The 115,205-nt window shown below is 47.3% G+C and overlaps 1 protein-coding gene across 1 annotated transcript; it reads right to left on the minus strand.

The window, feature by feature from the left end:
- Positions 1-6,359: 6,359 nt before the first annotated feature.
- On the minus strand, positions 6,360-73,215 carry LOC309966664 (uncharacterized protein). The gene is made up of 14 exons (XM_082846867.1): positions 73,027-73,215; positions 69,796-70,095; positions 69,591-69,711; positions 68,481-68,594; positions 57,417-57,608; positions 56,795-56,920; positions 54,608-55,658; positions 32,606-32,748; positions 31,983-32,434; positions 27,135-27,995; positions 25,997-26,123; positions 23,795-23,908; positions 10,797-11,048; positions 6,360-7,648 (listed from the first exon to the last, which is right to left on the minus strand). Exons 1-14 carry the CDS (start codon positions 73,048-73,050, stop codon positions 6,492-6,494), a joined length of 5,034 nt encoding a protein of 1,677 aa, XP_082702993.1. The 5' UTR covers positions 73,051-73,215; the 3' UTR covers positions 6,360-6,491.
- Between the last annotated feature and the right edge of the window lie 41,990 nt (positions 73,216-115,205).

The raw sequence follows: 115,205 nt of genomic DNA on the forward strand, positions 1-115,205 counted from the left end.
AATGGTTTTATTTAAACAAGGGATTCTGGGGTTAAAAACAAAATCTTGAAAACCCTTACAGATGAAGTGCAGAAAATTTGGCGGATCATTATAAATTTGATGAAGATTTTGTGTCCTGACTCTGAAAGAGATTCTAAAATATAGGACTGTAGATTTAGTTTCTACAGAGAGGTGATGAACTCTTCCAGACAACCCAGTTAATTTCACAGGTATGGAGATGGTTAAAAGTCCTCATAGTGGGTGGCAGACGAACTCCTTCTGGTACATTTACAGATGAGACTTAGTACTTCCTCTTGGAGAAGTAGCAGGCTCATTCACCCCTGAGATGAGCTCTTACTCTTTGGAACTCAGAAGCTCCCTTTACAGTAAGAAAAGCAACAGTGCTACTTTCATTTGGGGGAAAAGGGTTTCAAAGTAAATTCTGAAATTCAGTTATATGACAATGACATACTAATGCGAGTTAATCCTTTTGGTAAAATGAACACCCAAGCCTGTTTGTATGCAGTTTAGTTTATGCTTGTTCCAAGACTCTGCAGAGCTGGCACAGATTTGGGCAAGAAAAATGTGTCTATTTCTTCTCAGTATGTCTACCATTTGAATAAATACACTAGGGGCTGGCGTTATTTGGATACTGACTTGCTCTTTCAGTAGCACTCTGAAACATTTGAGGGTTTTTGTTTTCCAAACTTATTTCAAGATGTATCACAAACCTTTGGCTTGGTAAGGCATTGGTTAATTCAGGATAAGCTAAAGTGGGAAATGAATAATAATTTTAGTTGGACATTTGTTATTATTAAATCGTTTAGGGGGTAGCTTTGCAAACCAACTTACTGCCTTTACTTTTGGACAAAATTAATGGGGCCAGTTTCACTGATGACGATCAACCCACATACGATAATACACGCCTAAAATTTTTATCTTAGATTTTAGAATTTGTATAATTGACCTGCAGAAAATTTGGTCATGATACTATGGTTCTTGGATCATACCTTCAGTGGAAGAATGGCAAATGTCATGCTTCATAACCTGTTTAATTTTCTTAATTGAATCGAACTTAAATCCAATCAATTTCAATCCTTTGAGGGCGTATCTTTAGTATTTGTGTATCTGTAAACAAAGAACTGATTGAGTGTAGTTCTTAAAAAGCTTTTATGCTTATTAGACTATACTGATTCTAAAAGGAAACAATTTGTTGTCCCGATATTCAGTATTTAAATAAAATTGCTAGTGAGGATAGAAATTTTCATTGGTACATTTTGTCACTAAAATTCAACTTTTCATTACCCTAGTTAATGGTCAGTAGTGATGCTCCTATCCTAACATACTCGAGTTATTTTGAGAACTTGTTTGTTATTTCATAAAGAGGAGCAGTGAGTTTCATTCATTGGTTGCGGTGGAAGGAATGGTGAGAACCCAAGAGGTAGCACAAGCCTAAAGGATTTGAGTCACGGCGTGAGCACTGTTTTATTGGAGAGCAGGTGCATCGTCCGTATGAAAATCTTCACCCCGTTCCTTCTCTGACTGTTAAACAATTGGCTTCTTAGGTCCCAACATAGAAACAAACACAGAAAGGGAGCCCCTCGCCTTAAAACATAAGCCTCTTCCCGAAGTCCCCACGGAAGAGAGGGGTTCGGTCTAAAATGGGGGCTGGCTTGATGCCCAGCCACCGGGGCGCGCAGCATCTATTCTCCCCGGTTAGGAGAGCCGGATGCTGTCCCAGGGTTGCCGGGCTGAGTTGGTCTGTCTGCCAGGTCCAGAACTTACATGCTGTGTCCATGGGAGAGTCAGAGCTGCAATTTGAGAAAAAGTACTGTTTTGCCTTCTTTATTAAGGATCCACGTAGAAGAAATTGGGAGGCAGTCTCCAACAGCAGTTAACAGCACACACGTGACGTTTAAATTCTGGCCGTGTGACCTTGGGCTAATCGCTTAACCTCTCCAAACTTCATTGTAAAAGGGTATATAATACCGATTTCACAGGTTGTCAAAAGAGAAAATGAAATGAAAGCATTTCCTTAGCACAGTGCCTGGAACATGGTAAGACCCAATGAATTATAGCGGTAATTATTATTATCCCTAATAAACTCAGGGCTAGGTCTGATTTCTGACCGGAAGTTTTCACGTAAGGCCACTCACTATCAGTAGTACTCGGTTTAACTTAGTTTTTTCTTTCTTTTTCCCTTCCTTCCTCCCTTCCTTCCTTCTTTCACTTCTTCCCTCCCTCTCTCCCTTCCTTTCTTTTCTTGCTTAGAAAACTTATTTTAGCCTGGAATTACCTTTGGTAGAAAATAGAAATAGAAGGGTTAGATTCTAGTATGCTTTAACTAAAAATACCCGTTTCAAAGAACCCAACTAGAAGTGGTCAGTGCAGAACCGATTTATCAAAAATTTAAATCTAGAAGTCCCCACTATGCCTGGGAAGCAGTAAGAGGCTTCAGCAGCTGCAGTGCTTTCCAGAAAGCTGGAGGAGAGGCCTTGGCCTGACTCACTGTTGCCCTGGCAACAGTAGGGCCTGGAGGCCTCCGTCCCTGATCCCTTAATCTGAGAAGCTGCCACAACATGGCCTCAGGAAAGGTCCCCACAGACACCTGGCTAAAGCTACCCTGTCTGAAAGGAGGGTCAGAGAAGAGATGGTGGCGTGATGGCTCTTCCTGCCCAGACAGTGGCCTGAAGGTCTCCGTCGCTTTCCAGACCCCAAAGGTTCAGTCTGGAGAATTAGGCCGCAGTCTCCACCAGATTTTAAGTGCTGTCAAGGCAGTGGAGGGTTTCCTAATCCTTTTGTGTTTCTCCATGGAGCCCAGTACAACGCTTTGCCCACGAGGGATGCCTAATAGATACGGGCGTCTGTAGGCCAGCCCCACGGCTCACTCCCTTCGCTGCCCCTGCCTGGGTGAGCGAGCCCGGCGCTGACCACGCGCTCCTCCCCGTCTTCTTTTCTCCAGCTGCAAACACAGGCTCCACGACGCTACGGCCAAGGCTTCTAAAATTCTGTTTTACTATGTTCACGATTTTGGCAAATGTATGGCACAGAGCATCTTCTGCTCGGTATATTGGTTCCCCTAATTGTGTCTTAATTTTTAAAATCGGAGGGTAAAATGGAATAATTTGAAAGAGGCGCTGACTTCTCTTTTGTCAGTAACCATTTGGGTTATTTGGTTATGTGGCCAAACACATGGGCTTTGGAGTCAAGACGACTTCAGATCTTAGCTCCGCAGTGTGGTTGCTGTGTGACTCTGGGCCAACTTACCCTCTCTGGGCCTCAAGTTCTTCACCTATGAAATGAGCGTGCGGTGCACACATCCGAGCTGTGAAGCCTGCGAAGGTCCGTAAAGCCTTCAAAAGTAAGAAGCCTTCAATGAGTGGCAGTGACTCTCTTTGGCGCACGACTCCGTGGGGCCAACGGCAACTGACAGTTCAGGAGTTTGAAAGTCTGGCTTTCTAATTCAGGGCCCCCGGGGAAAGCTCCGTGAGGGTACGGGATGACCAGGAAGGCGGGTACTACCCACTGCAGATGCTGGCATGTGGCTGAGACGTGAGTTTTAACCCCTGTCTGCTCCGACTTCAAGACCAAGGGGTAGTTGTCTGTGTGATTTGACTTGAACGTCCTCACACCAAAGTAATCTGCCTCTGGCTGGTGGGGAAATTGCCTTCTCAGAGCTTCATTCTTTGGGGACACAACACTGGCCCCACTACCTGCCCGAACTTCTGCTTTTACCAAGTTAAGCTGTCATTAGCCATAAGCTAACCTGAAACTAGCAAACTTTTACTCAGACCTTAGGATGTGCCCAAGTCTTTGCTACATATTTACTGCATTGTTATTAAGCCTCAGAACAATGGCTTATTGTCCCCAGTTAACGAATGAGGACACGGTCTGTTAATTAGCTTGTTCGAGGCCACAGGACCATCATGTTTAAATCCACATCTGTTCGACTCCAGGGTCCGTCTGTACTGTAGTGAGCCCCCGTTTGATGTTGGTCCGTGACCACTGGCAGAGATTACGGCAGATGGAGAGCGAGAATCACGATGGTGTTCGGGAGTCGGGAAAAGGGAGAGATGACTTGGAGCCCAGGGAGCTGGGCCGCGAAGAGGAAAGGGCATGAAGGGGGTTCAAGCCAAGGGAGGTCGGGGCACAGAGGACCCCTGACAGCCCATAAGACGTACCAGTCTTTGACTATATTGAATCCTTTATAAACCAGATTTCCTAGGAAAAGAAAGGCTCACGGGCACGGTTCCCACAGACCCCACAGTTCTCTGAGGACGCCCTGGTACCAAAGGAAGTTACTCTCTGAGTTTCCACCTTGGATTTCACCGGAAACTGCCACGGTCTCCCACTCAGGTCTGATCGCCCCCAGCACTCTCTGGTTCTCAAATTCCAGGACTAGTAAAGATTTTGAGCGGCTGTGGCCTTCCACCAAGTATCTCCAAAATACCTCTGCTCACATCTCTTCGAGGCTTCACACATCCTGGCGTTCAAAAGAGCCATTTCCTCTGTCACGCCTCCAACCTCCAGCACCAGATGCATCGTCCTCGGACCCGTCCACCGACCACGGCTAGTTCCCCCCATACGTCTGACTATAGACTGTCCCCATCCCCATTGGCTGCAGCCTCCTGATACCCACTTGCACCCGTCTCTCTCCTGCTCGGCGATCGGCAATGGCATCTCCTACATGATCAGATTCAAACTCCACACCCTCCAGTCTCAGATCCGAGACTCCCCTGCACCCACGTCTACTCCCAGCCAGCTTGTTTTCTCTCCACAAGCCCTTTCTCCAGCTCAGTGGGTTTAATCAGTCACTGATCCCTGATTCAGTTGGGCCCACTTTCCACACTTCCGCCTTCGAGAATACCCACAGCTGGAAGGCCTTCCCCATTCCTCTCAGCTGTGAAATCCTCCAGCTCGGATCCCACCTCTGCACAGAAGCTACGCTGTGTCTATGCCGTGTCCTCCCGCGGTCGGCAGTGCATTTATCACGCGCTTGGCACTTAGGTGTTTCCTATAGGCAAACCTACCGACTTGCTCCTAGATCCGAATCTACTCTCCAGCCGGTTCCACAGGTCAGGACCCAGAATGGCCTCCTCTCCAGCCCTTCACATCAGCCCGGCCCTCTAACCCTCCCTCTGGATGCCGGCCATCCTTTTAGAAAATTTCAGTGTAAACCAACAAATCACATCCTGTCCAATAGGAGATCTTGGGCTATTGCTTCCCCTCTGTGCCTGACTTCATGCATCTTTATAAAGGAGGGCGTTGATGACCTACCTCAACAGCCCCTTCAAAGTCAGTAATGTAGCAACTGTGCCCTCTGAATTCCTAACCCCCTTTAAATATCTGTCCTCCCCTCTCCGCCCCCAGACTCACTACCTTCAGCAGCTCTTGGCTCTCAGGTGCTCTGCCGTCAGAAGTCTGGCCTCCCAGACTTCTGACTCCCAGCCTCCATGAACTGCCTGAATTCTCTCTGGGTCACTGTCAAGCCCAGGACAACAAGAGCAGATCGCTCTGTGGGCAACATAATTTGCCCCCAGTTTCTTTTTCTGTGCCCCACTGGAGGATGATTGGAAATGAATACCTAGAAAATGAGGGTGCACCGATGCAGTTAACAAGTCGAAGGAGAGTAATTGGGTGCAACATGCAAATAAAAAGTGTTCTGACTGGTGCCTTTCCCACAGATTGGCACCAGGTGCCTCCGCACCCCTTTCCCTACGCCTCCCTACACGGCGGGCACGCCACCCCTCCACCAGCTGCTTTTCAAGCCAGGCAGGAGGGCTTCCTGGGCCTGCGGGAGGCACCCAGCTTCTGCTGCCGGTCTTCCCAGAGCCTTCCAAACCTTTCACTCTCCCTCCTCCCTCCTGAACCCCACTGTCCTCCCGACACCAGGGCGCAGGGAGGATCTGCGCCGGGAGCTCCACCCTCCCGTGGGCTCATTCACCTGTGAGGCTGCTCAGGCCTGCCTCTCCTTTTCGGCTTTTTAACGGCGGGATCTGCGCCCCCTTCACCACCCAAAACGGGGGATGAGCACAGAAAAAGGACTCAACAGAACCTGTCCACTGACACTAGGCCCATGTACCTCGGCCACCTTCTCAAACCCGCCCCTTCAAAACCAAACAAAAACGGCAAACAGGAAACGCTCGTCTTTTAAAAATTACTCTATTATTATCAAATAGAACCACAGTATCCAAAATGTAATTATAAAGTTCTATCCCCTACTAAGTGACCCCGCCCCGCCCCTCCGAGTGGCCGGCGGCCAAATCACGCCCCCCGTGCTGATTGGTTTCATCCATTTTATTGTCAAGGAAATTAACAGCCCGAAGGGGTTCCCCAGGTCCGCGCTCCTCCCCTGGGGCCCCGGGGAAACGCGGCAGCCAGCGACCTGGTCTCACTACCCCGCGTCCTTGGGAGGAGGGGCGAAGGGAGAGGGGGGCTCACAGCAAAGGGGCTCAGAGGCGCCCCGTCCCCGCCCGCCGGGCTCGGGCGGGGCGACGGGGCGGCCCGCGCGCTCACTCGCCCGTGTGGGTCCGCAGGTGGTACTTGAGCGACTGCTTGTAGCGGAAGCACTTGGCGCAGTGCGTGCAGGGGTAGGGCCGTTCGCCGGTGTGCGCGCGCTGGTGCTCCAGCAGGTGGTGCTTCTGCGTGAAGCGCTTGCCGCACTCGGCGCAGTGGTAGGGCCGCTCGCCCGTGTGGATGCGCCGGTGCTCCAGCAGGTGGTGCTTGCGGATGAAGCTCTTGCCGCACTCGGGGCAGGCGTGCGGCCGCTCGCGCGAGTGCACGCGGCAGTGGTTGGTGAGCTTGGACTTCTCGCTGAAGCTCTTCTCGCACTCGGGGCACTTGAAGGGCCGCTCGCCCGTGTGAGTCCGCTGGTGGCGCAGCAGGTGCGACGGGCGGCTGAAGCTCTTGCCGCACAGGCTGCAGATGAAGGAGACCTCGTGCTTGCCCGCGTGCACGCGCTGGTGGATGACCAGGCTGATGTGCAGGCGGAAGCTCTTCTTGCACTCGGGGCACGTGTAGGGCCGCTCGCCCGTGTGCGTGATCTGGTGCTTGGTGAGGCTGGACTTGTGGCTGAAGCTGCTGTCGCACTCGGGACATTTGTAGGGCTTGGGGCCGCCGCCGCCGCTGCCCGAGCTGGGCGACTTGGGGCGCGGCTTGAGCGCGTGCTTGGGGGCGAAGCCTGGCCCGCGCTCGGGCGAGGCGTAGCCGCCGCGGACGCGGTGAATGCGCTGGTGCAGCGTGAGCTGCTGCTTGTGCCGGAAGCTGACCTCGCACTCGGCGCACTCGTACGGCCCCTCCTTGATGTGGTTGCGCTGGTGGATGACGAGGTTGATCTTCAGCCGAAAGCTCTTACCGCACTCCATGCACGTGAAGGGCCGCTCGCCGCGGCGGTTCCGCTGCTGCTGGCTGGCCGCGCCCCGGTTCTCGCCCGGGTGCCGCTCGCCGTGCGACGGGGGCGCCAGCCTCTTCACCGCCGGGTTCCCCAGCTGCAGCGGCGGGGGGCTCTCCTCGCCCTCGGGGGACAGCTCCCCGGGCAGGGGCGGCGGGTACATGCCGGCCTCGTACCTCCCGGACAGCTGCCCGAGGGGCTGCAGGCGCTGCGGCAGCTCGTCCTCGTCGTCCTCGTCGTCTTCGTCGTCCTGCTCCTCCGTCTTGATCACGATGCCCTCTGCTCCGGGGACGCACGGCGGGGGGAGAGAGAGACAAGATGCCGTTAGGTGTTGCCTGACGCCCCTAACCCGGAGGAGGTAAGCCCCGCTTCGCCCTCGCCTGCGGCACTGCGTGGGCATCGTCCACCCCACGGCCTGCTTTCGGGAAAACCCAGCTCCCCGTTCCTGCGGCCCAGGGAAGCCGGGCCGGCTGCGGCGCCTGGCTCAGGAAGGAGCCCAGGCCTAAAATGGGCCAGTCGGAGACCTGCCTTGGAATTTCATGCAGAGGAAGCAGGGACGATGGCATCCTCGTGGTGGGACGCGGGCACTGCGTGTGCCCATCGCCCGACGCCGCTGGCGGGCAGGGACTGGCAGGAAAGAAGGCACGTAGACGCAGAACCCTCTGGAGAGGCAGCGGGTCCAGGGCGCCTGAGGTTAGCATACCGGAGGACCTACCAGCTCTCCAAGCCGATAAACACCCCTTTCTTACTTAAGCCACTTGAGGATTGGCTTTCTACCCCCAGAGTCAAAAGGGTCTTGACTCATCAAGTTCCCAACCTCATCCCCCTCTGTGGTCTCGCCTCCCTGAACTCTGCTCAGCCTCGCTGGTCTCCTTTCCTGGACGCACCTGGAGAGTTCTCCTCAGGTGCCTTTACTGACCCTCCTCCGTGTCTCCAAATCGTGCCCATTACTTAACACCCTGCTCCAATCCTGTCTCCTCCTGAAAACATTGCTTGACCATCCCGACCTGCATCCCTCAGGCCCCCCTGAGCCACTAGCACGTGCAGGGCGCCTCCCCGAGACTTAAGAACCCCGCCTCCTGATGGGGCACCTCACCTGCACAGGTGGATGACTCACCTGCACAGACTCTACCAGCCCTGACCCTGAAGCTGGGGTGGGGGGTTTCCTCTGCCTTTGCCACAAGCTCAGGTGTGCAATGCCCCACACGTGGTGAGTGTTCCACGAACATCCCAAATGGTGGATGTCCTCCTCGGCCGCCGGCCCTCCACCCTCTAGCCTGGCCTTTTAGGACCTAAGATGCTGGCTGTTCTACAGGGTCCCTGGAGAATGTAAGTCCGAGAGAAAAGGAGAGGCCTCCAGCACCTATTTGAATTTTCTCAGGTGCTTTGAACTCACCTGGCCCTCCCTAAACGCTTAATTGGGGATCTCTATTTTTAGTCGCCGACTTTGTGTGACATGAGAAAGTCATTCACTTTTGAGTCCACCTGTGAGATGGAAGATGCAATACTGTAATAGTCTGCATCTGCAGAATTCTCAAAAGCAAACAAATGAGAACTTTTTCAAAGCACGTCACACCTATGCTCTCTCATGTTCACAATATCTTATGGGAGGCGTCAAGCAAGAATTATCCCCATTTCACAGACTTGGGGCATCCGAGCTTGGCACTATCAAGTAATGTCTCCAAATAAATAAAGTCAGACCTTTTCAGAGCTTGCAATTTAAGGACCAGCTAGTCTGTCCCCTCAACTGATAAGGAAACTGAAGCTGGCAGTGTTCGTGACCTGGCCAAGGTCTTCAAGTTTGTCAGTGACTGCTAGGCCACAGCACTTCCAGCTACTCCTCTGAACCCAGTTAAGTGGCAGTGTTAAAATCAGAACACAGGTGTGCCAAGTCCCAGCTCAGGCCTCCCGTCGTAAGACAATGCTGCCTCGGTCCTGTCAGGACTCAGCAGGAAGTGACCCAGAACATCCCTGGAACACGATGCTTAAAAGATCAGGAAGGAGGAAGCAGCTTCAGAGGTTGGTAACTCACTGCCCTGGTGTTTATCCTGAAAATAGGGTTGTTTATGAAAGGCAGAGGGGGAAATATGGGCCTTGGAAGATTTAAACTCTCCTTGAGTTTCCAAGTTGTTTTTTCTTAATGAAATAAGAATGAAACAGTTGGCCCTAAAATTCAGGTCTCGAAATCCCACAAAAAGCTTACAGTATTACTAAATGGTACTAACAGAATTAATGGGAGTGTTCAAAGGGCAATCTGGAATTGCTCTTATGAAGCTCCCATTCAACGAATTCTCGCAACTTGCCTTGTGTCTTTCACTATTCTCTAATGAAAGACAACATGGTATATTAAGATTTCTCGAATATCATGCAATTATTTAAATATAAGCAGTTAGGTACACATCTTTTGACCAAGAACAATGTCCATATTTTATGTGCAAAAAAGCAAACTGCAAGGGTTAAAATAAAATGAAAAAAATTTTTTTAAATCATCAAAATAATACTTTTAAAAACCTAAATAAAATGGATGTGGATACATTTCTAAGTATAAATAATATAGTAACTGATATGATGGCTAATGACTCTTTTGCACATAAACATACAAAAACCAAAACCCAAGTGGGTTCTACCAAATTTTCAAGGAGCACGCAGAATTCCTATCTTACACACTATTTTTAGGATACAGAAAAAAGGAGCAAAAGCTTCCCAGTTCCTTTGATAAGTCTAGTATAATCTTAATGATGATTCCCGAAAAGTTCAGGTTCACTTCATTTATGAATATAGTTGTAAAATTCCTGAATAAAATAGCGGCTAAGTCTAGTAGTGTATTTAAAAAAATACACCACGATGATCAGACAGGGCTTTTCTCAGGCCTGCGAGGATGGTTTAGCATCAGAAAACTGACCACAAAAGATGTCCTGGCCGTGCTGCTGCAAGGCCGCTTCCTCACTGTTTCCTTGTCCTCCCAGGGAGCAAGGATGTGCAGAATGGTGACCCTGAGGCCTTGCGATTAAACAAAAATGATGCCTAGATTCTACCAGAGAAAGCAGCCTCGGCCATTTACAAAGATGTGCTCTTCAAGGGTGGAAATCTTCAAGCCAGTTGAGGCTTCCAGTGTGACAAGGGAATGACCAAGGACACGTCAGGAGATGGAAGTTCCAGCATTGCCACTAGTGTGGGACCTTCTCTGCCTGTAGAGGGAGGGGGCCGGAGAGATGATCTCCGCCAGCCCCTGATGTCCTCATCTGACCTGGTCTTTGGCTGTTAGCACCCTCTTTCCTTGCCGGGAGACGGATGCTTTTAAATCCCGAGGCAGGGAAGCTGTACCTAAGGCCATGCTCGGTTCTGTCACACCTGCTGAGCCCTCAGTGTCACAGTACCTCTCTAAAGGAGACCACAGCTTCCCCACAGGCACCAGCCCCCCACTCACCCGCGCAGTTTCTCTGCTGTGCCAGCATCTGCTTGAGCTCACTGAACTCGCCTGAGCTCTCCGTGGACGCCTCCAGCGGGTTTTCCGGCTCCTGCATGTCCAGGTCCGGCTGCTCGCCGCACGGGTCCCCCAGCTCCGAGTCCTGGAAGCCATGCTCCTCCACCTGGCCCATCAGGGGCTCCGGCGTCTCCAGACTCTCGGAGCCCTCATCGTTGGTCTGCACCTCGATCTTAATCACGATGCCGTCGTGAGCTGAGAAGGTGGGGGCGGGGTGGGGGGAGGGCAAAAGAATCCAGAACATGTTCATTCCACCTGCCCAGGGTTTTGTGGCCCTAGAATTTTTATTTCCAAAATTCTTATTTTAGAGACCCTGAAGAAATATCCTGGGTTGGCAGTGAGTAGGCACGGACACTGTGTAGCCTTGAATATGAACTGCAGTCAAGTTAAAAGGACGCAGGTTTGTTTCCATGACCCCCTATAATTTTAAAATAACGGTTTCTTTTAGAAAGAGATCCTAATTCCCTTTCCCAGGTTAGGTCAGCCAAAGGCAACAGTTTCTCTGTCTCCCCCTCAACCAGGCTAATAAAGAAAAGGCTAATCGTCTGGTCTCCCCGCATACCTTTTCAACACTTCCCCACCAGGTGTCCTACAGATCAGAGGCCCCCAGCCCCTTCCTGGCCCCCGTTTACAGGCATAAGAGGGGCTGCGGGGTTAGTTTTTCGTTAAACAGCATCTGATTACACACATGGCCCTGACATTTTTTTTTTTAATCTGCCTGTACATCTGTAGGTTAATTTCAAATGTCGTTACACACATAGGCATCACTTTCAATAAACAGGATTCTAGCGCACATTTTTGTTCTTTAGTGCAGTATTTTTTCCCCTTTTAACTTGCCTCACTCCCCACTCGACAGGTGCGACCTTCCCAGGTAATCCCCGTAACTGCCCTCACACTCTTCTCTATGCTTATGTAGTGAGTTATCACAGCACGTTTACATCTCTGTTTTTCCTTTCTGGCCATTACAGGTTTAAAAAAAAAAAACCTGCCTTATACATAATCCTCTGTTGCTTTTCTCACCCAAATATCGTGTAGAAATCCCCTCACACCGATTTCTGTAGGCTAACGCGTTCCTTTTCAAAGCTGCGTGTATTCCATGGTGAGGATAATACAGCAACGTGCTCCACCATTTCCTCATCGACAACATTCACTTTCCGCTGCCAGGCTTTTGCCATGAACAACACTGCCATAAACATGTGTTTATATCTCTAGCCATAAAATAGTGCTTTTATTTTTATGAGAGTCCCAGGAGTGGGACTTCAGGGTAAAAAATTTAAAATACTTTAGATTCTGACAGGTGTCATCAGACTGCTTTTCCACAGGCTGTGACTATTCACATTTCTACCAGCCCTTTTCCCCACGTGCCTGCTGGCATGACACCACTGCTCTTTTTAATATTCCTCAGTCTGATGGGTATAAAGTGATAACTTACTGATACTTTAATTCTACTTCCCTCACAAGGGTAATGTGAATATCATTTCTTTTATTTATTGGCCTTTTAGAGTTGATTCTATGTGAACTCTGTTCTTATGAGAACAGATAAGAGTGATAAGAGTCCTTTGATTCCTGTATTAAAGATAACCCATTTTCTCTTACTGGCATTTCAAATATTTCCCCCAAATCTATCATTTGTCTCTGTGTTACCTTTTATCATATAACTTTCCTAAAGTTTTCATCTTGTCAAATATGTCCCTCTTTCTTACGGCTCCTGGGTTTTCTTAGTTAAGAGGGTCTCCTCTGGTCCTAGATGGTTCATCTGATCTCCTAGATTTTATTCCCAGGTTTTCTTTTTTACATTTAGCTCTTTATTCCACCTGAAATTTCTTTTTATCTTGTGTATAGTGTGAGGTAGGGGTCAACTTTATTTTCTTGCATCTGGGCAGAGCTGTGCTAGCATAAAGCCCCTTAAAGGTTGAAACTCACTGTTAATTAAGGAAATTATAAACATATATGCATGAACATATTCATTCATCCTTTGAATGTTTATTCAATAGCTATTTATTGAGCACCACCTATGTGCCACGCATGTTCTAATGGTGGGACACATCAGTGAACAAAACATAGCTCCCTGCTCGCCTACATCTCATATAAGGCAGTAAACATAGTTAATAAATTATACATATAATATATATTATTTATTATATATAATAAATTATATGGTATGTTAGAAGGTGATTAAGTGCTGTGAAAAAAGGAAAAGGCACCAGGAACCCAGTGAACGAAGCCCCTCACTGTCCTTCACCGTATCCACTTGTCCGGCCCACACTAAAGTGAACCACGTTGCCCAGAAAGCAGACCGCCCAGTCATGCTAGCAACTGATGCCACATGACCTAAAGCTGGGTTCTTTCGGATGCCTGGCAGTCCTTTAATTCCTCTCTGATCAGCCCAGTAATCGATTCCCAACAGCTGGGGAGCGGACCGCATACAAAGCAGCCCTAATGTCCCAGGCTAGCCTCCCACGCAGACCGTGCCTACCTTCCCTCCAAGTTGACTCTCCAAAGACATCTTCATCCTATTCTCTGTCTTACAAAAAACATAAAGTCATCCACACTCAGGTCCTGGGCCTCCTCCTGCTCCAGCTCGACGTCATCCCCCTGCATCCCCTTCCTCCCGTGTCCCTCCTCCGGCCTCCTCTCTTCTGGGCTCTGCACGACATCCGCAACTATGACTCCAGCGTCGGAAAGATACCTTCCCTGACTTCACAACTCCTGAAGGTATTTTGCTTGCCTCCTCCATAAGATAAGTTTTTAAAACCATGGACCCGTTTGCACCTTTTTGAATAAATAGACAAAATGCTTCAATCACTGCTAAGGATGTAATTTCTGGAGTACTGTAAATATTGATATTTTAAAATAAACTCTTCCATTGCCATTTAATGTTGCCAATGGAATCTAAGAACCCTAGCAATTTAAAACCCACCATTATTCACTTAAAAAATACACGAACAAGTTCTTCTTTGATACTTGGAGTTTTAAGATCATCCCTTTTCACCATGAACTTCTATTTCCATTCCCACTTTACCCACAGAATTTTAGCCTAACAGACCATATTTATGCTTAGGTGCCTTCCTAACCAGCTCATCTACTGCACAGAAATGCGTATGTAAATGGAAAGATTAATTTTGCTTTCACTTCCAATAACCACAGGGTTCTAAGTGTTACTTGTCTGCCTGGCTTAAGTCATCCTTAGTTATTATTATTGTGGAATGAAAAATAATTATTCAAGATAGGAAACAAAAAACCTGTAGGAAATGTATCTCTTACAAGGATGCATGGGGACTTTTTCCCCAATTAGTTCATTTATCTGAGAATGAATATTCTTATTGCTGGAGTGAGACAGCGTTCAGAATAAAATCTGCTCCTATCTTTCATTTTTATAAATATAACCATTGGAAGAGCTCATTTACATAGATCTGTAGCTGGGCTGGTGGGAGCTTTGTTATGGAATCATCACTCCATTCTCTGAACTTCTGAATTATAAATACTGCAAAAGCACATGGTTAACATATCATCAAAAATTGTTTTTAATGACCTATTAGCTGACAACTTAATTAGGTTCTCTTTCAATTTTGTCGAAAGCTAAGTATTCCAAACGATCTAACTTCCAAAAGGATTCGCCATCCAGGCCCCAGAGCCACCAATGTACTTCTGGTTCTGTCCCCCAACATTCTGGCTTGTCTCTTTGTTTCGTGAGCCAGAGGCCTTTTTATACATCAGAGAAACACTCCATAGCAAGGCAGGATGGGCAGGAGGTGCCTCCTCTTTTGTTCTCAGTGGTAGGAGACATGGGACATGGGACCAACACTAGAGGGGGGCCGCAGGTGTCGAGCACCCTCACTGACACGCTTTATGAAGGACAACAGATGGACAGAGACTTGGAAGCTGAACCCGCAAAGCCCTCTGTGTTGTGCCTTCTTGGAAAGTCTCTCGTACCCCGGGGAATGGGTACTGCAGCCTGAAGACCACTGCCTTCCCATCCTGACCTCTCCTCAAGACCCCCACTCCACCAGACGTCCCAGGCCTCTCTTAGCCCATGGTGAGCGTGCTCTTCTCTGACCCCCCAAGCACTCGTCTGCCCCTCTCTATGGCATCTAATTCTTTTGCCCTTGAAATGGGCATCGGTTACACATTTTCGTGCCTCTCCCCCGCTTGTTACACAGCAGGGAAACCAGTGTTTCCCACCAAAAAGGTCTCTCTGCCCCAAACAACTTCTGAAAGAGTTCTGACAACCAGAATGCATTCATAAGCAGTAATCTGTTCTCCCATTAAAAAAATTAATCAAAGACACGTACATTGTGGGAATATAGTTTATGACCAAAGGTAGCACTTCAAACCAGTGGGAAAAGGTTTAGGCAAATGAAGTGGAGACAGCTGGCTCCCTGACTAGAAGGAAAAAACCAAAAAAACCATCTTCACATATCTCACCTCAAAATAAGTTACGGATGAATCAAAACTTTAGACATAAATAATGAAATCATACTAGCATTAGAGAAAAGCACAGCTTTTTCCCCTCTCTCCTTCCTTCCTTCCTTTCTTTCGTTTCTTTTTTTCTAAACAGCGTTGAGCTGAGGAACAGGCTACCCTGAGACCCTCTGGGACTTCAGAGATTCCTTCTGGAAGCTGTCTGGTCAGTCACACCAAACATATTAAATATGCACAACACATATCAACTATAATCTTTTGGTGTAAATTTTTTGGAAAAAATTTTTTGTAGCTTTGCCTTGACACTGTTTGGTGATAAGAAACATTTAATTTGTGATAGGTTGTTAATCTGTAATCAAATTTCTTCATAAGAACTCTTCTGAGATGGGAAAAATCTCTCCTACAAATTGTTTTCAAACATATTAATGTTTGTGGACACTAAATTTAATAATTAATGAAGCTGGTATAATGTTATATTGGGAGACACAGTTAAACATTTAATTATTTACATTTTGTAATTTTCTGGAGCAAAAACTATCTTATTTCAGCTTTCAAATATTTTTATAGATTTTTGAAAAGCTCATAGGTCTATGGCCTGTGATCATAATGTTTACTGAATAAAAGAGGCCAAGTAAGTATTTCTACACTTGGTATGAAGCCCACCCACCATAAAGAAAATTTCTGGTAAATCTGAATACATAGGAACTTAAAATTAATAAAATGGAACACAAAAATTTTAAACAGCTACATCACAGATACACACAAAGGTAAACCATAAATTTGGAAACATATTTGCATACGTAAGACAGACTACAGCTAATATCCTTAATATTTAAAAAGCTTTTATAAATCAATAATAAAAAGATGAATAATCCAAAAGAACAATGGGCAAAGGATAATTCATAAACAAGACATACTGGTGACCAATAAATACGTGAAGATATGCTCAACATCACTCTTACAGAGTGCATGAAAACATCAAAATATTGTCTTTTCTACCCATCACTCCGGCAAATAATAAAAAGATAATACCACCTATTGGCATGGGTGTGGGGAAACAGGTTTTCTCATGTATAGATGAGGGTGTGTAAAGTGGCACAATTGTTTTGAAGGACATTTGCTAATATCTATTAAAGTGTTAAATGGGTATATCCTTTGACCCAGAAAGTCTACTTCTAAGTAAGTTTCAGACGAGTGCATGAAGATTTACTTATAAAGGATGTTTAATGAAGCACTGAAACTTGTGAAGACTCTAAATGCATACCAATGGGAGTTTGTTTAAAGTATGATATCAATATACAGAATACTACAGTCTGCTATTTAAAAAAGAGACTTACATGTTTTGACATGTAAAGATGTCAAAGATATTTTTGGAAAAAGCAAGTCCTAAACAATGTACTTCTATATTGTTTGAAGAAATTTTTTTAACAATGAGAAAGTATTATATAATTAAGGCTGTGTGTGTGTGTGTGCGTGTGTGTGTGTGACTATACGCACATAAATTGGAAGGAATAAGCTGTTGACTCTTCTCTCTCTCTCTCTTTTATTTTTTTTTGGCTACACCGTGCAGCCTGTGGGATCTTAGTTCCCCGACCAGGGATTGAACCGGGCCCTGGGCAGTGAAAGCGTGGAGTCCTAACTACTGGACCGCCAGGGAAGCCCCGATCTGTTGATTCTTAAGGGAGAATTATATGGGACTTTCACTTTCTCTGCATTTTTTCTTTTTGAATTACACTGACGCAACTTCAGAGTTTCATTGGAAAGTGAAAACCAGCGTGGCCACATTAACTTTCTCCACCAGCTCAAAGCACAGAAATGATGGCTGCCATGGGCTTTCCAACATTTTCATGGCTACACTTTCTGTTAGATTTTTTAAACTTTGGTATATTAATTTTTTAAATCTTCTTTAAAAAGTTATATGTACACATAGGCCAGAGGGATGAAGGGTTCTTCAAACCTCATTTTTAAGAAGCTCCCCTCCACCCCCCAACCTGCTCCCCAGAGGCAATCACTTTCAATTCTTCTAGCTGATTCTTTTGTCACTTACATTCATAACTCTACATAACATAATGGCATTGCTACTCCTTGAGTTTTCAATTTTAAGCATAATCTACTGACTTCCAAGAGCTGGAGGTGAGGACCACCTCTTCCCCAACCATCCACATCTCTTCCAAATCCCTGATTTTTCCCAGCCTGTAATTCTGGTTGAATTAATGTTGGGTGTTTACATGATTGGATTATGTAAATGCTATTTAAAATTGAACAATGTAGGGCTTCCCTGGTGGCGCAGTGGTTGGGAGTCCGCCTGCCGGTGCGGGGGACGCGGGCTCGTGCCCCGGTCCGGGAGGATTCCGCACGCCGTGGAGCGGCTGGGCCCGTGGGCCATGGCCGCTGGGCCTGCGTGTCCGGAGCCTGTGCTCCATGGCGGGAGAGGCCGCAGCAGTGAGAGGCCCGCGTACCGCAAAAAAAAAAAAAAAAAAATTGAACCATGTAGCATACTATAAGTACTCTTCTATGCCTGTAAACCTATTTGCTTCCCCTGGAGCTAGTTTTCTTTTCTTTTGCTTAGCTTACTATTAATTACCACTAAGTCAGCTCCAATGTCTCCCCCCACCCTGCTCTATAACTCTCCTCTCAGAACATCCAAACATAATGGGGATTCCTCGGTTTTACCTGCTTGAAGAAAAATTTTCTGGAACCTCTGGTATGCTCCAGTGTGGACTGGTGCCTCCAGATCCACAGCTGTCTTTTGGGGATCCCCTTCGGCAGCACCCCAGGGATTCCTTGCCCTCTCTTGTGCTGGAGCTCCTTACACCTCTTTCTTGGTTTACTTCCTCATTTGGCAAAGTACCTGCCCCAGCTTGAGAAAGGGCGCATGGCAGACCTTGAGCATCTCAGCATCTCGATTTCACTCTCATATTTAATTAGATTAGTCTGTCTAGGTATCAAATTCTAGAATGTTGGAAAATATTTTCCAATTTTAAAATTTAAAGAATTTTAAAGGAATTATCCTACGGTCTTGTAGCTTCCAATACTGTTGAAAAGTCCAATGCCATTCTAATTCTTGTTCCTTTGTATGAACCTGGTCTTTCTCCCAGAAGTTTGTCAGATCTCCTGGGTCCTCAGTTGCTCTGAAATTTCTTGCTGAAGTATTTAAGGCTGGATCAATTTTCATCCACTATTCTGGACAGTTGGCGGGCTCTTCAATCTGGAAAGCTGTCTTTAAGCGCTGGGAATTTTTCCTGAAGTCTTTCATCTCTAATTCCCTTCTCCCTGTTTTTGCTATTTTTTATCCCGGTATTTCTATGATCTGGGCATTAGACTTCTATCCTTTACTTTTCTTATTGTCTCCCTATTTTCTTTTTTTGTCTTTTTGCTCTATTTTCTGGGCTGTGTATTCAACTTTATTTTCTAACACTGCTACTGAGTTTTTAATTTGCATTATTATATTTTTAATTTTTAAGAGTTCCTTTCTATTTTTTTTTAGATAAGCATTATACTTTTGTCATGGATACATTCACTTCTTTTATCTCTCTAAGGAATATGAAAAAATGTATATTTTAAATGTATAACTATATATAAGTATTTAAACATATTCCCCCCCCCACCCCGTATGGTCTCTGTTTCCTTGAAATTTATTTTTTCTGCTTTTTGTCTCCTTTGTCTCTGTATATTAGAGGCTCTTCCCAAATGCCTTGTGGTTCTTGGTTGTCCATTTATATTAAAAGTTGAATAGTCAGAAGAGAATTGCAAGTTTGGTGCATTCAGGTAGGGCTTGGTTTCCCAGCAGGATTGTTTAGCTAGATCATCTCCCTGGGAAATCTCTTGGGCTGGCCCCAAGCATCTCCAGATAAGACTCTTCCAATATCCTGCCCTGAGGGTTTAATCTTGGATGTGAGCATCATTTTGGGATTCAGGTTAGGGAAGAAGGCTAGAGGTCTCAACATCTCTGTCAAGCTTCACTCATTCCCTTGTTTTCAACATGGCACCCACCCCAATCACGCCTGGTGTCCACGTCCAGAAACCCTGTTGTTCACCATCTCCAGAGAATAAGCCTTGGTCACCTACCACGGTCGGGTGAGGCAATGGAGGGAAATGGCAGTGTTTAAAGGCCTCTTAAGATGTTTGACCAATGTTCTGTTTTTAGCCTCACCTTTACCCCCATTTCCAAAGACACCTGCAACCTCTGGCACCGCTAGTTCCCGAGTCTTGAGCAGGGATGGGGGTGGAGTGCAAACTGGGTTTCTTCCCTAACACCAATTTTGGATTCTGCTTTCTCAATCAGCGATCACCCAGCCATCTGCTCTCAGCCTTCCAAAACTTAGCTGCCGTTGTCTCCTTGTCCGTTCCTTTTAAAAAAAGTCCCTTTGCTCTCGTTTTAGAAGGACTTGGGGAGGTGGGAGTAAACACACGGTCAATCTGCCACCTTTAACTTGGAGTCTTTCTTCATGCGTTGTTTTTTAAAAAACTTATTTTTACTGAATAAGAAGTAATATACTCTCACTTCTAAGGGATCTTAGTTCCCCGACCAGGGATCGAACCTGGGCCCTCGGCAGTGAGAGTGCGGAGTCCTAACTGCTGGACCGCCAGGGAAGTCCCTACATTACCCACTTCTATACCCATTAACTTCCCGTATCGACTGGCTCATTCCTGTCAAGATGTCAAACAGGCTTCGGCAATCCCCATCTTAAGCAAACAAGAGTCCCTACGCTGCCCGGCCCGCCAGCGTTTCTCTTCCCCACCCACAGCTACACTGGAACAATCTCCACTTCCTCGCCTCCCATCCACTCCTCAACCCACTCACAGGCTTCCACCTCAACCGTGCCGCCAACGTTTCTCTTTCTTGCTAAGGTCACTGATGCTGCCAATCTGCAAATCCAATGGACACTTCGCGCAGTCTTTGCCTAACCACACCACACTGCAGAATTCAACACTGTTAACCACGCTCCCTCCTTCCGGAAACACTCTTCTCTTGAAATACCCAACAATGCACCACCCTGATTTCTTGCTACCTTTCTGGCCACTCCTGTTTCCTTTGCTTCTTCTGGTTCCTCCTCCTTTTTCCAAATCCTACAGCAGTGGTTTTCAACCCTGGCTGCACATGAGAATCATCTTGGAAGCTTAAAAACAAACAAAACTAACACCTGGGCTCCACCCAGACCCATATATTCCAACTCTCCAAATCTACTCTAACAGTCAGGGCTCCAAGCCAAGGGCACAGGCTGTGCTCTTCCTCTTCTCCCATCCAGGCTGGGAAAGCTGATCCCGTCCACACTACCAAGGCCCACACGTCTGTCACTAGCTCAGGGCTCTTCTGTGAGCTCCAGCCTCCTCTATTCAGCTGCTTTCTCAACACCACCTCCTGGACGTGTCCTGGCACCTCACACCTAACGCGTTCCTGTCGTTTCTCTGGGTTGGAACCTCTTGTCGTCCCCCACCTACCCTCTCACTCACGTCACGACCTGGACTCATCCGTGGGACCCCCTCTCCTCATATTCGACATCCGCCAGCCACCGACGCCAAAATACACCTCGCAAATACCCACGGTGCTCCCTGGGCTATGCAAGGCCTCCTACCTGGGCTACAAAGAGAGCCCCCTCGCTTCCAGTCTTTCCTCCCTCTGAGGAGTTCTCTTCCGAGTAATGGGAACTCCCACTTGTGCTTCCACTAAAAATCCCACCTCCTCCGAGGCCTTTGCTAAGCACCTGGTCCCAGTAAGGCCTTTGCTGCTGTGTGTCCCAGAGCCCTGGATGCCTGTCTCCACAGCACTGTCACAGTGGCTGGCTGTATTTTTACATATGTGGGGTGTTTAGTTTGTTAACATCAGTCTCTTGACATAGTACCTGGTACAAAAAATATTAGATGGACTTAATAATAAACATACAAGTGAAAATATGGTGTAAAAACTCTTCACGTGTGATTTTAGTGGCTGTATAACCGTCTATCATAATGTAATATAATATTTGTACATCTTAATCCATATTTTTGGATTCTTTTCTAGGCTATAGACTCTCAGAAAGGAAATTATTAGGTTAAGTAAATGAACATTTTAAATATTTAAAACATATTTGAAGACCAGAAAATATCAAATTGCTTTTTAAAAAGACTGAAACTATCTACACTGTATGAGAACTTGGACTTCAGCCATGGCTTCTGGCTTGTTTGTTTTATTCTGCTAATTTGTTAGGTGACAATGGTCCCTGGCTTCCCCAGGCCTCCTGTTCACCCTTAAAGAGCCATGAATGGGAGCCCCGGCTTGGAGGATTTTGAGAGCAGGGTCGCTATCTGAGTCACCTTCAGGTCTCCCTGCCCTTAGGGACCCCAACCATAAATACTAGTTTATTGAATGCATTTACTCAGCCAGTTCCCAAAACCGTCATGTTTGGTGTATTTGGAACCATGAAAATTCTCAATTGGTATCACCCTTTGGGTCTGGCCCAGGGCTGGCCTTGTGGCCACTCTTCTAAGGGGGAGGACACACGAATGACAGGTGACCACTGGCTCTGATAACTGCAGACTCACAGGACAACCCTGCTACCCCGAGGCCAGGGCCTTGCACACACAGAAGTGCGAGTTTACAGCTGGCCCATGGGGCAGTGGTTCTCATTCCTCGCCTGTCCTCCCTCCAGTCAGGCTCCTAGTGGCTGAGACGGTTAGTGGAACAAATGGCACATTCCAGCCACACAAGGCAGCCTCTGTGAGGCCGCCGCTGCCCACAGAAGCTCCGGCCTTAGACGCGCCTGTGCCAGAACGAACCCCGCCTGGGGCCGAGGGGGCTGGAGTTATTTGCTCTCAATTCTGGCCCCACTTTGTGGGAGGCCCACCTGTGATGACAGTGTGAACAAGCAGACAGAGGAAGGGGTCCACGTTCCCATCCCAGCCCTTCTAAGAAGATGCTACAAAAGCAGTAACCGGACCACAAAACCCCACGGGGACATCGGATGGGTTCTAGGATTTTTACCACAAACCACCCCTCCCCTTTCTCATTCTTTGCCTCCTAAGCCCTCTTTCTGATTTCTTCTCCTTTGAATCTCTCCGTTCCCACTGACACCTGTTTTTGGATGCGGCCACTCAAACCTTTCACATACAGACTTGTTTTCCTCCAAACAAAAGATCACTCTGCCCCGTGCCACACCCTGTCCCATGACACCCACTCTCACCTCATCTACTTTTTTTTCTTTTTTTCGGTACGCAGGCCCCTCACTGCTGTGGCCTCTCCCGTTGCGGAGCACAGGCTCCGGACGTTCAGGCCCACGGGCCAAGGCTCACGGGCCCAGCCGCTCCATGGCACGTGGGATCCTCCCGGACCGGGGCACGAACCCGTGTCCCCTGCATCGGCAGGCGGACTCTCAGCCACTGCGCCACCAGGGAAGCCCCTCATCTCATCTACTTTTAAATCCATCTTTTTTGTCTTCCAGAATGAATTCAGGATCTGCCTCTTCCCTCCACTTCAATCTCCAGACAAATCTCTAGAGAGTGATGATGGCTTAGGGTTTCTCTGAAACACGCCAGCACTTATTTTTCCTCAGGGTCCTGCCTCTTCTGGAAGTTAACCTCTGCTCTCACTCCATGGGGCCGACATGCCTGCACGTGATTCTGGACCTCCTCCTGGTGCCAGAGTCGATGACATTACTTCATACAAGACCTGGCTGTTGGCCCCAGTGAGTTCTCCTGCTAGATTATCCTCCTTTTTCAAAAGACAGGATCACCCATGACATCTGGCTACAAAAGACAAGGATCTCCTCCCACGGAAGACCTTCAAGGGAAGTGATGCAAGGCCAAGGGCAATTCCAAAGAACGAACCACACCCCGAAAGCACTGCCGTGCAAGTGTGAGGGCTGCTGAGCGGCCGCTGGGGAAGGGACGGCTCCCCACGCAGACGGACACAGCAGCTGGCGTGTCCTGGGCCACTGGAACCTGCCGGTCAGCACGCCAGGCCCTGGCTATCAGTACCAGTTTTGTTTCACGGATAAGAAAGCGGGCCTCCAAAAGGCCGAGTAATAAAAACCACAGGGTGAGGACGCAGAGAAGCCGGGGTTCAAGCGCCGGCAGCCCAACGCTGGCGTCTGCACCCGAGCCCGCGGCCAGGCCGGCCTGCGCTTCTCCACCGCCTCGCCTCACTGCCTCGTCTGGACCCCGCCCCACACACTGGAGGATGCTTCGGGTAAAGTCCGTGTCTGTCCCTGTCCTTCCACGCACCGGCCACAGGACCAGGGACGTGGCCCTCCTCTGGGAGCTCAAGGCTCACCCGCACCAGCATCCCGACAAGGGAACGCCTTTCTGCCAGTTTTGGTTCTGTTTCCCGCAAAGAGTGAGGTGACGCTCGGTCGCATCAAAAGCTCCCCGAGACAATGACCGCAACGGCATTCCTAGCTCAGCCGCTAGGGCCACTGGCGATCAAGGAGGCCCCAGGCAGGTCCCAGCACCTGCGGGCTTCCCTGAGGCACTCAGCCTGCTAACACAGCCCTCCGGGGCCTACGATGGGTTGTAACAGCCCATGCCGCCTGGCAGCCACTCACCGGCACTGGGGTCCGCAGGCGCCTCGCCCTCTTCTGAGTCCTCTTGCTCCTGCATGGCTGGCCTCTCCCCGCGCTCCATCTGAGACATGAGGTCTGGTTTGGAAATTGCATAGTCTGCGCAGAAGGAAGCAAAGAAGATATCCTATGGGATGAGTTCGCACTGGATGCTACAAAGATGTCGCCTGTGTGAGTGGGACATCGGGAGCAGCTGCCCTACGCAAGGCCGGCAATGCTGCAGAAGGAAGGGCCAAGTTTCCAGCCCTTCTCCTCGGTGCACACAGAGTGGGTGTGCACACGCGTGTGTGTGCATGTGTGTGTGTGTGTTAACCGCGCTCTGGGTCCTCCCAGCGGTACCAGCTCTGGGGCACCACTTGCCCACTGATGGAAACTGGCCATCTGTGGCTCACAGGTGGCCAATGCCAGCTCAGGTTTTCATGACAAAGGGAGAAGATATTTGAAATTTTATAAATTAAAAAACTGATCTTGATAAAATATAGAAGCCATGAAACAAAACACTGATAGGTTTTTTTTTTACATTACAAAAAGTTAAAGTTCTTTGGAAATAAATTTAAAAGATAAAGAAACTTGGAGAAAATAGTATCACACACACACATTTGTAAAAAATAAGGTGAAGGATTAATGTCCGTAATTATATATAAAGAGCCTCTACAGTTAGTAAAATAAAAAATCAAAGATATGAATGGGTAATTCGTAGAAAATATGCAAACGGCCAATAAACATATTAAAAGATGCACAAGCTCCCTAATCATCAAAGGGATACACGTTACAAGAATGCGGCGTCATTTTCCACCATCAGGAAAGACGAATCTTTACAATAGGAGAACCTCAGTTCCGGCCAGGGTGTGGAGATGGCGTTGTCACACTCTGTTCCGTGAACATACACAGCCCTGGGTAGGGCCCGTGGAAGGGCCCGCGACATTGTAAACGAGCACCCTCTTTCCTCCGCAAACCCACCTCCTGGAATGCATCCCACTGAAATACTCGCGGAAGAGCACAAATAGAGATGCTGATGGCAACCCTCTGTGGCAGCGAGAAGAGGGACCCAGGCTGCTGCTCGTCAACAGTTCTATATCAACAGCCCGACGGTTCATCGGGAACACGGCACTGTCTTTCGAGCAGGCCTCCGCGCTGACATGGAAAGCTGTCTCTGACTGCTGTTAGGTAAAATAAGGGAAGGATCCTATTTGTGCAAACCACAAACCGCGTGTGCACGAGTGCAGCAAAATGATGAGAAACAGTATCGGCCCAAGGGTTCACGGTGGTTACCTCTGGGGAGCGGTGCTGGCTGGGGGTGGGGATTGCTCTTGCTCTTTGTTTTACAAATCTAAATTGTTCCATTTTCACAATTATGTATATACTTCAAAAAGAACAGAAAAAAATAAAAAGTTACCCCATGGAGAGGTATATATGTATAAAATTAACAATTCCAGCAAGGATCGGATTTTCTATACAGCAGCTTATTTAATGTTTTTCTAATTTTTTTGTGCCCAAAGAGTTCCCCATATCGGAGAAAAGGAAACATATAAAACTAAAGCCTGTTTTCCCAGGTCCTCGTCCTCAAATACTCTCATTAGCGAAAACAACAAGACTCCACCGACTGTGGGGTATGAGAGATCCCAGTGAAATCGCAACTCCCTGGCAGGGACCTAGGACGACCGTTTACTCCCCGGGTCATACCTCGTCTCTGCACGAGCGGGACGAGAACCTGGGGGACGTAAGCTCTCGATCGACGACAGTGTTCAGCCACCTAGGCGGTCTATCAGGAGGGCTGACACCTGTCCTAGCTCCCACACGGGCAAGGTGTGAGGCTTAAATGTCATTCTCATAAAGCACCTCACACTGTGCTTAATAACAGTTTGCTGGACAAACTAATTTCAAGATAGATATATATATATATATATGTATGTATGTATATATGTATATAGGGGCCATGGGGAAAATAATATAAAGGTGAGAGACTGCTGACGTCTGAGTCTGTCCCCCGGCCCCCGCGGGTAGAGGGGGTTCTCTGCTTACGAGCTGTGCTGATCTGTGCTGTGCTGAGGTATGTGGGTATATGGGTGTCTGCTCTCATTTGCTGTGCTCTCGAAAATTGTCTCTGGGAGTTCAGAGCTCCCGGGACTCCTAAGGAACCCCCAGCTAGCAGGCGGGAAGCCGCGGGCAGCAAAGCTGTCTCCTTACCCATGGAAACCAGAGACTCGTAGTTGCCCCGCATCACGTTCTTGTACAGCTCCTTCTGCCACTCGGACAGGTTCCCCCACTCCTGCTCCGAGAAATGGACGGCCACGTCGTCAAACGTCACAGGGACCTGAAACCACACAACAAGCTCAGCTCGGACCAATGGGAAGTCATCACGGGCCCTCAGCCGCCAGATCTGAAGGTTGCCAATGGCTCTGGCCCCCTGGGCCTGTTTCAAAACTCTTAGGACTGGAGTGGGAAAGGCCCAGAGGCCGAGCTGTGGGTTTTCACCAAGGACCTCTCTAGAAATCAGGAGGCTTCAGCCACTGTCCTGGCCCGAGAGAGTCGGGGCCCCGTGATGTCTGGTCCTTTTCCTCTCTAACAGGACAGTCCTTGCTGCTGTAAAGTGTGGACCAACAGCGATGGCACCACTGGGGAATGCTAGCAATGCAGACTCTCAGGCCCCACTCGAGACTCACTAATTCAGATTCAGCCTTTAGTAAGATCCCCAGGTGATTCGTGCACACAATACAATCTGCAGAGTGCTGGCCTAGGCCACACGGTCCACGCGTTTTCCCTCCATGAGGCTGTGAAAAGGGGCCGTGGCATAAAAGAACAGGAAGAAAACCAGTTCACGTTTAAGTGCTTTCCTCTGGGAAACAATACAAAAGTCTAACCATCCTCTGTTTCTTTAGGATACCTCTGGAAATCATATTTTTACTGGCGTTAACGTGATTTATGAGTTTACTGATAAAAATGCTGAGCAGGACACCGCCCTGTAACATTTCACCACGTCCTCCCTCCACCTCCACGGGGAACCACACAGGTTCACACTTGTCCACAGCTCGACCACTTGGCCTTCAATTTGCCTTTTATCCTCAGACATCACAGACTGAACGCCTTCTACACTGACAGCCCCCATCACTAGGTCGTCTCTCTAATCTATAGCCTATGCTTTTATCAACAGGAGAAATCATTCGGTTTTGCTGCGTCCTGTTCTCAGCAATGTGAAGTTGGTGACTAGGTATCATCATATTGTTTTCCTTCTTAACCATGGCTTTCCCTTTCTTTGATATTAAATTCCTAACACACATTCCAGTCCCGGTCACTCCTCGGGAAGCCCCGGTTGGGATAAAGTTACCTTGGGAACTTCTCCATTGCTGCCCGGGGGCAGCCGTAGAATCCAGAAGTTTCTGTTCTTCAGCAGGTTCTCCATGTTCTCCAGCCGCCTCTGCAGCAGCCCGTACTCCTGCAGCAGGGTCCCCAGCACCACCCATTTGCTCTCCAGGTGGTTTGCAAACTCCACGGCCGTCTTCTCGCAGTCGGCTATCTTTTTCTCATTTGTCCCAGTCCTGCCCTCCAGGGTCAGGAGCCGCATGGCTTGGGCCTCCAGTTTCCTCTCCACCGCTTGGACGGCAGCCCACACGGCCAAGCGGGTGATCTCCGCCGTTGGGAGTGGTGTATCTTTCTGGGCCGCAGAAGAGATCTGGAAGGGGGTATCCTTTTGGGAAACCGGGCTCTGGAGCAGGGGGTCCATGTCAGTCTCGGGAACTGTGGGGGAAAGGGTCAAGGGGTCTCTCTCGGGAACTTCGGGGGAGTGGAGTGGGGCTTCTTGATGATGGGTGGAGTGGGAGAGAAGCGAGATCTCTGGTTCAGCAGCAGCTGGGGGTAGATACGGGGCCTCTTCTTGGGAAGTCAGGGGGCCCTGGATCTGAGTCTCTTGCTCGGAAGCGGCAGGATACAGGAGTGAGGGTCCCTTCTGGAGCACATGCGGCATTCGGCCAGAAGTCTGTTGCTTGGGAGCGCTGGGAGTCTGGGGTAGGGAGCCTTGCCGGGGAATGGCGGGAGACAGAGAAGGAACTTCTTTGGGGGGAAGAACGTGGGATTGGAACAGAGTTTCTCGAGGGAGTCCAGCAGGGGCCTGACGCGGGGTTTCCTCTTGCACAACGTTGGGGAATGACAGAGGTGAGGAGCGTTGGGTCTCCATGTCCAGCTGCTGGACCTGTGTTCCAGAAAGAAAGGACAGGACTGAAGGCCAGAGTCTCCAGCTGGCAAATAAATCCCCCAAAATAAGCACCTACATTAAAAGGGCTTCAGGCTTTGCAGCAATAAGATATGTTCCATGGACATGAATCTCTTCTTGAGACCCTAGCATTGATCTACACATCAATGACAACTGCTAATAACAACAAATAAAAGATGGTTATGCCACCTTCTGCTTCTACAGAGCCATCTCCTTTTTCACAACATACACTGCACAGGTGTCATCTCGTGAGTAGTGGTGTGGAGAGGAGAAAGGATACTGGCCTTGAATCAGAACACTTGGCGTTCAGTCCTGCCTACACCAATGCTGCCCGGGTTGCCCCGGCCCAATTACTCAACTCCTCTGTTCTCAGCGACCTCAGCCACCAAATAAGGGTCATTAACACCTGACCCAGCTGCTGCCTCACTGAGTTCTTCGAGCATTGAGTGTTACATAGAATAAAACTTCGAAAAACAATAGAGCAGAATTTTGTCAATGCCAGGCTAGCCTAAGACTGCCAGCAAGCTGGGGCTGGTTCTGTCAAGGCACTTACCCTTCTGAGCCTGACATCCAGTCCCACCGCTTCTACTTGTATTATCAGGCAGTCGTGGTACCCATGCTCTTTCCCTCACTTTGTCCAACAGCGATGACACACAAGTACCTTAAGCTTCCCAGACTCCTTGATAAAATCTGCACTGTTGACTTAATAACATTTCTCAAAGGGTTGATATGGTAGAGGTTTGCCTTTGAGGCACGCTCAGTGGACCCAGCCCCTGCTGGAGAGGCTGAACGGGCTACCGTGCATTCAGGCTGGCTCCTGCTACACACAGAGAAGACAGACAGACAGACACTGAGAAAGGTGTGGGAGTGGCCATTCAGACTCTCCTGAGGGAGCCAAGGTTCCCGGGGCTGATGGTCCCCGGCGGGTAGGTGGACCCTGGCCATCCGGAGTCCTCCCCATGGCTCGTGAGTTGGGGAGAGAGGAGGAAAGGAGGCCTGGAAGGACCAGAAGCAAAGCTGAAGTCAACCAGTTCTGAGAGCTGTGTCAAGGTTGGTGGGGACCAGAACCAGAATAAAGACCGAGTCCTTCAATTACTTGAAGGGGGTTTCAATTATTCACACTCTCCCCATTCCCCACCTTGCCCTGTCCATGTTCAGGGAGTGCTTGTGTCATCAAAGAAGTGAAGCCAAGGTCTTCTGAGTGACCAGCTCTGTATCTGTCTATCCAGAATGTCAGCATGTTTACTGGAACTGAACGGAGTTTCTTCCATATCAATGTTTGTCCATTCCCTCATACCCTTCCTTCGCTCAATCTGCTGAATGGCCGATTACTGTGTGCCATACAGAAGTGGGCTTTAAAGTAACTGCAATGTCCCTTTTCTTCGTTTGAAAATTAGCATATTCCTCGTGTCCACTCTGAAATACAGTACATGCCCAACAAATGTCTACTGGACGAATAGTATAAATAACTGGGTTACAAAGAAATTATTAGAGTTAATAATGAAGTGCCTTGCGTCATCTATCAAAGACTCATCTAAACTTATTTATACCTTCTGTTGCTTGCTTTCATTTGTTCATTCATTCACTTATGTGTAGCTTAACTGAGACAGCATCACGCTTTTAAGACAAGGATGGAAGATTTAAGGCCTTGTTCAGGCAAAAGGTTTTTGAGATGGTACGACCCAATAGCTTTGCAGGGAACCAGATGTGAGGGCTAATTAGTCAGCCCTGACAACTCTCTGGCATTTATGCGCCATGAACTGTGTTTTAAAGGATTATCTAATTTACTCTCCACAAAACCCTATAAACAGGGACCACTAGAATTCTTATCCACACTTAGCACAGGAAGTTGTGGAGGCTTGGAGAGGCCAAGTAACTGGCCCAACGTCACACAGCAGTCTGGCTCCAGAGCCTGGGCTTCCGCCTACACTGTAGGTCGCCTCTAGGCCTCATCTGTCAGATGAGACAGCTGGTCAGTATGTGCTCTGAATCCTCTTTACCTCTAAGATTCGGAGGCTTGGAGATTAAACAAAGACCTGTGGGAAGGTCCTGCCCATAGACGTTTCCATCTAATGCTGGGGTCAGGGACCCCTTTGAAAAGCTGATGAAAACTATGGATTCTCCCCCTCAAAAAACACACATGGGCACATACGCCAAATCCTGCGAGTACTTTCAAGGGAATCACAGAGCCCTGAAACTGAAGGCTTGTCGACAACTAAGCCACCTCTCAACTCTTCACAGGCGAGGGCAAGGCTGGACGACCTCTGGGATAGGAGCCTCAGACACAGGGAAAGTGACGAGCATAATGCAACACAACAGGCACATGTATGGCCCTGTCCTCACAGGGGGATTAGGGTATTTGCCTACAACTAGTAGGAGGAAGGGGAAATCCCCAGGGGCCAAGTTAGTCCCCCTGAGTAATACAGGGGCTTAACTGAAACAATGAAGAGAAGCTTCAGGACAGTAAATTAAGCCATTAGCGCAAGACATCTTTACTAACTAGTCTACTCAGAGCTCAAAGGAAAATACCAGCTCTTTGCTCTCTATTAGTTGACCGTCTCTGTCCATTTCTGGATTTGGAGGACTGTAGAGCAATGAGGGGCCACAGGAGCACATCCCCTCCACCACCCCCAAATAAAAGCCCCTTGCTGTAATTTCACCAGTCCCAATAAACCTGTGGCTTGATACCACCCTAAGCAGAAAGAAATGGCCAAAGAGAGGAATGGAGCTGTAAATATAAAATGTGAGATTAATAAGCCTGCATTCGCAAACTCTTGGGGGCAGGGGGAGAATTCTTCTGGTTCTCATTTCACAGGATTTAACCCACCTTCCCTACCCCATGTATCCTAAGAGGATGGAGTCTCCAGGATCCATTCATTGGCAGAAAAATACATAATCACACCTGACTTATAAAGAAAGCCGTGCCACTGTCTTGTATGACCCAGTGTGGTTCACCCAGAATTATATACCTACCATTCAAGGGTCCTGGAGATCTAAGCATTTAAAAATCATTTTATTTTATTTTCCCAAGAGTTTTATTATTCATATTATCATTATCATTCTTATTATTATGATCATTTTTTGTAAGACCTGAGAGGCTCTTTAGAAAGCCCTATATCCCGACCCCTTCCTGCACACAACAGGAAACTGAGGCTCAGGGCACTGCCCCCCATGCAGCAATCCTCCTCACAACACGGCTACTGCATCTCAAAGAGCAGGTCTGAGGGGAGACTTTGAGACTGATTTTTAAGAATGGTCCACTGAAGAGGCAAACCAGCCCCCAAACCCTTAGTAGCTTGCTCCCCAGACCCCATCCTTCTGGACACCCAGAATTCAACCGGGTCCCCCGGACGCAGAGACTGGAGGCCGAGGCGCCCGAGCCCGAGGGTCACCTGCTCCTCACACCGGGGACGCTCGCCTGGGCGCTGCCCAGCCTCTCAAACGGCCGTCACCTCCCCCCCGACGGGCCGCGTCGCCCGCGCGCCGGCCCCGGCCCCCACCCCAGGGGAGGCCGCCGCCAGGGCCGCCCCCTCCCCGTCCAGGCCCGCGGCCCGGAGGCAGGCATTTTTGCGGACGCGGGCGCCGAGCCATGGTTGACTCGCTACGTGACCTTGGGGTAGGCAGGGCCGGTCGCCGCCAGGTGTCCGTGCCTCAGTGTCTCCGCTCTGCGAAATGGGGAGAGCCGCGTCAGCGCCGCGCTCCGGCCGCGAGAGTCTCGGCGGGGCCGAGCTCTGCGGAAAACGTGCGGCGGCAACCCCGACGGACGCAGCGCCGGCTCCGCAGAGAACGAGGCGCGCCGCCCGGGTGCCCGCCTCCGGGCCCGCGTGCGTGCCAGGCCACAAGCGTCCCCTCAGCCGCGCCCGGACGGCGGACGGCTCCCCGCGCGTAGCCCCCGCCCCCACCTAGCAGGGGCGCGCGAGACCTCCGCTTCCCCCGCCCCCACGTCGCGGCGTTTCCGTCCCTTACCGAGACCCCAGGCCGGGCCGCCGAGCCCGGGACGCGCAGGCCGTCCCCAGGGCCCCGAGTCCGCGCGTCCGTGCGCGCGCGGGCCGCCCTCACCGGAGCCGGGGCCGCCTCGGCCATGGCCCTGTGCTGTCCGGCCCGGGCCGGAGTCGCCGCCGCCGCCGCCGCCGCCGCGCGGCCCCACGCAGGCCGGCCCCTGGGCTCTCCGCAGGCGGCGCCGGCCCGGCCCGGCCTTCCCCGCCCGGGCTCTCGCGGCCGTCGGGCCCGGCCTGCGCGGGGCGGGCGGGGACGGAGCGGCCGAGCCCGGCGGCGGCGTCGGAGCGGGTCGCGCGGCGGTGCGGGCGGCCCGGCGGGCTGCGCCCCGGCCGCGAGCTGGGCCCCGGCCCTCAGCACCGGCCCCTCTGCGGCCGCGGCTGCGACCCCGGCTCCGGCCCCGGCCCCGGCTGCGAGCTGCGCTGCCGTCCCGGCGCCTCTTCAGCAGGGGAGCTGCACAGCAGCTGCCATGTTGATACAAACTGCATCCTGGGAGGCATGTCCCTCTCAGGCCGTTTAAAGAGAAACACTCCGAGGCTCGTCGGAGGCTGCAGGAACCCAGACAGCTCCATCTACAGCCGGTAGGAGCGAACAGTGTCGAGCGAGCAGCCAGGCGGCGACGGACACGCCCTGAGCCCCGGGCCAGCCCGTCGTGCCGCCCGGGCCGAACCGCTCGGGCCTCCCACCCCCCGGGGCCCCCGGCCTCTCACCTGGGGTTCTCGCCTCCTCGGGCACCCTAGGGCGAGACCCGGAGGCAGGAGAATGGAGGAGAAATAACAGCGCGCGGCCGAGGCGACGTGCTGGGGTCTGGAGGCGGCTTGATTGGCTCCGACAGCCTTCCAACCGCCGGATCCTCCCGCTCCTCTCAAACCCAGAACCCGGGTCGTTCCCTTTCAAAACCTGCGCTCACAAAGGGATCTAAAAAACCCGTCACACTAAAGAAAGCCCGGAGTTCATGTGACCGGCTCCGTGCAGCCCGGGTTCCAGGGGAGCAAGGGGGTTGGGTGCTTTTGTGAAACGCCCGAGTGTTGTTTTCGACCTGAAAGGACAGAATGCCGAGAATCAGAGAGAGAGCTGGGGCTGGAGGGGGCAGACCCGGCGTCTGGGAGGAAACTGAGGCCGGGGGCGGGGTGGGGGGGGAGTGACTTGTTTACCCCAAGTTGCTCCTTCGGTCCCTTGTAGGAATGCTCTTTCTAACCAGCAGAGCGATCCCAAAAGGAATGGGAGAGCCTGGAGCTGGCGACTCCCTTTCCTGGACGGGTTCACTTATACACATTTTTAGGGAGTACGTACAAGGTGGCATGAACGGGTAATGACCTGAAAAAGAAAGTATAAGCAGGCCTCCTGGTTACAAGGGATGAAAACCCAACTGGAACTAACTTAAGAAGAGACAAAAGTAGACTATATTTGTTCACCTAAAGGCACCGGGGGGGCGTGGTGGTCCCGCCCAGGGCACTTGCCCTGGGAGGCAACAGGAGCAAGACTTGGTCTGCTGTCGGCTCAGATCTCTCTTTAGAAATGGAAAGTAACGGGTAGAGAGAAGGCCGGGGCCACCCAATCCTTTCCCTTCCCTTCCCGGTGCTTCTCCTACCACGTGTCAGTAAACAGTGCATACCACTGGTTTTGGTATTTTAAATTTTTATGTGAATGATGTACTTCAGTCCATATCCTGTTGGAACTTGCTTTTTTTTCGTACATCATTATGTTTTTGAGATAGAGTCATGTTTAAACAAGCATATCTGGCTCATTCGTTTTAACCACTGTATAGTATTTCATTGAATAAATAAACTCCAGTTTACTTTCCATTCTCCAGAGGGGAATCTGCATAAATGTCTCTTTGCCCACCGTGCAGAGCTGCTCTCAGAGGGACACCGAGACACAGAGACGCTCAGTACTGGGAACAGGAGTGCTCTCATCTTCCCTGGGCTCCCCAAAGTGCTCACCAAAGAGAGGGGGCCCAGTGGCACTCCCACCAGCAGTGCCTAGGTCCTGTTTTCACATCCTTGCCAACACTTACTGATAATGGACTTAAAACCTTTGCCAGCAGGATGAGTGTGAAATGGCAGTTCAGTATATTTTACTTTTTATTTATATTTGATTATTATATAATTATTATATTATTTCTTCCTGATTATTAAGGAAGTTGAACATCTTTTCATATTTACGAGAGATTTGGTTTCTTCCTCTGTGAATTTTCTCTTCATATCCTTTGCCAGTACTTCTGTTGTGAAGCCTTTTTCTTATTGGTTTATAGGTGTTTAAAATCATATTCCGGACATTAATTCGATCACCAGACACTTAAGGTGATTGCTGATAGGATTGCATTTAAGTCTCCCATCTTACTTACCGTAGTTGTTTTCTGTGTTCCAGACATTCAATGACACTTTTTTATTTGGCCTGCTTTTGGATTGAGTATTTTTTTTTTTTAGTAATTCTATTTTCATCACTCACTTATTAGTTATACATCATTTTTAATGGTTGCTCTACATTTTACAATATACATCTTTAATTTTCAACAGCCTGCTTCACGTAAATTATACCACTCCACCTGTGGCGCTTTAACCTCACAGGAATTTATCCACCATCCTTTGTGCTGTTGTAAGCATACATTTTATGTTTCTAGATGTTACCATCTGCATAATTCATTGTAGGTTGTGCACATGGCAAATATCTTCTCCCAGTCTGTCTCTTGTCTTAACATTTTTCATGGTAATATATGTTGCACAAACATTTATTTTTAAATGTAATCAAATTTAGTACTTTTATTTTTAGGGTTTGAACTTTTATTTTTTGTTTCTTTTCTTCCCTACCCAATGCCTTAAGGATATGCCTCAATTTTTTATTCTAGGATGTTTACAGTTTAGCTTTTACACAGTTACATCTTTAACCTAGAATTGAGTCTTTTAGCTTTTAATACAAGTTGCATCTTTACTGAGACATAATTCACATAGCATTAAATCCATCCACTTAAAGTGTACAATTCAGTGGTTTATTATGCTCATAGAGTTATGCAACCATCACTATAACCTCAATTTAGGATATTTTCATCACTCCAAAAAGAAACCCTGTACCTAGTAGCAGTCATTCCCCATTTGCCCCTAGCCACTCCCACTCAGCCCTAGGTAACCACTAATCCACTTTCTGTCTCTACAGATTTGCCTATTTTGGACATTTCAAATAAACAGAATCATATCATATGTGGTCAGTTGTTACTGGCTTCTTTTACTCACATAAGGTTTTTTAAGGTTCATCCATGTTGTAGCATGAATAGTATATCATTCCTTGTTACTTCATTGTATGGATAGACCCAATTTTATTTATCAGTTCATCACTTGATAGACATTTGGATTTTTTCCCACTCTTTGACGATTATCAAAAATGCTGCTGTGAACATTTGTGTACAGATTTTTGTGTGGATGGATATTTTCATTTCTCTTGAGTGGAATTCTAAGAGTAGAATTGCTGGGCCAACTATTTAATATATATTTTTATTGGAGGATAATTGCTTTACAATGTTGTGTTAGTTTCTGCTGTACACCGAAGTGAATCAGCTATATGTATATCTAAGGAGCTGCTAAATTGTTTTTCCAAAGAAGCTGCACCACTTCTCATTCCCACCCGCCGTGTAAGAGGGTTCCGATTTCTCCACATCCTCACCAACACTGATTCTTTCTTATTATAGCTATCTATGGGTGTGCAGTGGTATCTCACCGTGGTGTTTTTTTTTATTTTATTTATTTTATTTTTTTGCGGTACGCGGGCCTCTCACTGCCAGGGCCCCTCCCGCTGCGGAGCACAGGCTCCGGACGCGCAGGCTCAGCGGCCATGGCTCACGCGCCCAGCCGCTCCACAGCATGTGGGATCTTCCCGGACCAGGGCACGAACCTGTGTCCCCTGCATCGGCAGGCAGACTCTCAACCACTGCGCCACCAGGGAAGCCCATCTCACCGTGGTTTTGATTTACATTTCCTTAATGGTTAATGATGTTGAGCATCTTTTTATGTGCATATTGGTCATTTGTATGTCTTCTTTGGAGCCACGTCTATTCAGAACTTTGCCCATTACAATTTTTTTAAATTGTGGTAAAATACACATAACATAAAATTTACAATTTTAACCATTTTTAAGTGTACCTTTCAGAGTCAGTATGGACATTCACATTGTTGTATAGCCAATCTCCAGAACTCGTTTGATCTTGCAGAACTAAAACTCCATACCCATCAAACAATTACTCCCCATTTCCCCAGCTCCAGCTCTGGGCAACTACCATTCCTCTTTCTGTCTCTATGAATCTGACTATTCTAGGCACCTTATATAAGTAGAATCATACACTACTTGTCTTTTTGTGACTGGTTTATTTTACTTAGCATAATGTCAGCCATCAAGATTCATCCGTATTGTAGCATGTGTCACAGTTTTCTTCCACTTTAGAGGTGAGTAATATTCCATTGTGTGTATAGATCATACTTTGCTGATCCATTCCTCCGCGGAGGGACACTTGGGTTGCTGCCACCTTATGGCTATTGCGAGTCATGCTGCTATGACCATGGCTGCACAAATATCTCTTTGAGACCCTGCTTTCAATTCTTTAGGGCTGTATACTCAGAAGCTGAATTGCTGGATCATAATGGGTTCTATTTTTAATGTTTTGAGGAACCATCATAATGTTTTCCACAGCAGCTGCACCATTATACTTTCCTACCAACAGTGCTCAACAGGTCCAGTTTCTCCACATCTTCACCAACACTTACCATTTTCTGTTTGTTTTGTTTTGTTTCGATAGTAGCCATTCTAACAGGTGTGAGGTAGTATCTGATGGTGCTTTTGATTTGCATTTCCCTAATGATCAGTGATGCTGAGCATTTCTTCTTGTGCTATTGGCCATTTGTATATCTGCTTTGGAGAAATGTGTATTCAAATCCTTTGCTCATTTTTAAATCACTTTTAAAAAATTGTCCATTTTAAAATTGGGTTGTAAAAGTACTATATATATTCTAGATACAGGTACCTCATCAAATATAATATTCACAAATATTTTCTCCCATTCTGTAGGTTGTATGTTCACTTTATTGAAAGGGTCTTTTGAATCACAAAATATTTTAATTTTGAGGAAATTCAGTTTACCTATTTTTTCTTTTGTTGTTTGTTTTTCTGGTGTCATATCTAAACAACCATTGCCTCATCCAAGGACATGGAGGCTTATGCCCATTTTTCTTCTGAGAGTTTTATAGTTTTGGCTCTTACATTCAGGTCTGTGACTCATTTTCAGTTAATTTTTGTATAAATTGTGAGGCAGGGGTCCAACATCATACCTTTGTATGTGGAAGTCCAGTTGTCCCAGCACCATTTGTTAAGAAGACCATTTATTTACCCCCATTGAATTGTCGTGGTACTTTCGTCAAAAAAATCAATTGACCATAAATGTGATAATTTATTTTAATTCTATTCCATTGATCTATATCCTATCTTTATACCAGTACACACTGTTTTGATTACTGTCACTTTGTAGTAGGTTTCAAAATCAGGAAGTGTGAGCCCTTCAGCTTTGTTCTTTTCTTTCAAGATTGTTTTGGGCTACTCAGGATCCCTTGAACTTCTATGTGAATTTTAGAATGAGCTTATAAATTTCTGGAAATAAGCCATCTGGAATTTTGATGGGACCCAGAAGTCAACTCATCAGCTAATATCCCAGTAAGAGGCTCCTAGGTTAACTACTCTATGATGATTCTTTTCAGACGAATGTAAGATGAGAAATCCAGTATTAATAATTTTGGATTTTCTTTTTGTATTAATTTAATTTATTTATACAGCAGTTTCCTATTAGTCATCCATTTCATACACATCAGTGTATACATGTGAATCCCAATCGCCCAATTCATCACACCATCACCCCACACCCCGCGGCTTTCCCCTGTTGGTGTCCATACGTTTGATCTCTACATCTGTGTCTCAATTTCTGCCCTGCAAACTGGTTCATCTGTACCATTTTTCTAGGTTCCACATATATGCGTTAATATACAATATTTGTTTTTCTCTTTCTGACTTACTTTACTCTGTATGACAGTCTCTAGATCCATCCACGTCTCTACAAATGACCCAATTTCATTCCTTTTATGGCTGAGTAATATTCCATTTTATATATGTACCACATCTTCTTTATCCATTCGTCTGTCGATGGACATTTACGTTGCTTCCATGACCTGGCTATTGTAAACAGTGCTGAAATGAACATTGAGGTGCATGTGTCTTTTTGAATTATAGTTTTCTCTGGGTATATGCCCAGGAGTGGGATTGCTGGGTCATATGGTAATTCTGTTTTTCGTTTTTTGCGGAACTTCCATACTGTTCTCCATAGTGGCTGTATCAATTTACATTCCCACCAACAGTGCAAGGGGATTCCCTTTTCTCCACACCCTCTCCAGCATTTGTTGTTTGTAGGTTTTCTGATGATGCCCATTCTAACTGGTGTGAGGTGATACCTCACTGTAGTTTTGATTTGCATTTCTCTAATAATTAGTGATACTGAGCAGCTTGTCACGTGCCTCTTGGCCATCTGTATGTTTTCTTTGGAGAAATGTGTGTTTAGGTCTTCTACCCATTTTTGGATTGGGTTGTTTGTTTTTTTAATATTGAGCTGCATGAGCTGTTTATATATTTTGGAGATTAATCCTTTGTCTGTTGATTCGTTTGCAAATATTTTCTCCCATTCTGAGGGTTGTCTTTTCGTCTTGTTTCTGGTTTCCTTTGCTGTGCAAAAGTTGTTTTTTTGTTTTTGTTTTTTTTGTGTGTGGTACGCGGGCCTCTCACTGTTGTGGCCTCTGCGGTTGCGGAGCACAGGCTCCAGAAGCGCAGGCTCAGCGGCCATGGCTCACGGGCCCAGCCACTCTGTGGCATGTGGGATCTTCCCGGACCAGGGCACAAACCCATGTCCCCTGCATTGGCAGGCGGACTCTCAACCACTGTGCCACTAGGGAAACCCTGTGCAAAAGCTTTTAAGTTTCATTAGGTCCCATTTATTTATTTTTGTTTTTATTTCCATTACTCTAGGAGGTAGATCAAAAAAGATATTGCTGTGATTTATGCCAAAGAGTGTTCTTCCTATGTTTTCCTCTAAGAGTTTTATAGTGTCCGGTCTTACATTTAGGTCTCTAATCCATTTTGAGTTTATTTTTGTGTATGGCGTTAGGGAATGTTCTAATTTCATTCTTTTACATGTAGCTCTCCAGTTTTCCCAGCACCACTTATTGAAAAGACTGTCTTTTCTCCATTGTATATTCTTGCCTCCTTTGTCATAGATTAGTTGACCATAGGTGCAGGTGTTTGTCTCTGGGCTTTCTATCTTGTTCCATTGATCTATATTTCTCTTTTTGTGCCAGTACCATATTGTCTTGATTACTGTAGCTTTGTAGTATAGTCTGAAACCAGGGAGTCTGATTCCTCCAGCTCTGTTTTTTTCCCTCAAGACTGCTTTGGCTATTCGGGGTCTTTTGTGTCTCCATAAAAATTTAAGAGTTTTTGTTCTAGTTCCATAAAAAATGCCATTGGTAATTTGATAGGGATTGTATTGAATCTGTAGATTGCTTTGGGTAGTATAGTCATTTTCACAATATTGATTCTTCCAATCCAAGAACACGGTATATCTCTCCATCTGTTGGTATCATCTTCAATTTCTTTCATCAGTGTCTTATAGTTTTCTACATACAGGTCCTTTGTCTCCCTCGGTAGGTTTATTCCTAGGTATTTTATTCTTTTTGTTGCAGTGGTAAATGGGAGTGTTTCCTTAATTTCTCTTTCAGATTTTTCATCATTAGTGTATAGGAATGCAAGAGATTTCTGTGCATTAATTTTGTATCCTGCTACTTTACCAAATTCATTGATTAGCTCTAGTAGTTTTCTGGTGGCATCATTAGGATCCTCTATGTATAGTATCATGTCATCTGCCAACAATGACAGTTATACTTCTTCTTGTCCAATTTGTATTCCTTTTATTTCTTTTTCTTCTCTGATTGCCATGGCTGGGACTTCCAAAACTGTGTTGAATAATAGTGGTGAGAGTGGACATCCTTGTCTTGTTCCTGATCTTAGAGGAAATGCTTTCAGTTTTTCACCATTGAGAATGATGTTTGCTGTGGGTTTGTCCTATATGGCCTTTATTATGTTGAGGTAGTGTCCCTCTATACCCACTTTCTGAAGAGTTTTTATCATAAATGGGTGTTGAATTCTGCATCTATTGAGATGTTCATATGGTTTTTATTCTTCAATTTGTTAATATGGTGTATCACATTGATTGATTTGCATATACTGAAGAATCCTTGCATTCCTAGGATAAATCCCACTTGATCATGGTGTATGATCCTTTTAATGTGTTGTTGGATTCTGTTTGCTAGTATTTTGCTGAGGATTTTTGCATCTATATTCATTAGTGTTATTGGTCTGTAATTTTTTTTGTAGTATCTTTGTCTGGTTTTGGTATCAGGGTGATGGTGGCCTCATAGAATGAGTTTGGGAGTGTTCCTTCCTATGCAGTTTTTTGGAAGAGTTTGAGATGGATGGGTGTTTGATAGAATTCACCTGTGAAGCCATCTGGTCCTGGACTTTTGTTTGTTGGAAGAATTTGAATCACAGTTTCAATTTCATTACTTGTGATTGGTCTGTTCATATTTTCTATTTTTTCCTGGTTCAGTCTTGGAAGGTTATACCTTTCTAAGAATTTGTCCATTTCTTCCAGGTTGTCCATTTTATTGGCATAGAGTTGCTTGTAGTAGTCTCTTAGGATACTTTGTATTTCTGCGGTGTCTGTTGTAACTTCTTTTTCATTTCTAATTTTATTGATTTGAGTCTTCTCCCTCTTTTTTTTGATGAGTCTGGCTAATGGTTTATCAATTCTGTTTATCTTCTCAAAGAACCAGCTTTTAGTTTTACTGAGCCTTGCTATTGATTTCTTTGTTTCTATTTCATTTATTTCTGCTCTGATCTTTATGATTTCTTTCCTTCTGCTAACTTTGGGTTTTGTTTGTTCTTCTTTCTCTAGCTTCTTTAGGTTTAAAGTTAGATTGTTTATTTGAGATTTTTCTTGTTTCTTGAGGTAGGCTTGTATAGCTATAAACTTCTCTCTTAGAACTGTTTTTGCCTCATCCCGTAGGTTTTGGATTGTTGTGTTTTCATTGTCATTTGTCTCTAGGTATTTTTTGATTTCCTCTTTGATTTCTTCAGTAATCTCTTGGTTACTTAGTAACGTATTGTTTAGCCTCCATGTGTTTGTGTTTTTTACGTTTTTTCCCCTGTAATTGATTTCTAATCTCATAGCGTTGTGGTCAGAAAAGATGCTAGATATGATTTCAGTTTTCTTCAATTTACTGAGGCTTGATTTGTGACTCAAGGTATGATCTCTCCTGGAGAATGTTCCGTGCGCACTTGAGAAGAAAGTGTAATCTGCTGTTTTTGGATGGAATGTCCTATAAATATCAATTAAATCTATCTGGTCTATTGTGTCATTTAAAGCTTGTGTTTCCTTATTAATTTTCTGTTTGGATGCTTTTCCTTTAGTGTAAGTGAGGTGTTAAAGTCCCCCACTATTATTGTGTTACTGTCGATTTCCTCTTTTATAGCTGTTCACAGTTGCCTTATGTATTTAGGTGCTCCTATGTTGGGTGCATATATATTTATAATTGTTATATCTTCTTGGATTGATCCCTTGATCATTATGTAGTGTCCTTCTTTGTCTCTTGTAACATTCTTTATTTTAAAGTCTGTTTTATCTGATATGAGTATTGGTACTCCAGCTTTCTTTTGATTTCCATTTGCGTGGAATATCTTTTTCCATCCCCTCGCGTTCAGTCTGTATGTGTCGCTAGTGGGTCTCTTGTAGACAACTCATATATATGAGTCTTGTTTTTGTATCCATTCAGCAAGCCTGTGTCTTTTGGTTGGAGCATTTAATCCATTCACGTTTGAGGTAATTATCGATATGTATGTTCCTATGACCATTTTCTTAATTGTTTTTGGTTTGTTTTTGTAGCTCCTTTTCTTCTCTTGTGTTTCCCACTTAGAGAAGTTCCTTTAGCATTTGTTGTAGACCTGGTTTGGTGGTGCTGAATTCTCTTAGCTTTTGCTAGTCTGTAAAACTTTTGATTTCTCCATCGAATCTGAATGAGATCCTTGCTGGGTAGAGTAATCTTGGTTGTAGGTTCTTCCCTTTCATCACTTTAAGTATATCATGCCACTCCCTTCTGGCTTGTAGAGTTTCTGATGAGAAATCAGCTGTTAACCTTATGGGAGTTCCCTTGTATGTTATTTGTCGTTTTTCCCTTGCTGCTTTCAAGTTTTTCTTTGTCTTTAAGTTTTGCCAATTTGATTACTACATGTCTCGGTGTGTTTCTCCTTGGGTTTATCCTGTATGGGACCCTCTGAGCTTTGTGGACTTGAGTGGCTATTTCCTTTCCCATGTTAGGGAAGTTTTCGACTATAATCTCTTCAAATATTTTCTCAGGTCCTTTCTCTCTCTCTTCTCCTTCTGGGACCCCTATAATGCAACTGTTGTTGCGTTTAATGTTGTCCCAGAGATCTCCTAGGCTGTCTTCATTTCTTTTCATTCTTTTTTCTTTATTCTGTTCCGCAGCCGTGAATTCCACCATTCTGTCTTCCAGGTCACTTATCCGTTCTTCTGCCTCAGTTATTCTGCTATTGATTCCTTCTAGTGTAGTTTTCATTTCAGTTATTGTATTGTTCATCTCTGTTTGTTTGTTCTTTAATTCTTCTAGATCTTTGTTAAACATTTTTGCATCTTCTCGATCTTTGCCTCCATTCTTTTTCCGAGGTCCTGGATCATCTTCACTATCATTATTCTGAATTCTTTTTCTGGAAGGTTGCCTATCTCCACTTCATTTAGTTGTTTTTCTGGGGTTCTATCTTGTTCCTTCATCTGGTGCATAGCCCTCTGCCTTTTCATCTTGTCTGTCTTTCTGTGAATGTGGTTTTTGTTCCACAGGCTGCAAGATTGTAGTTCTTCTTGCTTCTGCTGTCTGCCCTCTGGTGGATGAGGCTATCTAAGAGACTTGTGCAAGTTTCCTGATGGGAGGGACTGGTGGTGGGTAGAGCTGGCTGTTGCTCTGGTGGGCAGAGCTCAGTAAAACTTTAATCCGCTTGACTGCTGGTGGGTGGGGCTGGGTCCCCTCCCTGTTGGTTGTTTGGCCTGAGGCGATCCAACCCTGAGCCTACCTGGGCGCTTTGGTGGGGCTAATGGCAGACTCTGGGAGGGCTCACACCAAGGAGTACTTCCCAGAACTTCTGCTGCCAGTGTCCTTGTCCTCATGGTGAGACAGAGCCACCCCCGAACTCTGCAAGAGACCCTCCAACACTAGCAGGTAGGTCTGGTTCAGTCTCCCCTGGGGTCACTGCTCCTTCCCCTGGGTCCCGATGCACACACTACTTTGTGTGTACCCTCCAAGAGTGGAGTCTTTGTTTCCCCCAGTCCTGTCGAAGTCCTGCAATCAAATCCCGCTAGCCTTCGAAGTCTGATTCTCTAGGAATTCCTCCTCCCGTTGCTGGACCCCCAGGTTGGGAAGCCTGACGTGGGGCTCAGAACCTTCACTCCAGTGGGTGGACTTCTGTGGTATAAGTGTTCTCCAGTGTGTGAGTCACCCACCCAGCAGTTATGGGTTTTAATTTTATTGTGATTGCACCCCTCCTACCGTCTCATTGTGGCTTCTCCTTTGTCTTTGGATGTGGGGTATCTTTTTTGGTGAGTTCCATTGTCTTCCTGTTGATGATTGTTCAGCAGTTAGTTGTGATTCCGGTGTTCTCGCAGGAGGGAGTGAGAGCACGTCCTTCTACTCTGCCATCTTGAACCAATCTCGCTGGATTTTCTTGTTACCAAAATAAAATGAAAGACTTCACTCACCAGGATAATTAATTAACTGATTGGAGTCTATTTATCTTCCTTTGTCGTGTAGACTATGTAAAAAGTGGAAAAATAAAATGTATCTTCCATTTGACATATTTAATATGAATTTAGTTCTATAATTGCATATACTTTTGCTATATTTTCTCCCTCAATATTACCAGCTGTATTTGACACATTAATATTAAATATTGTGTAATCAGTTGAAGTTTTTTGTTATGAACTTATTACAATAGGAATTGTTCTAAGAAACAAACATGTAAGGCAGTATTAAAATGTGAGCAAAATGTGTTTTGTTTTTTCTTAAATAAATGATTATTGTCTTTAAAAAACATTTTGGGGCTTCCCTGGTGGCGCAGTGGTTGAGAGTCTGCCTGCCGATGCAGGGGACACGGGTTTGTGCCCCGGTCTGGGAAGATCCCACGTGCCACGGAGCGGCTAGGCCTGTGAGCCATGGCCTGTGAGCCATGGCCGCTGAGCCTGTGTGTCCGGAGCCTGTGCTCCACAATGGGAGAGGCCACAACAGTGAGAGGCCCGCATACCGCAAAAGAAAAAAAAAAACATTTTGTATATCATCTTATTCTTTATTTCTAATTTTATTGTATTTTGAGTATAAAAAGTGATCTGAATAAAATTGGTTATTTGGAATTTGTTATAATTTGCTTACAGCCAGTTTTTGTAAATATTCCATGTATATTTGAAAAGAACATAGAAATCTCTAATTGTTTGGATAACATTAAATATGCTTTTCAAATTTTCTATATACTTACTAATTTTTGTCTGTTTTATCAATTACAGAGAAAGAGGTATATAGAAGCATTCCATTGTGGGTTTTTTTCAATTTTTTCCTCATAATTCTGTCATTTTTTGCTTTATATATTTTGAAATCATGCTGTTAGCTACATTATATCATACTTTTTTTCACAATATAGTGACCTTTTTATCCTAGTAATAGTTTTTGCTTTAAAGCCTGTTTTGTCCAATGGTATTACTATGCCAGCTTTCTTTTGGTTAGTGTTTGCTGGTGTGTCTTTTTTTTCCCTCCCAATTCTTTACTTTACTCTATACTGTGTCCTTAAGTTTTAGATATCTCTTGTAAACAGCATGTGACAGAATGTCAAGTGTCTTTTTGCCCTTGTCTGGGCATTGAGGCTAAGGCCCAGAGCTGAGGACAAAAGGCATAACCTACCCCATGTTTTGATTTTGTGTGGTCAGAAGGCGTGGGAACTGTCACTTACCTACAGAGCTTACTAGGAGGCACCACTTAAGAACTGAGACTATCCCCGTGCCCGCCCCCCAACCCCTGCATAAAGAGACTAGAGAGAACAGGTTTCTGGGCCGTCCCTCCCTTTCCACGATGCGAGAGAGTTCTTGGTCCTCTTTTGTGGAGCCCAGAAGTATGGCTCAGTGTCCTTTGCAGTCTCCCTCTTCCATTACAGAGAAGAAGAGGACGGTGCTTGATCCATGTCCCCTGTAGGTGTGGGCACACTGGAACGTGGAAACAGACAATTTTTAACATAGAGATTTCTGAAGGCTTAAAAACATCACCAGAAAGACACTAGGCTACTCCCACCCCATTCCAGTTCCCCTCAACCTCTGATGGTGCAGTATACAACCCAAGCAACTTCCTTGCTTTCTTGTAAAGAGCATGGGGGTTGGGGGAGGGGCAGGGACTCTGCTGTGCCCACATCCCACAGGCCCACATGGCCACAGGCCACTTGATGGGTGCCTACCTCTGGGAAGAGCTAGGGACAGAAATTTCTAGTTACCCCTCTGGGAGTGAGTCTCAGTGTCAGAGTGGGACAGAGTGAAGCTGAGCACTACCCCAAGGTAACCTCACATACTGCCTACCTGGAAACCACCATAGCAGCAGAGGCCCACGGTCCCAGGTGGGACCCAGCGGTGGGAGGGTTCCAGTCAACACAGAAAACCACGTCCTCCTTCACCTCCTTTTTGAACGCTCCATGCTTTGGCCAAAAGTGAGGCTTTGCAAAAGCCTAAGTTAGAGTGTGGGTGGAGGAAGCTTGGAAGACCAGAGAGAAAAACGAAGAAGGGTTTGAAAAGCAGACCGCATGCCCTCTTCACCTCAAGCCGCTAGTGCCCCAGACAGATCTAGCCTGAACTGGCGTGGAGGGGACCCCAGCTCTGACTGAGTTCAAACACAGTTCAGACTGAGGCTGAAATGAGACTCTCTGACAAGAGAAAGTGATGAAACATTTTGGAATTTCAAAAAGATGTCATGATTGTACTGAATAACCAGTAAGAAAACAAGGGTTGACATAACACAATTATGTGGCAGTCATGGGAGAAAGGGAAACTATTTTATGTTTATGCCCCAATGAATTAATGTTTCTCATAAAACTTCATAGAGCTGGATTTTTGTTTAGTTTTATAATCTGACAATTTGTCTTTCAACTGGAGAGCTTATTTTCTTTATATTTATTGTGAATATAGATATATATGGATTTTTTTCTATCATCTTATTTTGTGATCTTTATTTACTGTAACTTTGCTTCCTTCCCCCTTTCCCTACCTTTTGTTAGATTAATCAGGTTTTCTTTATTCATCTCTTCTCCCTCTGCTAGGAGCCATTCTACCTCTGTTCTTTCAGCAGCTGTGATGAACATAGTAAATATGTATATTTGACTTACGAAGTCTAAATGTAATTGCTGTCTCTGCCCTTCTCTTGAAATCACCAAGACCGTAGGATACTTTCTTTGAAGTCATGTTCTATCCTTCTTACATGTTGTCTAGTATTGTAGTTCCATTTGTTTTGTATCCCCCAAACTTGTCTTTATTATTGTCTTACAAAGTCAATGCATGTTGAGATTTACCCATGTTTACTAAATTTGTTTTGCTCACCACTCTCCTTGTGTCCTTCTTCTTACTGAGTTCAAGTTTCCTCTTCTCAAAGGATAGTCCTCAGTAGTTTTTCAGTGAGGGTTTATAAATGGTACATTTCCAGTTTTTATTTTCTGGAACTGTCTTTATTTGGTTTTGCTCGTGTGTGACAATTGATCAGGGTATAAAATCTAGGTTGACAGTTATTTTCCCTCACCACTGTGTAGGTGTTCGTCCATTGTCTTCTGACCTTTATTTTTATCATAGAAGAGTCTACTGTCAATCTAGTAGTTCTTTCTTTGATGTCAATCTGTCTTTTTCTCTGGTTGCTTTTAGGATTTCTTCTTTGTTTTTGGTGTTCTAGTTTCGCCACAATGTATATACAAGTGGATTTACATTTGTGTGTCTTGGATTTGAGGATTTATATCTTTCATCAGTTCTTGAAGACTGTTATTCTTTCAAAAAATATTTATTTTCTTCTAATTTCCTAATTATCTCTTTCTAGATAAGAAAATCTGATTTGATAGATGTATGGTCAGTGTTCCTAGTCTATGTTCTTAACATACCATATGTTTCCATCCATCATTTTATCTGTCTTTCATTCTGGGTACTTTCCTCATCTATCTTTCATTTAATGAATTCTTCCCAGCTGTGTCTAGGTCTGCTGTTTAACCTTAACCAGTCCATTGAGTTTTTTAATTTCAGTGACTCTATTTTTTCTCATGCTTTCTTTTTAAAATGTTTCTTTTTAGTAGTGTCTTGATTTTTCTTAAGGTTTGGTGATTTCTGTTTACCTTGCTTTTACCATGCTGCTGCTTCTACTTTTTTGCCCTTAGTTTTTAGAAATTATAAAAATATTCACATTATAGTCTGTTTTGAATTATTTTACCTGAATTCAAGTTCCTGGATATTTACTCCTGCCCTTTCGTTATATTCTCAATAATGGTGGACTGTTTCCTTGTGGGTTTTGCAGTTTCTGATTGTGAGTTTATATTGAGCTGGGCTTGTGGTCTGGATTGTGGGATAGTTCCTCCTGTTTTTGTTTCCTTCAATCAGAGACCTCAAGTGCTTTCATTGGCCTAGGTCCAATTTTTATGTCAATTTATCAGCCCCGAAGGTAATGTAAAATTTGAATCCCGATCTCCATAAGGTACTATCTGTGGTTTTGGATTCTCAAGGAAGATATCACCCCATCCACTACCATCACCCAGAGCCCAGCCTGAGATAGATAAGCTTTTTGTCACTGTGGCAAGCATGGAGATATGCCACTCAGACCTCTGTTCAAGAGCTTACGATTCAGCTACAAGAAGTGCAGTTAACTGACCAGTTACACCTCTAGGAAATGCCTTGGCTTTCCAGCTGAGGCCATGCTTTTCTTGGACAGCCCCAGGCAATGAGTAAGCAGGTGGGGTCCTAGGCCTGGTCATTTCTTCCCAACACAGGACTCCTCTAACGGGCAATATTTGCTCTAGAACCCTTTGTTTAGTTGGCTGAAACTTTGTCAGAGCTGCATAATGGTCTGTTCCTGCTGCCCAAAACTGCTTCTTCTCCTCTTTCCTTTCACGGATGTTGGATATGTGTCCTGGTCTGAGACTTTGCCTGCAAAACCCTGCTTCCTCCTCCTTTTACCTTTCATAGGCATCATTCTCCTCTTGTACTTCAAACTATGTCTCAGCATCTGCTTCCTGAGGACCCAAGTAACACATCATCTTTTGATGTTAGGATGCATTGTTTGTGAACCATGTATTTTCTGAAGATGAGGCCTTGAAGGGACTTTATCTGGAGGTGTTAGTTCCAACTTCTCACCTCCATGGACCCAAGGCCCACTCCAGGTAGGTGCAGCAGCTCCTCATAGGCTTCCAACATGGCTGCTCTGTTCTGTCTTTGTTTCTGGCACAATAGGATCTCCCTTTATTCCTTTCTATATTAGCTCTATATTTAAAATTACGTTTATTATATCCCATCTGGAATTCCTAGGTATTTGTATCAGGAGTGTGTTCAGTATTTTGTGTTTATTACTTTTTGACAAAGAATTTTCTTAAGACAGAAATTAAGTATATATACTTAATGTCTAAACCGTGCTTTTAATGTTTTTAGATAATCATATACAAACTGTACAATACTCAGGGTGAAAAGAAACGTGACAATTACGCAAATCAGGAACTTTGTTTTACAGCTGCTGTCAGGGAATAAAGCCTTCCTTGTGATTTGTAAGTCCCTTGCTTCTTTTATTTTTTAATTGAAGTTTAGTTGATTTACAATATTGTGTTAGTTTCAGGTGACAGCAAAGTGATTCACATCTATTTTTTCAGATTTTTTCCATTATAGGTTATTACAAAATATTGAATATAGTTCCCTGTGCTATACAGTAAATCTGTGTTGCTTATCTATTTTATGTATAGTAGATTCTTAACCACAGGCAGATTCTTAACCACTGCGCCACCAGGGAAGCCCCTATGTATTTTATATACAGTAGTGTGTATCTGTTAATCCCATACTCCTAATTTATCTCTCCCCTCCCTTTCCCCTTTGGTAACTGTTAGTTTGTTTTCTATGTCTGTGAGTCTGTTTCTGTTTTGTAACTAAATTCATTTGTATCATTTTTTAGATTCCATATATAAGTGATATCATATCATATTTGTCTTTGTCTGATTAGTATGATAATCTCTGGGTCCATCCATGTTGCTGCAAATGGCAATATTTCATTATTTTTTTTATGGATCAGTAATATTTCATTGTATATGTATACCACATCTTTTTAAACCAATCATCTGTTGATGGGCATCTGGGTTGTTTCCATGTCTTGGTTATTGTAAATAGTGCTGAAATGAACATTGGGGTGCATGTATCTTTTTGATTTAGAGGTTTCACATTTCCTGGATATATGCCCAGGAGTGGGATTGCTGGATCATATGGTGACTCTATTTTTAGTTTTTTAAGGAACTTCCGTACTGTTCTCCATAGTGGCTGCACCGGTTTACATTCCCACCAACAGTGTAGGAGGGTTCTCTTTTCTCCACACTCTCTCCAGCATTTATTATTTGTAGAATTTTTAATTATGGCCATTCTGACTGGTGTGAGGTGGTACCTCGTTGTAGTGCTGATTTGCATTTCTCTAATGATTAGCAATGTTGAGCATCTTTTCATGTACTTGTTGGCCATCTGTATGTCTTCCTTGGAGAAATGTCTATTTAGGTCTTCTGCCCATTTTTTGATTGGGTTGTTTTTTTGACATTGAGCTGTATGAGTTGCTTGTATGTATATTTTGGAAATTACCCCCTTGTTGGTCGCATCATTTTATTGCTCCATTTTTACACATACACCTTTATACACATTTCCAGGAACACATGATATACAAAGTAAGAGAGAGTCCCGTGAGATGACAGATGGAGTCTGAACAAGTGTCCATGGAAAAACAGGGGAGGCATCAATTCCACCTGCAGAAACTGCGGAAGGCTGGGTGAGGTTGAGCCATGAACTGAGGGGTAAGAAGGAGTGCACCAGGTGGATGGGGCAGTGGGGCAAAGGGAAGGAGGACATCGTCTGCAGCGGGAACAGCATGTGCAGAGATGAGGAACAGCACAGTGCTCTGGGAAGGGCAGGTGGTTCAGTTCATCTAGAGCATGAGATGCAAGGGGAGTTGCAGGAGATGACAGGGAAGGAGCCACCTCATGAGGGGTCAGAAATGTCGTGCTGAAGTTTAGATTCTCAGTGCAGGTGGTGGAGTTGCTGGAGGACTTTAAAACCGGGAATGAGAGGGATCAGATCTCCCAGGTAGAAAGGTCACTTTGGGCCTGCGTGAGGGATGGAGAAGTGCAGGATGGGGTAGGAGCCACAGACTTGAGACCCAGGACTTCTGGCAAGCCTTCACTGATGTGGAAGAAAGACTGATAAACGACAGAGAAAAAGAGAGAAGGTGACAGGAACTTTAGAGGAGGAGGGGGCGTCTTCCCCAGGATGGAGACGCAAAGGAGAGTAACAGTCACATGTGGCCAGCACAATCTTAAAAGATCTTGAGGCTGTTGAAATGGTTAAGGTGCAGCTGACCCACCTTGTCTTCAGTCTGCCTGTAAACATGACAATGATGTAGCACTACTACTTAACAATGGAGAGTCGGAAGGGATGGTGACCATCTTTGGAAGCATAGGAATGAGAACAAAGTTGGAAAAAGATGAAGGTAAAGAAAGATGTCAGGAGGAGGCAGGCAGCAGACAGGTACATTTTGATGGGCAACAGAGGGTGGCCGATATGAAGGAATGACTGGGAATGATGAACCTCGAGTGTTCTCGTTTTGGCAGGTTATTTCAGTGCCAGAACATACAGGAGCATCCCAGGGAGGATCTGGTCTGGCCTCGGAGAGGTGATGAGTGTTGTTCTGAGATTTGGGAAGTGTGGTAAGTCAAATAATGCCCCCCCCCACCCGTGAAAGCTGTCCACATCCTAATTCCCAGAACCTGTGTAGCCTTATAGTATGGCAAAGGGGACTTTGCAGATGTGATTAAATTAGGATCTTTGGATGCAGAGATCATTCTCGATTATCTGGGCAGGCCCAATGAAATTGCAAGAGTCTTTATGAGAGGGGGATAAGAGGGTCAAAGTAAAAAAAAAAGATGTAATGATTGAAGCAGAGGTTGGAGTGATTCCCTTTGAAGATGAAGGAAGGGGCCACAAGCCAAGGAATGCAGGTGGCCTCAAGAAGTTGGAAAAGGCGAGAAAATGGATTCTCCTCTAGAGTCTCCAGAAGGAATGCAGCCCTGATGACACCTTGATTGTAGCTCTATATGACTCATTTTGGACTCCTGACCTCCAGAAATGTAAGGTAAATCTGGTTGGTTTAAGCCATGAAGTTTGTGGTAATTTGTTACAGCAGCAATAGGAAGCTAATACCAGGGACCACTGTGCTTTGGCCTAAGTGGAATTCTTTTTTTTGTTTTTTTTTGGGTTCTTTTGCAGTATGCGGGCCTCTCACTGTTGTGGCCTCTCCCGCTGCAGAGCACAGGCTCCGGACGCGCAGGCTCAGCGGCCATGGCTCACAGGCCCAGCCACTCCGCGGCATGTGGGATCTTCCTGGACCGGGGCACGAACCTGTGTCCCCTGCATCGGCAGGCGGACTCTCAACCACTGCACCACCAGGGAAGCCCAGTGGGATTCTTTTGAGCCGTGGCAGAGCAAGCGTTCCCAGGGAGTTTGGGAGTCGTGGTGGGGTCCCCGTTCCACAGAGCTTGTCTGGTCTCCCTCACTGATTGGGCACCCCTGCTGGATGTCTGAGACGGACCTCAGCCTCCCCCTCCCCACTGCCTAAAACCTTTCCTCCCATGCCCTCTGTCTTGGAGAGCACCTGAGCCAGACCTTAGGAGTCATCCTTTCCTGGGCCTCGGATGGGGTTCTGGCGTGACACGCAGGCAGCATGAGGGCGTGAGAATGCATGTGAGGATGGGCGAGGGTGTGGTGGTGGAGGAGCCGCCCCGCCAGCCGGGCAGACACCACATGCATCCCGGTTGGCTTCCAAGCACGAGAGACATGTCCAGTGGGGGCGGTGGGCCAGAAGCACGGCAGAGAGGTCAGGGCTGCTGAGAAGGAATGAGACGCCATGGCCTGTGCCCGCCATCTCACAATGGGCCTGGATGAGAGCCACTCCCCTTCCTTCTCCGCATCCCACTCCCACGCCTTCTGTGGCAAATTCGAGTGGAGTTTTAAATTTTTTACATTTTCATTTTCTTAAAAAGACAACAATCAAAACAAAAGAGACTGAAAACGAAACATGAGATAGAATGTTAACAAGTGTTAACCCTAGTTGGTGGGAATATGGGTGTCAGCTGGCCTGGCTCAAATGCCATTGGAGGGATTTCACTCCAAGACCAGGGTTACAGCCACTGCAGGCAGCCCAGATCCTTTCTTGGCCTCTGCCCAGCCAAGAAAAGATGTAAAGAGAAAACATCCAGCTTCAGTTCTTCTTTGATACCCTGCAATTTTTTCTTCCTATCTTCATGTACATGATCTCATACTAAACTAAATGACAAAAACCATGACTATATTCTGAAGCGAGGTGACTGGATGTGGTTTTATTTTCCCTCCAGGTGTCGGTTTTATCTCCACAGAGTCACACTTCTCTGGATTCTCCCATCCCAGCTCTCAGGGACAGCTGCCTCCCTGGGTCCAAGGCCACCCTGAGGAGGGCGCAGAGAAAGCCGACTGCACCGCTGCCGTGGGGGATGCATGTAGTGGCGCCAGGGCCAAAGACGCGGGTCTAAGAACAGGACCCACCAAACCGCCTCGGTGCTGGTTAGGTTTTATTTTAACAGGAGGTCTCCTCTTCATTTGTTTCTCAAAATATCAGTTATATCAATATTAGAAGTGTAAACTGGTACAAAATATACAGTACATAGAAACAATCTTCTTAACTAGTCTATTGCCTAATAAAAGTACGCACAAGGGAGCTGAATGAACAGAAGTGACGGTCTCCCCCCCTCGGGAAACAAGTTCCCCAGAGGACAAGGAACCAGCGTCTGCTTCAACAAAACGGGAATGGATACTCGTGTGGCAGAGACAGCATTGGGGTGGAATCAAGAAACCTTGGCCCATTTCTAATTCCACCTTCAAGATGTCAGCCAGGGAACGAGCAAACCCTGCCCCTGGCCCAGCCCCTCAACCCCGACCCCTCCCGGGGGTGAGCGCCCACCGGCCGCCACTTGGCTAAAGCTTGAGGCCTGATGATTTTGCTCAGGCAGATGTGGGGCAAACCTTCTAAGAGGGCAAAATGAGAAGCTTTCCTCCCCCAAACTGATGCTCCAGAAGGATGAGCCAAGTCTGACCTGAGCCTCTTCCCCAGTGCCTGCACTCGTCGTGCACACGGGGTGCGAGGCGGAGATGGGTCCCCTCTGAGTAGCTTATTGCCTCATCTCTCACAGGAAAGGATGCTCGTCCGGCGTGCTTCACTAGGGCACAGTAACGATCAAATGAGGTTCCGTGTGAAAGCGTCTGAACAGCGACAACACACACCACACCAAGAGAAAAGGAAACGAGCATCTTACAGGAGCAGAGGGCAGCCCCTCCCCTGTGTGGGTCGGCAGGTGAGGCTCTGTTCCCGGCCCTGCTTCTGCAGCCCCTGCCTCACGCCTGCATCCCTAACGGTGCTTACGGACAGCTCTCCTTTACGAGGCCCAGAAGTCACGGGGCGGGGCGGGGGGGGGGGTGGGGAGCGGCAGAGCGCCTGCGCACGGCGGGCACTTGGCGCAGAGGAGAGGCAGGTGCTGAGAGACGCCGGCCTACTGCTCGTCAGTCCTCCTGCCCGCGAGCTGAGGCTGGGCTTCCACGGCGCCCGGCTGGCCTTACTTCCCAGCCTGGCCCTGGGCAGAGCCCGGTCTCCGCTCCCCTGGGGCTGTGTGCAGAGACCGGCCCATCCCTAGGGGTCACTGAGGCCAGGGAGGTCCAGGTCCCTCCTCGCCCGCGTCCCCGGCCAGCCAAGCTTCCGTCGCACCCTCTGTCAGACTTGGTAAGGACACAGCCCACAGCACACACACGCACTCCAGAAACCAAAGGTACACTACGAAGTTTAAACTGCTGCTACTACTATTTAACGGCTTTCTCTTCAAGAATTAGAAAAAAAAAAAAGTTCCGTAATTAAATTACTTAAAATTCTATGCTGCTCAGTTTCACAATCAGAGAATTCTACTTTGTTTAGAGGTGGGAGCTGCGTTGTCTGGTAGTTTCTCCCGCTCCAGTGATCGGTTCAGCAACTGGGAATCTGGTTCTCCCCCAGGCTCCGTTCCGCCTCAAAGCTTTTCGCACCACCCTGCTGTCTGGAGAAGCGCCTCTTTACACTTGGGCCTGCGGGGGTCGCCCGCGGGGGCCTCACAGGTCCCCGCCGTCGGTGGGTCCCAGGACACTCAGGCCACAAGTCCAGTCGGTCACGAGGTCCGTGGAGGCCAAGGGTCCTTTGGAGGCGGGGCTCTTGAAGGGGTCGGGGGGCACGGCAGGCAGCGGCGGCAGGGGCTGGCCCCGGGCCGGCTTGGCGCCCGCTGCGTGGTTGCGCTGGTGCTTGCGGAGGTGGTCCTTGCGGATGAAGCTCTTGCCGCACACGGTGCAGGTGAAGGGCCGCACGCCCGTGTGCGTGCGGTAGTGGTCGATGAGCTTGGAGCGCTCGGTGAAGCGCTTCTCGCACTCGGTGCAGGGGAAGGGCCGCTCGCCCGTGTGCAGCATGCGGTGCCGGATGAGGTGCGCCGGCCGCGTGAAGCAGCGGCCACACTCGCCGCACCGCAGGCCGCTGCCGTCCCGCGCGCCGCCCGCCGCCCCCGGCGCCCCGTCGGGCAGCCCCCCGCAGCTGCGCTGGTGCGCGCTCAGGCTGACCTGCAGCTGGAAGCTCTTCCCGCACGCGGCGCACGTGAACGGCCGCCCCCCCGGGGGGGCCGCCGGGTGTTTCTTCAGGCCCGGCTTGTGGCCAAAGCCTTTGGTCCGGCCGGGGTACTTGCAGGGGTCGCTGAAGGGTCTCGGGGCCTGGCCGGGGTCCAGCACGGCCTCTCCGTTGTCGGGCGAGGAGTAGGCCAGACCCTCAGGCCCGGTCCTCGGGTTCAGGCTCGCGGGAGGCTTACACCTGAAATTCCAGCCCCACCGGACCCCCCCGAAGAGCCAGTCCCCTGGAGGGGTCTCGTCCTGGGTCACCGCGGGGCTGGGCTCGCCCAGCTCGCGCTCGGGCCGGGCGGGCTCTCTCAGCCCCAGCACGGGGTCCTGGCTGGGGAAGGAGCTGCCCTGGCTCTCCCAGGCTCCTTCCTGGACAGGACTAGGGAAGAACCTTGTGGCTTGGCCTGGTCCGAACAGGGTCGCGTGGGCTTCTAGGTCAGTAGGATGCACTGGTGTGGCCACTACCTCCTCTTCCTGGACTTCGGTTTTTATCACAATCTTTACATCTGCTGAGAAAGAGACAGAAAGACCAGGTATCATTCTGTCCCCTCCCCACTTACAAAGGGAAGCTCTTTCATCGGGACATTTGGCCCAACTACGGCCACTCTGAGCCCTAGTCTCGAAGCCTCCGGATCCAACCATTTCAGCAGAGATGCCCCAGGCAGTCAGGTGGCTGCCTCAAACCGTGGGTGAGGACATCGTGTTCCAGACCTTCACCACAGGTAAAGCAACCAGCCTATCTGCTCCCCTTGTTCTAGAACCTTCACCCCAGGAGAGCAACCACTGCATCTGCTCACCGCGTTCCATTTTCACTTTGGCTCTTATGCCAAGGAAGGAGCTCTGACCACTGGTGGCAATGCACCCGAGGGGCAAAAGCACAGAGCTGGGCTCAGGTTTATCTGAGACTGGAACGTGGCTCCCCACAGAGCAGCAGTGACCTCAGGCAAGCTCCTCTGTGAATACCCTGTTGCACAGGGCTGCATGAAGTTTAAACCGCACAGCACATGTGAAAGCACTTAGCATGCTGTTTTGCATGCATGAAGCATTCAGTAAATGTAGCCAGCTAGCTAATGATAAAAATATTAGTGCAGTAGTAGAAATGCGTTGGATTTTACGTAAATGTACTTGAATTTCAGGCCCTAGAGTTTTATATCAGGGATCTAGGCTTCTAGCACAATTTTGGGGTGCCAAAATATGACAGAAATTATTACTTAAAGTAACAGATAACTGCCTTTCAAGACAGAGTAGAAAACTAATACATAAATGAGGCAGTTCCTCCCAATTCGGGCCTGTGGACACCTGTCTTTGGTAGTGCTGATATCTAAGAAGCGGTTCTAGGTGGGTTTGGGTTTTTCCAGGTCAGAGCGGAGCCAGGGTTGCTGAGTCTGGGCAAGAGGTACATCCTCTTAAGGGTTCAGCTTGTCAGGATTGACTGGTTAACACAAGAAAGGAACTGTGGGAAAATGGACCGTCTCAAGAAAGACTGTTCAAGCCTAAGAATCTAGAAGGAGAAAAGGGACAGACTGTACAGAGTGTTCACATCACCGGCACCTAAATGCCTGCTGGCTGCACCACCAGGGGCCACGGCTGAGGCAGCCTCCGGGGCAGACATGAGCCCTTCCAGTCCTCCCTCCACACCCCGTACCTTCCGTGGAGGCGGCCGTGCTGAGCTTCAGCGTCCCGTCTGAGCAGGCGGAGGAGGGATGGTGAGGGGGGAGATCCGCCTGCCAGGAGGTGGGCGGGATAGTGGTTGAGAAGTTGGAGTGGACGCCTGCAGTGAAGAGAGAGCAGAGCCAGTGGGTCAGGGAAAGAAGCGGGCAGACCCCGTGGGAGAGGCGGAGCAGCTGCCCCGAGACCCCACCGGTGACTCTCCTGCCCGAGCACAACGACCCCACCTCTCCTGAACCAGTTTGCTTCTGTCCCCTTCTCTGAGGCACCCGGAAGCTCAGACGTCACACTCTTGTCACACAGCCCCTCTTTAATAGGAGGCAGCTGGTGATTTAAATGTCCAGTGCTGGGGCAAGAAGACCAGGAGGGGGCCGGCAAGAGTGAGGCGGAGGAATACCAGGACAAGAGCATCATGGAACCCAGAGGGACCAGCAAGATGTCCTTCGGGGCAACCCCTGCCATAAGGTGGGAAATCTTCTAAACTCGTCAGGCCAGAGCCCACAGCCCCCCGCAATGCTTGCAGGAACTTCTTCTCCCAGGTCCTGCCCTCAGTCCCTGCATCTGGTTCCTGCTGTCTGCTCCCAGCCTCAGCCACTCACCAGAGGCAGCGTCAGTAGAGACGTCTCCTGCTCCAGAGTCCAGCTGGCTGAGGCCCCACGGCTCCTCCCCGATGTCTGGCTGTCCGGCTGCCCACGCCTCCACGCCTAGAGCCTGCTGCTCCTGGAGCTGGAGCTCCCCTTCCTGCTTGATCTGCATCAAGAGGTCAGGGGCAGGAACGGGGGGCCCTGAGCCTGAGAAGAAGAGAGTGCGTGAGTGACAGCATCAGGGGCCCTGGGGCGGACACACATCCAGCCAAGGAAAGGCACACAGGGCCTTGCAAAGGTCAAACAGCAAAAGAGCCTGGTGGAAAGGGAAGGCAAGAGCTCAAACAGGGACTGCAGGGTCTTCCAGGCAAAGCATGTGGTCACATGGTACTGAGCACACGGGTCAGGCAGGGAAAAGTGAGGAGTACAAAACGCATTCTCGGACTTCCCTGGTGGTGCAGTGGTTAAGAATCCGCCTGCCAATGCGGGGGACACGGGTTCCAGCCCTGGTCTGGGAAGATCCCACATGCCGCAGAGCAACTAAGCCCGTGCGCCACAGCTACTGAGCCTGCGCTCTAGAGCCCGCGAGCCACAACTACTGAGCCCGTGTGCCATAACCACTGAAGCCCGTGCGCCTAGAGGCCGTGCTCTGCAGCAAAAGAAGCCACCACAATGAGAAGCCCGCGCACCGCAACTAGAGAAAGCCCGCGCGCAGCAACAAAAACCCAACCTAACCAAAAATAAATAAATAAATAAATAAATAAATAAAAAACGCATTCTCAGGGCTGGATCTCTGGTCCATGGGCAAGACTGTGCTGCCCTAGGGAGGTCCTGCTCTCACTTTAAACACAGAAATGCTAGATAAAATCTACCCCCGTCCCCAAAACCTTACCCCTACACATGTATTTACGTGAGCACAAAAGAAAGATTCCAGATATAAGAATCAAAGAAAAGGGCTTCCCTGGTGGCACAGTGGTTGAGAGTCCGCCTGCCAATGCAGGGGGCGCGGGTTCGTGCCCCGGTCCGGCAGGATCCCACATGCCACGGAGCGGCTGGGCCCGTGGGCCATGGCCGCTGGGCCTGCGCGTCTGGAGCCTGTGCTCCGCAGCGGGAGAGGCCACGGCGGTGAGAGGCCCGTGTACCAAAAAAAAAAAAATTAAAAAGAAAAAAAAGAATCAAAGAAAAAACACAAAGTCAAATCAAGAGTTTGAGCAGGAACCAAGCAGAGCTGTTGAAACAGGATGCAGGCCTTAGGGGCGGGGCTTTGATGTCCGAGTGAGGTGAGAGCAGAGCTGAGCTGCCTGCATCAGCCAGGAGCCATGAGGCTCTGTCCCATCAGCTAGATGGGGACTAAAACCCCACCCACGCAGGGGCACAATAAGGAAGCTGCGTCTTGTCCTGGGCCATGGATGGAAAAGCCACCCATAATAGATTAGATACCCGTGTCCACACTAACTTCATACTAACCACGTGGTGCAGCTGAGAAGAGTTGAGAAATTCACAGAAAAATTGGCTGAGAACCACGGCAACCCAGGAGGGCCCCAAACAGAGGCAAATGCAAACCTGCCCATTAGGGGCACACCCACAAGGCAGGCCTTAAGGGGCCCCCACTAAAAGGCTAAACTTACAAACCAGAAGAGGAGCCAAACGGCATGAGAGCCATGGCAGAACTCACTCCTGCAAACTACAGAAAAGGAATAGGCCGAAGGATACAGTAGCATAAGTATGTTTAAAATATTCAAAGAAATGAAGGAACAGAATCTGTAAGGCAAGAACGGGAAATTATTTTTTAAAAGGCAGATGTGAAAGAGAACCAAATAGACATTCTAGAAATGACAAAAACAGTCACGGAAATAAAAAATACAATGGCTGGCTTAACAACAGAATGAACACAGTTGCAGAGAAAATTAGTGACTTAGAAGATGGATCTGGGGAAACAATCCAGAGTACAACACTGAGAGATAAAGAAATGAAAATATGAAAGAGAAGTTGAGACACGGAGGATTAAACGAGAAGTTCCAACATATGCTGGCAGAAATCCCAGAAGGAGGGAATAAGAAATGGATACGTGGCAACAGGTAAAGAAATAACGGCTGAGAATTTTCCAAAACTGAAGGCATGGTGAGCCCATGGTTTGAAGGAAAACACCACTTCCTAAGTAGGAGATAAAAAAGAATATAAACCTAGACAATATTCATGTGATATGGAACAGCAAAGACAAAGAGAAAATCTTAAAAGGCACCAGAGAGAAAAGAATGACATTCAGACTGAAAGCAGATTTCTATCAGCAAGTACGATGTCAGAAGATAATATTTTCAATATTTGACAGGGAAAATAGCTGTCAAAATGAGGCCAGTATAATTCTCATTGCACAAACTAGAGAACAGTGTATGAAAAAATTCATAAAATGGTCATTTATGAACAGGTACGCAAAGGTTCTAAATGAGAGAAATAGAAATCAAATCCTGTAATATGTTTTCAAAAAAGAAGAAGAGACAGTACATTATGAACAAACTGGGTTTCTCCTGAGAACTCAAGGATAAGCTGCCCCTGGACAATACAGTAACACAACTCACAAACAGATTAATGGAGAAAACAATAGTCATCTCAACAGACACAGACGCAGCATTCAACTCTTCCGTTTCTGGCATATGGCTGGCTAGCTGTGCAGAGAAACTCCTCTCAATATGGAGTATCTAAAAATGATGGGTAGAGTATAAAAACACACACATTTTTAAGCATGGATGACCTCTAAGAAAGCCTAAGTCAGCCACGGTAAACTGTAGGGCATCTCCCATTCCCCTACTGCTGGGCTGCAATGGACTGTGCACACCTGGGGCAGATAGATGTGAGAAGCCGGGTGCTTACGCAGGGTGGAAGGTTGGGCTGGAGACCCCTCACCACCACCACACACATAAACCTGGGACCAAAGAGCAATGTTCCCAGTGCACTAAACATAAAACAAAGGTGAAAACCTGCCCTGTGAAAGGCAACTGCCCATTCTGGCCTTTGGTCTTAGCTGAGCTGGGAGTTGACACACCCCAGGCTGGTGTTCCAAACTAATTAAAAATAATAACAGTTTAAGGAGGAAAAAATCTAAATGAGTCATTCTCAAGGGAGGCGTGGGGAAAAAAATAAATACAGAAAAGGCAGGGTTAAGGTCTCACAGCACAATTTAAGATGGTGGCTAAGAATCCAAACACCCTAGTGGCCATGGTCAACGTCAATGATCTAGACCAGCGCCGTACAACAGAGATCAAGGTGGGCCACATCTCTAATTTTAGGGTTGATAGTAGCTACCTTAGAAAAGTAGAAAGAAACAGGTGAAATAGTTTTAGCAATATTTTTTTAACCCAATATATCCAGAGTATTCATTTAGACATATTTCATCCCTTTAAGTGCTTGATAGTCACATGTGGCTGGTGCCACCTGTTCTGGACATTCCACACGTAAAGATGAGCAGACTAAAAACAAACAAGAAACTCAGCTACGTGTTTATAGGAGACACACCTAAAACAGAAGGACGCAAAAGCAGTGTGAGACGATAAAAGATACGCTAAGTCAAATAAACAATTAAAAACAAAAAGATGTGGTTATACCATATCAGATGAAATAGACTTAAAAAGAAAAGTATCCATAGAAATAAAAAAGAATCACTGCACAATGGTAAACTGACCAGAAAGATACAATAATTCTATGATTTAAAGCTAATAACACAGCTTCAAAATAATCAATCAAAACTGACAGAACTCCAGGAGAAATGAACAAACCCACCTCCTCTGTGGGGGACTGACACACCATCTTCCATAACGGGCAAACCAAGCCAACCGAAGATTATAGGATCTGAACGGCACTATTAACAAACTGACCAGATGGACATAAGCATAACTTAAAGACAAGGAAAACACAAGCTTCTCAAGCCATACAAAACATTAAGAAAAAGTGAATACTTTCTAGGCCATAAAACAAACTTCAATAAATTTTAAAAGATTAGTATTTTACACATCTATTTTCTAACTATAAAACCATTAAGTTAGAAATCAATAACAGATATCCTCAAACTCCCCATATATACTAAAATTAAATATATATATATATATATATATATATATATATATATATATATGCTTTCTAAATAATCCAAGGCTCTAAGGACAAATCACAATGAAAATGGAAGCTATTTGGAACCCAATGCTAATGAAAAAATTATCAAAATGTGTGTCTGCATCTACATGGTACTTAGAGGAAAGTTTGTAGCCTCATATATTTATATTAAAAAAGAGGAAACAGGTTGAAAATTAATAGGTCAAGCAGTCAATGCAAGATGTTAGAAAGTAACAGCAATAAAATAAAAGCAATAAAATAAAAAGAAAGGAAATACTATGAGAGTATAAGTTAATAAAAGAAGAAACAAAGAACACAGAGAAGCAAAAGTTGGTTCTTTGGAAAGGATATTAAACAATACATCTCTAGCAAGATTATCAAGAGAAAAGAAGAAAGCACCAATAACCAACATGAAAAATGAAAAAGGGACATAATGACAGATGTAGCTGAGATTAAAAAATAGAATATTATGAACATTATTCCAAGAAATTCGAAAACTCTGGGGAAATGAACAAATTCCTTAGAAAAACTAGAACTTGCCAAAACTGAATCAAGAAGGTCCTATAGCTACTAAAGAACTTAAATCAGTAGACAAAAATCTCCCCCACAAAGAAAAACATTCAGAGAATAGATAATCCCAATATTACACAAACTCCCTGAGCAAATAAAAACAGAGGGAATACATCATAACATATCTTTAATATCAAAACCAGCCAAAGACAGTCTGAGAAAGGAAAAGTGAAGGCCAGTCTCACTCATGAACAAAGATTCAAAAATCCTAAACAAAATAATTAGCATATGAAGTCCAGCAATGTATATAAAGGATCATGACTAAGTTAGGTTTTTTTCCCCAAAATTGCAAGGTTGGTTCAACATGAGAAAATGACATAATTTACCATACTAGTTAAAGAAGAAAAATCATATAATCATCTCAATAGATACCAAAATAGCATTCCATAAAAATTCAACAGCGATAACTGTTAGAAATATCTAGTCGACCAGACATATACAAAACTCTTTTAACCTGATAAACAGCACTGATCAAAAAACTTTTAACAAATATTAGACTCAATGTGAAAAGTTAAAAAGTATCTTCTTTAACATCATGAACCAATAAGATACCTGTTGTCATCACTTCTATTTAAGGATTTTCTGGGAGTTCTCAGCCAGCACAGTAAAACAAGAGAAAACTAAATCATAAAGATTTGAAACAAAACAAAAAATTCTTATTACTCATAGGGGATATGATTATCTTTTCAGAAAACCCGAGACTCATCAGACAATTATTGGAAAAGTTATTAGTACTAATGAGAATTTTGGCAAGGTTCCTAGATAGAAATATCGATAAATAAAAGACAATTGCATTTTTGTCCACTCTTAGGGTTTTAAGGGAGCCTGGTAATTACCATTTTTCTTCCCTGTCATGGATCTTAACAATTAGAGAAATAAAACAAAAGAGGAAGGCTGGTGAGGGTAAACTCTTTCTATTACTGATAAACGAGGATGCAGCTTTTATGTAAGAGGGGCCCTCAGCACTGACCCTGGATCAGGAAGTCACCCTGGACCATGGTGAAGGAGGCTCTCCCCAGCAGAGCAGCAGAGACTGCCTGTCCCTGGGGGCAGCCAGCTGCCCAAGGGAAGAAGGTTGGGCAAGGACTGTGCTTGTCCAATCCTTGCTCCCAAACTCCCCGATGAGGTGCATCCCTGGTGGCACCTCTGGTGGGGTGCCTAACTGGGTGGGAGAGAACGAAAAGGAATGACTACAGCTGTACTACACCAACATGGATGACTCTCAAAAACAAAGTCAAATGAAAACAGCAAGTTAAAGAAGAGTATATATGGTATGATCTCATTCATAAAAAGTTCAAAAACAGGTTAAACAATGTTACTTAGGAATATATACATAGGTAATAAAAATGTAAGGAAAAGCAAGGGACTGATCTCATATGTCTGAATTTTGCGTTTATCTGTGAGAGGAAGGGAGGGGTCTGGGGTCTGGGAGGGACAGTGGGGTCTTGGAAATAGATCGGGTTATGATCTATTTCTTATGCTGCGAGTTGGGAATATGGGTGTTTACCAATTGTTCTCTAAACTTTACGTATTTTATGTTATGTATTTTATTCTGTATGTATTTTGTTTATGTTATATAATACAAAGTAAAATGTATTAAAGAAATAAAATAATATTAAAAAAACAAAAAACATTTGATACAATATAACATTTATTCACGATTAAAAACAGTGGCCAGAAGTGGAAGGAAACTTCTTTTAAACTAACAGTATCTTCAAAAGTCTACGGCAAAAATCATCCTAAATGCCGAAACTCTTTAAGTATCCCACAGACAAGGATGCCAGCTATCACAGCTACTATTTAACCATGTCGTAGGCCCACTGCTAAACCAGAAAAATAAAGTTACGAACATTTAAAAAGAAGAGATAACTTTTGTGCTGTCTATGGAGAGCACAATTGTGCATGTAAAGAACCTAAGACTCTAAATGGACTAGTCATTAGAAGTAATGAGAGAGCTGAGAAAATTGTTTTTCTTACTAAACAAAGTCAACAGCTTTACCGCACACCTGCAACGACTATTTAAAACATGTAATTAATTTAAAAATCTCATTCACAATAGAAACAACAATGATCAGGAGAAAACTCTAAAGTCCTATTCAGGCACATACAGAAGGCTTCAGTAAACAAGTCTTCCTGTGGGTAAGGGGGCTCAATACTGCAATGACAGTAATTCTCCAGAGATGAAATTACAAAAGAAATGCAATTCCAATCAAAATTCCAACAGGATTTCTGAGAACCTGACACAAAGATTCTGAAATTCATCTAGAAGAACAAAGGTCCAAGAATAGCCAAGAAAAGTTTAGAAGAACAAGTAGGGAAAGCTTAGTCTACTACATATCAAGGCTTAGTAGGAAACTAAAACAGTGAGAATTGGTGCAGAGATAGACAAAGAGACCAAAGAAACCAGTAAAGAGCCCAGGAACGGCGCGTGCACGTATGGAAACCTGGTTCGCGACCAAATGGGCATTACACATCATTGGAGAAAAGGGAGAGTCTCCAGCCGACTTTGCTGGAAAACTAGATGTCTTGTGGGGAAAATTTTTTTAAATTCTCCCTTGTAACCTCCCCAAATATTCATTCTAGTTGGATTAGAGACTTAAATGTAAAAAGCAAGACTAGAGTGAGGCAGGAAAGGACATTTTAAGACAGAAAAAGCACAGATCATAAAGGAAAAGACTGGTGTTTATGACTCTACCAAAAATTAAAACTTCTATCTAAGAACTACAAAGTTAAAAGACCTGCCACAGACTGGGAGAAGATATTTGTAATGCAAATAACAGACAAAGTGTTAGTATCCAGAACTATATAAAGAGACCTGAATCAGTAAGACAATGAGAAACAACAGGAGAAAAACAGAAAAAGATAATTCACTGAAGCAGAACCCAAAGAAACATCTGAAGATGCCCAGCTCCACCAACTGGGGAAATGCAAATTAAAACAAGATACCATTTCGCTTCCATCAGATCGGCAAACATCTAATTCTGAAAAGTGGGCAAGGAAGTGAGAAAGCAGGTCCTCTTAACTGCTGGGGAGTATGTACGCCAGTGTGACCATGGGGAGGGTGAGCTGGCAACAGCAGAGGTGCAGACGGGCATGCCCTCCACACTGGGATTCCTCCTCCAGGTCTATTCCCTAGAGAGACATCAGCACATGGACACAAAAAGACACCTTTAAGAATGTTCACTCCAGTACCACTTGTGACAGTGAAAAGTTACAAACAGCTTAAGTGCAACTCAATGGAGGGATGGATAAAAAATTGTAATATAGTTGCTTTCGGAATGCTGAGCAGCCATTAAAATGAACGAACTTGACTTATATGCGTCGACAGAGATAAGTATGAAACACAGAATACCGAGTGATAGAGATGATGACACGTGATTTTTCAAAACACACAAAACCATTATTATATATTGTTTATGGCTACATATGTATACAATGGAAGTTTTAAAATGTGGATAGAAAGGACAAACAACTTCTGGACAACTGGCTACCCTGAGGAGGAATGAGACTGGGAGATCTAAAAAGGAATTTAAATTGTATCAGAAATATATTATATACACACACACGATTTAAATTATGAAACACAGGATACATTCAAAAATATTTATTAAATTCCTACTCTGTGCTAGGCAGTGTTCTAGGAGGCCAGAATGATTATATGAACGAAACAAATAAAAGTTCTCATCCTCTTGAAATTTACATCCTAATGAAGGTGAGGGTGGTGACCAGACACATACACGTCTATCAATAGGAAACATGTATAATCTATAAATATGAAATATATTCTAGTTATACATATGTAATATCTATGTCTATATAAAGTCTATAAATATAAAATATATAATAATGTAAAATATGAAATATACATAATAGATGATATCGGATATGGAACAAACCAAAGTAGGAAAGGGAGCCTGGAAACTCTGGGTGGGGAGAGGGGCTGCCATTTTAAATAGGGTGATTAGGGAAAGTCATATTTCAGCAGAGACCTGAAGGAGGTAATGGGTTGAGCCCAGGAAATATCTGAAGAGCACTCCTGGCAGAGGGCACTGCCAGGTGCAAAGGCTCAGAGACTGGGCCAGCCTGGAGTGTTGCGGGAACATCAAGGAGGCCGGTGTGGCTGGAACTGAGCGAGTGGGGGACAAGCAGAGGGAGAGAAGCCCGGCTGTGTGAGTTGATGGAAAGCCAGCAGGGGTTGGGAGCCAAAGGACGCAGGACTTGTGCTGTAAAGGGGTCACTCTGGCTGCTGGGTGGGGAGCAGACTCTGGAGGATTAGGGCAGGAGCAGGGAGACTGGTGGGAGGTGCCCGCGATACTCTAAGCAGGAAACCACGGGCCTGGGGGCAGGGGGACAGGCAGGAGAGTCTGGAGGAGTGCTGGCAGGGTTTCCCGACGGTGGGGACTGGGCGTGAAAGAGGGTCAGGGATGGCCCCTGTGTTCTGGGCCAGCAGCTGGAGGACGGAGGGCTCCTACTGCAGTGGGGAAGCCTGTGGGAAGAGCAGGTTCTGACGGGCAGACGAGGAGCTCGGGGAGGCACGTGGTCCAAGCGGGCTGTCCGGCAGCTGTCCACGTGCAGACAGACCGGGCGGCGGGCGTGCAGGATTCAGGGGAGAGGCCCTGGTGGGAGTGCCCACCGGAAGGATGGAGTGTGGGCGCAGAGAGAGGCGGAGGAGGGCTGAGGGCACCCCAATGCTTAAAGATCAGAAAGGGCAGCAGGAAACAGCAAAGGAAAGGTGGGAGGAAAACCAGGAGAGGCTATACTGAGGAGCAACGACCCCAGTGACAGCAGCGCCCTCCAGGCAGGGAAAGAGGGTGAGGAAAGGGCAGGAAGCAGGTCTCCGCTGGGCAAGAATGGGTGGACAGCTGGGGAGGAGCCTGAGGATTGGCGGCCTTGCTGAGCACCCACTTCCCCAAGCACAGCTGGGAGGATTTAGGGGTTGAAGAGAAGTGGGAGAGGAGGTCTGACGAGCGGCTGCACAAAGCCCAGAGCTGGGGAGGGTGGACCGGGGTCCCGGCTTCTTGGACTGAGGTGGGCGGGGATGAGGGCCACCCAGGGATCCCGCTGATGGGCTCAAGGCCTGAGAGGGGAGCTCTGAGTGCCGGAGGGGAGGGCTGGGCAGGGACTCCCCAGAAGCCACCACATTTCCAGGCCCCTATTCACTCTCATTATCGTGTATATTTATTACATCCAGGGAGGCCTCCACATACGATAAAACAAGCCTACGGGGAACCTCCCACCCAAGGTAAGCCGCTGGCAGCCCCACGTGTCATAACTATCCTTTCCATCCAGACAGCACTCTGCTCTTAGTCAATTTCTAGCTTTCAGCACTGTCCCTGTTGACCTAAACCGGAATGATTTCTGAACACGGCCTGCCCCGGGGAAAGGGAAAATCTAACTGCAGTGACACAGCAAACACGGAAGACACATTTTGTGAATCACAAATTAAACATATAAGACTTTTTAGTAACCCAGGTGTTCAGACGAAAGGCAAGCCCCAAGGCAGGTGGTGCAGACAAGGAGTCTTGGGAGGAGGTGGGCTTGAGCCTGCAGCGGCGGGGTCTCCCTGGTAAGTGACAGACCGTTGCTGACCCCCAACCCAGCAAGGTCTTCCCGTCAGCCATTTGGCTTTTCTCATGTGTCTACCTGTCCTTTCCTTAACTTTCAAACGTGCTGACTGGCCCAGGAAAATCTGAGACCGTAGTATCGGGTATCCAGATTCACCTTTAAATAAATCAGTGACTCTAACCATGTTGAGACATGGCTAAGGGGTTAATGTTCTGTAATTACTAATGGTTTTAAGTGAAATTTGGTTCTCAGGTGGAGGCAAGGCTGACTCTTTGTAAAGCTATGAATGAATTAAATTTTGTCTTTATTATCTTCTACCTTCCTGTCTGTGTCCCCCTCCTTCTTCCTCTAATGCTGAGCCACTGGCATCATCTCTTTCCTAAAAGACTAGGTTTGTTGCCTGTTTTCACGCTGGAAAGTATTCCTGGAGTGTTAGCTGAACAGGCTATAGGTCATAATTCAACTATAAGAAAACTCAGGTTTAAAACATTGATGTTGGCCTTCCCTGGTGGCGCAGTGGTTGAGAGTCCTCCTGCCGATGCAGGGGACACGGGTTCATGCCCCGGTCCGGGAGGATCCCACATGCCGCAGAGCGGCTGGGCCCGTGAGCCATGGCCTCTGAGCCTGCGCGTCCGGAGCCTGTGCTCCGCAGCGGGAGAGGCCACAGCAGTGAGAGGCCCGCATACCGCAAAACAAAAAAAACAAAAAAAACAACAAAAAAAAAACCATTGATGTTTTTCCTTGGCTCTCCCTGGAAAGAAGGTCACACCTTCCCTGGCCCTTTACTTTTGTTCCCATCTGATTGCCTGCTATCTCCCTAGCCTTCCCCCAACCCCTCACCTGGACTCGGGTCCACAGGAACATCTGGAACCTTGGGGCCAGCGCGACGCCAGCTGCACGGCTCCTTCCCCTGTTCAATCTGGGAGAGGACCTCGGGCTTGGAGATGGCATAGTCTGGGGGAAGACAGAAGGGTTAGCTTTTGCCACGTTCCGTTCAGAGCTGGGGACAGGCAGCCTGGGAAACCAAAATGGCCCAGAAACTACATTTCTTGATTGGTAAAGGGCAGTGGTTCCCAACCATAGGCAATTTTGCCTCCTAGGGGACATCTGTCAAAGTCTGAGACGTTTTTGGTTGTCACGACTGGGGGCTGGGGGAGAGGTGCCACTGGCATCTGCTGGGAAGAGGGACACTGCCGAACATCCTATGAGGCACAGGATGGCCCCCAAAACAAAGCCTCATCTGGCCCAAGATGCAGTGCTGAGCTGAAGACACTCTGGTATAGGGTCTCGAGGTTAAGAAGCCGTACATTCCTGCAAACTGAAATAGAACCACACCAGCACCTGCTCCCAGCCTCATAACCATGCCTTTTTGCCTTCAGACCTGGGGTCACACAGATACCATCCCAAGAGGTAATAAGCCCAGAAGAAACAGTCCAGGCCTTCTTGGGGGTACTGCCTGAAGGGAGTGGCGGCAGGCCCAGGGTGTGGGGAAGCCTCCAGGTGTGAAGGCAGCGCTGGCTCTGAGAAGCATGGTCTGCCCACATTCCCCGCCGACCCAGAGGAGCCACTCGGTCAGGCCTCATGTCTCAGCGAGAGAAGGCGAGAAAAAAAGTCCTTCTCAAACCTGGGTTGATCATACTGGATCTGAGAGCGGTGGGAGCCTTCTCCACTCCAGGTCTCAGCAGGAGAACAGAAACGGCTGTGCTCTGAGCCTGGTTAGGAGAGGGGCCACCATGCCTCCCGGTCTGGCACCCCGTGAACTTCACCAAGTAGAAGGCAGCCTTTGACTCAGTCACCCAGGGCTCATCTTTAGGAAAAAGAGGCGATAACCGTGCCTGGTCAAGGTTCCCAGCGATTTACATATCCTCAGGACAAAAGCCACCAGAAGGAAGAGAGAAGCTGAGGTCTCCCCAAATCACACGTAACCAAGAAATGAGTCTCACGCCTTACCCAGGGAGACCAGCGTCTCGTAGTTGCCCCGCATCACGTGCTTGTACAGCTCCTTCTGCCACTCGGACAGGTTCCCCCACTCCTGCTCAGAGAAATACACGGCCATATCATCAAAGGTCACGGGCACCCGGAACCACAGTGTCACGCACGCTTACCCGCACGCTGACGGGCACGGGCTGTCCCATCCCCGGCGCCCAGGGCTTACCTTGGGGGCCTCGCCCTTGCTGCCCGGGGGCAGCCGCAGGATCCAGAAGTTCCTGTTCCTCAGCAGGTTCTCCACGTTCTCCAGCCGCCTCTGCAGCAGCCCGTACTCCTGCAGCAGGGTCCCCAGCACCGCCCACTTGCCCTCCAGCTGGTTCCCCAACTCCACGGCCGTCTTCTCGCAGTCGGCCAGCTTCTTCTCGGCCATCCCGGTTCGACCTTCTAGGGAAAGCAAGCGGGCAGCCTGTGATTCGATCTTCCTCTCCATGGCCTGAATTGTAGCTGCCATTGTCCATGGAGAAATCTTGCAGAAACAGAGAGGAGACCAGCATCAATCATTCCGCCCGCCGTGTTCCTTGAGCCCCTCTCTCTGAGGCATCAGGGAGCTGAGTGGGGCAGCACACGTGTGGGAAGTGGGGATGTCCTGTGCCACACGCCAGATCTCGGCCTGGCGGTCAGCTCCTCTGGGCAGGTGCCCTGTCTCCAGGCCTCCGCAGCACTCCTTGCAGACCCCCATCAGGGCACTCGCCGCCCTATACAGTAACCTCCTGCATCCACCTCTACAAGCTCTCTGAAGGCAGTGCTGCATCTTTTCACAGCACAGTGAGGGGCCCGTGGTAGGCGCTCGGTGCAATTTTGCTAAATCAACAGTGACTTCGCACTGCTGGGGTGTCTTAATGGAGAAATAGTAAACTGCAGATTTACTAGAGCCCCACCAGCACCTCCCATCATAATTGCACAGGATCTGTCTACTGATGATGACCTAGCAAAAAAAACAGCTGGTTCACTGAAACGACACAAACACAAGCGCTGCTCAACCGCTTTATTAAAAAGCAACTCGTGTCTCTTTAATAAACATGGAAGTCTGATGACTAATTCCTTTCCACCCCAGGACAATCTAATTTTGTCCAATTACCACCCACCTCAAACTAAAAATCACCATTACTGCAAATCTCCCCCAGCCAAGAGTTAAGACTTTTTGACAAAACACGAGCCCCTGCCCTTGTGAGACTGACTTTTTTCTCTCACTGTTCCCACCCTTCCCAAGGGGCGAATTACGGTCTCGGACACTGTTGTCGCTGCCCCAGGATCAGTGACACACCTTACAGACTGGTGAGGAAGGTGAGACATATGCCATAAGGTGAGACTTTTATATGTGCTGCAACCATCGTAAACCGTCATTCCCCTGACTTGCCTGTCGCTGGACAGTTCAGTCGTGGCTTAGATGACCAGCAGCTGGGGACACCGAGGCAAGGACACATTTTGCTTTGGGTGGGGCTCGACCACTAGACCCCCCCAACCCACATCTGAAAGTAGGACCCATGGGTCAGAGAGGAAGCCCTGATATTTATACCTTCTGGCAGCACCTGAGGATCAATGGTATCTTACAGCATTCTGAAAACTATTCCCAAACAAATGTTTGGTGACTATCTGCAAAACTGAAAAGTGACTGGTAGGAACCAGTGTGGGTTCATTCAGAGGAAGTCACTGAGAACTAGAACATGGGAGGGTGCCTCAGAAAATAGCGACAGGAGAGTCTGAGCAGAGGTTGAAAAAACTGGCAAGGACGGAGCATCAGGGATTTTGTGGTTGTTTGGAAGGCAGCTGGACCAGACGACCTCTGACCTGAAGAAGGTAGGGCTTTAGCTGGGCCTCAAAGGACGGAGAGTAGCTGGACTGGCAGAGAAACAACTGGATGTGGGATTCCTGCTCAGGAGGTAGGTGGCTTTACTCTGAGGCTGCAAAGACTGCACTGGGCTGGCACCTTGGGCTGGCGCAGCCCTGCCCCTGGGTGCGAGGCCACGTTTCCTCCCTTCCCCTCACTCCTCCTCTCTTGACCGATCCCAGACATACGACCCCAGCCTCTAAACGTTTGCTTCAGAAGTGTCCTTTCACTTTATCGCCCAGCTCCCCAACCCCAGAAATCCCACTCAGCCTCCAAGAGCATCTGACTGCCATTATTATAATCTTTGTGTTCCATGAAAAGGGCATCTGCATAAACTCCAACCTTATAAACAGACACATGCAGTTTTCTTACATTTTAACGGGGCCAGGGAGCCTCGTGTGAGGCCTTCACACTATTTGGTGAGAGGTGGCGACTGTTTCTACTCAAGCTCAGCTCCTCGCTGAATAGTGGGTGGACAAGATGGGGCTGGCCTCAGACTCCTGCCAGGGAAGCGGAAACTCTTTGCTTGAGAACAGCTGATGGGAAGAGAACTCCAAATCCTTCAATGGCTCCCCACCCATAGGATGAAGTCCAGGCAGGCCTTCAAACCCCTTCCAACTCTCCCTGCAGCCTCCTCTCCCCGTGCCTCCCTACCAAAACCATCTTTTCCAGGCAAACGACTTCTGTCTCCTCCCGGCACTGCCTGCCAGTCTGAGTCCAAGCCTCCTCCCTACCTGAAAAGCTCCACGGGTCCAGCTCAGCCTGATGAAATCCTAGCCTTCCCTAAAAGCCCAGCTCAAATCACAGCAGCACAGGCCAGGAAGGTGCACGCACCTCCTTCTGCCTTGCTTTACCATCACCAGTGTACCTGTTTCCCCCAAAGCGCCAGTGTGTCCCAGCACACAGAGCGACCCTGTCTTTCCACACCTTTTCTAGCCGTGCGATCCTGGGCAAGTTAACTTCTCTAGGCCTCGGATTTTTCTTTTTTATGACAGAGAATCAGAGCCTACCCCCTAGGTTTCCTGTGAGGACAAAATCACGCCTAACAGGGCTGGTGCCGTGCCTGCGTCCCTCTACGAACCAGAGCAGCTGTCTTCCGCCCCGACCCTGAGCGAGCCGGGCACGCAGAGGGGCCTCGGTGCCAGCGGAATCGCCGCCGCTCGGGACGCCTCCCAGGTGCCACCAGGCCGCTGGGGGGAGCTGGGGGGAAGGGAACGCAAGGCTGAGCGGTGGGCAGAGAAAGGAGACGCGGGGTGGGGGGCGCGGAGACGAGGGGGCCAGCGGATGGGGCGGGGGCAGGAAGCCCCGGAGGGCAGCAGGAACTCGGCGTGGGGCGGCCTCTGGTGCGCGGACGGCCGGTCCCGCCCTGCTCAGGCTCGGCCCGGAACGGGGGGCCTGGCCGGCGGGTGCCTAGGCCCCGGCGGACCCCGCGTCCCGCTCGCTGGAGCCCCAGGCCCGGCGGCCCGGCCCGACCCCAGGAGTCCCTCCCTAGGGCCTGCGGCGCCGTATGCTGGGCCCGGGCCGCCCGGGCCCCGAGTCCGCACGTCCGTGCGCGCGGGCCGCCCTTACCGGAGCCGCGGCCGCCTCGGCCATGGCCCTGCGCTGTCCGGCTCGGCCCGGAGGAAGTCGCCGCCGCCGCCGCCGCCGCCGCCGCCGCCGCCGCGCGGCCGCACGCTAGCCGGCCCCCGGCCTCTCCGCAGGCGGCGCCTGCCCGGCCCTGCTGTCCCCACCCGCGTCGCCGCGCTCCTCACTGGCCGGCCCGCGCCGCTCCGCCCGCAGACGCGCCGCCGCCGTCAGCGCCCGGCCGGTCCACACTGCATCCTGGGAGCCGGCGCAGGCCCGTGAGGCTTCCTGGAGGCAGCGCGGCCGCACAGCCCCACCTGCAGCCCGGAGAGGCGAACGGCAGGCGCGGCGCCCGCCCCGCCCCGCCCAGCCCCGCCCGGCGGCCCGTTGCCGCTGTGCCACCCGCCTGCCAGCCGAGCCCCGGACACTGCCCGGCCCGCCGGCCTCCCGACCCACCGAACCCCCGACCCGCCGACGCGCCGACCCACCCTGCCGCTGACCCGCCAACCCCCCGGCCCCTGATCCACCGGCCCGCCGATCCCCCTGGTCCCTTGATCTTACCGACCCACTGGCCTGCCACTCCGCCGACACCCCGATCCCCCGAGTCCCCGACCCCTAGGCCCAACGAACACGGCCGGGTGCGCGCTGAGTCGCCGACCGGACTCAGCGCCAGACCTGCCGCCCGCCGCGAGAGCCTCGGACTTTGGTCCCCTGCGCCCCGAGGGACTCGGTGACCAAAAAGGATCTCCCCGCTCCAGTGGGGGAGCCGGGCCGCCCCCGGTGACCACGGCGACGGCGGCCGCCCCCCCCATGCGAACCCCAGGAGACCAGCGCCTTCTCCCCTGGGGCGCCCGCCACGTCGCCTCTGCTGCTTGAGGTCCTGCGGGGAGATCTGGGCTTCTTGTGTGTTTACTTACTTGGACAGCTGTACCTCATGTCTACCTTTGATTTGAAATGGAAAAAATTCTTCCAACAATAGGAATATAGCTCACTAAATCCCTGTGGGCAGCCACTTAGAACTTTCTATAAAGTGTGGGTTAGCTATAAAAAATATTTTTAATGGGATGGACAACGGAACACAATACCATCACCTAAAATTATTTTGGTGAAGAACTTTGTATGGGAAGATGTTCATGATATTTTAAGAGAAGTCTGTCCAGAATGATTATAGTATTATATATATATTATATATATTGTATATATAATATATATAAAATGATTATAAAATGATTACATATATTATCATTGGAAGGTTTGGAAGCATATAGTCAAGTAGTTTTCTTTAACAGTGAGAACACAAGCCATTTTTATACATTTTCTAACTTAATTTTTTAAAATTTCGTAATAGTAATATTTTATAATATTTTGTAATAACAAGAATAGTATTTTTAAGACAAGGAGAGAAAAATAAATTTATCAGTCGGAAAACTTAAGAGGCGAACCGGGGCCGGCGGATGGAAGGAGCCTTTGAATGGCGCCCCCATGTGGCCGTGAAGATGCATTTCCTTTGAGAATTTCCTCTAAGTGGGACTCTGCTGAAGAGGGACCTGCGCACCACGTGCTCTGTACTCTGCTGGGCTTCAGGTCTGGCCGCCGGGGTCTTAAGGTGACCTTTGTTTTCGCTTCATCAGCCTGGGCTGAACGTACAGCAAGGGCGTCATCCCGGATGCGTTCTTTGGGTATGAAAGTGGACTCTCCCCAGGCATGGTGGTGGGGCGACACTGTACTCACACGGTTGCGAGAGGTCTGTTCCGAGTGCCTGATTTTCTTTTTCTCACTGATGCTAGCCCAACTGTTTTCTCATGTCCCCTCCGCCCCACACCCAGCTCGCCGGGATTGCCTCTCAAATGCGGGGTTGAGGGTAGGGGATAGGGATTTCCCGATTGGAGCCCCTGCACCCTTTTGCCTTTTGGAGGAAACTCCTGAGCACGCAAAGTCGACCCTTCCACTACAGGAGAATGTTCTGGAATCTGCCCCGAGGTCCTTTACCTCCCCCCCCAGCTCTTCTTCCACGTGATCTCTCCTTCCCAAATAACACATCTCCTCTACCAAGGGTGGACCCCTGTTTTGTGGGCCTGAAGCTTGTACAATTTGGGGAATATTGAGAAAAAAACCTTCACAAAATTACAATTTTTAAAAATTCGGTACAGAGCTGGTACAAGGGATGGTCTCTGAAACTCTTATCTAAGTCAGTTTTTACAATGATGGTCATAAAATGAAGATTTTTATATTTCTACCCTTTTTACATTTATTGGTTGATTTGTTGGTAAAGATTTTGTAAAGCTTTCCTTTCTCTACCTAAAAATTTTTTTTAAAAAAACCTACTAACATGGATTCATGGATTCTCTAATTTAATGAGCTATAACACATTCCTCCACTTGTTTTGATGCTCAGATTGTCCCAAATTTAGCTAGCGGTGAGCCTCTTCGAGCTGGCCCTGTGTTCTGTTGACGTGTTCCCATCAGTTTTTGAGCACGTTCCTACTGTCTGGCACAAAATGTTCCATGGTTCACATTTTAGGTTTCTTACCCAGCTGTGGAATCAGCCAAATCTCCAAGTTTCTGGTTCTTTTTTTTTTTTTTCTTAACTAATTAATTTATTTGTGGCTGCGTTGGGTCTTCGTTGCTGCATGCAGGCTTTCTCTAGTTGCCGCGAGCGGGGGCTACTCTTCATTGCGGTGCGTACGCTTCTCACTGCGGTGGCTTCTCTTATTGCCGAGCATGGGCTCTAGGCACGCGGGTATCAGTAGTTGTGGCACACGGGCTCAGGAGTTGTGGCTCATGGACTCTAGAGCGCAGGCTCAGGAGTTGTGGCGCTCAGGCTTTGTTGCTCCACAGCATGTGGGATCTTCCCGGACCAGGGCTCGAACCCGTGTCCCTTGCATTGGCAGGAGGATTCTTAACCACTGCACCACCTGGAAGTCCCTCTGGTTCTTTTAAATGGTATTTAATAACCACGATATGGGCATTAGAAGTGCTCATTGCAACTGAGATGTTGTTTCTAGCACCTTTTCAGAGGGCAGAGTTAGAAAATGTACGTGTGTACTTGTGTGTGTGTGTGTGTATGTGTGCTGTGTGCTTGTGTATTCACACAGCTACTTATGATTCCAGTCCAACTCCACAATTCTTCCTTGCCTATCTTCATTCCATATTTATACCTCCTGTCTCCCACAATTAGAACTCTGGTTCCCCCAAATATCAGTATATTTACTCAATTTCTCAAAAACGTAAGTTTTGTGGGGGACTTCCCTGGTGGTCCAGTGCATAAGGCTCCACACTCCCAATGTAGGGGGACTGGGTTCCATCCCTGGTCAGGGAACTAGATACCGCATGCGTGCCGCAACTAAGAGTTCGCGTGCTGCAACTATGAGCCCGCATGCCGCAACTAAAGATACTGCATGCTGCAACGAAGACCCCATGTGCTGTAACTAAAACCCGAGGCAGCCAAAATAAATAAATAAATATTAAAAACAAAAAAACAAAACCATACGTTTTGTAAGTTACACCAAAACAACTTCCTAGGTAAAGTTCAGTATCTATTTCTCCCCTTAGAATATATACCACTAAGGGTGTTTTCTTCTTTGTGGTCATGTTACCGATGTGATATAACATTAGGTTTTGGGGTTTTGTTTATATTTATTTTCAGCTTCATCTCTTCATACTTGAGTTATTTTTTTGAAATGTAAAACAATTCAAAAGTCAAGGCTATATAAAATTGTACACTCAGGGAAGACCGATTCTCTACTCCATCCCTTATATCTCATTTCCATCCACCTTGAATAATGTTCTATTTCTTGCTCTGGGTGAGAGATTACACAGGTATATTATTTTTTATTATTCATAAGGCTGAATGATTCATGCAGTTTTGTACACGCATGAAAAAGTGAAAAAAAAATAAACACAGTGAGATGAGCCAGTCAGTATTCATCAGAGAAGCAGAATCACTATAAGTATTACTGAACAATAACAATTATTATGGAAATAAGACCTTACACAATTATATCATGAGCTGGGAGAAGTAACAGTCCAGAAGGGGGAGTTGGAGGATCAAAGAACAGTCACTTATGAGCCTCCCTAAAGCAAGGCAAGGTGGAAAAGTCGGACGTGAAGAGGGATCTGGGAAGCCAAGCATATCCCACCCCTGGAGGGGAACTGTGAAAGGGCTGGTGAAAAAGTTGATAGGAAATCAACACTTCTGCTTAGTTACTGCTTCTGTAGGTCCTCAGCCAAGTATCTGGTGGTGGCACTGGGGCTCCTGTTGACGGACACGCAGTTGGGAAGAGAAGCTGGACACGACGGGGGTGGTTGCAGATAGGCTGGGATCTGTTGGTGTCTGTGTCTGGCTGTCACACACCCAACTGCAACAACTTTCAGAGAGCAGTGTCTGCTGCTTCACTTCCACCTCCCAAATATCATGCGAATTCTATTTGGGCCAACTCTAACCTCTACGAGGAAATGATTCCGGGGAAGTAGTTCCAGCTATCCCAAGCATAGGCGAAGGTGTTCAATATCATTAGTCCTCAGAGACATGCAAATTAAAACCACAATGAGATTAAAACCGCCTCCTACAATTGCACACCCCTTCGAAGATCTAAAACTAAAAAGACTGACCCTACCAAGTGTTGACAAGGATATGGAGCAACTGCCGATGGGAATACACTCTTGGTTGAACGTTAAATGTTACAATCCCTTTGATCCAGCTCTTCTACTTGCAGATATTTACCTAAGAGAAGTGAAAGCATGTATCCAAAGATTTGTATGTGAATGTCATAGCAGCTTGATTTGTCATAGCCAAAAACTGGAAAGAACACAAAGGACCGTTAACGGGTGAGCGGTGAGTGGGTAAACAAAACTTAATATATATATCTCCATACCGTAGAGTACTACTGAGCAGTAAAAAGGAGCGAACTATCGATGCATGCAACAACATGGGCAAATCTGAAAACAGTTATATTGAGTGAAAGAAGCAAGACAAAAAGAGTGCATATTGTATAATTCCACTTTATAACCTACTAGAAAATGCAAAGTAATCTATAATAATGGAAAGCAGATCAGAACTTGCTTTGTTCTGCTTGCTCCTGCTAGTGTAGCCCTAGCCATGTCCCTCCACACTGGCAGCATTGGTTTTCATTCCCAGCTTTCGCTTGGCACTCCTAGGACCAGCCGTACCGTCAGTGCTCTGTCTCTGGGAGACCAGCCTTCTGAGCTCCTGAGGTACCAGCACCAGCTGGGCAGAGCCACATCCTCACAAGTCTGAGTCCCAACCCTTCAGAGCCCCTCCCTCCAGCTTCTGCATTCTGATAACTGCAACCTCTTTCCTTCTTCTGTCAGCACAGGGAGTGAGAGGTGCTTCCTGGAGTTCTTATCTCTGCATTACCTTGCAGTTCTCTCTTTGCTGTTTTATTTCCTTAGCACCTATTTAACCAATTCCCTGTATTAAATTCTCTCTGTTGAACTGCCTAGTGTACTTTCTATTTTCTGACAATATCTTGACTGACACATGATGGACAAATCTCTTTTTCTGATCTATGACTCATCTTTCCACTTTCTGTCTGGAGACTTTTAGTACACAAAAGTTCTTAATTTCAATGAACTAGAATATATCAATCCTTTTCTTTATGGTGTTTATGTGTGTCATGATTAAGAAATCCTTCTCCTACTCCAAAGTCATAAAGGTTTTCTCTTATATTTTCTTTTAAAAGTTTGAAGATTTGTCTGTTATATTTAAGTCTTGAATCCTCCTGGAATTTATTTTGTGTATGGATATCCAATTGTCTTAGCACCATTTATCAGCAAGTCCACCCCCTTCCCCTCTGCCCTACGATGCCACCTCTCTCATATATCAGTTTCTCTCTATAGATAGGTCCATTTCTGGGATCTCTATTCTGCTTTATGGTGATTTGTCTATCCTTGTGCCAACACTACACTGTCTTACAGGCTTAAACCGTAATAACTTCATATCTGATAGGACTAATTTCCTTGTCCAGCTCTCATTCTTCAGGAAAACACTAGCTATTCCCCGCTCTTTCTTTTCCCACATAACTTTTAACATCAGTGTGTCAAAGACGATAAAAATCACAACCGGGATTTGACTGCAATTACATTAAACCTATAGGCTAATTTGGGAAGCATTAACATCTTTATAAAATTGTTATTTTGTCCTACCCCAAAACAGAGCCTATCTCTTCATTTAGGTCCACTTCAGTGTCTTTCAGTGAAGCTTTAAAATATTTTAAATAAAGGTTCTGTACAGCTTATATTTATTCCTAGGGGTCCTGCATTTTTGATACTATTTTTAGTGACATACTTTAAAAGATTTTATTTCTAACTCTTCATTATTGTGTATAGGAATTGATTTTTAATAACTTTATCTTGCAATGTATTAAACTTGATAGTTCAAATGACTTGTAGATTATTTTGTGTTTTCTATTGAGATAATCATACTATCTATGAACAATGGGTGTTTTGTTCCTCCTGTTCCACTTTTTTTAATCTTAATACATTGCCTCTGGTTTTAGGTACAATGTTAAATGGAAACAACGCTAACAGACATCCTTGCCTTGTTTCCAGTTCTCAAGAGAAGCCTTATGATGTTGACCACTGGGTGTGACGATTGGTGGAGGCGTGTTTATTTGTTTTAGAGATGCCCTGCTGGATATTTTTTGAGTCCTGTTTGTTTGTTTTTTTCTAAAGATGTAATTAATTAATTAATTTATTTATTTATTGGCCCTGCCACACCACTTGCAGGATCTTAGTTCCCCGACTGGGGATTGAACCCGGGCCCAGGCAGTGAAAGCTCTGAGTCCTAACCACTGGGATGCCAAGGATTTCCTGAGTCCTTTTTTTTTTTTTCTTTTGCGGTACGCGGGCCTCTCACTGTTGTGGCCTCTCCCATTGCGGAGCACAGGCTCCGGACACGCAGGCTCAGCGGCCATGGCTCACAGGCCAGCCGCTCCGCGGCATGTGGGATCTTCCCGGACCGGGGCACGAACCCATGTCCCCTGCATCGGCAGGCGGACTCCCAACCACTGCGCCACCAGGGAAGCCCATGAGTCCTTTTTTTTTTAACAAGAGAAATTTTTATATGGGTATTCTTCTAAGTCTTTCCATGTTTTTAAACTTTTCAGTAAGAGAGGGGAACATTTCTAAGGGGGCCAGAAGACTGATGAGGGAGAATAGCTGGTGAACGAGTTTCATGAAGTGTGAACTGGCTCATCTCTGGCAAGAAGGAGTCGAACCCAAACGCAGGGGCATGTATTTGCACAAGTTTGGAGAAACAGATGTGAAAATACCAGAAGTGTTCATTTGGCTGGTGGTATCTGAGATATTTTGCATTTATTCCATACTTAGGTATCTTTGCTAATTTTGCTATCTTTACTTCCATCCAACAAATATTTATTGCATACGTACTTTCATGCTCAATGTTGTGTTAGTCACTGTAGAAAAATAGAGAGATTACCTTTTTACTTTGCAACAATGTAAATAACGTCACTAAATTAAATTGATGGATGTTGGGGGGATATTTCCCTTGTCCGGGGTTTCCTTTGCAAGTCCCTGTACATTCCCAACGCTGGTCTCCTGGACACAGATATAACAGGCACTTTCAGCACCTTTGGGCAGTTGTCTTTACTGTACACTTTTGAGGTCTACATGGCCTTTAGACCTCCGGTGGTGTTGGCCAGGGGCTAGGTTCACTCCTTAGGAGCACAGTGCTATGCCTCAGGCCAGGGGTTCATCCAGCAGAGGCATCCCTGGTCCTGATTCTCAGGGAAGTCCCTGCTGCTCCAGCTGTGCTGACCTTCTGGATTGAGGCCCCTTGGGACAGCTGGGACAACTTCCTGGGCCCCAGGATGAGGGTTGTGTCGTCTTCGGCAAAAAATTCAAGTAATTTGTCTGGATTCAGTCGAGACCCTGCCCAAAGCCAAGAAGTAGCTGTGATGAGAGGAAAGAAGAGCAGAGAGGATGAGTCGGGCAACGGAGCCCCCAGTGCATCCTGCAGGGTAGCAGTGAGGGTGGAGAAGACAGAGCCGCAGGCAAGTTGAAAGCAGATGGAGCTTCCTGAGGGAGGAAGGAAGCAGGGGTGGTCCAGCTCTTAGCAACCAGCAGGTGCCTTCCAAGTGGTACCAAGAAAAATGAGACTGCAAGTTGTGAGCAGAGAAGGTTTCTGGGGGCCAAAATTCGGAGGGGGATCTATGGGGAAGAAGAAGCTAGCTTTCTGTAAGGCAAAATTCCCCTATCTCCAGAACGTTCTGAGAATCAATAGAGATTTCAGTGCACAGTGGGTGTGGGCATTTCAACACAGGTGAAAGGGTATTTATTAGATCCGCTTAACAAGCAGGGGGCTATAGCTCAGTGGTAGAGCATTTGACTGCAGATCAAGAGGTCCCTGGTTCAAATCCAGGTGTCCCCTGAAATAAGCTTTGTTTCAGTACCTACACCAAATGGCACCTTCAGGTGGGCTCTTCTTACTCGGCAGATTGAGGGGTGCAATAATTGGTAAAGGAGGTGGGGGGGCGGGGAGGAAGGAAGCTTGTCTAGCTCATCTCCTGGGCGGGGGCAATGGAAAGTCCTAGAACCAGAAATGTGGTTCTAGCCAAGATCATGTGGACTCAAGGCTCACCCAAGCACTAGAACTACCTGGGATTGTGGGAATGTAAACATACACTTTCCCTGGGCCCCCTCTCCAGAGATTCAGGTTTTGTTGGCCTGCAAAGTTTTCCTTTTCAACAGCACGCGTCCTTCTTTTCGTCCACTCACATCACAGAAGCATTAGATGATTTTCCTAGTGCCACATTAGGCACCTCCTGATCTGGGTCATTCTAAAAGCCCTTCTAGGAGAACATCAGCGGCATTAGATGACTTGCCATGAATCGGGGGGAGGAGAAGCTGCAGGGCTGCCAGGTGGGAGGGGGTCCAGGCTTGGGGGAAGGAGAAGGTGAGAGGGAACGGGTTTAGTTTGCGGTGGAGCTGTCCTCATGGACGGATGGAAAATAAACAGAAGTGCTGATGAGGCTACACCGGTGCTTATTAGACAGTTAGAGCAAGCCTGCGTGGTTGAACCACACTGACCCCATCTTGTCAGCTTCATCTCAGGCCGGCAGTCCTACCCCCTCCCCTTCTGCATGACTGAACTTCAGCCTACTCAACAAGGAACGCACCCAAGACAGGTGAGTTCCTTATCACCTTTGACCCTTAGCCTTCATCTGAGGTGAACACTGGAAGAGTGCCTTTTGTTAACCCAGGTGGTTAATGGTCATGAGATCCCCAGGGCGAGGAACAAACCCTGGTTCCCGTCAGTGTGGACATGCTTCTGCCTCAGTAGTCAGATTTTAGCTTTGGGCCCTTTAAATCTGCCTGTACCCCTGTGGGCAGCGCAGAGTGCAGCTGCCAGTGCTGCAGGATTGCCGTCTGCCAGATCCCACCCTATGGAAGTCATCCGCAATAAACTTTGGGTTTGTACTTTATGGAGTCGCCCACTTCGTTTTTCAGTCTTAAAGTTCCTTCTTGGTTAGAAGGATATTATTCAATATCTCCACCTTCCAACAACACCCTTTCAGGTTTCTACGATTGAAGAAATGCCTTTTTACCTCTGGACCCTGTGGATTGAGTCTTCGTAGGACAGAAGAGAGGTTGGACAGTTTAGATCTTTGCCAGAAAGCCTCTCTAGCTTCTTGCAGCCCCAGGTGAACTTCTCCAGGGCTGACCCAACCCCGATCCCCGTTAACACTTATCTTTAGAGCCTTGCAGATGTCACCTTTCCTGTGGGCACATCCCACCTCACCATGCACAGGCACCGCCGTTGGGGGCAATGGGAGCTTTGATGCCTCTTGTATGCTCCGCCCATTACGGAGCACAGGGCAGTGCTTGCAGGAGGCCCCCAGGGCTCCAGTCTCTCCATCCTGAGCTGCTTCAGCAGGGTCAGCACAGAGCAAAGGATCTAAAGAAAACGCAGTGAGGGGGCTGTTTGCGGAGCACGCTGACTGCCGGCGACTGGCTGCTACATACTAGGGGCTGCAAGCCACTTTCAATCGTGAGGCCGTGTGCCACGTCTAGGGGCTACTTCCCTGCCCCCTGCATTCACGCAAGGACCTCAGTCACCAGCCTTGAACAGGGACCCTGGAAATGCACCGTGGACGTCTGCTTCCGGTCTGAGCAGCAGAGACTCACAGAGCCCATGGGGATGAGTGAGCTGCAGCATGTTTCCTCAGGAAGATGAACCAGGTGACCTGCTTTAGAGAGTCTTTCAGTGCTGACCATGGAATATTGGAGGAAGGCTGGCAAAGGCAGTGGTCTCCGTTCTGTTCTCATTGGTGCTCAGTTATTCTTCGTGGCAGCATCTAGATGGTGGACCAGTTGTCTCTTGCAGGAGCTCCTATTTCAGGTCAATAAACCCACATCATGACCGTATGGGGGCGCTTCTAGCTAGCTCACTCCTGCAGTCCACAGACTTCTGGGTATGAGTTTACTGCACTGTTTTATTCCACCTGAAATTCTTATTCTGAATGTCAGGGGACCTCTCACTCCACTCAAACTCTTCATACCCTCAAAAACAATAGTTAAAAGCAAAGAGCTGAAGTCAATCCTGCATCATCCCTGGCAGGTTTTCTCCTCCAAAGCAAGGGAATAATAATAACCAATAATAATATAGTCGTAGTTGCAATCCGCTTACTTAGATAAAATATTAGCCTAAGAGACATGAGGTTATCACCAACTTCAGGAAAATTAAAAAGATCCAGGTTAGGGACTCGGAAGCTCACCAACCTCCCCAGCTGTCCCCACCAGCACCCTGGGGTTTAATGCACAGATACAGAGCTGAAGTGACACCCTCTGGTGTACGTACTGCATGTGTTTCCAAAGAGGTTGGGCAGGATCTCTTCAATTTGCTGTTTTGTAGTGCAGAACAAGAGAAAAACAGACAAATAAATTCTAAAGGCCGTTCCGGTAGTGAATGTCAGTGCTCCTCCAGGCTGCTGCTGTCACCACACACAGGAAAAGGGGGAGCTGCAGGCATGTGAAGGCGTAGGGTTGTGGGACGCTGGGGCCTGGGGGATGACCTCTCTGGACTGAGTTTGTGGAGGAATAAGTTGCTGGTCTTACCAGCTCTCTAGAAATAAGTAGAAACTTCCAGTATGTTGCAGGAGTTCTGGGTGTGACCATGAAGGTGAAAGGTGTTTATGAGACACCTATAATAAGTAGGGGGTGTGTAGCTCAGGGGTAGAGCGTTTGACTGCAGGTCAAGAGGTCCCCGGCTCAAATCCGGGTACCCCCTGCCATATTGGATTTTCTATTCATGGAAGCTGTTACTCATCCCATTTTCCTTCATCCATCAATCAGGATCCTACCTGAAACCGGAAGCTACAGGTCAGCCCTTGTACAACAGCAATCTGGGTGGAGCCTCTTCTCATGTCTTCCTGCACTAATACTCTAGGTATCCATCCTCCTCATGGCATCAGGACTTTTTTCTTCTGTATGTTTCTCATTTCTCCAACTCTATTGGATCCTCAAAGAGAAGGCAAGGCCCCTGATGCAGACTGTTTTAGGGCAGACCAGAGAGCTGTAGATACAGATGACTTCCCAGGAACAGGCAATAAATGGTAACCCTAGGTCCCTGGTGGCGCAGTGGTTAAGAATCTGCCTGCCAGGGCTTCCCTGGTGGCGCAGTGGTTGAGAGTCCACCTGCCGATGCAGGGGACATGGGTTCGTGCCCTGGTCTAGGAAGATCCCACATGCTGCGGAGCGGCTGGGCCCGTGGGCCATGGCCGCTGAGCCTGCACGTCCGGAGCCTGTGCTCCGCAACGGGAAAGGCCACAACAGTGAGAGGCCCGTGTACCACACACACACAAAAAAGAATCTGCCTGCCAGTGCAGGGGACACGGGTTCGAGCCCTGCTCCAGGAAGATTACACATGCCACGGAGCAACTAAGCCCGTGCACCACAACTACTAAGTCTGTACTCTAGAGCTTGCGAGCCACAACTACTGAGCCTGCATGCCACAACTACTGAAGACCGTGCGCCTAGAGCCTGTGCTCTGCAACAAGAGAAGCCACCACAATGAGAAGCCCGCACACTGCGACGAAGAGTAGCCCCTGCTCACAGCAACTAGACAAAAACCCACGTGCAGCAATGAAGACCCAACGCAGCCAAAAATAAATAAAATTTTTAAAAAATGGTAACCCTAAATTATCACTCTCACCCCTCCTTCCCTCCAAAACAGGTTGGCACAGTGGAGTGGGGAGGGTGGTCAAACCTATGGAAACAAATGGCTGGGAGCCCAGGTAGGGTAGGTGGGTAGTTTTGGAGACCTTTGTCCAGCTCTTGGGCTAAACCCAGGCAATGGGAAATGGGTTGGGGGTTCATCAGGCAGCTTCTCTCCTTTTCTCCTTATTGATGACCCCACCCAGGGACAGAGGACTGGAAAGCTGCAGGCCTGAGGGGAGATGTCTTACTAGAAGCCCGGTCTGGCAGCTTCCAAAAAGCCAGTCCTGGAGGAGATCTATAACTTAATTTTGCAGAGTTGAGTGTTACCACACAAATGAAAGATGTTAATTAGACTATACTAGTGTTCTTGGGGGTATAGCTCAGGGGTAGAGCATTTGACTGCACATTAACAGGTCCCTGGTTCTGGTACTGGCACAAAAACAGAAACGTAGATCAATGGAACAAGATAGAAAGCCCAGAGATAAACCCACGCACTTGTCAATCTGCGACAATGGAGGCAAGAATAGACAATGGAGAAAAGATAGTCTTTTCAATAAGCGGTGCTGGGAAAATTGGACAGCTACATGTAAAAGGATGAAATTAGAACATTCTTTAACACCACATACAAAAATAAACTCAAAATGGATTAAAGATCTAAATGTAAGACTGGATACTATAAAACTCCTAGAGGAAAACATAGGCAGAACACTCTGACATAAAGTACAGCAATATTTTTTTGGATCCTTCTCCTAGAGTAATGGAAATAAAAGCAAAAATAAACAGATGGGACCTAATTAAACTTAAAAGCTTTCGCACAGCAAAGGAAGCCATAAACAAAACGAAAATACAACCTATGGTCTGAGAGAAAATATTTGCAAACAATGCTACTGACAAGGGATTAATTTCCGAAATATACAAACAGCTCATACAGCTTAATATAAAAAACAAACAAACAACCCAATCAAAAAATGGGCAGAAGACCTAAATAGACATTTCTCCAAAGAAGACATACAGATGGCCAAAAGGCACAGGAAAAGATGCTCAATATCTTCAAGTATTAGAGAAATGCAAATCAAAACTACAGTGAGGTATTACCTCACACCAGTCAAAATGGCCATCATTAAAAAGTCTACTAATAATAAATGCTGGAGAGGGTGTGGAGAAAAAGGAACCCTCCTACACTGTTGGTGGGAATGTAAATTGGTGCAGCCACTATCGAGAACAGTATGGAGGGTCCTCAAAAACCTAAAAATAGAATTACCATATGATCCTGCAATCCCACTCCTGAGCATATATCTAGAGAAATCTCTAATTCAAAAAGATACATGCACCCAGTGTTCATTGCAGCACTATTTACAATAGCCAAGACATGGTAACAACCTAAATGTCCATCAACAGATGAATGGATAAAGAAGATGTGATATATATACATATATATATACACACACACACCATGGAATATTACTCAACCATAAAAAGAATGAAATAATGCCATCTGCAGCAACATGGATGGACCTAGAGATTATCATACTAAGTGAAGTAAGCCAGTCAGAGAAAGACAAATATCACATGATATCACTTATATGTCGAATCTTAAAGAAATGATACAAATGAACTTATTTACAAAACAGAAACAGACTCACAGACATAGAAAACAAACTAACAATTACCAAAGGGGAAAGGGGGGGAAGGGATAAATTAGGAGTTTGGAATTAATGTATACACACTACTGTATATAAAATACATAGGGGCTTCCCTGGTGGCGCAGTGGTTAAGAATGTGCCTGCCAATGCAGGGGACACGGGTTCGAGCCCTGGTCCGGGAAGATCCCACATGCCACGGAGCAACTAAGCCCGTGCGCCACAACTACTGAGCCTGCGCTCTAGAGCCTGCGAGCCACAACTACTGAAGCCTGTGCGCCTACAGCTCTGCAACAAGAGAAGCCACCGCAGTGAGAAGCCTGGGCACCGCAGCAAAGACTAGCCCCTGCTCGCCGCAACTAGAGAAAGCCCCCGCACAGCAACGAAGACCCAACGTAACCAAAAATAAATAAATAAATTTATTAAAAAATAAAATAATATAAAATACGTAAACAACAAGGACCTATTGCATAGCACAGAAAACTATACTCAATACCTTGTAATAACCTATAATGGAAAAGAATCTGAAAAAGAATATGTGTGTGTGTGTATGTATATATACACATATATATATAAAACTGAATCATGCTGTACACTTGAAAGTAACACAACATTGTAAATTAACTATACTGCAATAAAAATAGAGGTCCCTGGCTCAAATCCTGGTGCCCCCTAGTTTATGCGCAATTTTGGTAGCTAAACTTAGCTACATGCATGTTACATGGGACCCCATTGAAGATTTAGGGGATCCCCATTCGTTGGGGTTTGTAGGAACAACCCTAGAACCTCCCTCTTATGGTGGCATAGTAGGAGGCCATGTGATGTCCCTGGATGCTATCGGGCTCATCCCCTTGACCCCATTATAATCAGTAAAGGGCCGGAAGGCATTAGTCCAGTGCACCCCTAGTAGGTTTTAGAAACTACTCAATGGTACATATAACTGAATCACTTTGCCATACACCTGAAACTAACACAACATTGTAAGTCAACTACAGTCCAATATAAAATAAAAAAAAATTTTAAATGCCAAGAAACAACAACAACAACAGTTAAATGAATAAAATTATGCGTAAGTAGTGGGCATGGAGATGTCAACCAGAGTTTCTTAGTCTGCGGACTAGGTCTAAGCTACTATGCGTCCTGTCACCCAGCAGATGAATGAACAGCTGGTACCTCTGCAGTGCTGGAGCCACACCCCCGGCTTTGCAGTCCTGAATCAGTGGGGTTGGCCCGCAGGCAGCAGGCAGGGGTCTCTTCCCCTTGTCCCCCGGCCAAGCGGGTCCACGGGGAGCCCTCTGTCCGCAGCCGTGAATCCTCCTCTCCCCCATCTCTCTCTCTGTGGCCGAGAACAAAACCCAGAGAGCGATCAGTCCCTCAGTTACGTTCCTCAAATGCTTACTTTGCCGGGCAAGAGGCCAGGCCTTGAGAGGACCCAGGGATGAGTGAAATCTAGACATGACGGTTCATCCTTCACTCTTTCTCGCAGGGAAGAGTGATTTGCAACATGAAGATATGTTAGATGTGATAGAAAGGAGCTTAGAGCGCAGCTGGGCTGCTCTGGGGGCTGACTTCGTGACAGCTTTGCAGAGATGGGGGGGGGTCAGCTGGGTCTGGAAGGTGCATGTCCAGGCAGTGTGGGGAAAGGGCGTGCCAGACAGACAGTGTAAAGAAACAAAGATGCAATGCTTTGGGAGTGCTTTCAGGGTGGAAAAGGTATATGTGTGCATGTCTGTGTGTCTGTGTGTGTGGCTGTGGGTGTGACCATGCATGTTGGTGTGAGTGTGTGCACCTGGGGTAGGTTGTAAGTGCGTGTGTGCCGTGACTTTGCAGGGGGGAGGGGGGAGAGAGTGCGACTGTGACCTACTGTTGGAGGTGGATGATTAGACCGAAGAAAATTTGTGTGTAAAATATGTTCCAGAGTTCGGACGTTGTTCTGTGGGCGACAGGGAGGGCTGTGGCTGCAAAGAAGCGAATTGATTTCCTTTATTTCAGGAGGTCACTTAGGAGACATCGCGGAGAGCGGCTGGGAGTTTGCCTAAAGACGGTTCCTTAACTGATAGTATTTTTTGAGCACCTACTACGTGTTAGTACCACGCTGGGCAATTTATCTGAAGTTGCCATATTTATACGTCACGAGAAACTTATCCCTATTTAAGACCAAGAAATGGAAGCTTACAGAGTTCAAGAACTTGCCCAGTGACACATACAGTGTAAGGAAACAAATACAGAGGAGAAAAGGAATTCCAGAGAAATTTTCAGGTTATAATATGTGGGACATGGTGACTTATATAAGATATGCAGGATGAAGAATAGTGTGTGGGGGCAGAGGTGGAAAATGAAAATTACTGTTATCCAGAGAGAAATACAGCAGCAGCTACAGGGGAAGGTGGGAAACCTAATTTAACTTAGGCTAGAGACTTGAGCATACTTTTGGCTGTGGAGGGAACAGGACGGAGAAAATTGAATCAATTCAGTCCTGAGGACAAGAGTACAGATGGAGCCATTTATTTTGGAAGGGGGAGGGGAGGGGAATGTTCTTCTCTGAGATGGAAGGGAGAGGACTAAGGACAGCTGAGGAGAGATGTCTCTGAGATACGAAGGGAAATCAAGGAGTTGAGATTTAGCTGAATCTGTTCTGTCTGTTAAGCAGAGGTAACCTCTTGTGCTGGAGCGAGAGCACAGACGCGGGGGTGGGGGGGGGAAGAAAGCATGTCCTTGGTGAGCCTGCAGTGCAAACAAAAGCAGTCGGAGGGTCTGCGGTGGGGAGGGGTGAGCTGATTCTGCACCTCTCTGAGGGCCAACTTTCGTGGGCACTGAGAGCATCGCCTTACCCACATACATCTGTCCCCACCCAGGTCAGCACAGGGCAAGTGCCAATGATTTTATTCTCTAGCTCTCTGTTTTTTATTCTATGCAAATTCCAACCTAAGGAGCTTAGGTTACTGTCAACAGCAGACAAGGTTACTGGTTCCCTCGTGTACATCCCAGTCCCAGTTTCTGTCAGCCACACGCTAACCATCTTTTGGGTGATCCCCTAGGCAGAGGGGTCCATTAGCTCAATGGACACTTGTGGATTTTTCACCAGTTGCATTCCAGGGTTCAGGGATCTCATCTCTAACCTCTGAGGGTCTTTTCCTATAGTCTACAAAAGAAGACAAAGGAGAGAAAAAGAAACTAGGGCTTGTAGGACAAAAGAGATAGAAAATTTAAACCAAAATATTATCAGTATTAACATTAAAAATAAATGTGTGAAATACCACAGTAAAAAGACAGAATGCCACTGAATTAAAGAAACAACTATATGTTATTCACAGGAGGTAAGTAAAAAACATAAGGATATAGACATATGGATAAACCTACGGATTGGCGGTTGCCAAAGGTGGGGGGAGGTGAGGGGTGGGAGAAATGGGTGAAAGGGGTCAAAAGGTTAAAAAAAATTTTAATGAAAAAAAAATCCATTTTTGGGACTTCCCTGATGGTCCGGTGGCTAAGACTCCATGCTCCCAATGCAGGGGGCCTGGGTCCAATCCCTGGTCAGGGAACTAGATCCCACATGCCACAACTAAGAGTTCACATGCTGCAACTAAAGATCCCACAGGCCACAACGAAGATCTTGCACACGGCAACGAAGATCCCACACACAGCAACTAAAGACCTGGTGCGTACACTAGCTATTCCAGTATCAACAGAGATGGTTGCATTAATACTACTCTGGTGATTGCAATCCGATTCCAAGTAAGGATACATCTGGCTTTCAAACAAGAAAGGATCTCATGCCAGAGCTCAGTAAAGCAGTGAAAGCCAGGGATCTGACCGGATTGGGAAGGTGAGAAGTATCCGGAACTGTAGTAATGATGGCTAGTCATATTCGAGTGCTTACTACACATCAGAGACTGTCCTAAGGATATTATCTTATTTAATCCTCATATCAATTGATATTTCCCCCAATTTACAGATAAGAAACTGAGGCTCAGAGAGTTTTTCGAATTTCCTTTAAGTCACACACTCTGGCTTCTCTGCCTGAGGCTAAGGGGTCATGGGGTGTTGGGATTTCTCTTTCCTGAATATCAGTAAAAGTCAATGTAGAGTTTCTAATACAAATAGAATAATATATATTAATAATAATATTATATTATTGTTATTATATTATATATAATATAACATATGCATATATATATGCAGGGGATCTTGGGCAAGAAGTTTAGCTTCTCTGGGCCTCAGTCCCCTCATCTGTGAAATGGAGATAATGAGATCCTGGTCCCCAAGGTTTGATGTATAATAAGCTGATATATGTGGAGGCTTCTCGGCTGCATACTGTTGACAAGAGAAATCCAGAGGACTTAGCATCATGGTAGGAATCAGTGTAGAAATCAGTGTTTCCCCAGCTTCTTGGCCAGGAGAGGAGGGGAAGTGGCTGCTGGGCGGCTAAGGCCCCAAAGGGGAAGCTGGGGGATAAGAGGGAGAGATTCCAGTAGGCGGCAGAGAGAGCTTGCAGGAGAGAAAGCTTACCAGCTCCCGTGACAACAGCAGAAGCAGGGCCTTGGCATGGCTGTAGAGATGGAAGGTGCCAATCAAAGTAGGCTCATCGTCTAGGTGGGATAGGGCTTTGTCCACAGATCAGAGAGCCTCTGGGTAGAGTGTGGTTCTTCTCCAGCAGCATTTTTTGGTCCTTGAATTATGTTAGCTTAGGTCCATTAATGATTTGGGGGATTCCTAAGTCTACTCACCACCTAATTCTGACTGTTTCTAGGAGTGGGTCATTCTCCATGATTCTCCATCTATATTAACTGAAGACGTGGCGGTTGGGAGGGTCATTTGTGTCCTGGACTATAGTTTAGTAGAAAGCACTCTGAACTGAATGTTAGCCTAGGAGGGTCAGGCCTTCATTAGGTGGGTTTGGACAGACACCTCAATCACCCCGAGTTTCTGTTTTTTAGGTGCCCACCATGATGGGCACAGGCATCCGACTCTGAAGGCCATTCTGTAGCCAATGTCAATGCTTCTCCAGGCTGCTGCCCACACACTGGGGCTGTGGGCTGGGGCGGGAGTGGGTGGGAGGGGGGACATAGGCTGTTGGGCTTTTGAGGAGAGAGCCTGTTGCTTTTCCTGTGGCAGGTTGGTGAGTTTTCACTGCAGTAGGCCTGGCAGTTCCCAAGAGAGGGCCGTTCTGAAGTGGTAGCTCATAGGTTTACGGGGAGTCTGGGTGTGGCTAGACAGATGAAAAATATTAATTAAGTCACACCATAGCAGAAGGGGGTGTAGCTCAGGGGTAGAGCATTTGACTGCAGATCAAGAGGTCCCCAGTTCAAATCTGGGTGCCCCCTACTTATTCTTAACTTTTACCTTTGGTGCTGCATTTCAACTTCTTCTTCCCCATTAGACATCAACATAAAGACTTTTTTTCTAGAACCAGCAAATGGTGAAGCTTTACTATGGCAGTTGGCAGTTCTTAACTCTAAATATAAATTAGAATCACGTGAAAAGTCTATAAACATGCCATTTCCCAGGCCTCACCCCAGACCAATTAAATCAGTGTATTTGAGGTGGAGCCCAGGTATCGTAAGCACCCCCCAGCGCTCCTAGCCTGCAGCTAAGTTGAAACCAGCTTTAGCAGAGCTTCCAGAAGCCTTCTCAGACCCAGGTTCCCTCATGCCAGCTCTGTCTGCCCAGCATCTTATATTCGGGCTCCCCTCTTCTGCATCCTTATGTGGACATGATTTATAACTTGACCTTAATGGCATCTTCCAGGAAAATTTGCTGTTTCAGCATTTCATAGTTTCCTTAATTTTTCCCTTTCTCAGTCCAGTCATTCTCCATGGGACAGGGTGGAATTGGTCTTCTCTTTGCAAGCCAAACCACCAGGATCTGTGCCTCTCAGGGAATGAGCCCTCACGGGGCTGAGAGAGTTTGTGGAGGATGAAATATCCACATGCAAAAGTGTCAGTTTAGGTTGTGTAATTATTAAAGACAATTTTACGTCTCATTCAAGCTTTAAAAGTAAACTTCTGCAGAAGGGACCAGTGAATTAGATCAGCTATCTCAGAACTAAAGAACGCCATGGCTTTCTATGGTTTGGAGAACAAACAGCTGAGCATTTTGGTAGATGAGCTAAGAATTCATCGTGGCTTCAGAGCTCTAGCATGTAATTCAGAAGTACACGTCGTGAATTTTATTATCCCCGGCACCAACCATCTTCTAAGACCTTTCTCACAACTACCTAAAATATATTTCATGATGTTCCAGGTTTATATAAACACAGAAGTCTATACTTCAGATGGCCTAAAAACAGCTTCTCTGTAATAAAACTATTTGACAGCAAGAAAGTCTTAATGTCTTTCCATGGAATGGCAGGAAAACACAATACAGACAAAAAGCAATTTAAGACAGAACACGGTCAAGTGCAGTCTTCCTTGGGACTTTGTCTAACTTGATAAGCTGACGAATAGCTCTTTGTCTAACTCCCCATGTTATAAATATTCTGTCTCCTCTGAGTTCTCTTATCAGCACAGGACATAAGTGCCTGTAAAAACAAAACTCCTTTTAGCTTCAGGGCTACACTTCAGTTTCCCTTTCATTGAAGCTCATTCATTTTGTTAACAAGAGACTTGAATTTTCTGTTTTTTTTGCGGTACGCGGGCCTCTCACTGTTGTGGCCTCTCCCGTTGCGGAGCACAGGCTCCGTACGCGCAGGCTCAGCGGCCATGGCTCGCGGGCGCAGCCGCTCCGCGGCATGTGGGATCTTCCCGGACCGGGGCACGAACCCGTGTCCCCTGCATCGGCAGGCGGACTCTCAACCACTGCGCCACCAGGGAAGCCCCCTCAAATGTTTTAAAAAGGGAAATATTCCCTTTAAGATCTTTGGTCTGAAAAGTCCTTTCCGATGCCTCTTCTAGTTTTTACTTCTTCCTGTCGTTGCTGTCACTGTGCATTGTTCTCATTTTGACCTCAATCTCTTTCATCTTTTTGTGTTTCCGTGATTGCAGAGCTACCTTCTGGCTCACCTGTCCGCCCACCCATTATGGACCCGACTATTGGCCTTGCAGTCACGATTCCTCGGCCCTTTGTGGTCTTTGCCTGTGGTCTGTCTACCTTCCTCACAAACTCTTCTACTCCTGTGGAAACTCTCACCCATCACTGTGGCTCTTCCAGCGCTGCCTCTACATGTGCCCCGTGTGTGTCTAATTCTCCCAACCCCTTTTCTAGATAGTTCTAGACAGTCTATGTCTAGATAGTATCTAGATAGTTCTAGATGGTTCTTGGCATGTTCTACACTGCCGAGTTGGGACACCAGGCGCCAGTCTTCACTGCACACCTAGCTCCTAGGAGGCAAGTTGTCCTTTATAAAGTAGACTTTGCCATTACAAAAGACGGGCGCTGGTCTCCTCTCCTCCCTTGCAGAAGGCAGTATTCCAGCCTCTGGAGCTGGGGCAGGGGGAGCAGCAAATCTGCTTGATAGTGAGCTATCCTCTCACTTCCCTGGCCTCTGTGTCTTTGTCACCACCTCTGGTTTTGTGAGAGCCACTCCTGGTGTGGCCATGTCTGGGGTCCCCACTTGCAGCCCTCGATACTCACGTGCCTTTCAGCCGGAACCTAAGTCAACTACTGCCGCCTCGACCCTTTAGTCTCCCCACAAAGAGCCCGCTGGGCTGAGTGGTTTATGCAGTTTTCCTTGCCGGAAGGTTAGGGCGGTTTCATAAGGGAATTATAATGCAGGAGGTGAAAAGGAGGGTGGGTCCAAAGGCTGGGCCAGGGTGGCCATCGGCGCTCCAGTCGATACCTTGTGATATTCCCTCCAACAAGAGCTGCAGGCCGGCTGGCTGCTTGCATCGGTGGACTCAGTAAGCGAAGCCGTCTGCCAAGGACAGGCACTGGCGCTTTTAGGGCCGGTACAGTCCAAGCCCAGATGGAGGGGACGGGCACCCCCTGGCGCTCGCAGTCAGTCGATTTCAGGCACAGCGGCCTTAGCTTCCTTCTCCGCCTGGGAAGAAGCTGCCTTCGCCTCTTTCTTGCCTTCAGGAGGCTCCCTAATAGCCCCCCTCCTCCCCAGTCCAGCCATCTCCCTCTGACCGGGAGGCCTTGTCAGCTGCGTATATGATTTCATCGCTGAGCTGGGGTCTGTCCCTTCCTTGAATACCTTGCTCCAGGTATGAATATAAAAACCTTTCTCTGCCTTTAAAAGCGCTGCCTCCTCCTATTGACCTATGGCGAGACTCAGCTGACCTGGGACGTGAGCGATCCTCTCATTATTCTCAGACGTCTACGCAGTTTGTCTGCTCCTTGGGTGTCCCTCAGTCTACCTGGGTGCCGGTTCCTTTAAGTCTGACAGGCCTCTGGGGAGGCTGCAGGAGGGCAGGGCGGAGGGGGCAGGTGTGGCCGAGGGGTCTGGGACCTGCTGGGTGTAGGTCTCAGGCAGGGGATTGACCTGGCCCACTGCAGGGGTGCCCTTTGCCCTCAGTCCAACATCACAGGACATCCTACCTTTCTAGCTGGGTGGATGCTGGAAAACCCGTGTGTGAAACAAGAGTGACGGCAGCGCAGAAAGAGAAAGGCCTGAAATGAATGTGGCAGAGGTGACAGACTAGGGAGAGACCAGGAAGGGTTTGGATTGGGAAGTGACTGGGGTCTGAGGGAGAGGGAGGGCAGGGGTGGCCGCCACTGGAAGGCGACAAAGACTTCCTGGACAACATCTGCAGTGCTTTCTCTCACTTATTTTTTTCCCACTCAGGACCTGGAAGGCTGCAACCGTGTAGACATTTGGGTTATTATTGGACATGCAAACATTGGAAAATAAAAGAACCCCCTCCCTACTCTCTGGGGGTTGCCATTATTAACTATCTGGTCTATTTCCTTCCATAGGTGTATATGTATATGTATGGACATGTAGACACCTATGTTTATACGTAAGTTTCTTTGTATGTGTGTATAATCTTTTTATTACATAATAATACATATACACAGTATCTTTTCAAAAGCCCAAAAGAGCTCATATCATACATGTATATGTCATACAATTTGCTTTCTTCACTTAATGGTATTGTTTAAGCATCTTTCCGTGACAGAACTCTGGACCAATTTTATCTTTTACTGTTGCATCGTATTCCTATGACTGTACCACAGTGTTTGTAACCAGTTCCCTGTGATGGATATTTAGGTGTTTCCAGTTTCGCGCTAATCCAGAAAAAGGCTGCAGGGAGTCTCCACCCTCACTGAGCCTTCATGAATATTTCTGAAGGATACCTAGACGTTCCTAGAAGTGGAACTCCCTAGAGTATCATTTTTCCTACGTAACTTTGTTTTTGTTTTTACAAAGGCAACATGCTCAATATAGAAAAGTTGAAAAGGGAAATAAAAACACATAAAACACATAAAAACACATAAAACACATAAAAAGCTGAACTCATCTATAACTCCTTACAGACTGTTCTGTAACTACCTTTTCACTTGACGAACTCTCATGAACATTATTCTATGTCATTAAATAACCCTCGGACATGGGCTCTGAACCTTCTTTCAGGCAGGAGAAGGCACTGTCGCCTAGTCACAGTTATGTCACCATCCCAGTGTGCCTGACACACAGTAGATGCTCAATGACTCATTACCACAGAGGATTATCTGGATGATTTGAAAGGTCTCCCCACCTTTAAAGGTCAACCAGGCTACCAGGGGGTCCTCAGCCAGATGCACATAGAAGTGATGAGGGAAGAAGGGCTGGTCCCTGGAAGGTGGGAGGCCAGGGTTCAAAGAAGCAGAGCTGGCCAGGACATCCCAACCAGCAAGACTTGAGTCTGGGTGTGTCAACACAGGTAAAAGGCATTAATTACACCACTCTGTCAGGTCTGGGGGTGTAGCTCAGGGGTAGAGCATTTGACTGCAGATCAAGAGGTCCCCGGTTCAAATCTGGGCACCCCCTGCTTTGTCTCACTTTTTTTTTTTTTTTTTTTTTTGTGGTACACGGGCCTCTCACTGTTGTGGCCTCTCCTGTTGCGGAGCACAGGCTCCGGACGCGCAGGCTCAGTGGCCATGGCTCACGGGCCTAGCCGCTCCGCGGCATGTGGGATCTTCCCGGACCGGGGCACGAACCCGTGTCTCCTGCATCGGCAGGCAGACTCTTAACCACTGCACCACCAGGGAAGCCTTTGCCTCACTTTTAATCCCAGAGTGGGTCTGGCATTACCTGTTTCCCCCTCCCTAGGCCAGGGCACCTGGAGAAGAAAGAGAAAGACTAAAACTCTTTGACTCACAACTCCTCAGAAAGTGCAGACCCAATCTGAAATTCAAAGATACACCTTCAGGTGACTTACAGGAAAAGTAAAGTTTACAAGGCACAGACCCCTGCCTCCTCCAACCCTTCTGGGTTTTCCTCAGCTCCAGCCAGAGATTTCACCTTTCACAGATCCACACCTTCTCCACGGAGGGGGCTGGTGTGTCTTCATTGCACCCCCACGGGTTATAACCTGAAGTAGATGAACCTAGAGGAGCCCTTGTACTCCTGCAGTGGGGTAGCTGCTTAGCTTCCTGAGCCCCTCATGCTGGGCTGCAGGTCAGAGGCCCTGGACTTAGGCTCCACGTCCCCAGACCCTAACGCTCCCACTGGGTCTCCTCCAGACTCACAGACCCAGACCAGGGTCTGCGGAAGAGCAGGATTCTGCTTGGCTCTGCGGGGCTGATGCCAAGGAGCGGGGGGTGGGGGAAGGGCCGGCCTGGCCCCCCCTGCCTCCTGGTTCTTTCTCCTCCATGCAGAATCATTGGCTCCGGCCAGGGAAAGGAAGCCGGAATTATATTCCCAAATCAGTGAAAACGTAAAAATAAGAAACGGGTAAGACGCATCTGTCCTTAAAAGCTCATCTCATTCCTGCCTAATGAAGACCTCTGACCTCTGTAATGATACTCAGAACTCCTTCAGACACTGTGCAGCACCTCTGTCTAATGAGTCCACGAGACGTGCTCTACTGCACACAGGAGGCATCCCTGCTCGCCACCCGCTTCTGCACAAGCCTCTGCCCACGCCCAGCCATTCAGGGCCAAGGACATCAGTGTAAAAGCCATGGCTGTACCGGTGGAGGGTCTCTGAACTAAAGGAAGGCCACAGTCCCCCAGCTGGGCTGCCCACCACACACAGGCAGTGAGGCGGTGAGAGCAGGAAGGGCTTTCATGGAAAGGAAGTTCAAGGCTCCAGGTTGGACCTCCTGAATTAGAAGGGTTGGGAGTGAGACCAAAGGACTCTATTTTTAACAAACTCCTGAGAAGATCCCAAAGGAAAGTGAAAATTAGGAACCACCAATTTAGTTTTGGGCCCCATATTATAGGGTTGAAAATTATGGCCTTTTTAATTAAGAGACACGTCCAAGCACACACACCTGATTAATAATAGGGTTGGGGCCAGATCCACAGGGCTAGTCTCAGGTTCTTCCTGTTCCCCCAACCCTGGGGCAAGGCACGACCTGGCTGGCTTCATCTGCTTCCCACTCCCATGGCCAAGCCCTGACTGGGTGGAGGGAGATAGGCCTTCCCAAGAGACGACCTGAAAGGTTTCTACCCGATGTCTGGTACTAAATGAGATAAGCTTGCAGGGGCCTGAAAATCTGAACCACACACCTGTTCACCTGCAGTCAGAGGCTCCTCCCCTGCTCCAGGAGCCCACTTCAAACCCTTTCCTAAGTGACAGCATCTCATGGTTGTGGCCTCTCCAGGGAGGGGTCCTCCAGCACCCCAGTCATTTCCGTTTCTCCCTGGTTGGCCCCATGGCCTGGCTGACCCACCCTCTCCTGACCATAAGCTCCTTTTCCTACTGGGCCCTCATTTGAGTGCCCAGAAGCTTCTTCTGCTAAAACAGAAGAAGGACGTTCCAGTGCTGGGCTGACAAGGAATAATTCAAAAGTCCACCTGAAGCCACGGGAAAGGGACTGACCAGCACAGTGGGGTTGGGTGACGGATCAAACCATCTGGGTTTGTGACAAAGGAAGGGCTGTGACCAAGGGGTCCTGAGCCCACCTCTTCTCTCTTCTGTCCTCCTAGAGATTTCAGTGTGGGGGGGACAGCAGCTGTTTCAGGGGATAAAAGGAGGCTCATTAGGGGGCACCGGGATTTGAACCAGGGACCTCCTGATCTGCAGAGCTGTAGCCCCTCCCTGGGGGGCGTGTGGTCTAGTACTGTTCACCAGTGCACGCCACCCGCCCCCCCAGCAAGAGCACACTGGCATTCCTAGTCACCCCTAGTCTGCCCCTGGGCACCTGGCAGACAGGTCTCACTGCAAACTCACCCTTTTCTGGCTATGACCTCATGCTCCCCTGTGCCTTGTGGGAACCCAGAAGCCTCCTCTGAGGTTTCCCTCCCTCAGCGCCCACCTGGGGCCACCTCACCGTCCCCTCTAGAAACACGGCAGGGACTTTGGCTCCCTCTACCAGCTCATCCTCTGTGGTCTTTTCCCCTCAAGCCCATGACCTTGGCAGAGTCTCCAGAGACTTGCTGGACACCAGGGCAGGTATTCGGCCACAAAGACTGCAGCCTCCACGCGAGGCCCAAATGCAGCCCCGGTTCCCGCAGGAGGCCCCAGACCAGCAGGTGGGCACAGCTGCAGCGGTGCCAAGCCTGGCCCTTTGGGACCCTCCTTGCCAAGCCTTGCCCCACAGCAGGACAGACCACCCCCCACTGAAGGATGGGCTCCTTTCCTCCGGCAGATACGTGGCGGTGATGTCACTACCTGACCCTTCTTAACAGCTAAAACATCGGATGGCTGCCACCCAGGGGGCCATGGAGGACCCTGGAAAAGTCCTGTTAGGAAAGGGACTCGATTATTCTTATAACACGGATAAGTTCTGTATGGTGAAAAGAAGAAGGAGGAAGAAGGAGAGGAGGAGGGGGGCGGGAAGAAAGGAAACATTTGCTTCTTTTAAGAATACCTCGCGTCAGTGCCTTGCCTGTTGTTGAGTACATTACAGATTTTCAACAAACATTTGTTGACTAAAAAACATATAGAAAAATTTAAAAACACAATTAAGCATCAGGAAGAAAATAAAAATTAATCTCAAAAGTAAACTAACTGCTGGTAACAGTCTGGTTTCTCTTCTTCCAAACTTAATAATATATAGCCCTAGGCTGGGGGATCCAACTTTTGCTGCTATGGTGATTGAGTCAATTTCCAGCTACTTTCAGCTGTCATCCTATTCAGGCTGCATTTCTCCCTTAACAATGTTCTCCGTCCTGTTCTGTAAAGATAAGAACTGGGGATGTAACAGCACGCATATGCCTGCATTGGTCTTTCTTTCATGCCAAAATTACTGTAATTCTTAAAAAGTTGGTGGGTACTTTCCAAACAGGGCTGGTGAGAACGTAATTGATGTATCTTTGCTGGAAGGCTATTGGGTAATCAAAAGACAAATTCATGCCTTTGTTTTATTCCTATGGGTGTGCAAAGATGCATGTACATGGTTGGGCATTGCAGTGTTGTTTGTGAAAATGGAAAAATGAGCTGCAGAGATGTGCATTCTGGGTAGGTCCTAAGAACTCCACAGGGACCCTTTGGATCAAGGCTGTGGACCTACAGGCTGTCAAGGCAGTCACTTCCCGCCAGCGTGTGGTGTGGTGATCAAGGGCACACTTTAGCCCCTTCCACTAAGAACCTCCATCCTTAATTCAAATTAGAGAACGTATCTCAATGACAGCATCTCTCACCAACATTCCCAGTCTACAAAGACACGTGATGCAAATGGTTTTCAAAGATGGGAAAACTCTAGTAAATAATGCATTTTTAAGGTTGTATGGTTGGGGCTGTCTTCTAACCCTTGTGTTGGTTGAAGCTTTGTGGTGAGAGTGGGGGCATGTCACGCCTCATCAGTACATGCCACCTTTCCAGTCCCTTCAAGTCTTTAGATTTGGTCTTCAAGAATTTTCTGGCATCTCCATTTCATCTATCCTTGAACAACTTTGATTCCTGGTTTTGATGAACGAGTTGAGCAAACAATCAAAATTATGACAACGCTTCAAAGTAGGACACTGGATCCAGAGTTCGGCAGAGTTTAACACTAGATATTTCCTTCTCGTCCAAAAGCCGTCAAGAATTCATTTCCACACACATTCCCTAGACTTTTGTTGTTATAAATCAGCCGAGTCTTGTGATTATTTTTGCGTTTAAGCCTTCACCTGCAAGGGGGACTTTTTAATTGGCTCTCCAGGGTATGGTGGGATTTTCTCAAGTTATAGCTCAAAAGAAAAAGAGGAGGCGGGGCGGGGGGGTGAGGTGAGAGAGGAGGTAAAGCAGGAACCGTATCCACAGGAGAGAAGGAGGGGCTTCTTCAGCTGGCAAAGGAGGTTCTGAAGTTGTTGTGGTGAGGTATTTTCGGGGTTCTACAAATCTTCTCGTGAAGCCTCATGACAACTCTGGGATCTCACTCTTTCCACATCAGAGCCCTAAGCTTTCACACCGGGGAAGCTGTGAATTAAACTGACGTTGTCATTCAGCAGTCTTGCAGCATCAAACACTGCCTTTGGTTTTCTGCTAAATCATATGGCTGCCAGAGAGAAGAGATTTTGATTCTTCTCATTGGGATTTTCATTGTTTTTCTAGACTACTTTGGTGCCTTTAGCGTCAGTCAGCTTCCAGTTCAATGATAAGAAGCACAAAGGTATCCGGAAGCCTTACCCCATAGGCACTGCATTCCTGATGGCCACTAGCGATAATTTACTTTCCCATCGTGCCAGGGTGGAATATAAGTTATGACAGATTCCCAGGCCTGAAGAACTAATTGGATTTCCCCTAACTGTAGTTTTAACTAGTCTGGGTAATTAATACCATTTTCATGAGGCTGTGTTGCCTGAAACCCACTCCTAACACCAATTTATGTACCAGGTAGGAAATTTGGGTGCAAAACCAGAAACTAATTTTGAAACAGATGAGGCAGCACTTGTCAGGTAGTTCATGACACCGAAGGGAAAGAGGTGTAAACACTCGATGGGCTCCAAGGGGAACCAAGATTGCACAGAGGCCCAGTCTGTGAAGAAGGATAAGGCCGGAGCCGATGCCACATCCATGTCACCAGACGGAAATCTCAACTCCTCCTGCTTCTGTGTTTCACTCAGTGTCCGAAGTCTGCGGTGGCTATGCTGAGGGCACTCACCCGAGTCCTCACTACCAGACAGTGGGAGACCAAGTGTCTAGTATTTTTGGCTTATGGAGTAAGAAATGAGGGTATGCCTTTCAGTAAAATTCATGTAATTGCATATTCCCCAAACATGTGATAGGGTTCAGATGCTGTGCATCAATAAAAGAAAACGTTCCCCACAGCCCACGTGAGTGGGGATATGGATTATGGAAGTCACCTGGGGCTGCAGGAGCGCAGAGGAGCCTTCCTGTAGATCTGATCTGATCTTCCTGTAGATCAGCCTGTGAAAGGAAACTGGAATCGCAACACTCAGAGCCCGGATTTGAACCTGGGATGGCATGACCGGCTTTCCTGAGTAAGAAGAACGGATCTCATCTGATGAGCGCATTTCGTCTCCTGGACCAAGTCCTGAACCTCAACACTAAGACCTCTGCTTGCTTGTCGGGTGTGCCCTGGTGAATTGGCCCCTCCTGTCTCCCTGTTCCGTTTCCTGCAGCCCCCGGACCTGGCAGCTATCTATGCCTGTAGCCTTACAGAGGGAAACGCTGGTAAATCAGCTCAAGGAGAAAGAAAGGACAATCAGTAGTGTTTGATTTGTAGTATTTGCCAAGTTGCAAATACTCCCACCATGGCCAATATCGAGCTGCCAATGGTTTAACGTTGCTCCCTGGCTGGAGGCACCAGCTTTGGTATCTACAGCTGGAAGTGTCTTTAGCATCATCGTGAAGAGTGGTTCCCATAAACTTTGGTTGTCTCTCAGTCTTTGGAGTTTAGGAGGGATTAACAGGAGGCTGTGCCCGTCAGATGTAGTGTATCAGGATCCCCAGGGAATCTGAATTTTTAACACGTTCTCAAATAGTTTGAATGTATAGTCAGGTTTGATAAACACTGCGTGGTCTCATCTCTGTAGATCTGGCTGACTGATCTCACTGCTAACGAACCCTCTTGTGTCCGATAACTCACCTCTCCTTCCCACAGGCTGCTCCCTTGGGTGCCCCACCACCTCTTTTCCCCACTATCTTGCAGCCTTCTCGGATTCCAGGCTGAAGGCACTGCTCGTAAAGCCATGGCTTGTAGTTGGTACTGAGGCTCCCTCCTTCCCACTCTGTATCTACTCTGTATCCGATCTATATCTACATCCACACTGTAATACCTGAAGTCCCACCCTTTCTTAACCACAGACCTATTTTCAGCAAGGAGACTGCTGAAAGCTGTAGATTCCACTGACATTAACGTTTGGCAACCCTCAGGAGCAGCTTCCCTTTTCAGCTATTTCAGGTTGTGTGACCGGAGGTAAGAGATGATCCCAATACAGTCAGAGAAAGTCCCGGGTTTCAGTCCATACAGAGTGACACTTGAGCTTATGATTCACTTTCTTTTAAACTGCTAGGATGGGCTTCCCTGGTGGTGCAGTGGTTGAGAGTCCGCCTGCTGATGTAGAGGACACGGGTTCGTGCCACGGTCTGGGAAGATCTCACATGCCACGAGGTGGCTGGGCCTGTGAGCCATGGCCGCTGGGCCTGCGCGTCCGGAGTCTGTGCTCCGCAACGGGAGAGGCCACAACTGTGAGGCCGCGTACCCGCAAACAAACAAACAAAAACTAATTACTAAACTGCTAGGATCAGCCATCCAGGCCTGAAGCCACTTCTAGTATTCCATGGGAACTCGACTTGATCCCTTGGAAACAGGAGGCAAATATTCACTCAGCTTTTTCTACTATATCATATGGGCTCCTAGATTTGCATCCCCTCAACTACCTAGATTTTCATTATCTTCAGGTCCAATAAGGCCAGGATCAAACCACATTCCCATCTTTTCTCTGAGGGTCTTTTTCCTATTACTCATTCCTGGTACCAATCAGGACACTTTGATTAAAGAAGAGGCCATCCCAGGCTAAGGGAAACACAGAAGGCAGTCTTGCCAGGATGGCAAGGAGCTCAGAGCACTGAAAGGAGGCCAGAAGATCTTCCCTTATAAGATGCTCATAAAGTGGGCAGGATTTCAGCAGGTCCTGGTAAGGGAGCCATTGTTGCCACCACAATGGATACTGGCTGCAGCCAATGGCCTCACTGTCCTTGCCACACCTCTGCCACCTCCAGAATGAATTCCAAGTTCTCCTACTTCTAGGTGTGATTTATTCTACATTCATAGTCTTATTGATGGGCCTATAGTTGGCCAAGCTTAAGGCATTACCAACTGTGCTGGTTAATTTTATGTGTCAACTTGTTTAGGCTCTGGTACCCAGATATTTGGTCAAATCCTAATCTAGATGTTGCCATGAAGATATTTTTTTAGATGTGATTTACATTTACATCAGTAGACTCTGAGTAAAGCAGATGACCCTTCATAATGTGGATGGGCCCCATGCAATCAGCTGAAAGCCTTAAGAGAAAAAGACTGAAGTCCCCTGAGAAATAGGGAATTCTGCCTCCAGACAGCCTTCGGACTCAAACTGCAATGTCAACTCTTCCCTGGGTCTCCAGCCTGCTGACCTGCAAGGTTAAGACTTGCCAGAGCCCTCAATGTCATGTGAGCCGATTCCTTCAAATCAGTCTCTCTCAACAAACGTATGGACACCAAGGGGGGAATGTGGCAGGGCGGGGGTGGTGGGGGGATGGGTTGGGAGATTGGGATTGACATATATACACTAATATGTACAAAAGAGATAACTAATAAGAACTTGCCATATAAAAAAATAAATAAAATTAAATTAAAAGAAAATCAATCTCTCTCTCTTTCTCCTGGCATTTTTGTCTACCTCAACCACAGACAGGTTCCTGTCCTCCTCCAAGACTGAGACAATTGTGAATTCCCCAGAAAAGGAGTTAAAAGGATTCACATGCTGGGCAAAAAATGAAAAAAGAAAAGGGAATAAACGTTCACTACAGGACCTATGAGAACTGACTCCTCCTTGAAGAAATCGGGTTCATCTAGAGCTGCAGGTGTCAGGGGAGGGGTTCTGGTGAAGACTTGCACTGCTTCTTCCCTTTGCAGGCTGAATCAGTGTGGTGGAAAAAGCTGGAGGTAGAACCTTGTGTTCAGTGAGTAAAAGCAAGTTTGGGCAGGGGGCACCTGGACTTGAACCAGGGACCTCTTGATCTGCAGTCAAATGCTCTTCCCCTGAGCTATACCTCCACCTACTCACCTGTGTTTAATAAGCACCCTAAACCTGCAGAGCCACACCCTGGGTGTCACGTTTTGAGATGTGTACTTGCTACTGCTCTTCCATCCCACACCCCTGCAAAGAGATGCTCTTCTCACTGTGCCCACCCCCTTCCCCTGGCTGAAGGCACTGGCGTTGAACTCACTGAGGTTTGCAGCTGGAACATCCTTCCGACCCATCTAGAAGAACAGGACTCGAAGCATTGGCTACTCAACAGACTCTTTGAGGTTACAGTGGAAAAGGCAGGGCTGGGCAAAGGTAAGTGCTCTTGGGCCCCACCTGAGAATCCCTAAACCAGACTCTCTGGGAAGGGGACGAGGGGACAGTTTGTGCCTCTAACAAGCTCCTAATGATTTTGACTCACAGATAGCTTTGGAGCTATTGATTTAATCTTCATGGTACAGATCTGACAAAAATGACAGTAGTAATTAAAATCATGGCCAAACAAAACACAACAGATTAATGACCAAGTCACAGCCAGAATCCACAGCTATGCTTAAGGGCCTCTTTGCACTAAACATATTGGGCAGGAGAACCGCCTCCTTTATCTCTTCTCTTCTTCCTCTTCCCTCTCCATTTGCCGCATCCTTCCAGTGTCAGATGCAAAAAGCAACCTAAAGAGAGGATGCAATGCGTGGAAAAGTGATGAAGTGGGAATGAGAGAGATTTATGGGCAATGGCAGAAACTCAAAAAGGCGAGCCCAACAGTGCAAGCAGGTTGCAGGCCTCTGCTTGTATCACGTGAGCTAACATCCCATCAGTCAAAGCCAGTCACAGGACCAAGCCGTATATCAAAGGCAGGGAAATATGTCCCACTTCTAATGGGAGGATCTGAAAAGTCTTGTGGCAAAGGGCACAGATAGAATAAGTGAAGAACGGGGGCTAACTGTTTAATCTATCACGGTCTGCCCTCTCGGTCATAATTATTTACATATCTCCCACGTGCAAAATATACTCAGCTTTATCCCAAGTCCTCAGAGCCTCAGGCAGTCAAAGTCCAGGATCTACATAAGATCCCTTGATCTGGAAACATATGAACTTAAAGATAAGTTATCCACCCCTCACATATGCCAAATCCAGTGACAGTACAGGAACAGACTTACGTCAATAAACATCTACATTCAAAGACTGAACAAAATAGGAAACACATGGGTATGCATAAGAAACTTCCATGCTCCCTTCTACATTTGGGTACAGCCAGAGCCTCCTCCTAGATACCGATTTCAGTATCTGCCAGTCTTATTCACAATAATGTTGCATAACAAGCCCCCCCCACACCACTAACACACAATGATAAGCATTTATTGTCACGCCCATGGGTTTGCAGGTTGAATTTGAATCGGCTGGTCTAGGCTGGGCTTGGCCGGGTGGGTGGGCCTCAAGCTGTGGGTCTAGTTGGCCTTAGCTCCTCTCAGTGAATTGGGCTCAGGGCTGGGCCTTGTGTGTTCATGTTGGGGCCCAGGCTGAAGGAGAGAACCTTACTGGGCCAGCACATCTCAGGGTAAGAGTGGAAGTCCCAGAGGGTAAGCCCAACCTTGCAAGTAGATCTCAAGGCCCTGCTTGTATCATATCTACCAACATCCTGTTGGCCAAAACACATCACATGGCGTGCCAGTTATCAATTTATTGTCTGGTAGCTCCAAATTCACCCTTCTGTACCTGCTGTGGGATAACGGACTGGATTCTTTAAGCATTTCTCCTTTAAGTGAGCGCAATGTTAACAGTTGTCAGTAGAGGGCGCAGGAGGGACACTGCAGGAGAAAGGTGTCTTCTTGCTCTGGCTCCTGTTGCAGGTTGGGCGGTGGTGCAGCTGTGTAAGGACACCTGGTGTGCTCTGCCCCAGGCACACGCCCAGAGAATGAAGTCCCTCGGTGACCTCGCTGGGCTGGTGACCACCTCCATACCCGACCCCAAACCCCACTCCCAGGCCCCCAACCCCCTCTGTGTACCTGCCTGCCAGCCTCGGCTTGCCTCTGCCCAGAGGTCTGGCCCCTACGTCTTCCAGGCGCAGACACTGCACGCTCCAGGATCAGTGGTTGCTAGGGATTTGTTGCGGAGGGAGAGAGGCTGGCAGGCAGGTACACAGAGGGGGTTATTCCTCATAAGTATAGCAGGGGGAATTTTTAGGGCAGTGACACTATTCTGTGTGGTATTTCAATTGTGGGTACATGACGTTATGCATTTGCCAAAAACCCACAAAACTCTACAAAACTGTACAACACAAAGAATGAACCTTAATGTAAACCATGGACTTCGGTTAATAATAATGTATCAATATTCATTCACCATTTTTATCAAATGTCACACTATTGTAAAATGTTAATGATGGGGCCACCGGGAGGCGGCAGCTGAGGTGAGGGGTAGAGGGGAACTCTCTATACTTTCTGCTCCATTTTTCTGTAAACCTAAAACTGCTCTAAAAAACAATGTCTATTAATTTTTTTTAAAGTGATAGCAGGTAGGACTACCTGGATTATGAATCAGAGGCCCCATGATCCATGTTTAAATGATCTACCTATGAGCTGTTATTATCTAAGAAGCATCTTTCCACCCATAATGCTATCTGGATCTGTAACTCAGCCAGCCACCTGGGTATTCGTGGCCTTCCACGAAGCCGGGGGTCTGCCCCATGGCAGATGAACACCTTGCCCACCAGGTCTCCTTCCCACCGTCTCCCTCCTTGCCCACCTGGCAGCTTCTCAGGCCCCTGCAAAGGGCACTGGCTTTGATAATCATACACATTTAGGCAAAATGCCCTTTAGAATCATCCAGTATCGTCTTCCCCCAAACGTGTCTGTCCGATCGGCTAGTGCTTGCAGGGTAGGAAGAGGTGGGAGGAAGAGCAGAGTATGTGTTGTTTTTAAAATAAAGGGTATCCAGATCCCTCCTTAGGGTCTCTGGGGCACAACTGCTAATTCAGTTGGCTCCCTGGACCTTCTTCCTGCCTATCAACTCACTTGAAAAGAGAAAGAGTAAATGGGAGAACTGACCTAGCACACACGTTTCTCCTCGGATCAAGACAAAACCTCTAATTCTGGATGAGGAAAACTTCCAACCATTTCCTGAGTCAGAAGATGACCTTTCCTACCTTTTCTCCCCTCTCCTGTCCTGTCTGCTAAGCCCCTCTAGAGGAAAGTAGCCAAATTTAGAGAGCTACCTAACAAGGGGCGGGTGTCGGTACTGAGGAGGTCTACAGTGACCACCTGTGTGGATTCAGGATGGAAAGAAAACTGACAGGGGGCACCCGGATTTGAACCGGGGACCTCTTGATCTGCAGTCAAATGCTCTACCCCTGAGCTATACCCCCACCACAGATTCCAGGTTCTTAACTTGCATCATGTCAGTATGTCTCAATATCCAGGTATGCTGTATACTGCAATTATCAGCCATTCTCGGCGAGCTGGTGAGAACCTGCAGAACTGCATCCCTCAGCGACGCCCTCTGGTCACCAACCTCCCCTTCATTTCCCACAAAAGTGCTTACTTCTTGTTGGACGATTCCTCTACAGACTGAATGTCAGCTGTTTGTTTGTTTCCTTTTTTCTTCTGTGTGAAACTAATTATCCCTCATCCATCTGCTTTTTGTCCTGTGGATTTATACATTTTTATTGCTTTATTATAATTAGGAAAATGTTATTTCTAAGACCTGTATAAGTGAAAATATAGACATAAATAAAGTAAAATTAAATAGCTCTGACAGATATGTAGTGGGTTGGCCAAAACGTTCGTTCAGGTTTCTCAATAAGATGTTACAAACTAATGTTTTGGACAACCCAATATTTTAGCAGGGAAAAAACACATTTTTTCCCCCAAGGAAGTAAAAAACTCAAACCATATCTCCAATCTCTGTAGCCTCAAATGTACTGTTTGCACTGTTAAATGTAGGTTTTTTTTTAAAAAAAATTGATATTGGAGTAGACTTGATTTACAATGTGTTAGTTTCAGGCGTACAGCTGTACAGGGTTTTAAAAAACATAAATATTCTGAATTAAACCCAGGATATTCATAGTTACTAAGGATTGTTCAAAATGTATATTTCCTCATTGTTTCTAAATTATGTACTTTCTTCCCTTACTATTTGGGTGTTACTTAAAAAATGTGTTGTAGCTAAGAATTATAATCCAAAGTATTAAGCACTGATAAACATATCCTTTTATACACATGAACCATGTATTTCAAAATTTTCTAAAAATTTGATGCTTTGGTGAGAAGTGCAATTGAATAATAAAGTTGTCTTTACTGACATCTTATAACATTATAAAATAAATATTTTTTAGGTATGAAGAAAAATAACTTCCAATCTAGAATTCTGAACCCAGGTAAACTAACATTCAAGCAAGAGGACAAAATAAAGACATTTCAGATGTGCAGAACCAAGAGCATTTATTGCAGCAGAGCCTCACAGAAGGAGAAAGAAGGGAGGTGAACCCGGGGAGAAATAGGAGATTGCAAAGTTGAAGGATGACTCCCCTGTGGTACCTTCTCTCCTGAGCTAGGGTCTGCTACTGGATATCTTCATTTAGAGATCCTGTACGCTTCTCAAACCAAACATGGGCAAGAGGAAATTATTAGTTCTCACTCTTAACCAGCTCCCCACCCCTCAACTGTGTTGCCCAGCTAAGTAAAGGCACGATTCTCCCAGCGACTCTGCCAGCCACCTGCCAGCCACTGTCAATTCATCCCTTTTGCATCCAAAGCCCACGGCAAGTCATGCCGGCTCTTCGGTAGGATGTATCAGCATCTGAGCCCATCTGGCCGCACACCATCAGGACTTGCGGTCAAGGCCTTACTGTCTGTCCCCCACCAAACCCACTGTCACACTCTCCTGACAGGTCTCCTTTCTCCCCGTCCATCTACTTCCACTGGGCACCAACGTGATCTTTTCAAACGTGAGTCAGATTCTGTGTCCCGCTTAGTTCGGCAGCTCCCTGCTCTGCTCGGAATGAAATCCCAAGTCCATCCTCCTTGGAACCCGCAGGAGCTGGCCCGGCTGCTTCTCCCCCCAACCCCTTCCTTTCTTGTTCCCAGCGCTTGCCCCCAGCCATACTGGTCTTTGCTGTTCTGCCAAAGCATGAAACACGCTCCACCTTGGAGCCTGGTGCCTTTCCCTGGACACAGGCCGGGGCCCCTTCCCATCACTCACTGCTCCGTCCAGAGTCCGCTCAGCAGCAAGGCCTCCTCTGGCCGCTTTGTTTAAATTGCACCCCGTCATTTTTCAGCCCTTTGCTCTGTTTTTGTTTTTCTCACAGTCCCTCTTATGACCTGCATTACAGCAATATAGATTTTTATTAATTATCTGTCACCCTCACCGCGATGGAAGCTCCGGGAAGGCGGACCCTTCATCTGTTTTCTTCTGTGTGTCTGGCGCTTACTGAGCTCTCAAAACTATTTGTTGTATAAATGGATGAATAAACGTTAAACAAAGAAACGGATCAACACGCAGACAAAGAAGTTCACCCTCACCTATAGGGTGGGCAGCATGCAATCCGCGGAGGGGCTGGACAGAACACAAAGGTGGGGGAAGGGTGAATCTGCTCTCTGCTTGAGCTGGGACGTCACTTTCTCCTGCCTTCAGACCTCAGCGCTCCTGATTCTCCAGCCTCTGGACTCAGACCAGACCTTACACTATTGGCTATCTTGGTTCTCAGGCCTCCAAGCTTGGATGGAGCTATACCACCTGCTTTCCTGGACCTCTAGCTTGCAGAAGACAGATGGTGAAACCTCTCAGACTCCATAATCACTGAGCCAATTCCTCATAATAAATCACTTTCTGTTTCTATATATAACTATATGCATCCTAGTGGTTCTGTTTCTATGGACAACCCTGACCAATATGGTGATTCTATGTCCTAATTTGCTTGGGACAGTCCCAGGTGATGCGTGTGGTCCCAGCATCAATATGAATAGCATCCCTTTTCTCTCGCAAACGTTTCCTGGTTGAATGATAACTAGATGGTTCTCCAACACATGATGAAAGTGGAATTACAAACGAGCGGGGAAAGGGCCAAATTGTTCAACAAATGGTACTGAAATAACTGGTTTTCCATATTAAAAACAACAACAACTACTACTACTTAAAAACCCTCACCACACAGAAAGGTAGATTCCAGATGAATTAAAGACCTAAATGTGAAAAAAAAATTTTTTTAATTATTTGAATTAAAAATAGGAGACTTGGGCTTCCCTGGTGGCGCAGTGGTTGAGAGTCTGCCTGCCGACACAGGGGACACGGGTTCGTGCCCTGGTCCGGGAGAATCCCACATGGGCCCGTGAGCCATGGCCGCTGAGCCTGCGCGTCCAGAGCCTGTGCTCCGCGACGGGAGAGGCCACAGCAGTGAGAGGCCCGCGTACTGAAAAAAAAAAAGGAGACTTTCAGGAACAGTTCTTGGAACTTTCCGAGATGCTGTTCCCGGCTTATATTCCTCAAATTTGGCTCAAATAAAAATTTCCACTTCTTTCATAAAAAAAAAAAGGAGACTATACTCTCAGGGAAGGGAAGGATTTAACACAAAAGACACATACTATTTCTTAAAAAAAGATAGATTGATTTGTTTTCATCAAAAGAAAAAGTAACATATAATATTTTAAGATGAGTAACAGTTGTTTCCATGGAGCGAGGCATGATACCATTTGCAATCTTTCACCAAATTATCTTTATCTGGCTTAATGACAGCTAGCTTGAACCATAGGTCAGATTTCCAAATCTGGTGATTTCATTTCATATTCCTTATTTCTGTTAAGTCATGATAACTTAAAGGTCATAAGGTATAGTAGCAAGTGTTTGGTGATCCTGGCAGATAACTATGGTTACTCAAATTTCTCACTAAAGACTGCTCTCCACAATCACTCAGATATGAGGTTGACAAGCACGTGGTCCTTAAACCTGGGAGTTGAGTACACCAACGTGGGAGAGAGCAGTGAACGTATTTCTAGTCCACTCTGGCTTTGGGAGGTATTTCCTTAGATTCTTCTGTAGCATTTGGATGTGGTTTTCACATATGCCTAGTAACACACCATTAGTTCCTGTCTCTACCGTGAATGAACAAAATCATCATGGACAGGGAATCAGCTAAACACAACAATTGAATTATTGTTCCACAGACAGGTCCTCCTAACCAAACAACGAAAAAGCATGGTATTAAAGCCCTGGAGTGATAGATTCTGCGTAGTCAAAATATTTGTACACCTGAGATATTCCACTTGTGCCTCAAGGCCATAGAAATGGGTCTTCTCAGCCTTTTGAAGAAATGTTTTAATCTCCTCTCTCATTTCAAAAACTCACGCAAGCACTCTTAGCAGCCAATATTTGTCAGTGTGGAAATGCAGAATTGTGTATTCACTCCCATTTCTCCCATTTCTGTGGCCAGGATGCTAAAATGATAGCTCCTGGGGGTAGCCGGCAATCCTGTGTTCCTTGTCCTGTAGCTGCATGACTCCAATCTCTGCCTCTGTCTTCACACGGCCCTCTTCCTGTTTGTGTGTCTGTCTCTTCTCCTTTTATAAGGACACGAGTCATTGGATTAGGACCCACCCTAATCCACTATAACCTCATTTTAACTAATTACTAATAATATCTGCAAAGGCCCTATTTCTAAATGGGTCACTTTCCCAAGTACCGGGGTTAGCACTTCAACATACCTTTTGGGGGGCACAATTCAACCCATACAAAAGGCTTGCCTGCTCCTTAGACACACAGAAGCAGCAGTGAGTTCCTGGAGTCTGAAAGTGGCGTCAAGAGTAAAAGGTACCCACTAGGGGTTGTTGACATGCAAGGGCTTGTAGCTCAGAGGCAAAACTTTCTGGCTACAGATCAAGAGGACACTGGTTCAAATTCACATCCACCTTATTTATTCGCTACTGTTCCTCACAAAGATGTCTGAGAAAGTGAACATGAGCTCAGAGGGAGAAAATAAAAACCTCAGGTAACACCGAGGCACTGCAGTTGTAAAATGTCAAGTTGTAAAATGCCTCTTGGAGAAACGTTCTTCTCTAAAATCAGAGACGATCAGAAACTGCTGCGTGGAATTTTATCAGTAAGAATGAGACCGCCCACTTTCCCGGAGCTGATACCGTTCACCCGGTATCCCCGGAGCCCAGCACAGTTTCCAGCTCATGGCCAAGTGCTCAGAAACATTTGTTGCACACGTGTGCCCATTTCTTCTCCTCAAAGAGCACTGAAATCTCAGCTTCTGCTGAGGGTACCACAGGGCCCAGCACACAGTAGGACCCTAAGAGATGAAGGTTGAATAAAAGCTCCAAGAAACCTCCAAAGTTCTCTCTAGAGAACTCCAGGCTTCCACGTTCCAACCTGGATACTCTCCTTTGTGGGACCGAAGATACCCTCTCGTCCTCTGTTTCCTCATCTGTGATACGGGAGGAATAACACAACCCCCTGGGGCTGGATTTTTCTGAGACAAACTGGGACCTTCAGCTCGAATTGTGCTGCTCTGGATGGAAGAGGTGGGTCTGCTCCTTGACTTGCTTGAACGAGTTTTCCCCATATTGGGGAGGGGGGCAGAAGCTTCTTAAAATTTAGCTTCCTAAATGGTAAACTGGGAAGAGGGCTAACCCGGGACAAAGAAGACCACCCTCGGGGCTCCCGGCAGGCACTGGGAGGAAAGGGAGAGGGTCTCAGGACACACGTCTTTGGTGGAGTAGAGGCACCAGTGCTCGGTAAACCCACAGAAGCAGCAATGGTGAACAGGCGCCCTGGGTGTGACTGCGAGTGTGAAAGGGCCTGGTCACAGACGTGTGGATCTAGAGTAGTGGTTCTCAAAGCATGGCCCCAGACCAGCAGCATCAGCATTACCTGAGAACTTGCTAATCAGAAACTTTCAGGGGGAGCCCAGTCATCTTTGTTTTAACAAGCCCTCCAGATGATTCTGATGCACCCTAAAATTAAGAACCACGGGTCTAGAACAGATTTCAGAGGATGAGCAGTCTGATCGTGGTCCTTGGTTTTCATCCTGCCTCTTCCCACCAGCTCTGGCTGACCCTGCGGCAAGTGATACAATTCCTAACCCATACCCTCCTTGGGTGTTTCAGTACCTAAGTCTTCCTGCAGGTGGCGCAGAAGAAGCCGATGTAGATCTGTGGCAGGTGTTCCTCAAAGTGGGGTCTCCCGACCCTCTATGAGGAGCTTGTTCCTAACCCCAGATCGCATCTGCATGTTTGACAAGCTCCCAAGATGATTCCTAAGCACAGGAAATCTGAGGACTGGCCCAAAGGGTGCAGTCCACGCACCAGATCCAATCCTAGTGTCCCCATTAGCTTTTCCCTGTTGTTCTTGAGCTGCATGGCACTCTGCTCCGCTAAGCCCACATTCTAGCCCCCTTGATGGTCCCGAGTAATTTCTTCAGAGGCTCCCATTATGTAGTCTTTACATTTTCTGATGAATGGAAGATAGGGACAAGAGGAAGATGAGAGAGTCATTGGTTTAATTACAGGGTCCTGAACCCGAAGTCAGGAGGATGGATTCAGGTCCTGAGCGTATCTGTAAGGATCTGTGTGTGCTTGGGGGGACCAGTAATCCTGAATCTCTGTTTTCAGATCCCATTGCAAAGGGCACAGACTAGCGACCCTGAAGTCTCTTCCTGCTATAAATATCTGTGTCAGTGCTTTTCCAGAAAGAGCAGGGAGGTGGCTACAGGGAGGGGGAAACTGTTTCTTATTTTTCATCAAGGAAATAAAATTAAAGTGAGGCCAGCTTGGCAGCTTTCAGCAGGCCCAGCGTGATGAGTATCTGTGGCAAAGATTTATAGGAATGTTGGGCATGGCTGCACAGGTATAAGGTAGTACTAAGGCCTGTACCTACGTCAGGGGGTGTAGCTCAGGGGTAGAGCATTTGACTGCAGATCAAGAGGTCCCTGGTTCAAATCCAGGTGCCCCCTGCTGTCCTTCACTTTTGCTAGTTGGAGCTGGTGTTGAAGGCTCTGCTCCTTTCCCTAATCCCGGGCGCAGTACACCGAGCCTTCTCAAATCTGGGAAAAAGTCCAGGGTAACTTAAAACCCTGTCACTGAGCACTGCAACCCAGAGTGATAAGTTCCTCCAACCCTGACTTTTTAATTTCACTTACCACAGGCTTGTT

The sequence above is a fragment of the Leucopleurus acutus genome (genome assembly GCF_964270905.1).
Source record: "Leucopleurus acutus genome assembly, chromosome: 9".
Taxonomy (NCBI): Eukaryota; Metazoa; Chordata; class Mammalia; order Artiodactyla; family Delphinidae; genus Leucopleurus; species Leucopleurus acutus.

What these genes read in the sequence shown, in the direction of transcription:
- LOC309966664 (XM_082846867.1), bottom strand. Translation starts at nt 73,050, where the DNA reads ATGGCCGAGGCGGCCGCGGCTCCG. An exon ending in CCGAGGCGGCCGCGGCTCCG is followed by an intron (nt 70,096 to 73,026) that starts GTAAGGGCGGCC and finishes TGTTTCTGCAAG; the next exon opens with ATTTCTCCATGGACAATGGC. An exon ending in GCAAGGGCGAGGCCCCCAAG is followed by an intron (nt 69,712 to 69,795) that starts GTAAGCCCTGGG and finishes TTCCGGGTGCCC; the next exon opens with GTGACCTTTGATGATATGGC.